The sequence below is a fragment of the Homo sapiens genome, chromosome 4 (assembly GCF_000001405.40).
Source record: "Homo sapiens chromosome 4, GRCh38.p14 Primary Assembly".
NCBI lineage: Eukaryota > Metazoa > Chordata > Mammalia > Primates > Hominidae > Homo > Homo sapiens.
In genome coordinates, this window is record NC_000004.12 from 83,373,145 (window position 1) to 83,514,910 (window position 141,766).

Genomic DNA, 141,766 nt, shown 5'->3' on the forward strand with positions numbered 1-141,766 from the left:
CAGCAGGACTGCTCTAGAGATCTGTGCCACCTCCCATCTCTGAACTATCTTTAAGCTGATTTTCTGGCTCTTTGTCTACCGTGTTTGAGTGATGAGACTGTTTTTCTTGGTAGGTTCTCAGATACTCCTCAGGATGCTTAGGTTCTCAGGGATACCTGTTGCCTCAGCTGCACAGCATGGCCTTGGCTCACTACCTGGCCTTCGAGGTTCCAGCAGCAGGCATGCACCCTTCAGTAACCTGGTGCAGGACCCATCACACTACAATTAAAATGTGTATGTGGGAAGAATGCAACCCAAAGGGTTAGCATGAGTTATTTCCTGATGAGGAAATGTTTTAATGAACCTTTTTTTGGCTTTTCTTTATTTTCTACATTTTCAGCAGTGAATATTAGTTTTATGATACGAAAGCTCTTTCCTCTTAATAAATATTAATTTAAAAACAAAAAAATTAAAAGTTACAAGACAGGCAATATCCTCTAGATCACTCTTTTGCTAGTATTTTTGTCTTTTTTTAACCTTCAGTCCAGATTTGACATTGCTGTTGAAGCACTTACAAGTGTTCAGCATTCCTTGCTCTTTGGATGGCTATGTAGGTAGCAGAAGGGAAGGTCTTTCTTTGGGATTTTGCAGTCTCTGCAGGGGTTCAACATTTGCCTCCCAACCTGAATCAGAGCTTATTTTATTTTAGTTTTTTGCAATTGCACAGCTAATCACTACTTCTTATGTAAGCTCAGCTATGGGAATTATTTTTATTAAGCATAGCTCCTATTCATGAAGGATAGAATAATTTTTTAAAAAAGAAATTAGTACAATGGTGTAGGGAAGAAAGAGTAATATTTTTTCCTTGCTTGTTGCAAGGTTCATGACTTACGCCCCATAACAAAAACAAATTAACAAGGGAAAAGTGTAACAAATTTATTTAACCAAAGTTTTATGTGACATGGCAGCCTTCAGAAATGAAGAACCCAAAAATGGAGGAAACTGTGCACTTTTCTGTTTAGGTTTGATGAAGAGTAGATACTTGTGGAGAAACATGATTGGATAAGGGGGTATGATCTAACAGTAATAAACTGGGGGACTTAACAAGGGCTGTGTGTTCAGATTTATCTTGGTGTCTCTGTGTGTTCATTCCCTTTCTCTGGCTGTCACACGAAGGTCTTATGACTGAGAAACAAAAAAGAAATCCTAAGTCCCCCAACTGACTGAAGGGACCCTCTCTTGGCCAAGAGGACCCCAGAGAAACTTTGAACACTGAGTTCCTGGACATGACAGGACAGAAAGTCAGACACGCCTTGTATTAGTTCGTTTTCATGCTGCTAATAAAGACGTGCCCAAAACTGGGAACAAAAAGAAGTTTAATTGGACTTACAGTTCCACATGGCTGGGGAGGCCTCAGAATCATGGTGGCAGGTGAAAGGAACTTCTTACTTGGCAGTGGCAAGATAAAAATGAGGAAGAAGCTAAAGCAGAAACCCCTGATAAACCCATCGGATCTTGTGAGACTTATTCACTATCACAAGAATAGCATGGGAAAGACTGGCCCCCATGATTCAATTACCTCCCCATGGGTCCCTCCCACAATATGCGGGAATTCTGGGAGATAAAATTCAAGTTGAGATTTGGGTGGGGACACAGCCAAACTATATCAAACCACCACTGGCCCCTCCAAATCTCATGTCCTCACATTTCAAAACCAATCATGCCTTCCCAACAGTCCCCCAAAGTCTTAACTCATTTCAGCATTAACCCAAAAGTCAACAGTCCAAAGTCTCACCTGAGACAAGGCGAGTCCCTTCCACCTATAAGCCTGTAAAGTCAAAAGCAAGCTAGTTATTTCCTAGATACAATGGGGGTACAGGTATCGGGTAAATACAGCTGTTCAAAATGGGAGAAATTTACCAAAACAAAGGGGTTACAGGGCCCATGCAAATCTGAAATCCAGCATGGAAGTCACATTTTAAAGCTCCAAAATGATCTCCTTTGATTCCAGGTCTCACATCCAGGTCATGCTGATGCAAGAGGTGGGTTCCCATGGTCTTGGGAAGCTCCACCCTTGTGGCTTTGCAGGGTACAGCCTCCCTTCTGGCTGCTTTCACAGGCTGGCATTGAGTGTCTGCAGCTTTTCCAGGTGCATTGTGCAAGCTGTTGGTGGATCTACCATTCTGGGGTCTGGAGGATGGTGGCCTTCTTCTAACAGCTCCACTAGGCAGTGCCTCAGGAGGGACTCCGCATGGGGGCTCTGACCCCACATTTCCTTTCTGCACTGCCCTACCAGAGGTTCTCCATGAGGGCCCCATCCTTGCAGCAAACTTTTGACTGCACATCCTGGCATTTCCATACGTCTTCTGAAATCTAGGCGGAGTTTCCCAAACCTCAATTCATGACTTCTGTGCACCTGCAGGCTCAACACCAAGTGGAAGCTGCCAAGAAATGGGGCTTCTGTCCTCTGAAGCCACAGCCTGAGCTCTACGTTGGCTCCTTTCAGCCACAGCTAAAATGGCTGGGACACAGGGCACCAAGTCCATAGGCTGCACACAGCACAGGGACCCTGGGCCTGGCCCACGAAACCATTCTTTTTCCTCCTGGCCTCCAGGCCTGTGATGGGAGGGGCTGCGTGAAGGTCTCTGACATGGCCTGGAGACATTTTCCCCAAGGTCTTGGGGATTAACATTAGGCTCCCTACTACTTATGCAATTTTCTCCCAGTTTGAATTTCTCCCCAGAAAAAGGGTTTTTCTTTTCTATTGCATGTTCAGCCTGCAAATTTTCCCAACTTTTATGCTCTGCTTCCCTTATAAAACTGAATGCCTTTAACAGTATCCAAGTCACCTCTTGAATGCTTTGCTGCTTAGAAATGTCTTCCACCAGATACCCTAAATCATCTTTCTCAAGTTCAAAGTTCCACACATCTCTAGGGCAGGGGCAAAATGCTGCCAGTCTCTTTGCTAAAACATAACAGGAATCACCTTTGCTCCAATTCCCAACAAGTTCCTCATCTCCATCTGAGACCACCTCAGCCTCGACCTTACTGTCCATATTGCTATGAGCATTTTGGGCAAAGCCATTCAATAAGTTTCTAGGAAGTTCCAAACTCCCACATTTTCCTGTCTTCTTCTGAGCCCTCCAAACTGTTCCAACATCCGCCTGTTACCCAGTTCCAAAGTTGCTTCCACATTTTCAGGTATCTTTTCAGCGATGTCCCACTCACTTTACTAGTACCAATTTACTGTATTAGTTTGTTTTCATGCTGCAGATTAAGACATACCCGAAACTGGGAACAAAAAGAGGTTTAATTGGACTTACAGTTCCACATGGCTGGGGAGACCTCAGAATCATGGTAGCAGGTGAAAGTTACTTCTTACATGGCGGTGGCAAGAGAAAAATGAGGAAGAAGCTAAAGTGGGGCTGGGCGCAGTGGCTCACACTTGTAATTCCAGCACTTTGGGAGGCCGAGGTGGGCAGATCATGAGGGCAGGAGTTTGGGAACAGCCTGGCCAACACAGTGAAACCCCGTCCCTACTAAAAATACAAAAATTAGCTGGGCGTGGTGGTGGGCGCCTGTAATCCCAGCTACTCAGAAGGCTGAGGCAGGAGAATCACTTGAACCCAGAAGGCGGAGGTTGCAGTGAGCTAAGATTGTGCCACTGCACTCCAGCCTGGGTGACAGAGCTAGACTCCATCTCAAAAAAAAAAAAAAAAAAAAAAAAAGAAGCTAAAGCGGAACCTCTGATAAACCCATCAGATATTGTGAGACTTATTCACTATCACAAGAATAGCATAGCATGGGAAAGACTGGCCCCCATGATTCGATTACCTCCCCCTGGGTCCCTCCCACAACACCTGGGAATTCTGGGAGATACAATTCAAGTTGAGATTTGGTGAGGAGGCACAGCGAAACCATATCACGCCTCATTATACCCCCTCCCTCACTAACCACCATTAGACTTTTTTCCCTAAGGATTAAACAGAAACCAGCCCTTTGGAAAGACTGATTTCACCCTTCATTTAACCAACACCCTGACACTGCCCCTCCCTTTTGCAGCTTCCACAAAACAACCAACCAGCATTCCTTCATGATAAGAGATCACCAACCATGGGCTGGTTCTTTTTTGTTGTTGTTTTTCACTCAGATCAAGTTTCCATGTATTCAAAAAATAAATAAGTTTAAAAAGTTGTTTCACTAACTTCAGTTTCAGAACTGACTGACATCAGGCATTTCTTATTGTCAAAGTCCACCCTTCAGAGAAGATAAGAAATTTCTGAAGTCTATCTTTGGATTCTTTTGGGATTCATTCTGACTAAGGAACATTTTTTTACAAGAAAAACCTGGAATTATGTAGAAAAACATTTCCCCAAACTGGGAGGGAGCCAAGAGGGAGCCAACATTTCATTGAGGGAAATGTTTCTTTGTTTTGCTCACATTCTTTGGGGAGCAAGAAAATACTGACTCTCCAGATGTAGGTGTTCTGGAAATCAATACTGGGCTTTTGCCTTTGGAACCAGACATCTCATGATTTGGGTTTGCAGTCCTTCTCTTTGGTGTCTTCAGGCTGAGTTTACTTGAGGAGTAGTAGGATTGCTCTTCAATGCTGATAGAAAGCTTCTACTCTTACCATGATGTTTCACTGTTCTGCGGCATGTTTTACAAGTAATCAACAATACACTTTTGTCGTCTTTGAATTTTTTCACAATTTTTGCTTCTTTAAAACTGAGTGTATAATTTCATGCTTCTTGATTAATCAGTTTCTGTATTTTGGGTGTCAATGTGGCTTTGGGTTTGAGACACACTCAAGAGTTATCCAGAATCAGCAACTGCAAACAGTGTGGACACATTTCTTCAAAAGTACTCTTATCATAGGAGATAGCAGGCTTGGCCTTGGCAGCTGTTGTGCAGTCCCTGCTCTGAAGCTTCAAGGTAGTGCTTCTGTATCATGGCTGTCACTGCCACTTCCTTGTCACAGGGACCTGGTGAGAAAACATGGCACCAGAAGTTGGCTTCCACCATGGGATGGTTCTTGCCAGCCTAAGGAGGATGTGCAGTGAGGGTTTTCATGTCCTCGGCTTCATATTTTGTTTTTTGTTTGTTTGTTTGTTTGTTTTTTGTTGTTGTTTCGAGACAGTCTCACTCACTCTGTTTCCTGGGCTAGAGTGTAGTGGCATGATCACAGCAGTCTCCCCAGCTAATTTTTGTATTTTTTGTAGAAATGGGGTTTTGCCATGTTGCCCGGGCTGGTCTTAAATTCCTAGGCTTAAGTGATCTGCCCATCTTGGCCTCCCAAAGTGCTGGGACTACAGGTTTGAGCCAATATGCCTGGCCTGTTTCACCTTTTGACATCAGAGGCCCAAAAACTTAACCCTGGGATCATGCTAAGGCCACCATTTTTGAACATGGGTCTCATGGAGAGGTGTAAGGTAAATGAACGTGCTTTGGTCAAGAATAGGCCGAGGCAGACATGCAGGCCAGCATGACTCAGCAAGTTTGGAGTGCAGGCGCACAACTCCACTTGTTGTATAACGCGTGTGTGTAAGCTCATACTTGGCTTAAAGCCACTATGTTTTTAAAAGCTATAGCTGCCCTGCAGACACTGTACATGGGACACACACTCAGAGGGAGAGAGTGAAGCTCCTGACCTTGTAGGGAGAGCCAACTATCTTGCAGATGGATGAGGGGAGCCAGAAACCAGCAAGTGTGTCAAGGAATGCAGCTGTAAGTGTGGGAGTGACAAAAGCTGCAGAGCTGGCTGCACAGAAGGGGTGCAGCTAGAGCAGACAGCTGAGACAAAGGAACAGTGTACGAGAGCTGCTGAATAAAACCATATTTCACCTGCCTATGGCCCCCTGAGTGTTCTTTCAGCTATTTGCCACCCATCCACCCACTCCCCTTGGACCTCAGCATAGGCTGGAACCTGACACTTGGTGTGACAAGAGGCATGGAGGTCAATTGCACATGTGTTTCTCATTTTATAAATATTCATGACTCCTCCTATAGCTTATTGAATATGTATATTTGGCCACCCACTTCAGTATAAATTCCTGTCTTATTCTTCTCACCCTTGAAGTGCTTGTCTCTGGCTTCCGATGGGAGATTATGCTTCCCAGCCTGTCAAAATGGCCACTTGCAGGCTGCAACCCTTTATGAAAAATAAAGCTCTCCTTTCCATACTTATGAACCTCATCATTCTTCAGTTGCCACTTTTTTTGAAACAAAGGTGATTTTAAGATCACATACAATTTATTTGAAAATAATACTAATATCTATTATAATTTGGTCTATTATATATAATTATATATAATTTGGTCTGTTATAATTTGGTTTTTAACCAAATTCTAATAGATATAGTAGCTTTCTGAGCTACTATATAATAGCTTTCTAAGAACATTTATATATGTTCATTAATACATACATACATTTTATGTCATATATAATAGCTCTCTAAGAACATTTATATAATATAATAGCTTTCTAAAAACATTTAAACAACAGAGGACTTGATCTTAAACCAATCAAGATGAAATAAGAAAATAAGAATAACTTTGTGTTTCATTTCCTCATCTGTTAAATGAAAAGAAAAAGAAAAAGAAAAAAAATAATAATTTGGTCAAATAGCCTATCACGAAACCATGAAGAAATTTGTGTGTCCATATCTCTGACAGATCTTGCACTTTAACCATTGTAAGTAAAATGGCATTTGTTTGGGCAATATAAGTAAAAAAAAAAAAAAAAAAAAAAAACCCGAAACAAAACAAAAAACTCCCATTTCAGAAAACTTCTTTACAAAGAGGAGAAAGAAAACAGTGTTATGATTAAATAAGCATTAAATCAGAATGTGATGTGCAGCTCAGACAATCTGCTAAAGAGATTGCAAAATCAGAAAGAAATCCACTGACATATAGCTAGCTGGACATAACCCATCACATTAGGCAGGTGATTTGTGAATTTGAGTCAGGTGATAGCCAAAGTTAGCCCACCTCCTCCCAGGAGACTGGGAAGATAGGGTATTATCTTCCTTGATGGTTACATTTCAAAGAAATGACTCCCAGGTCCTTGAGAAAACATTTTTGAATCATGAGCCTGGAAAGAGGCTTATTTAGCTATTTAAAAGACTTACATACATTTGAAAAGGGCTAAGAAATTCTTAGAAAAAAGAGGGGGCGAAGTAGAGAGGTGGGTCTCTTTCCTTATTTTCAACAGGAAGAATTAAGTTTCTTATTCACCCTTACACACACTCTGGGGTTAGTTAATAAACTGAATTCATGTTAGATAATGAGGGATAAAAGGTAATTCAGCAAATATCAAGGATACAGTTTTCCTTTTTGGCAAAGCAGCAGAAACATACTTACTTTCCTAATTGCCTAGGCCAGGGTTTTTCAACCTTGGCACTGTAAAGGAGAAAAAATATCTTTCCTTCCCCTCATTTTAGGTTCATTGGCTGGGGGTCCCTGTAACAAAAGACAGATTAACAAGAGAAAAGCATCCAAATTTATTTAATATAAGTTTTACATGACAGAGGAGCCTTCACAAGGAAATGAAGACCCAAAGAAATGGAGTAAACCTGAGCATTGTTTTTGCTAGGTTTGATGAAGAGTGGACAGTCTTGGAGAAATATAATAGGGCAAAGAGTATGATCTAATGGTAGTAAACTAGGGGAAACAGCAAGTCTTCCTTATTAATTCTTCTCTGTGTCTCTGTGTCTTTGAAAATAAGGATGTTTCATTTCCCTTGGTGTATGGAGGACACCTCTCATATGAGGTCTTATGATCTGCTTCAGGGGAAGTTCAGAAAATCCTTTCCAGGTTTTTTCCTTTTCCTTCTCCTTTCCTTCCCATTTTCCTCTCCTCTCCTCTCCTCCCTTCCCTTGCCCTCCACTCCCCTCTCCTCTCTTCTCTTCTCCTTTCTTCCTTCTTCTTACAGGGTCTAGCTATATTGCCCAGGCTGAATTCAAATTCCTGGGCTCAAGTGATTCACCCACCTCAGCCTCCCAAAGTGCAAAGATTACAGTCATGAGCCACCATGCCTGGCCTGTTTTTTGCTATAGGGGTGTCTGCTGTGAACCTTGTGACAAGTGAGGAGAAGATACTACTTTTTCTCCCCTACATCATTCTAATTTCAGTGATTGGCTTTGCTGTGCCAGGCAACCCCGGTTCAGTTCTGTAACACCCCCAGATGATGTCTGATTACCCTGGCCTGCCTTCAGCAAGAATCCTGTTAGGCTGGTTTAGCCAGAACCCGCCTTACCCTGCATGTTTCCTTTTAATAATTTTCCATCCACTGACCCATTTCCTGCTCCTTGGCTCTAAATTCCCACTTGCCCACGGTATATTTGGAGTTGAGCCCAATCTTTCTCCCCTACTGAAAAATCCCATCACAGTGGTCCCTATACGTATCTGAATGGTCCTGAATAAAGTCTGCCTTATGAAGGGGTTAAGAACCTGCCACCCCACAATATGTTCCGGCATATTGAGTATTTTGAGTTAGAGGCACTCAAAAAACGGCAGATGCGAGAAGATAACTCTGACCTTCCTTCTGTTTCCTAAAAGCAGGAGATGAAATTCCTACATGAGGGATATTCTGCCTATTCCAGAAGGAAAGTATCATTCTTATCATCAAGGATGGGAAGTTGAGGCTGAGGGGAATCTGAACAAACCATAGACTAATCCTTATCTTCCTAGCCACTGCACTACCCAATACCCTTTGCTGCATCACATTTTCACAATTTACTACTCTTTAATTCTTTATACAAGTGTTCATCTCTAGCAGCATCTTTGGGTCTTCATTTCCTTATGAAGTCCCCTGTGCCATGTGAAATCGTACTAAATTTTCTGTATGTTTTTTCCTGTTGATCCCTCTTATGTCAATTTAGTTCTCAGCTTGGGGGGTGAAAAAAACAAATCCTGAGGGCATTTTGCCTCTCTTTATGTATGGGAGGAAAAATAATGCCCTCCTCCAACCTTCATGAGCTTTATAACAAAAGACAGATTAACAAGAGAGGAACAAATGGAAGTTTAATAACATGTGTACCCCCTGTAACATGGGAGATAACCCAGAGAAATGAGTAAATCTCTAGAGTAGATCTCAAAGAAAGATTTTAAAACCTCAGGCTTGAATAGCATTATTCTCTGAAACAAAGAAATAAGGATGGAGAGAATGGCCAGCTAAGATAAGATGGCCAGAAAAAGCATCTTAAACAAAGGCACATTTGTTGTACAGATTTAAGTTGGTGCCTTCCTTCTTTATTGATTAAGCATCTCTAAAGATTTAGTCTTCCTTCTCCTCCTGGTGCAGAGAGGGAGACACACTTAAAAATGGAGACTGCCTTTATAGCTGCAAATTTCTCTTACACAAAAGGGTAACTTTCCAGAACTTCTCCTGTGTCTGCAGTTTCTCAAAATAACCAGCTCAAAATAAACCTTATGCCAAAGAGGCCTATTTTGGGGTGGCATATTCTGGACTCTGGCAGTCGTATTTTGGAGTGGTATGTCCTGAGCCCTGTCACTTACTGTGTTTAATAAGGATCATCAAATAATTTTTTCTCTAGCAGAACTTAGTGTGCCACTGGCATGCAGCACTCACAGGTTCCCCATGTTACTGGAAAGGGGTCCCAGTCTAGACCCTAAGAGAGGGTTCTTGGACCTCATGCAAGAAAGAATTCAGGACAAGTCCATATGGTAAAGTGAAAGCAAGTTTTTAAGAAAGTGAAAGAATAAAAGAATGGCTACTCCATAGGCAGAGCAGTGGCATGGGCTGCTCAACTGAGTATACTTACAGGTATTTCTTGATTTTATGCTAAACAGGGGTGGATTATTCATGAGTTTTCTGGGAAAGAGGTGGGCAATTCCTGGAACTGAGGGTTCCTCACCTTTTTAGGCCATATGGGGTAACTTCCTGATGTTGCCATGGCATTTGTAAACTGTCATGGCACTGGTGGGAGTGTCTTTTAGTGTGGTAATACATTGTAATTAGCATAAAATGAGCAGTAAGGATGACTAGAGGTAACTTTCGTCATCATCTTGGTTTTGGTGGATTTTAGCTCGCTTCTTTACCACAACCTGTTTTATCAGCAAGGTCTCTGTGACCTGTATCTTCTGCCAACCTCCTATCTCATACTGTGATTAAGTATGCTTGACCTACTGGAATGCAGCATAGTATGTCTCAGCCTTATTTTATCCAGCACCTATTCAAGATAAAGTCACTCTGGTTCGAATGCCTCTGACACCCATGCCGTCCTTTTTTCCGAATGGGTCAGTGAGGTGGAGGTGGAAGCACACGCCTTTAACATCCTCTCCTAATCTCCCTCAGCACTATGTTCCTACCTCTCCTCTTCAATTCCTCTTCTTAACACTTTTGATACAGTTATTTATGAGGATGCCTTATCTCTGCCGCTAAGCTGCATGTTTCATTAGGACTGTATCCTATTAGATTCACCTTTGTATCCTCTGCAGCACACAGCAAACCCTCAATAGAAAGTATGGGTGTCATGAAACAACTTCAAACAGGAACCAAACTGTAATCTACCTGGTCTTAAATTGATGCCTTTCTGGTTTCCACAGTAAAATGAGAGAAAGGTTTTCTGCAGTGTTCAGATTCTGGAAGCTAGGCCCTTTTCTTCCCCCTTAGATCTCTGGACTTCATCTTTCCCTTCTCTGTATCATTTCTTGCTCATATTTATGGAAACACACCGTGGCCAAACAGCTCTATTTTTCCTCCCTTTGCTGGCCTACAACTGTTTCTCCAGTTCCCATTGTCCTTAAAGGGTACCAGAATATCTCAGCCCAAAATATGCCTTTTTGGCTTATGAATTATTTTGAGCTAAAGGCAATTAAGAGCCAGCAGATACAGGAAAAGCTCTTTATCTCCTGATGACTGCCTGAAAACAAAGTGTATTAGTCTGTTTTCGCACTGCTGTAAAGAACTACCTGAGACTGGGCAATTTATAAAGAACAGAGGTTTAATTGACTCAGTTCCACATGGCTGGGGAGGACTAAGGAGTCTTCCAATCATGGCGGAAGGCAAAGGGGAAGCAAGGCACATCTTAAATGACAGCAGGAGAGTGGGGTGGAAGTGCCCCACACTTTTTAAACCATCAGATCTCATGAGAACTCACTCACTATCACGAGAAGAGCAAGGGGGAACATCTGCCGCCAAGATCCAATCACCTCCCACCAGGCTCCTCCTCCAATTTGACATGATATTTGGGTGGGAACACAAATCCAAACCATATCATTCTGCCCCTGTCCCCTCCCAAATCTCATGTCCTTTTCACATTGCAAAATACAATTATCTGTTCTCAACAGTCCCCCATTCTTTACTCATTTCAGCATTAACTCAAAAGTCCACGGTCCAAAGTCTTACCTGAGACAAGGTAAGTCCCTTCCATCTATGAGCCTGTAAAATTAAACAGTTACTTCCAAGACACATTGGGGTACAGGGATTGGGTAAATGCTCCCATTCCAAATGGGAGAAATTAGCCAAAACAAATGGGCTACAGGCCCCATGCAAGTCCGAAACCCAGCAGGGAAGTCATTAGATCTTACAGCTCCAGAATAATCTCCTTTGATGCCATGTCTCACATCCAGGTCATACTGATGCAAGAGGTGGGCTCCCAATGCCTTGGGCAGCCCCACCCCTGTGGCTCTGCATGGTATAGCCCACATGGCTGCTTTCACGGCTGAAGTTTAGTGCCTGTGGTTTTTCCAGGCACACAGTGCAAACTGTCAGTAGATCTACCATTCTGGAGTCTGAAGGACAGTAGCCCTCTTCTCACAGCTCCAGTAGGCAGTGCCCTAGTGGGGACTCTGTGTGGGGGCTCCAACACCACATTTTCCCTCTGCACTGCCCTAGAAGAGGTTCTCCATGAGGGCACCCCCCACCTGCAGTAGACGTCTGCCCTGGACATCCAGGCATTTCCATACATCCTCTGAAATCTACGTGGAGATTCCCAAACCTCAATTCCCAAACCTGCGCACCCATAGGCCAATACCACATGGAAGCTGCCAAGGCTTGGGGCTTGCACCCTCTGAAGCCATGGCCAGAGCTGTACTTTGGCCCCTTTTAGCCACAGTTGGAGCTGGAGCAGCTGGGATGCAGGATGCCATGTCCTAAGGCTGCACAGAGGAGCAGGGCCCTGGGCCTGGCCCACTAAACCATTTTTTCCTACTAGGCATCCAGGTCTGTGATGGGAGGGGCTGCCATGGAGGTCCCTGAAATGCCCTGGAGACATTTTCTCCACTGTCCTGGCTATTAAAATTTGGCTCCTCTTTACTTATCAAAATTTCTAGAACAGACTGGAATTTCTCCCCAGAAAATGGCTGGCTACCACATGGCTGGGCTGCAGATTTTCCAAACTTTCACGCTCTGCTTCCAGTTTCAGACAATCTCTTTGTTTGTGCATATGAACATACACTTTTACAAACAGTCAGGTCATATCTTGAATGCTTTGCTGCTTAAAAATTTCTCTTGCCAGATACCCTAAATCATCTTTCTTAAGTTCAAAATTCCATAAATCTCTAAGGCAGGGGCAAAATGCTACCAGACTTTTTGCTAAAGCATAGCAAGAGTGACCTTTACTTCAGTTTTCAATAAGTTCCTCTTCTCTATTTGAGACCACCTCAGCCCGGACTACATTGTCCATAGTCATCATCAGCATTTCTGTCAAAAGCCATTCAACAAGTCTCTAGGAAGCTCCAAACTTTCCCATATCTTCCTGTCTTCTTCTGAGCCCTCCAAACTGTGCCAACCTCTGCCCATTACCCAGTTCTGGCATTGTTTCTACATTTTCAGGTATCTTTATAGCAGTGCATTACTCCTGGTACCAATTTTCTGTGTTAGTCTGTTCTCACACTGCTATAAAGAACTACCTGAGGCTGGATAATTTATAAAGAAAAGAGGTTTAATTGACTCACAGTTCCGCAGGCTTAACAGGAAGCATGACTGGGAGGCCTCAAGAAATGTACCATCATGTTGGAAAGGGAAGCAAGCACCCTCTTCACATGGTGGCAGGGGAAGGAGGGGAGGCTCCACATCACTTTTAAACAATCAGGTCTCCTGAGAACTCACTCACTATCACAAGACCAGCAAGGGGGAAATCTGCCCCCATGATCCAATCACCTCCCACCAGGCCCCTCCTCCAATTCAACATGAGATTTGGGAGGGGACAAAAATCCAAACCATACCACAAAGTAATTTTTTTGTAAAAAAGTTTATATTTTTGAAGGACACTTCCATTTGTAAAGATGTCTCCGTACCAAGGACACAGCTACTCCAGGGAGACAAGTCTTATCCCCTCCACCCCACCCCCACCGCCAGAGAGTATTATCTGCATAACAGGACAAGTCTTCTTTACCTTACATTTCTCCCCTCACCTACCCATAACTTGCTTCCTCTGCTCAGAAGCCCAAAGACCCTTTTATTTGTGTAGCTTAGTCTGTGTAAAAGCATCAAGCATCTGGCTACCTCCTTGAGTCACATTTTCTCTCATTTGTACATATATAAATTAAACTGTGTTTTCTTTCTTGTTCACCTGCCTTTATCAGTTTGATTTGCGGGCCTCAGCCATTGAAGCTAGGAGGATAGAAGGAAAAAGATTTTCTTCTCTATATCCCCCAAACACTAACCAATTTCCTGTTCCTATAAAGAATTTAAGGAAGACTGGCATTGGAAAGTCCCTGATAGTGATGAGGAAGACCAAGCCATGCCTACCTCTTTTATCAGAGAGTGTCCTGTTTGGAAAACAGAGCCCATCTCAGATAATTTTGTTGAGGGAATTTGATATAGGGAACCAAATACAAAAGTCTTGAGAGAATTGAAAAGTCAAACAAAGGACAAGGAGGCAAGCCAGATATTAGCAACAGCAAGAGGCTACTACTACCCACAGGACTAGAAAGAACAAAAGAAAAGGTGGTATTGGGAAGCCAGGAGCCAGAACCACCACCATTGGTGGGAGTTAACCACTTTGGAGCCTGCCCAAGGAGCTGAGGCTGCAGAGAGGCTGCCTCAAAAAAGCTGGGACCTTAGAGGAGACGCAGCTGGAGATGCTGCCAGATCTCCCGCCAGTGCCTCCCACTGGCCTATTGAGAAGGAAAAACTTTTCCTTTACTATCTTACATTCGGTAGCTCAGGGCCTGTCAATTTAACAGACAAAAGACAGAGTCACAGGAGAAAAGACAGTTTGTGTGTGCAATGCACACATGAGTGCTCAGTGAGGAGTCACTGGGTGTGGTGTGGTGGTTGGAATTTGGGGCTTACATTCCTAACTTCATAGGTGAAAGGGAGAAAGGAGAAAAGTCTCCTCATGAAAGAACAAATAGATTTCTTTAGGAAAGACAAATAGGTTTTTAGGGGAAAAAAAACAGGAGAAAAGAAAGTTTTTAATAATGTTCGTTTGTAAGTAGTCTTTCTGTCTTCTTTCTGGCCATGAAACCACACTGAAGAGGGGATTTATGGTAGGTTAACTCTTGGTCTCTCTCATGGGAGAAAATCTGCTTCAAAGAGGAAATTTATGGCACCCTCATTTAGAAGTTTCTGCTTTTTGTCAGAGAAACGAAGCTCTGAGAGGGCTCCTTTCTGTATCTGTTGAATCTCAAATGTCTTCAGCTTAAAATAATCTTTATATTTTCCACCTAAATGACAGAGAGAGGCTCTCTAAAAGAAAAGATGTTTATTTGGGAATGGAACATTGCAATAGGAATGCACATACCGTAGTAAACTATGTGCATATTTAGGGAGGTGAAGGAACACAAAGGTTTTCAAAGGAAAAAATGAGGATTATGTAATTGTTTTGAAATAATTATCCTTGGCTATGAAGATCAATAATAATGGTGGCACCAGTCCAAGGTTGGACTGGCAGTTGCTGGGCAGAAGTCCTTGCAGAAGTATTTTATGTACAAAGTTGTGTTTTGTTGTAGAGTCTTTTTCATGATCAGGCATACAAGCATGAAACCCTCTCTTCATGGCCTTCCCTGGCTCTATTGTCAGGGTTTTCTTAACATCAGTGACTCCATTTTGACTCTGACATCTTTCACAATACCAGCTCTGGAGCTCCAAGTGGGTTCCCACAGAATAAACCTAACTGAGCACCAGGTCAACAAGGAAGACTGGGAAATGGAAATGTCCAGGCTCTGGCCCCTACAATTCTGAGAAGAAAAGAGCAGGGGATGGTTCTGAGAACAAATAAACAGCCATCCCATTTCTTTTTCTGTGGTCACCAGTGATGTAGCTCCACAGTTGCCCCTTTTGGAGTACTCCACCATGCAGGAAACACTGCCTACCCCCAGACAGCAAGCCCAGCAGTTCACTTCCGGGTTTCCTTGAATTGCCACTTTGATGGTACTGCCTGAAAAGCAAGAAGAGCTTTTAATCTGAGAGAACTCCACCGCCCTCCATAGTCGCATACATGTAACTACTAACTTACATTGGTTTGTAAGTAACACCAAACTGAGGTGCTTAAATAAAACACCCCAATAACACTCTGAAGCTTCTTAATTCACAGTATAGATGTGGCGAGTGTTCCCAGGGATAAGGAGTGGAACTCATTTCCTTCCAAGCCACTTGAATTACCTGTGGAACAATTTATCTGCAATTCTAGCAGAGACCAGCCAGGACATCTGTTACCAAGGGTGGGATTCAAGCTTCTCATTCAACAGATCATTGACATTCACTAAGGAAAAGCGAAATATTGAGTGGGTTTCTCTGATCTTAGTCTGCTTAGTGGTCTGTATCAGACACAGGAACTCAATTGATCATTATTTATGGATGAAACCACTCGCCATTATGAATCAGTAACATGCCAATTACGCATTTGGAATAAATAATGGGAAAGACTTTTTCTCATTGCTGAATTGATAATAAAGAAGTTTTGACAGTGTCTGCTCATTTTTCAGGAAAAGACAACAAAAAAGGACACATGAAACTTGTAGGGAAGCCAGCCTCCACCTGCCGTTCACTCTGCCCACAGTAACAAAAGTGCGGATGCAGCCACTGTTAGCGTGTTCTGCCCACGGCACTATTTAGTGATGCATCAGACCTTTCTCACATTTTTCTGTGTGGACTCATGTCCTGCTTTTGTGCTTCTCTCAAGGACTTTCGGCTTCTCCTGAAAGAACACGTGTTCATCCAGCCCAACATCTTGGCAAAGGTAAGTCTTTTTGGCAGCAGGGCCATTAATGATAGTAGGTGCTGGCAAAAGTGTAGGCAGCCAGTGCTCAGGGGAAGGCAGTGACCCAATTACTGACAGCTGTTAGAGCCTCGTTTCTCTGCCTTTTAGTTTCCCCAGCAGAGTGGTACTGACACCACCATCATTAACAGTTAATTTTGATTTAGTATGTCTGCACAGGCTGGGACAACTAAAGTGCAGCCTGTTGCCTATAAAAGCTCAACTCCCCCCTTGAGGTCATTTTGAATTGCACCTGCTCAGGCCCAGGCGATGGGTGGAAGAAGCTTTTCAAGGTCATTCCAGTTTCTAAAGGCTTCCTCCTGCAGCTGGAGTCTTGAAAGCTGAACTTAAGAGCTATGCAAAGGGCTGAAATAACTTATGTTAAAACCCTCTTTCTACTCCCCTGTGATCATACTGAGAAAAACCCAAGAACTAAAATTAAGTTAAAGACCAAGACCCAGGTTTTATAACAACCAAATGTCAAGCTTAGTGATGGTATTTTAAAAAACGAGCTAAGTGGAGCATTTTGAACAAATATTGGAGGGCGACAAAAACTCTCTTCTTGACCAAAGTTTATTTATTACTTTATGTTTTAAAAATAGATACAGGGCCTCAGTCTGTTGCCAGGCTGGAGTGCAATGGCATGATCATATCTCACTGCAGCGTGAATCTCCTGAGCTCAAGTGATCCTGCCACCTCACCCTCCCAACGTTCTGGGATTATAGACGTGAGCCACCATGCCCGGCTCAAACTTTAGAAAGACTCCTCTGAGTCCTCTTTTTGATGAGGCCTCAACTTTGGCCTGTAAAAACTACAGACTCTCAGAACAAATGATTTCATCCACACTCTCTCTTCCCCACTAAAAGACTCGAACCACCAGTAATATAGTCTCTAACAGTTAAGGCTGAACCCCTAGGATGACCCCTCACTCCCCTTAAAGTTCCTGCCTGGGAATGCTCAAGGCTGCTGGAGAATTACTGTTTGTTCCAGCCCAAACCTGGTAATAGACAGATAGGCCCCTTCACCTGCCTGCCTTAGAGCAGTACCTTTAGAAAGTTTGCAAGTGTAGATGCTTTCTCTCCCTCTTTGTGATGTTGATTTCCACTATCCAGAACTGTCTCCTCGAGAACCTGAGGGCCATTCCTTTTTTTTTTTTTGAGATGGTTGAAGTGATTCTCCTGCCTCAGACTCCTGGGTAGCTGGGATTACAGGCTCCTGCCGCTATATCTGGCTAATTTTTGTATTTTTAGTAGAGACGGGGTTTTACCATGTTGGCCAGGCTGATCTCAAATTCCGAATGACCTCCAGTGATCCGGCCGCCCAGACCTCCCAAAGTGGTGGGATTACTGGCGTGAGCCACTGCGCCTGCTGGCCATCTCTTTGAAATGCAAAAATTCAGGGAAATAACTCTGCTCTCCTTACCACATCTCCCAGTAGGGTGACCACTGCGCTCTAACTAGCAGCACTATCTCCTGTCATAAAGATGTGAGGGGAAATCTGCTTTTCTTCCACATAAGCACCAATCAACAAACCCAGTCCCTGCTCAAGCTCGGTCTGGTTCTCCCATCCTACTCCCTCATTCTCCCTTTCAAACACCCAGTCAACTCTGCACAATCAAAGTAAGCTCAGTTCACACTGTATCGCTTCCCTATTGCAGTGGTTATGACAGAATAATGTCTATTTTAGTACTTTACTAGTGTCTGACTTTGTCTTTGACAAAGGTCAGATACATTTTCTTTTTGTCATAGGGAGCAGGGATTAGTTTAGACAGACAGACCATGGAGCTAAGAAGACCAAGGTTATTATGAACTTGACCTCCAGATGGCTCTGCCCATATTGCAGTGGCATGTGCACACCTCTGTCAGGCGTTTCACACATGGCGTCCATTGATCACAAGGGAGACCAGATGAGAAAGTAGTGCTGGCTCAGCACAAACGACGTGCTGCTGCTCATTTGGTTTCTCGTTACTGCTTTAAGAGCTCCAGTATACAGATGGTGCAGCTCATAGCCTCTTCTTTGTACGCCTCAGCTGGAAGAGTACCTGTGCTCTTGCTCCCCCAAATGCCTTCTCTCTGACATCCCCAATTCTCCTGTCCTTTTAGCATCTAGTTCATGGTCCTCTTCTACCACAGTTCCTTCCCAGACTCTACCTCCCACTTTGCTCACTCTGGTGCCTAGAACATTTATCTTGCATACTCTACATCTCGTTTTGTTACCCTGGGTAACAAAATTTCACTACTCCTAAAAGAAATAAGGACCAAGTATTCCACCTCCTGCCTTCTACTAGTATCAGGCTAGTATGTTGAAACTATTCGGTAAAATGCACTTAAATATTTTAAATGAGCTTTCAATGGCTTTGACAAATTTCAGTAAAATGATGTTGAATCCCTTCATCATTTCTAGGATGGACATTAAACTTTTATTACAACTCTCAAAATGCTTACAAATTTATGCAAAATCAAACTAGTGTTGCTGCACTTTGTATGGAGTAAGTAGTCTATTGCCTATGGATTTTTTTTCCAATTTTATGTGTGATCATACAGTAATATTATATTTTACCACAAAGGAAAAACGTTTAGCATTTGGCATTATAATAGCTAGTTCTTTACACTCTCATTGCTGTTAGCCTACATTTTCATAACTTTATGCATATCTTTCTTATGATACTATCCTTTCTACCCATTTTAAAAAGAGAAGAAAGGTTTGGGAAAGTGTTAGAGACTAACTAGATGGCTCATAAAAACTCCTCTGCAGTTAGTAATTCAAACTTCTGTGTTAATTGGATCTTTGTTGTTCTGTTTTAATCAACTAAGGATAGGACTTTTACATTTTACTTAAACTGTTATAATACTATAAATAAATAATACTAATACTATAAATAAAATCTTTTCACTGGAGAAAAGTGCAATCAATAAATATGTTAGGTATCCATCACAGTAAACTTCTTCTTTTTTTTTTTTTTTTTTGAGATGGAGTCTCTGTCACCCAGGCTGGAGTGCAGTGGCATGATCTTGGGTCACTGCAACCTCTGCCTCCCAGGTTCAAGCCATTCTCCTGCCTCAGCCTCCCTAGTCGCTGGGATTACAGGCGCCTGCCACCATGCCCAGCTAATTTTTTGTATTTTTTAGTGGAGATGGGATTTCACTATGTTGCCCAGGCTGGTCTCGAACTCCTGACTTTGTGAACTGCCCGCCTCAGGCTCCCAAAGTGTTGGGATTACAGGCGTGAGCCACCACGCCCCGCCACAGTTAACTTCCATATAGTTTTCAGGAATATAAAATAATCCTGTCATGGGTATTTAACTTAGATTACTCATGTGCTAAGATCCAGAAGGAACCTTCCAGAATGGTGGTTTTCCATTTGTGTTCCACAGAACCCCAGGATGCTGAAGAGTTATTTTCAGGTATATTGGTTTTCTGTTACTGCTGTAACAAATTACCACAAATGTAGTGGCTTAAAACAACACGGCTTTATTTACCTTACAGTTCTGGAGGTCAAAAGTCTGAAAAAGGTATTTCTAGGCTAACAACAGGGGTCAGGAGGGCTGTGTTCCTTCTTGGAAACCCTAGAGGAGAAGCCGCTTCCTTGCCTTTTCCAGCTGCTGGAGGCCACCTGCATTCCTTGGCTTGAGGCCCTTTCCATCTGGCTGGTGGCTTCTTCCTCAGATCAGATCACTCTGACTAACTCGCCTGTCTCCTGCTTTCACTTATAAGAACCTTTGTGATTACGTTGGGCCCACCCAGATGATTCAGGTCAATCTCTTCATCTCAAGGTCAGCTGACTAGCAAACTTAATTCCATCCACAATTCTAATTTCCTCTTGCCCTGTAACAAAACATGTTTATACGTTCCCGGAATTGGGAGTTGAACTTCTATCGTTGGCCATTCTACTGCCTACTACATCAGGTATCTCACAGATTTGAGTTCAAATTCTAAAACAGCAAAAACAAGTTATTTAAAATATTTAGAAGAAACAAAACACACACTCAAATGCAAAATGTACAGCTTTCTATTTTATTTTATTTCTGGAGACAGGGTCTCACTTTGTTGTCCAGGCTGGAGTTCAGTGTTGCAATCACAGCCCACTGCAACATCGAGCTCCTGGGCTCAAGCAATCCTCCTGCCTCAGCCTCATGAGTAGCAGGGACTACAGGTGTGCAACAGCACACCCAGCTAATTTTCTTATATTTTGTAGAGAAGGGGGCCTCACTATGTTGCCCAGGCTGATCTTGAACTCCTGGCCTCAAGAGATCCTCCAGCCTTGGCCTTCTAAAGTGTCGGGATTACAGGTGTGAGCCACTGTGCCCAGGCAATGTACTGAATTTTAAACACCAGAGTCTACCAGTGTATTAACTTGTGCTGCTAGGTCACTCGTTTGTTTGAGCACAGACCTTAGACAAAAACTTCTGCTGCCATCGATGTGCAGATACCTTGTTTTGGTGGGGAGTTTAATCACTTAATACATGTGGTTCAGTTAAAGCAAAATCCAGTTATTTCCTCCAGAGTAATACCTATTCTGAATAGCAAAATTTTTATATATTGCCTACCTGTAGTTATCTTGAAAGACATTTATCACATCTTCAAGAAGTACTTCAAGTGGCCACATATCACTTCCATAGCTTCTGAAGACAAGGATCGAAGGACTATTTTAACAGTGAATAATGAAAGAAATGAAGCCCACTAATTCATCATACCCGGTTTTCTCCTCCAAGTTTGCTTTAGAACATTCTAAACAAAATCATAAGGGACAACAGAGAGCTCAAAGCCACCAACTCAGCGGGGAAGGCAGATCATACCTCCCTGCTATGCAGTGCAGAGTCCCTCGTTGGTGCACAGTCAGTGGTAGAAAACAATTGCCCAATATTTTGGTGTGATTATTCCAGCTGTCTGGAGGGTATGGCTCTCAGAAAACTATCCACTCATTTTATTTAGTCTGGTGCAATACAGCTTTAACCCACTGTCCTTTTTCATATGTATTAATGTCTTTCAGGAACATTTGAGTGAATCCATCATATAATATCCTGATAGATCCTACATTTTCACAAGAGGAACATTAAAAAATCATTGTCGCTTGTCAATATTGCATTTCTTGTGATCTTCACGCCTACCTACATGTTTTAAAAGTAGAAGAGAAATAATAATTTATCTCTTGAACTTGCTTCAACCTGGACATTTTCCATTGTATTTAGAGAGTGAAGACTGCTTCAGAGATACAAAGCTAACATCAGAACCTTTCTAAGAGACTGACATATTCCTATTCCAGGTTAGGTATGAAAGGTGAAGTCACAAATTAGATATTTTCCTTTGAATCTGATCTTTCTGAATTGTGCTAAAATAGCTCTCGCTGTGTTGACATCTACAGTCAATGAAGAATACGCCACAGAGTTCTAATAGGTTACATCCTTTGAAAAAAGGATAAACTGTTGTGCCCCCCAGAAATTTAAGTGGCTTAAATATATTAGTTTAATTCTCTCTCACAAAAAGCCTGAAGTCTCAGAGAGAATGTCCAATTCTGTAATTTCCTGCATGTCTCAAGGTGTTTATTTTATCTCTACACTAGGATGGGCATAGATTACTAGGGTCTTTTCTCTATACCTTTGAAGATACGGCTTTATTGTCTTTCAGCACAGCAATATATAGGTATTAATAGAATTCTCATTCCTTTGGACTGTAATCTGTTCTTATTTTTTTCTCTCTAGAGGCTTTATCCTGAGTGTTCTGGTTTTTCATTGCCATGTGTCTAGGTATTGGTCAGGACCTGGTGGGGCCCTTTCAATCTGTTTTTCATCAGCTCCAGGGAAATTTATTTTGTATTTATTTGTTCTCTCCCTCTGGTATGCTTTTTAGACATACAGATGTCTGAATCTCTCCTCCATGCCTTTCATTGTTTTCTTTCATAGTTAGCAATTTTTTTGTTTTATAGTTATGCAGCTCAGAAAGATTCTTCAACTCAAACTTGGAAATCACTAATTGGCTCTCCAGGTCTGACTATTCCTGCTATCTAATACAGCTTTTTTTTTTTTTTTTTTTTTTTTTTTTTTGACACAGAGTCTCACTCTGTTGCCCAGGCTGGAGTACAGTGGTGCAGTCAAGGCTCACTGCAACCTCCACCTCCTGGGTTTAAGCGATTCTCCTGCCTCAGCCACCTGAGTAGCTAGGATTACAGGCACGCACCATCATGCCTGGCTAATTTTCTGTGTGTGTGTGTGTTTTTAGTAGAGATGGGGTTTCACCATGTTGGCCAGGCTGGTCTCGAACTCCTGGACTCAAGCAATCTGCCCGCCTTTGCCTCCCAAAGTGCTGGGATTACAGGCGTGAGCCACTGTGCCCAGCCAGCTATTGAGTTTTTCATTTTGATCAAAATATTAACTTCTGGTATGATAATTTGATCTTTGCCTTCTATGTAGCATCCACCCTAAAATATTAATTACGGTTTTCTAAAATCTTGATCTGTTGCTTATTAATTGCCTCCTTAGATTGCAATTCTTCTGTTCACTGAATTGCTGTCTCTATTTTATGGTGTTGACTTTACTCATAAACATTTGGCATTCTTGGTTCTCTGAGCAACTTAGTACCTGAGAATCCTTGTTTTCTGCTTTTTCTGTTACCAGATTGTGGTAACACGCTGAGGGCTTGAGCCAGTAGCTTTTCTTGTGGGTGTGTGGAGGTTATCTTCTATCTTTCACTCCTTGCTGGATCCTGTAGGATACCATTTTAGCTTTGTAGGAAATGCCACTAGTGTGTACTATTCTGCATCAGTGAAGGAGTAGGAAAAGCCTGCTGGCCTAGGATGCTCCATTTGGCTTTTTAATCATCGTGGCCCTATGTGTTAGTGCCAGTCTTCACTGTTTTTCTGCACTATTATAAACTTGGGTTATTTTCAAATCTCTACTTTATTTATTTATTTTTTATTTTGAGATGGAGTTTTACTCTGTTGCCCAGGCTGGAGTACAATGGCGCGATCTTGGCTCACTGCAACCTCTGCTTCCAGGGTTCAAGCGATTCTCCTGCCTCAGACACCCGAGTGGCTGGGACTACAGGCGTCCACTACCACGCCCAGCTAATTTTTGTATTTTTATTAGAGAAGGGGTTTCACCATGTTGGCCAGGCTGGTCTCAAACTCCTGACCTCAAGTGATCCACCCACTTCAGCCTCCCAAAGTACTGGGATTACAGGCGTGAGCCATCGTGCCTTGCCCAAATCTCTATTTTAAATCATTTCATGGGATTTTAGGCAAGAGGAAGGACAAACACATATGCTCAGTCGGCCATCTTGATCCACTTCTTTCCAAACACATGTAGAGTAGCTTGTGCTGAAAATGAACACAATCAAAAACAGAATTATCAGTGTGATCAGGGATGAGTCTAGGCTCTGTCCCTTGATAATGGGGTGATCCTGGCAAGCCACACTTTCCACATTGGTAATGTGAGGTAAAAAACAGCATCTCGGATGGCTGCAAGGAATCATCTACACAAAGCATGAAAGTGTTCAGCATAGTGCCAGCACTTGGCAAACCTTCAATAAATGGTAGTTTATTGTTACCCTTATTGTCATTGAGTGTAACAAAAGAAAATATACACTTCTGGCTGGGTGCAGGATCACACCTGTAATCCCAGCACTTTGGGAGGCTGAAGTGGGCGGATCACCTGAGGTGAGGAGTTAGAGACCAGCCTAGACAACATGGTGAAACCCTGTCTCTACTAAAAATACAAAAATTAGCCAGGCGTGGTGGCACATGCCTGTAGTCCCAGTGACTGGGGAGGCTGAGGCAAGAGAATTGCTTGAACACGGGAGATGGAGGTTGCAGTGAGCCAAGATTGCACCACTGCACTCCAGCCTGGGCAACAGAGTGAGACTCCATCTCAAAAAAAGGAAAATAAGGCCAGGCGCGGTGGCTCATGCCTGTAATCCCAGCACTTTGGAAGGCCAAGGCAGATGGATCACCTGAGGTTGGGAGCTCAAGACCAGCCTGACCAATATGGAGAAACCCCATCTCTACTAAAAATACAAAATTAGCCGGGCGTGGTGGCACATGCCTGTTATCCCAGCTACTCAGGAGGCTGAGGCAGGAGAATGTCTTGGACCTGGGAGGCGGAGGTTTGTGGTGAGCTGAGATCGTGCCATTGCACTCCAGCCTGGGCAATAAGAGGGAAACTCTGTGCTCCTGTCTCAAAAAAAAAAAAAAAAAAAAAAAAAGCACACTTGTCAACATGATTATAAATTACTAGAAATTGTTATATAAAACCAAGTATAACAATGCTTATATATTTTTGGTGTTACTTCTTGTCATAATGAGATGGAGTTCAAAAGCTGCAGTGATGCTTGTGTGGAAGGGCTCTCACAAATGAAAGCATAAAGTCAGGAGGGCCTTACCTTAGTCCTTCCTGAAAAAATACCAGTATGGAGATTGGAGGAGAGGGTGGCTAGGTTTGAAAAGGCTCATACTTGACCAAAACATGGGTGTGCTCCAACAGAAAAGCCTCTTTTGGGTGGTTGTTTAAATTTATAATGCAAAGCAGAAGAGGCTTGGACATTAGAAAGATCTTGAAGCTAAGCATCTTAGAAATGGGCCAGCTGGCTTGTAGCTTGAAAAGAATCTAAAAAGAAAAAAAAATAGGGGTAGAGCCAAGATGGCCGAATAGGAACAGCTCCAGTCTACAGCTCCCAGCATGAGCAACGCAGAAGACGGGTGATTTCTGCATTTCCAACTGAGGTACCGGGCTCATCTCACTGGGGAGTGTTGGAAAGTGGGTGCAGGACAGTGGATGCAGCTCACCAAGCGTGAGCCAAAGCAGGGCGAGGCATCACCTCACCCAGGAAGTGCAAGGGGGCAGGGAATTCCCTTTCCTAGTCAAAGAAAGAGGTGACAGATGGCACCTGGAAAATCGGGTCACTCCCACCCTAATACTGCGCTTTTCCAATGGTCTTAGCAAACAGCACACCAGGAGATTATATCCCGTGCATGGCTTGGAGGGTCCTACCCCAACGGAGCCTCGCTCATTGCTAGCACAGCAGTCTGAGATCAAACTGCAGGGCGGCAGCGAGGCTGGGGGAGGGGCGCCTGCCATTGCCAAGGCTTCAGTAGGTAAACAAAGCTGCCAGGAAGCTCGAACTGGGTGGAGCCCACCGCAGCTCAAGGAGGTCTGCCTGCCTCTGTAGACTCCACCTCTGGGGGCAGGGCACAGCCAAACAACAGGCAGCAGAATCCTCTGCAGACTTAAATGTCCCTGTCTGACAGCCTTGAAGAGAGTAGTGGTTCTCCCAGCACGCAGCTGGACATCTGAGAACAGACAGACTGCCTCCTCAAATAGGTACCTGACCCCCGAGTAGCCAAACTGGGAGGCACCCCCCAGGAGGGGCAGACTGACACCTCACATGGCCGGGTACTCCTCTGAGACAAAACTTCCAGAGGAATGATCAGGCAGCAACATCTGCTGTTCACCAATATCTGCTGTTCTGCAGCCTCCGCTGCTGATACACAGGCAAACAGGGTCTGGAGTGGACCTCCAGTAAACTCCAAAAGACCTGCAGCTGAGGGTCCTGACTGTTAGAAGGAAAACTAACAAACAGAAAGGACATCCAAACCAAAACCCCATCTGTACGTCACCATCATCAAAGACCAAAGGTAGATAAAACCACAAAGATGGGGAAAAAACAGAGCAGAGAAACTGGAAACTCCAAAAATCAGAGCACCTCTCCTCCTCCAAAGGAACGCAGCTCCTCACCAGCCACGGAACAAAGCTGGATGGAGAATGACTTTGACGAGTTGAGAGAAGAAGGCTTCACGTGATCAAACTACTCCGAGCTAAAGGAGGAAGTTTGAACCCATGGCAAAGAAGTTAAAAACTTTGAAAAAAAATTAGACGAATGGCTAACTAGAATAACCAATGCAGAGAAGTCCTTAAAGGACCCGACAGAGCTGAAAACCAAGGCATGAGAACTATGTGACGAATGCACAAGCCTCAGTATCCGATTCGATCAACTGGAAGAAAGGGTATCAGTGATGGAAGATGAAATGAATGAAATGAAATGAGAAGTTTAGAGAAAAAAGAATAAAAAGAAATGAACAAAGCCTCCAAGAAATATGGGACTATGTGAAAAGACCAAATCTACGTCTGATTGGTGTACCTGAAAGTGATGGGGAGAAAGGAACCAAGTTGGAAAACACTCTGCCGGATATTATCCAGGAGAACTTCCCCAATCTAGCAAGGCAAGCCAACATTCAATTCAGGAAATACAGAGAACACCACAAAGATACTTCTCGAGAAGAGCAACTCCAAGACACATAATTGTCAGATTCACCAAAGTTGAAATGAAGGAAAAAATGTTAAGGGGCAGCCAGAGAGAAAGGTCAGGTTACCCACAAAGGGAAGCCCATCAGACTAACAGCTGATCTCTTGGCAGAAACTCTATAAGCCAGAAGAGAGTGGGGGCCAATATTCAACATTCTTAAAGAAAAGAATTTTCAACCCAGAATTTCATATCCAGCCAAACTAAGCTTCATAAGTGAAGGAGAAATAAAATCCTTTACAGACAAGCAAATGCTGAGAGATTTTGTCACCACCAGGCCTGCCCTACAAGAGCTCCTGAAGGAAGCACTAAACATGGAAAGGAACAACCAGTACCAGCCACTGCAAAAACATGCCAAATTGTAAAGACCATCGAGGCTAGGAAGAAACTGCATCAACTAATGAGCAAAATAACCAGCTAACATCATGATGAGGATCAAATTCACACATAACAATACTAAGCTTAAATGTAAATGGGCTAAATGCTCCAATTAAAAGACACAGACCTGCAAACTGGATAAAGAGTCAAGACCCATCAGTGTGCTGTATTCAGGAAACCCATCTGACGTGCAGAGACACACATAGGCTCAAAATAAAGGGATGGAGGAAGATCTACCAAGCAAATGGAAAACAAAAAAAGGCAGGGGTTGCAATCCTAGTCTCTGATAAAACAGACTTTAAATCAACAAAGATCAAAAGAGACAAAGAAGGCCATTACATAATGGTAAAGGGATCAATTCAACAAGAAGAGCTAACTATCCTAAATATATATGCACCCAGTACAGGAGCACCCAGATTCATAAAGCAAGTCCCTAGTGACCTACAAAGAGACTTAGACTCCCACACAATAATAATGGGAGACGTTAACACCCCACTGTCAATATTAGATCAACGAGACAGAAAGTTAACAAGGATATCCAGGAATTGAACTCAGCTCTGCACCAAGCAGACCTAATAGACATCTACAGAACTCTCCACCCCAAATCAACAGAATATACATTCTTCTCAGCACCACACTGCACTTATTCCAAAATTGACCACTTAGTTGGAAGTAAAGCACTCCTCAGCAAATGTAAAAGAACAGAAATTATAACAAACTGTCTCTCAGACCACAGTGCAATCAAACTAGAACTCAGGATTAAGAAACTCACTCGAAAGCGCTCAACTACAAGGAAACTGAACAACCTGCTCCTGAATGACTACTGGGTACCTAACAAAATGAAGGCAGTAATAAAGATGTTCTTTGAAACCAACGAGAACAAAGACACAACATACCAGAATCTCTGGGACGCATTCAAAGCAGTGTGTAGAGGGAAATTTATAGCACTAAATGCCCACAAGAGAGAGCAGGAAAGAGCTAAAATCAACACCCTAACATCACAATTAAAAGAACTAGAGAAGCAAGAGCAAACACATTCAAAAGCTAGCAGAGGGCAAGAAATAACTAAGATCAGAGCAGAACTGAAGGAAATAGAGACACAAAAAACCCTTCAAAAAATCAATGAATCCAGGAGCTGGTTTTTTGAAAAGATCAACAAAATTCATAGACCGCTAGCAAGACTAATAAAGAAGAAAGGAGAGAAGAATCAAATAGATGCAATAAAAAATGATAAAGGGGATATCACCACCAATCCCACAGAAATACAAACTACCATCAGAGAATACCATAAACACCTCTATGCAAATAAACTAGAAAATCTAGAAGAAATGGATAAATTCCTCGACACATACACCCTACCAAGACTAAACTAGGAAAAAGTTCAATGTCTGAATAGGCCAATAACAGGCTCTGAAATCGAGGCAATAATTAATAGTTTACCAACCAAAAAAAAGGTCCAGATGGATTCACAGCCGAATTCTACCAGAAGTACAAGGAGGAGCTGGTACCATTCCTTCTGAAACTATTCCAATCAGTAGAACAAGAGGGAATCCTCCCTAATTCATTTTATGAGGCCAGCATCATCCTGATACCAAAGCCTGGCAGAGACACAACAAAAAAAGAGAATTTTAGACCAATATCCTCGATGAACATCAATGCAAAAGTCCTCAATAAAATACTGGCAAACCGAATCCAGCAGCATATCAAGAAGCTTATCCACCATGATCAAGTGGGCTTCATCCCTGGGATGCAAGGCTGGTTCAACATACACAAATCAATAAACGTAATCTAGCATATAAACAGAACCAAACACAAAAATCACATGATTATCTCAATAGATGCAGAAAAGGCCTTTGACAAAATTCAACAACCCTTCATGCTAAAAACTCTCAATAAATTAGGTATTGATGGGACGTATCTCAAGATAATAAGAGCTATCTATGACAAACCCACAGCCAATATCATACTGAATGGGCAAAAGCTGGAAGCATTCCCTTTGAAACTGGCACAAGACAGGGATGCCCTCTCTCACCACTCCTATTCAACATAGTGTTGGAAGTTCTGTCCAGGGCAATCTGGCAAGAGAAAGAAATAAAGGGTATTCAATTAGGAAAAGAGGAAGTCAAATTGTCCCTATTTGCAGATGACGTGATTGTATATCTAGAAAACCCATCGTCTCAGCCCAAAATCTCCTTAAGCTGATAGGAAACTTCAGCAAGTCTCAGGATACAAAATCAATGTGCAAAAATCACAAGCATTCCTATACACCAATAACAGACAAACAGAGAGCCAAATCATAAGTGAACTCCCATTCACAATTGCTTCAAAGAGAATAAAATACCTAGGAATCCAACTTACAAGAGACGTGAAGGACCTCTTCAAGGAGAACTACAAACCACTGCTCAATGAAATAAAGGAGGATACAAACAAATGGAAGAACATTCCATGCTCATGGGTAGGAAGAATCAATATTGTGAAAATGGCCATACTGCCCAAGGTAATTTATAGATTCAATGCCATCCCCATCAAGCTACCAATGACTTTCTTCACAGAATTGGAAAAAACTACTTTAAAGTTCATATGGAACCAAAAAAGAGCCCAAATCACCAAGTCAATCCTAAGCCAAAAGAACAAAGCTGGAGGCATCACGCTACCTGACTTCAAACTATACTACAAGGCCACAGTAACCAAAACAGCATGGTACTGGTACCAAAACAGAGATATAGATCAATGGAACAGAACAGAGCCCTCAGAAATAACACTGCATATCTACAACCATCTGATCTTTGACAAACCTGACAAAAACAAGCAATGGGGAAAGGATTCCCTATTTAATAAATGGTGCTGGGAAAACTGGCTAGCCATATGTAGAAAGCTGAAACTGGATCCCTTCCATACACCTTATACAAAAATTAATTCAAGATAGATTAAAGACTTAAATGTTAGACCTAAAACCATAAAAACCCTAGAAGAAAACCCAGGCAATACCATTCAGGACATAGACATGGGCAAGGACTTCATGTCTAAAACACCAAAAGCAATGGCAACAAAAGCCAAAATTGACAAATGGGATCTAATTAAACTAAAGAGCTTCTGCACAGCAAAAGAAACTACCATCAGAATGAACAGGCAACCTGCAGAATGGGAGAACATTTTTGCAATCTACTCATCTGACAAAGGGCTAATATCCAGAATCTCCAATGAACTCAAACAAATCTATAAGAAAAAAACAAACAGCCCCATCAAAAAGTGGGAGAAGGATATGAACAGACACTTCTCAAAAGAAGACATTTATGCAGCCAAAAGACACATGAAAAAATGCTCATCATCACTGGCCCTCAGAGAAATGCAAATCAAAACCACAATGAGATACCATCTCACACCAGTTAGAATGGTAATCATTAAAAAGTCAGGAAACAACAGGTGCTGGAGAGGATGTGGAGAAATAAGAACACTTTTACACTGTTGGTGGGACTGTAAACTAGTTCAACCATTGTGGAAGTCGGTGTGGCGATTCCTCAGGGATCTTGAACTAGAAATACCATTTGACCCAGCAATCCCATTACTGGGTATATACCCAAAGGATTATAAATCATGCTACTATAAAGACACATACACACGTATGTTTATTGTGGCACTATTCACAATAGCAAAGACTTGGAGCCAAGCCAAATGTCCAACAATGATAGCCTGGATTAAGAAAATGTGGCACATATACACCATGCAATACTACGCAGCCATAAAAAATGATGAGTTCATGTCCTTTGTAGGGACATGGATGAAGATGGAAACCATCATTCTCAGCAAACTATCGCAAGGACAAAAAACCAAACACCGCATGTTCTCACTCATAGGTGGGAATTGAACAATGAGAACACATGGACACAGGAAGGGGAACATCACACACCGGGGCCTGTTGTGGGGTTGGGGAAGTGGGGAGGGATAGCATTAGGAGATATACCTAATGTTAAATGATGAGTTGATGGGTGCAGCACACCAGTATGGCACATGTATACATATGTAATTAACCTGCACGTTGTGCACATGTACCCTAAAAGTTAAAGCATAATTAAAAAAAAAAGAAAAAATAATAAAACCTGACACCACACTGGAATTACTGACATTTTACTGTTTTAAAGCCTTATAAGAAGAAACTGCAGATACATTCTTTGATGCTTCAGCATAGTCAGATGACACCTTCAAAAATTCCACATTTGAATCTTTGATTTGCCTAAAGTTTAATTTGGTTTAAAGCAATAGCTAGAAATCAGCTCTCTATTTATATTTATAATATAAAATATATATTATAGATAGAGTGCTCAATATACATATATGTAGAGAGAGAGAGAGAGGGTCTTGCTCTATTGCCCAGGCTGGAGTGCAGTAGCATGTGATCTCAGCTCACTCTAGCCTCATACTCCCAGGCTCAAGTGATCCTCCCACCACAGCCTCCTAAGGAGCTGGGACCACAAGTATGCGCCACCAAGCCTAGCTAATTTTTTAATTTTTTGTAGAGACGGGGTCTTGCCATGCTGTCCACGCTAAGCTTAATATTTTTCTAAATGGCGTGGTAGCCATTTGTCTCAATTCCATTCACTGAGTTATCCATCTTTTCCACTGTGACTTGAAGTGTCATCTGTATTAGCTGTTTTCTCTGCTTACCCCACTTCTCTGTCTTCTGAAGAACCAAAACCCAAACCTAAACCCTATATCCTGCTCATAGGGGTGAGAAATGGACCCACAAGGGACTAATGAGAACCCTTCCTGGGGATTTTTCTAACTAGAGTTGACAGCAGAGAGCTCTTTTTGCTTTCATCTTGAAGCCATAAGGAAGCAAGTCTGGTGCTGCCCCACAAAGAAGAGATGGTGAGTATGGACGGTGTTAGGATTCTCTGGTTCTAACTGCCCTAAGGCCAATTCTATTGCTGCCTACTGTTTGAGAGCATGGCCACTAAATGTCCCTTTTCGCTTAAGCTACATATGCTTGCATTTCTATTACTAAAAACTGAAAAACCATGTTTATTATTATTACTATTTTTTTTTTGAGATGGAGTCTTGTTCTGTCGCCCAGGTTGGAGTGCAGTGGTGCCATCTCGGCTCACTGCCTCCTCTGCCTCCCGGGTTCAAATGATTCTCGTGCCTCAGTCTCCCGAGTAGCTGGGACTACAGGCATGTGCCACCACGCCAGGCTAATTTTTTGTATTTTTAGTAGAGACGGGGTTTTGCCATGTTGCCCAGGCTGGTCTCAAACTACTGAACTCAGGCAATCTTCCCACCTCGGCCTCCCAAATTGCTGGGATTACAGGCATGAGCCACCTTGCCCAGTCTATTACATTAAATTCTTAAACATATTTAGGTCTGTTTCTATTCCCCACTTTGTTCCTTCCCACTTATCTACTTCTCTAGAACTAAACTGTTTCAGTTTCTTTACATTTTAATATCTTTTAGGGCTAATCACCCACCATTACACGTGATACAATCTTTTATTGAGATTGACCTGGAGAAACACTGATAGAAGAGTGTGTGTGTGTGTGTGTGTGTGTGTGTGTGTGTGTGTGTGTAGATTGTCCTGAACTGCAGATACAGGTATTCAAGTTACTGTAAAGGTACCCTTCTCCCTGCCCCCTCACCTCTAATCTTAAATTAATACATTAATCTTGGATTATAAATCAGTTTTTTACAAATTGGTTAGCAAGAATCAGACCTTTGGCCTGGCACAGTGGCTCACGTCTATAATCCCACCACTTTGGGGGCCAAGACGGGCAGATCACTTGAGCCCAGGAGTTTGAGAACAGCATGGGCAACATGGCAAAATTCCTTCTCTACAAAAATTAGCTGGGCGGTGACACGCACCTGTAGTCCCAGCTACTTGGGAGGCTGAGGTGGGAAAATCACTTGAGCCCGGGAGTGAGCCTCGAACTAGGTGACAAAGCAAGACCCTAACATCTCAAAAAAAAAAAAAAAAAAAAAAAAAGAATCAGAGCTTTACTTAACTAGTAAACCTGGGGTTTCTAGACTTTAAAAAAATCCTCAAGACTGGACTATGGCCCATTGTGAATGCAACTCAGAGGCTGGTCCAAACAGCCAGCAGGCTAGCCAGCTGCTGTTTCACAATCTTTTTAGCTGCAACAAATGTAACATGTGCGGCGAAGCCCAGAATTCTACTAGGACATTAGGATGCCATACTTTGACATATGTAAGGAAATGCAGGGATGGGAGTGGGGCAAGCATGATGGAATGTAATGCTAAAGATAAAATCAAGGACAGGTGTAAGGAACACTTAGGAAGGAATAAAATGGACAAATTTACCAAGACACTATTGTATAATGATTAAGTGTGTGGATGTTACACTGGGGCTGCATGGGTCTGAATCCTCGCTCTGTGACTAACTAGTTTATGACCTTGGGAAAGTTACTTTAGTTTCTCTGTGTGTCAGTTTATTCATCTGTAAAATGAGGATAATAATAGTACCTGTCTTACAGGTACAGGTAATATAAGAATTAAATTAGTTAATTCATATAAAGCACTTACAAGAGTTCCTGGCACATAGATATTTTCTGTGTATTTACCTAGTACTCTAGGTAAATGACTAGCAGATTATAATGGCCTAAAATGTTAAGGCACAAATAACTTAGACTATGGATCTATTGCAAAGTTTCCAAAGGATGTTTCTTAGGTGGGTTAATCATTAATCAAACAAGTTCAGTACTCATAAATATTGCTAGTTAACACTTTCTTTCTTGCACTAGTGTCATCTACATTTGAGCTATGATTGTGAAAAGGGAGAGGCAATATTTAAATTGTGTTTAAAGAAAAGCTTCCAATTGTTAATTGTGGGTAGTATTCATTCTTCTCTGAGATTCCTACTTCGTGCAGTGAAGTGTGTGGGTGCTGGTCGCATACACACATGCAGGACTTGGACATCCAGATTATAAAGTAGCGGCAGCAAAAAGACCTGGGTATAAATGCGGGGTCTATGATGCTTATAGGAGGGAAAGAGCACCCAGATATGGGGTAGGGGTGAGGATGAACCTGGAATAATTTCATAGAAGAGACAGTATTTTAGCATTTTTTAGTTAATCCTTGAAGTATTAGTGCATTTTAAAGATAATTTTCATGCATTGGAAATAATATAAAGCAGTTAGGAAATGGAGGGTTTGGAAATCCTAAGAAAAATTCTGGGGATTTCAAATAGTCCAATTTGATGAAAGAAATGGGTAAGAGAATAATGAAAGATCTGGATAAAAAGGTTGAGCACAATGTTGATGAAGTTGAATTTCATTTTGTGGTGGACACTATAGTCTGTTTAGCAGAGAAATAATGTGTAAGTATTCCAAAGAATGAATTGTTAGTGGGAAGAGGTATATTCAAACATTATTCGTAGTTCTTAATGTATAACTGAAATGTATTTTTTCATTTATAAAGTATAAGTTATCTTTAATAACACACATGTACAATAAATAATTCATATATGAAAATTCTCATCAGATAGCTTCATGCTTTGTCAGTGGAAGAAGCCACAGCACCAGGGAAATCAGAAGGCAATCTTAGTAACTCTTCTACCTCTTCTTGCAGGGCTTCTGCTTTTTCATGCAACAGCATCTACATTAAAAAATTAAGACGTGAGGCCAAAATATGCATTGCTAGAGAATTGCCAACAATTTTACCACTGTCCATTGAACACCTGAATCCTTACACATCAGAAATCTAGACATTAAAACTATAATGAGATTGAAAAATGGCCACTTAAGAATAAACGATTATAGTCAATGAAGATGAGGCATTTAGTTAAAACCATTTTAGCTGATCACTGCCTTTTAGTATACCAAAAATAAAGGAGCTTTAATTCTCCCAAAGATTTGTTTTATTGAAGACTCAGCCACTTAAAAATTAACTTTTAATCTATAAAATCTAAGACAATTTTGCAAAAATTTAATTAGCTCCTGAAAAATGTTATCCTTTATATATATGCATTTTATTATTCCTCAAAATTTAGTATGCTTTAAAAAGCTACCAGTATTTCAAATAAAAGTTTTATTCAAGTTCCTAAACTTAAAACTGTTAATTTCAAAAGCAACATAATGAGCAAAAAAAGTATTTCCAAACATGGCATATGAAAGATGTCAATGAATTTTTACCAAATAATAAGCTATATAGATCAATAAGAATAATAAGTAAACTACACAAAACCCTTGTGTTAGTATTACTATAATACAGAGAATATCAAGAACCTCAAATTACTTGTTTAAAAAAGCCCACCAATTTGTGGAAGAATAAATTCCGCTCCCCCCCACCCGCCTTTTTTTCTTTTTTAGACGGAGTCTTGTTCTGTCGCCTGGCTGGAGCACGGTGGCGTGATCTCAGCTCACTGCAACCTCCGCCTCCCAGGTTCAAGTGATTCAGAAGGCCTCAGCCTTCTGAGTAGCTGGGACTACAGGCATGCACCACCACACCCAGCTAATTTTTGTATTTTTAGTAGAGATGGGGTTTCACCATGTTGGCCAGGATGGTCTCCACTGCTTGACCTCATCATCTGCCTGCCTCAGCCTCCCAAAGTGCTGGGATTACAGGTGTGAGCCACCATGCCCAGCCTCTTTTTTTTTTTTTAATTAGAAAAAATTTAAAAAGCTTTTTTTGTAGAGACTGGATCTCCCTATGTTGTCCAGGCTGTTCTCAAACTCTTGGGCTCAAACGATCCTCCTGCCTTGGCCTCCCAAAGTGCTGGGATTATAGTGTGAGCCACTACACTCAGCCAAAACCAGTTTCTTGAGCTCCCACCCAAGTGTTTGCAGAGATCCAGATGGGGTTGAGAAAAAAAAAACACATGAACAAGATAAGAGGGAAATAGAGGGTCTAAAATGAAATAAGATCACCTCCAGAGAGAAAAAGCCTACCCAAATATAAAAATACTGAAAAAAGAATGTTGGTTGATTAAAGCATTGTTTATAGGAAGATATTTAAAATGCATGTGGGACTCTAGGAGGCAGTCTTCGAAAGGCAATGCTTTTAGGGGAGAGAATGGGTGAAAAGGGAGGTGCCTTTTGGAAGCTCAGCCATGAGAGGAAGAGGAAAAAAGGACAAAATTTACAATCTTGTAGGGCAAAAGGAAATTAAACAAACAAACAAACAAACTTGCATTCCTCTCCCACCCCAAGTCATCCATTAAAGAAAAATACTTTGCTACTCTGACAGAAGAGAACACTCTTGAACTGGGATCTCATAAATCATTCCAAATGACTGTGTTGTCCAAGATATGCAGAGGCACAAGCAGTTCTCATCTATACAAAACTACTATATAAAAAGAAAACAAGGCTGGGCATGGTAGCTCATGCCTGTAATCCCAGCACTTTGAGAGGCCAAGGTGGGCAGACCATGAGGTCAGGAGATCGAGACCATCCTGGCTAACACAGTGAAACCCCATCTCTACTAAAAATACAAAAAAAAATTTAGCCAGGCAAGGTGGCCGGCGCCTGTAGTCCGAGCTACTTAGGAGGCTGAGGCAGGAGAATGGCGTGAACCTGGGAGGCGGAGCTTGCAGTGAGCCAAGATTGCACCACTGCACTCCAGCCTGGGCAAGAGAGCGATACTCTGTCTCAAAAAAAAAAAGAGAAAAGAAAACCAATAAGAACCCAAACTCTTCATCTCATAAAAATTTCCCTTCCTGAAAGCAAACCATGAAGCAGAAAAACTGTAACACAACACTCCAAACAAAATTAAATATTCTCAAATAAAAATCTGGAGATATGAGGAGGAGTAGAAATGCTCTCTAAATAAGAAGTTAAAAAACTAAGAACCGACATGGACAAAAACTGGAAGAAATGATACAAAAGTTGACTGAGCTCAGGAATGAAATAAAAGAAAAAGGCAAAATCATATTAGAAATAAAAACTAATAACTATAACTAAATAACTGGGTGTCCATAGAAAAACAGATTTAAATAAAAAACCTAATTAGGGCCACTGAAAAAATTTAAAAAGCAGGAAAACAATAAAGAGAATAAAAACGAGATAGGCCGGGCATGGTGGCTCAGACCTATAATCCCAGCACTTTGGGAGGTTGAGGCAGGAGGATTGCTTGAGGCCAGAAGTTAGAGACCAGCCTGGGCAATGCAGTGAGACCAAGCCTCTACAACAACAACAAAAAATTAGCCAGGAATGGTGGCCCATACCTATAGTCCCAGCCACTCAGGAGGCTAAGGTGGGATCACCTGAGCCTGGGAGTTCAAGGCTGCAGTGAGCTATGATGGTGCTACTGCACTCTAGCCTGGGTGACAGAGACCTAGTTCCTCCCCACTCCCCCTAAAAAAATATCTGTGAGGGAAGGAGAGGAAATAAAATGGAATACCAGTAGAATTTGTGTTTCAAATGTATAACAGCCACACTGAAGCAGATTTTTTTAAACCCCAAACCAAGTAACATTTTAACACATTATTTTAATTATATACTCTCAGACTGAAGACAAAAAGTGCTGTAAATAAATACTGAATGTTTGTTTTTTTTGGAGTGGTATAATTTAACAATTCTGCAGTTACTTTCAGTGCATTCTAAGATTGAGGAAAACAGAAATATATTAATAAACACAGGGATGAGGTTTCTCATTATTGGAGAAAGGAAGTACAAATATGAAAAAGAGGAAGACTATATAGCAAGTCCTGTATGGGATTAGTGTGGCAAATTAAAGATGATTGGAAATTCTTTGACACCTTCATTGAGAGACGGGATCTAATTCTCCTCTTGAATCTGTGCTAGCCTTTGTGATTCACTTATAACTAATAGAATGCAGAAGAAATGATGCCACATGACAGGTCTCAGTTTAAGAAAGGCCTTGGGGTCTTGAAATGAGATCATTCCAAGGTCATGTGAATCCTCCCCCTCAGATCCTAGCATCCACACTGTAAGAAAGCCAAGCTAGGATAGGCAAGGTGGCTCACACTTGTAACCCCAGCACTTTGGGAGGCCAAGGTGGGCAGATTGCTTGAGCCCAGGAGTTCGAGACCAAACCGGGCAACATGGAGAAACCCCATCTCTAAAAAAAAAAAAAAAATTACATAAATTAGCTGGGTGTGGTGGTGCATGCCTGTGGTCCCAGCTACTTGGGAGGCTGAAGTGGGAGGATCACCTGAGCTTGGGAGGCTAAGGTTGCAGTGAGGCATGATTGTGCCACTGCATTCCAGTTGGAGTGAGAGGGAGACCTTGTCTCAAAAAAAAAAAAAAAAAAAAGAAAGTCAAGCAACATAGAGATTATAAATAGACAAATAAGAAACTGCAGTGTTTTAAAAGATATTATACTAGATTGAATAAAAAGAGACAGACAATACAAAACATCAAGTGCCTTTGAACTTTTTTTTTTTTAAATTTAGAGATAGGGTCTCCCCCAGGCATGGTGGCTCACTCGTAATCCCAGCATTTTGGGAGGCTGAGGAGGGTGGATCACTTGAGCTCAGGAGTTGGAGACCAGCCTGGGCAGCATGGTGAAAAATAAATTTAAAAAGGTAATTTAGTTAGGCATAGTGGTGCCCGCCTGTGGTCGCAGTTACTTGGGAGGCTGAAGTAGGAGGATTGCTTGAGCCTGGGAGGTTAAGGCTGCAGCAAGCCAAGATCATGCTACTGCACTCCAGCCTGGGTGACAGAGTCAGACCCTGTCTCAAAATAAATAAATAAATAAATAAAATTAATTAATTTAATTAAATTAAAAATAAAATAGAGATAAGGTCTCGCTTTGTTGCCCAGGTTGGAGTGCAGTGGCATGATCATAGCTGATTGCAGCCTTCATCTCCCAGGCTCAAATGATCCTCCCATTGCAGCCTCATGAGTACCACAGGCACACATCACCATGCCTGGCTAATTAAAAAAAAAAATTTCTTTTGTAGGAACAGGGTCTTGCTATGTTGCCCAGGCTGACCTCAAACTCCTGGCCTTAAGTGATTCTCCCACTCTGGTCTCTCAAAGTGCTGGGATTACAGGTGTGAGCCACTACACCTGAGCCTGAACTCTTGAACTTCAATATTCTTGAACTACATATAGGAAGCACATTGAGAAAGCTACCTAGCAGCAAACATGGGTTTATTGCTTATGGAAAAGGGAGAATGACTCAAATGAGAGAACCCAAAGCCAAGAAAAACCATTCCCAGAGAGAAGAACTGGGACATAATTAAGGAACTGGCCACATATGACTGGCTGGATTTCAGAACTGCTGCTGTGCACTACCCATTTTCCTTCTTTATGAATGAGAGTATACTATGGTTATCCTATTTCTAGTTTCACTGTTTTATGTAGTGTCTCTTTAGTTCACTGGTCTTCAGATTAAGAAGAACTGTAACTTGTGAAACTGTACTGAAGGTGTATCACTCACACTCGGACTTGATTTAGAATACTGGATCTGAGTCTGATGCTGTGATATTATGATAGACATATATTGGTCTTCATCCACGGTTCCTGGCTCATAACTCCCACAGCCCTTCTTACAATGATGGGGCACTTTAGACCTCAGAAAACAGAATTTCTCTCTCTGACCTTCTTCTGCCCTCCTTTTGCCTGCCTAAGGCAGAACTCTAATCTGATCATTGGGTCTTAAAACCCTCATTCCAGGCTGGGTGCAGTGGCTCATGTTGTAATCCCAACACTTTGGGAAGCCAAGATGGAAGGATTGCTTGAGGCCCGGAGTTCAAGACCAGCCTGGGCAACATAGCAAAACCTTGTCTCTATTAAAAATTAAAAACATTAGCCAGGCGTGGCACCTGTCTCTATTCCTAGCTACTCATGAGGCTGAGATGGGAGAACTGCTTGAGCCTGGGAGGGGAAGGCTGCAGTGATCTATGATTGTGCCATTGCACTCCAGCCTGGGCAACAGAGCAAGACCCTGTCTCCAAAAACAAGTAAAAAGACCCTCATCCCAGAGTGTCCTGCCCCATACTCTGAAGAAAGGAATGCTGCACAGAGAGGCCAGAAGAATCTGAACAGACGGGTCTTGCTGGGTTTCCCCACTCAATCTGTTAGTATTATTAATAAATCATACCCTTTCTGTCCAGTCACATTTCTACATGATTGTCAATCATGCCAACCCAATAAAGTTTCCATAAGAGGTCTAAGAGTACAGGATTCACAGAGCTTCCAGACAGCTGAACACATGGAGGGTGCTGTGCCCAGGGAGGGCATGAAAGCTCTGTGCCACTTCCCCCATACCTTGACCTATGAATCTCTTCATCTGTATCTTTGTGATATCCTTTATTATACGCATGTTTTCCTGAGTTTCGTGAGCTGACTGAACCCAGAGAAGAGGTTGAGGGAACCCCAACTTGAATTGGTAAGAAGTTTTAGAAGCCCAGACTCCAGCTAGATAGTGTCAGGACACCCAGCTGATGTCTGCTACAGAAATGATTGCTTGTTTTTTTGGGGAGAAATCCCTCACATTTGGTCACAGAAATCTTCTGTCTGTGTTGTGTTTGTTGAGTGTTGAGTGGGGGAACAACAACAACAAAAAAGACTTTGAGTTTTTCCTAATAGAAACTATAATGGAAAAGCCTTTTGGGGGTTAATATATTTTGCATGTGGGAGGAACAGAAACAATTTGTGACCAGAGGGCAGATTTTAAAGATGACCACAAATTATTTGACACTCTTCTCATGAAGAGGTGGTCTGATCCCCTTTCCTTTCAATCTAGGTCTTAACGGTTTTCTAGTAACCAACAGTATGCAGCGGAAATGACACTGTATAACTTCTGAGGTTGGCTCAGAAGACTTCTTGCATTTTCTGCCTGGATATCTTAAAATGCTCATTTTCTGGACATTCCCTCTCAAAACCTAGTTTCTATGCCATAAAGACTGAAGCCACATGGAAAGGCCATATGTAGTTGCTCCAGTCAAAAGCTGAAAAGCCCCAGTTGCCTCCAATTATCAGCTGTTGGTCATGTGAGTGAGTCACCTGGGTCATCCAGCTCTGCTGGGCCTTATGACTATAGCTCCAGTCAACTTCTGACTACAGTTGCCTGAGACCCAAGTGAGAAGCACCCAGCTGCACCCCTCCAGAATTCCTAATCTACAAAAACATGAGCAAAATAAGATGGCTGTTTTAAGCCACTAAATTTTGGAGTTAGACTCTGTTATGTAGCGTATGTACGTGGAAAAATCAGAATTAGGGTTATCAGTATGAGCTCATGGCCTTCAGTAATTTACACATAAGTATAGAAAAATACATAGACATACATCAGCTAGGGTGGTCCTAGCTAGTGCCCTAGTTCCATGGGCCCTAGAGCTGACTTCTGGGCAAGTTCAACAGTACATTGTAGGCAGCTTCCTTGCAGTTTTGTCAGCACTCCGTGGGCAGTTTCTGCTTATTAGCCTTGGCTGTAGCACCACAACAAACTTCCCAGCATCCAGTGGCAATGAAGTCCGGATCCCATCCACAGGGGTGCTGTGGGGTGGGGGTGGACCGTCTCTCAAATGTATTCCTTCCTGAATTCTTTAAAGTTCTGTTGACCCCTTAGACGCCTGTTCAAATTACTGTGTGGTTTCTGCCTCCTAATGATTAGATGCTGACAGACACAGCCAGAAAGTAAGAAAATACTTCAAGAATGATGATGACAGGTCAAAAAGCCACACAAACCAGTTTTCAGGGGCTTCCACTGGCCAAATCTGAGGCCATTTGAGCACCAAAATAAGTAATGTTATTAATGGGTTATAACCCATTGAATATGTTTGAACCTATGAGCACATACTGATAAATGAATAAATAAAGGAAAAGCTTTTCCTCACAGTAAAACATCAGTAAATAAATCCAGAAGGGATAATGAAGTTAGAAAATCACCTCTTGATAAGCATCATGGAAATAATGGAGTTAGGCAAACATCACTAGTAAATGCTGAAACAAGTGTGTGAAAGTTTAATGAACCTTTTTTTTTTAGGTGCTATAGCAAAGGAAATGACTATAACTTCATCCCTACCAACCCCAAGAACTCCTAATTTAACGGGACAAGGTCAATCTTAGTGGTTTCATCTATAAATTGGGGGTAACACTGACTTTGTCCACCTCATAGGTTTGTTGTAAAGAACAATTAAGGTAATGTAAGCAATGTGAGCACCATTAAAAAATGATGGAAAGCTAATTCTGATTTATATATGAAAATAGTAAAACAATGAAGCTTCAAAGAAGCCAAGCAATTTCAGACTTAGAACCACAGTTGAGATCAAGAAGGAAACAATCTCAAATTGCTGTGGAATGGCTTTACCCACAGGGAGCAGAAGGCAATGGCAAACTGGGTTGCATCTAGCAAAGGGTAACTAGGACAGTGAATGGCCTAAAACTTGATTATTTAATACAGATAAAAGCAACAGAAAAGAGAAACCCTTGGGGGCAATAAGAGCTGTTTTTGAATATGTGAAAAACAGCATACAAACAAAAAAAGAGTCCAGTTCCAGAGGTAGTACTCTGATGCAATGGTAGAAATTTTAAGAAGGCAAAATTTAGCCTCAGTATATCAGGATAATTTTTGTAACACTAAGAGTGTACAAAAATAGACAACCTAATTTTTGATGATGCAGGCTCCTTGTCAGTGCTGGTGCTCAAAGGTGGAGAGACCAGATGCTGGGATGCTGAGGAAAGGATTCCTGTGAAGAGAACTTTGGGAGACAGAGCTCAGTGACTTCCAGGGTTCTTTATACTTCAATGAACCCTTGAAATTGTCTTTTTTTTTTTTTTAAGACAGACTCTCACTCTGTCACCCAGGTTGGAGTGCAGTGGCATAATCTTGGCTCACTACAACCTCCACCTCCTGGGTTCAAGTGATTCTCATGCCTCAGCTTCCTGAGTAGCTGGGATTACAGGTGTGGGCCTACAGGTGTGGGCCACCACGCCTGGCTAATTTTTATACTTTTAGTAGAGACAGGGTTTTACCATGTTGGCCAGGCTGGTCTCAAATTCCTGGCTTCAAGTGATCCACCTGCCTTGGCCTCCCAAAGTGCTGGGATTATAGGTGTGAGCCACCGAACCCAGCCATTTTTTTTTTTTTTTTTGAGACAGAATCTCGCTCTGTCAGCCAGGCTGGAGTGCAGTGGTATGATCTCGGCTCACTGCCATCTCCGTCTCCTGGGCTCAAGCAATTCTCCTGCCTCAGCCTCCCGAGTAGCTGGGATTATAGGCGTGTGCCACCAAGTCTGGCTAAATTTTTGTATTTTTAGTGGAGATGGGGTTTCACCATGTTGGCCAGGCTGGTCTCGAACTCCTGACCTCAGGTAATCCACCTGCCTCGGCCTCCCAAAGTGCTGGGATTACAGGCATGAGGCACCATGCCTGGCATTTTTTTTGGGGCGGGGGGACAGGGTCTCAATCTGTCATCCTAGCTCAGTGCAGCCTTGAACTCCTGGGCTCAAGCGATCCTCTTGCCTCAGTCTCCGGAGTAGCTAGAACTACAGCACAAACCACCACACCCAGTTAGTTTTTAAATTTTTTTGCAGAAACAGAGTCTCATTATGTTGCCCAGGCTGGTCTCAAACTCCTGATTTCAAGCCATCCTCCCCATCTTGACCTTCCAAAGAGCTGGGATTACAGGCATGAGCCACCACTGAAATTTTCTTTATTTTTTAGCAGGTCCTTTTTTTGTTTTGCAAGGCTTGTGTCACAACAGATGCATTATTTTTACTCACAAATAAGAGTATGTACTTTTGTATCTATAGAAATAAACAGTTATGCAATGTGAAATGTTTTTGTTCTGATGTCTATAATACAAGGAAATAACACTACGCAAGATTATTAAGGTTAAAAAATGGTTTGTTTGCTTACCTTTGCTGATGAAACAATTTGCTTGGCTTGGCGTCTTGATAAATGATCAATTGTCCTTACGAGCACTTCAGGATTTGCATTAGCTAAGTGCATTAGACTTTTGTAACCTGCACTGTATAACTGTTTTGCTCGACCCTGAAAAGTGTTACAAAAATCAGTAGGATAATAGTTTGGGATTAGAAAAAAGAAAATTAAGCACTTTACTGAAAAGAACAAAAACTGCATGTAAGAGACTGGGATAAAATAAAGTAAATATGAAGAGACAAGACATGAGAATACTGAGGAATTTTTAAAAATGCATTTGGGTGGTTCCAAACTGACTACAAGGTAACTATAGTTCTATGCAGCTTGAGTCAACTGATGTGTGCTGCAATCAAGAAAAGAAACCCACTTAGGTTGGTGGCATCATCTCATATCCTCAAGTAAAATGTTCTAGTCCAGTATCTTTCTTTCTTTCTTCTTTTTCTTTTCTTTTCTTTTTTTTTTTTTTGAGAAAGAGTCTTGCTCTGTTGCCCAGGCTGGAGTGCAATGGTGCGATCTTGGCTTATGGCAACCTGCACCACTCACGTTCACAAAATTTTCTTGCCTCAGCCTCCCAAGTAGCTGGGATTACAGGCGCACGACACCATACTTGGCTAATTTTTGTATTTTTAGTAAAGATGGGGTTTCACCATGTGGGCCAGGTTGGTTTTGAACTCCTGACCTCAATTGATCCACCCACCTTGGCCTCCCAAAGTGCTGTGATTGCAGCATGAGCCACATCATCAGGCCAAGTCCAATATCTTTCAGTGTTCTCACCATCTACTCAGGGGACCACTGGTGTCTCTCTCTGTGTGTGTGCGTGTGTCCTAAGCAGAACTCCTCTGACTCAAGAACTGAATAACAGAGAATAAACTGAAGTTGAGGGTTGGCTGAAAATAGAAAGCTGGAAAACCAGTTGCGAACCCTTTCTTCTTACTCTCTTAGAAAAAATACAAATGACCCTTTCTGCCACTGAATCACCATTATCTTAAACAAGCACTGAGTCCAAACTGACAGAAGGTAATTCTTCAAAGGAGTGGAGGAAGGAAGAAGTGTTAAGGACAACCGGTAGCACAACATACTTGGAGACAGTCACTCCCACCCTTCCTGTTATGTTTTTTTTTTCACAACTGAGATTTTTCATCAGGTATGCCATCTAGTAACAGCGGATTTCTGGAAGGCCATAACAGCTATTTGTTTTAAATAAAAGATTCCCATGACAAATGAGCAATTAAGGCTCTTGCTATCACTTCCTCTGTATTAAGACTTCAGAAAATAATAAAACCTGGCTTCTGTATTAATTCAACATAATTTCAATTGGGAAACCAACAAGCTACTGACCTCTAAAACTCCAGTAACTTCCATGAGAGGGATTAATTCTGCCTTTACACAGTAAGTCAGCTTCTTGGTAAGTTCTACCAAAAGGGCTCTGTAAACCCAAAACTCCTCAAGCTCCTGTAGAACACAAAGAAATATATAAAATTTAAATTTTGTAAGTTATTTCAAAGTTTGGTTTGTGTGATAGGGGGCTCAGAGAGAATGTTCCTTACATAAGTTCTGGAACTTGAGTTAAGCCAGAGATGAAAGATGATTCTAAGCAAAACAGATGTGAAGAAACATGGGGAGGACCCTGAGGAATTTGAGGAACTGGTTTTAGGATGAGGAAAAGATTGAAAATTGAAAAATAAGTCAATAAAAAGAGTTCTGGTCATTTTAATCAAAATACCTGGAAGAAAATGCATAGTTTTTCTTTCCCAAGTGACTAAAAACAATTCCTACATCTGGAATTTATCTGGAAGATGAATATTAAATATGGAAATATTCAAATGTAACATGATGTTCAATGCAACAATACAATAATAAAAATACTGGAAGCCATGAGTCAATAACTGTTAAAGCTAGAAGGGTAAATGGGAATTCAATATAATATTTTGTCATAGATATTTGCAATATTCTATTATAGTAGTTTATTTTATTTTAAAGTTCCCTTTCTAGCCTTTGGATATCACTGTGAATGTACATGATGAATGGAACAGCATTAGCTAGCCATCTTGTGACTACTAAGAAAGAAATCAACGTAATGAAGATGGCAGAGTAAAAAGAAGAAAACCTTGAACAGAACTATTGAATCAATCAATCCTGAAGCTGCCTTAGTTCTGGCATGCCTGTTATATAAAATAATTATTTTTTCTTATTGTTTAAACCTTGATGGGTTTTTCTGTAACTTGTAGTTAAAAGCATCTTAACTAACACAATTAATGTACCATTTCATACCATTTATAACTTTTTAAAATAAAAAATACCTTAAAACAAGCTTGTCCAACCTGTGGCCCACAGGCCACATGCGGCCCAGGATGGCTTTGAATGTCACCCAAAACAAATTGGTAAACTTTCTTACAACACCATGAGATTTTTTTTTTTTTTTTTTTCTAGCTCATAAGCTATTGTTAGTGTATTTTATGTGTGGCTCAAGACGATTCTTCTTCCAATGTGGCCCAGGGAAGCCAAAAGATTGAACACCCCTGCCTTGAAATATTGAAAGTAGACCAGGTGTGGTGGCTCATGCCTGTAATCCCAGCACTCTGGGAGGCCAAGGTGGGAGGACTGCTTGAGTCCAGGAGTTTGAGGCCAGCCTGGGCAACACAGCAAGATCCCTGCCTCTATTGATAATAATTTGAAAAATTATATACATGTAATATATATCATATAATTATATATTTATATTATATGTAATTATATAATTATGATATATATAAATGAAGTAAATTAATTAGAGTACAAATTGTCAGCTAGATTTTTCTTAGGATTAGTCATCAAATTATTGCTGTTTTTCTTGATGCTTCATAGAGTTTTTTACTTAAACAATTCTATAAGGCTCAAGTCCTCATAGTCGCAATGAAAACAAAGGGAAAAAATATTAGGGAAAGCATCTTTAAATATACAAAACAACAAATATAGAAGACTTAAGAAAATACATTTTAAAGGCTAGCTTCTTCTTATTACCCATAATTTTTGTCTTCTGTTTAACTAGCATGTGCTCAGGGGGTATAAACCAACATTTAAAAATCAGCACAAGTAAAAGATATTTAGAAAGCTAAATTTGTTAAAATAATTATCATTCAATTGAAAGCCAAGTATTTTTGAATTATTTACTCCTTTCATTAGCACATATGATAGAATTAATTGCCATATACATATACAGAATATGAAGGTTTAAGAAAGGGAAAATGAAGTAAATTTTAAATTTAGAAAACAATTCATGGGAAAAAAGTTTTAGAAAATTGACTTGGAAACAAATATGGAAAGGATTATTATGCCACCCAATAAGAAGAAATCTAAATGCAGCAAAAATGGCTTATATTATAAACACATAAAAAAAGTATCTGGATGTAAAAGCCTGGTAAGCTTTATTGTGCTATTTAAAGGAATTCTGAAAGCTTATTTTAATAAAGTCTTAAATCCATCACAAATGCATATGACCAGTATAAGGTTTCCTTCTTAAATTGTTCTATAAAATACACATTTGATGTAAAAGCTTTAAATAGCTGCCTGACACTGGAAGCAAATATACTAAATTACAGTGGCAATCAAGAGAATATGGGCCAGGCGTGGCGGCTCATGCCTGTAATCCCAGCACTTTGGAAGGGCAACCTGGAGGATCGCTTCAGCCTGAAGTTCAAGACCAGGCTGGGCATCATAGTGAGACCCCCCACCCCCGCCCACCCTTTGCACAAAAAAAATTTAAAAAATTGGTTGGGCGCTGTGGCTCATGCCTGTAATCCCAACACTTTGCGAAGCCCAGGCAGGTGGATCACTTGAGGTCCGGAGTTCGAGATCAGCCTGGCCAATATGGTGAAACCCTATCTCTACTAAAAATACATAAGTTAACTGGGAGTGGTGTTGTGTGACTATAATCCCAGCTACTCTAGAGGTTGAGGCAGGAGAATTGCATGAACTCGGGAGGCGGGGGTTGCAGTTAGCTAAGATTGCGCCACTGTACTCCAGCCTGAGACTCCATCTCAAAAAAACAAAAAAAATTAGCCAGGTGTGGTGGCACATGTCTGTGATCCCAGCTACTCAGGAGGCTGAGGCAGAAGGACTGCCTGAGCTCTGGAGGTCAAAGCTGCAGTGAGCCTGGATTACACCACTACACTCCAGCCTGGGCGTCAGAGTGAGACCCAAGTAGCTGGGACCACAGGCGTGTGCCACCACGCCTGGCTAATTTTTCTTATTTTTTGTAGAGATGGAGTTTTCCCACATTGCTCAAGCAGCTGATCTCGAACTCCTGGGCTCAAGTGATCCACCTGCCTCAGCCTCCCAAAGTGCTAGGATTACAGGCGGGAGCCATGGCATCCAGTCAAAATTAAATTTTTTTAAAAAGAGAATATGGTACTAAATAGTCACATGGTAGCTGTTGGATATAGGTAACTTTCTAACCAAACACCTGACATTTTTATTACTCAGGTGAAAGACATTCACATGGAATCTACATCAATAGGTTGTTTTTAACAGTTAATTCTGAATACCTGAAACTATTAATGGTGGCTTTAAGAGTTGGGTCAAAAAGACACTTTTCATTATGTGTTTTAGTTGACTCAGGAATTTTTGTATTGTTACCATAAGTACATAATAGTAGTTTCATAAACAGATAAAAACAAACGTACATTTTAAATAGTTTTTTAGTGCTCTGTAATAACAGAATATGTCAACAAGGAGAAAATGCTGACATACTGACTAACTGGCTTATTAGTTTAGTAACAGTTAAAACCAGAAGATGCACAAAGTACATATCATATATTCAATGAAATTACCTCACAGAAATGTAACACACAAGATGAGAATGAGGCAGTTCCAGTGAGAAGATTTTGTATATATCCTCGAGGCATATTAAATTTTTCAGATACAGTCCAAATGTTGGTCTCTTTGAGCAAGGTATAAAGAACAAAAGACAGATATAGCCTGTTGACAACGTTCTTGTCCACCTTCTAGAAAGACACAATCAAATAAATTCGTTTACTAGACCTGCTAAAAATGTATGTTATTAAAATTGGACAAAAGGAAAACTGAAGTTGTATTACAGAATAGCAAGGATAGAATAATTCCATAGAAACAAAACTAATTTCTAACAGATGTACTTCAGATTAATTAAAATTTATTATCATTTTTCCAACTACAATAAAAAGATAAGGCCAGGCAGAGTGGCTCATGCCTGTAATCCCAGCACTTTGGGAGGCTGTGGCAGATGGATCACAAGAGCCCAGGAGTTTGAGATCAGCCTGGACAACGTGGCAAAACTCCGTCTCCACAAAAAAACAAACAAAAAACGTGGCCGGGTGTGGTGGCGCGCACCTGTAGTCCTGGCTACTTGGGAGGCTGAGGGATCACTTGAGCCCAGGAGACAGAGGTTGCAGGGAGCCGAGATAGCACCACTGCACTCAGCCTGGGAGACAGAGTGAGACCCTGTCTCAAAAAAATAAAAATAAAAATAAATAAAAGTTAAAAGATAAACCAAATTATTTCCAATCTAAATTAAACTTCCTTCTACAGGGAAGGAATTGTACCCCCTCTCCATCACTCCACAAAAAGAAATGTACAAATCCTAACCCCTGGTACCTGTGAATGTGATCTTACTTGGAAACAAGATATTTGCAGATACAATCAGTTAAGGATCTCTAGGTGAAATCACCCTGGATTTACAGTAGGCTCTAAATTCAATGATTAGTGTCCTTATAAGAGGAGAAGACACAGAGAGACACAGAGAAGGCAGCAATGTGAAGATGGAGGCTGAGATTGGAGGGATGCATCTATAAGCCAAGGAACACCAAGGACTGCCAGTAACCATCAGAAGCTAGGAAAGAGGCACGGATGGCTTTTTCCTCAGAGGCTCCTGAAGGAATCAACATTGCTAATACCTTGATTTTGGACTTTTGGTCTCCTGAACTGTGGGAGAATAAATTTCTGTTGTTTTAAGCCACCCATTTGTGGTAATTTGTTATGGCGGTTGTAGAAAATGAATACAGGAAAGGAAGGAATTGGTGAGAGAGACTTTTACAGTTAGTTGGTATTTGTAAATTGTGTACGTATGTGATTATTATTATAAATTAGACAAATGTACTTTAGATAAATATGTTAATAAGCTTGTCTATATTATAAACTAAGAGTAAATATTAGATCCTATGATTTCCACATGGTCCAAGCTAAAACACCTGAAAGAGATTGAAAAATGCTTCCTGTAGTTGATGATTTCGATTCTGTATACCTGCTTTGGCCTGTGGTGCCTGATGACCACATTTGTGCATAAAGGATTTCATAGCTAGCTTAGAAACTAATCAATTCTTAAAATTGAGGGCAAAAAGATGAACTTAAAAAAGAAAAAGTAGGTATAAAAAATAAAATAGAGGTTGGGAGTGGTAGCTCACACCTGTAATCCCAGCACTTTGGAAGGCTGAGGCAGGAGGATCTCTTAAGTTCAGGAGTTCAAGACCAGCTTGGGCAACATGGTGAAAACCTGTCTCTATTTTAAAAAAAACTGTAAAATAATAAAAAATAAAATAAAATATAAAATTATATCCTCCACCATAGTAAAAGAATGAAATGAGAACTTACGGTGACAAATTGAAGGATGTATGAGTTACATATTCTGCATGTTGATACTGGATCACTTTTTTAAAAGCATTAAGCTGAAAAAGTATGACAGCTGAACATCAAGTAGGAAAAGAGAGCTATTTAATTTCCCAATTTTAGTGCATCTTCAGTACTAACTATAAATTGAGTCAATGTAGGTTTTTTCTTAGAATGTATTTCCTAAGCCAAGAAAAATGATATAATTATTATATGGCAAAATACAATGCTTTATGCCAATGTCAAGATCTTTTGTGGCAGGGCACGGTGGCTCACGCTTGTAATCCCAGCACTTTTGGAGGTTGAGGTAGGCGTATCACCTGAGGTCAGGAGTTTAAGATCAGCCTGGCCAACATGGTGAAACTCCATCTCTACTAAAAATACAAAAATTAGCTGTATATGATGGCGGGCACCTGCAATCCCAGCTACTTGGGAGGCTAAGGCAGGAAAATCACTTGAACTTGGGAGGCGGAGGTTGCAGTGAGCTGAGATCGTGCCATTGCACTGCAGCCTGGAGCCTGGGCGACAAGAGCGAGACTCTGTATCAAAAAAAAAAAAAATCTTTTGCAAGAAATCAAGAATGTTCAAAAAAGGTCAGGTGGGGGGCCTCTTTTTCAATGTGGAGAAATCAATTAGATTTTAAGTATTTAAATATGTTCTCCAGAGTTTTAAAAAATTATACCTCCAAAACATTAAACTAGTAATTAATCCATTTGTAATTAAGATAAGTTCATGTCCATACTATTTTAAATATGTATCAATTTGGCAAATATTTGTTGACTATATTACATTAAATGTAACAAAAATAAATTCTGGATTCAAGCTTAAAAAGATATATTATTCTAATAAGATTTTTGCATGTTTATTATTATTTGATAATTAGTTCCAAATTAATGATATTGTTTTTATTTTACATTTCAGAGTTTGATATAAAAGGTTTGTTTTAAGAAATATTTTTATTCAGCATTTTGAAGGTCTAAACAGCATAGCCATTTCCAAAGTAAAAGACCCAATCTAAAAATTGTGATAACATGAATGCTTAAGTACTACAGATACTTTTATTTTTATTTTTGAGACAGGGTCTCACTATGTTGCCCATGCTATCCTGAAACTCCTGAGTACAAGCAAATCCTTTGCCTCAGCTTCCTGAGAAGCTAGGAGTACAGGTGTGTGCCACTGTGCTGGGCTCATGGAATTTTTTTTTGAGACAGAGTCTTGCTCTGTCACCCAAGCTGGAGTGCAGTGGTGTGATCTCAGCTTACTGCAACCTCTGCCTCCCAGATCACGTGAGTCTCCTGCCTCAGCCTCCTGAGTAGCTGGGATTACAGGTGCCCACCACCACACATAGCTAATTTTTGTATTTTTAGTGGAGATAGGGTTTCACCATGTTGGTCAGGCTGGTCTTGAACTCCTGACCTCATGGTCGCCCACCTCGGCCTCCCAAAGTGCTGGGATTACAGGCATGAGCCACTGTGCCGGGCCCAATATTTTTGATTTTATGACACAGTGATGCATGGGACACTGCACCATCAATTTAAGTGTATGTAAACATCATCTTCCATTTTACAAAATGAAATCTGTACTGTCTATGTAAATTTAAAAGGTATAGAGGAGGTTGGGTGTGGTGGCTCCCAACCTGAGAGCCACCTGTAATCCCAATGCTTTGGGAGAACGAGGCGGGTGGATCACCTGAGGTCAGGAGTTTGAGACCAGCCTGGCCAACATGGTGAAACCCTGTCTCTCCTAAAAATACAAAAATTAGCTAGGCGTGGTGGCAGGCGCCTGTAATCCCAGTGACTCAGGAGGCTGAGGCAGGAGAATTGCTTGAACCTGGAAGGTGGAGGTGTCAGTGACCCAAGATCATGCCACTGCATTCCAGCCTGGGCGACAGAGTGAGACTGCACCTCAAAAAAAAAAAAAAAAAAGGTGTGGGGGAAAATGGAAGGTAACTAGGTTTCAATGTAAATTGGATTGCCAAATAAAATTTAAAATGAAAAAAAAAAGTGTATTACAAGGGGGAAAATAACATTCTCTTAAGGAAATCGAAGGTATGGTTATGAAAGAATTACTTCAATTTCTCTTAAAGTTAGTGTATGCATTTGATAACTTGCTTCATGCCTGCAGACTGAATTTTAAAACACCAAAATATATCACACCAACGAGTATTAGCTTATCCCCTTTAACCTTCTAAAATGCTTTATGTAATATAAGTACTAGACTAGGAGTTCTTTGAGGATGACAAAAGCAGTAACAAAAAACCCAGACCTGTCCTATCTTAGAATCCTTGATACCAAATAGAAAGCCTAATATAGTTTCTAGAAAATGTATTTCCTCGTTTGAATTGAACTTATATCAGGATTGTGTAATATTATGAAAACATTTCATGCTACCCAAAAAAAGGTCATCACACTACCCAGAAATAAATGTTGTTTAAAAATATTCATACATTTTGGGTGCTCAGGTATGTTTTAAGTAGTAAAATGAACGTTATACTAATTTAAAGGAAAAAATGTAAACCAAAAAAGATCAATATAATGGTACTAATTTTGTTGAGTGAACTTAGTGAGTGAACTAAGTGTTGAGTGAACTTATTATTTAGGAAGAAAAAAAGAATGTGGTACCTTTCCGATGGCTTGGCCTGATGCTTTCTTCCCAATAAAGCTTTCAGAGACTCCAAGAATGGCAGCTACATTTTGTTCTGCTGGACTGAGTTGGCTAAACTACATGGAAAAAGAGCAAATAGATGGAAACATCAAAAAATCTGTCATGTGAACCAAATCCAGTATTTCTTTTGATATCACATTCTCATGATTCAGGATACAAAAAACAAGATAAATATATTTGTAAATGTTGCAGGTTTTAAAGTTACATCATTAGGATATAACAAGGATATAACACACTTTAGAATTACTTAAAGGCATAGCCACAAGTACTGGTTTCCATGGACTATATGACTATATTTAATACCAGATGGCTGAGGGGAAGGAGAAGGAAAGGTTTGAGAGTAATTGCATTATATAGTGCTACTTAAAAAAAACTTACTTCCTGAGTAATGTAAACTCAGGAAGTTGAGAAGAGATGGAGAAAAGAAAAAAAAACAGTAATGATTTAAAAATATGACATTAAAAAGAAAGCTAATTTCCTGTGATTAAAAGATGTATACTACCTCTGTCTAATATACGTTTTTGTTTCTGTTTTTGTTTTTTTTTTTGAGACAGTCTCATTCTGTCACCCAGGCTGGAGTGCAGTGGCATGATCTCAGCTTACTGCAACCTCCGCCTCCTGGGTTCAAGCGATTCTACTGCCTCAGCCTCCTGAGTAGCTGGGACTACTGGTGTGCGCCACCATGACCAACTAATTTCTGTATTCTTTTAGAAGAGACGGGGTTTCACCGTGTTGCCCAGGCTGGTCTCAAACTCCAGACCTCAAGTGATCCTCCCACCTTGGCCTCCCAAAGTGCTGGGATTACAGGCATGAGCCACCACATGCAGCCCTAATATACATTTATACAGCTAGCCTGTTCACAGTAAAATCATAATATACTGTATGTTACCACTTGGCTTTATAATAAGTATGGACAGTTCTACTTTGTGATGGGTTGTAAAATAAATATTCCTTTTCAGTTATTAACGTCATTGGGTTTAATGTATTATCATACTTGGCTCTGACCGAGCTTTCATGTAATTAAACTCTAAATCATCAGAGATGGTTTTCACTGTTTTCTTTGCATTCTAGGCATTATCAAATGCAGTGATCATAACAGTAACTTTCTGTGGGGAAATAGGACCACGGATAATCTTTTTTTCTTTTTTTTAACCTTTACTTTTTTCAATAACAAATATGTTTATATTTAAGAGAAAAGTAACATTAAAGTTAAACGAACCATAAATGCTGTTGCCAGATTATAATTTTTAAAAACTGAAAGAAAAAAATATCCAATTCCAAATATATTTTAATAGAGAAAAAAAGTGAATAATCACTTCATAAAAAGCATATAATAGGCCGGGTACAGTGGCTTACACTTGTAATCCTAGCACTTTGGGAGGACAATGTGGGAAGACTGCTTGAGCCTAGGAGTTTGAGACCAGCCTGGGCAACATGGCAAAGCCTCATCTCTAAAAAACAAAACAAAACAGCATGTAATAATTCATAAACGAAGTAGCCTAAGTTGAAAAACGTTATATTCTCACCTGCCTGAAGTATATCATCCAATCAGGGTTACACTGTGAAACCAGATCATAGGGGGTTGTTAGGTAGATTAGATGAAGAAGGCTTTCAAGCACAAGTCCTTCAAGACCTTTCTTCAAGTCTCTGTACAGAATGTCACAATAAGCTAAATCTATAGTTCCTAAAAGAAAGATACAAATATTCAATCTTTCACAATTACCAGAGGGGCAAAGAGATGGCTTTAAATATTGTGTAGAAATTGCTTAAATATAGCAAAAAGTCTTCAAAATCTCTTATAACATCTTACTATATAACTATTTTGGAGGTCATTTTGATAGTACTCATCAACACTTTATAAGTACATACCTTCTGAACCAACTATTTTGGGGAATCTAATCCAGAGAAACATTTCCATATGTACCCCAAAATACATAGAGATGTCCATGCGCCTTGTTTATAACAGAGAAAAATAAAAAAGAATGCAAGTGTCCATCAACATCGAATGGTTAAATAAATTATGGTACATCCATACTATAGATGACTGTAGTATTAAAAGAAAAATGAGATAGATTTAAAGAGACTCATCTGTTAAGATGTTCATGATATCTTATGAGAAATGTAATTTGGAAAAAAATATTTAAATGATCATTCCATTTGAAAAATAAATACACACATAAAAATATTTGGAAGAATACATATCAAACTGGTAGTAGTAGCTCCTGAAATGGGACAGGAATATGGCACTTTCCTTAACATAATTCTGAGTTCTTAGGTTTTTTTTTTTTAACAACAGACATGTATTATTTTTCATTAAAAAAAAGCCTCAGCCTGGGCACCATCGTGAAACCCCATCTCCACTAAAAATACAAAAATTAGTCAGGCATGGTGACATGCCCCTGTAGTCCCAGCTACTTGCGGGGCTGAGGTGGGAGAATCATTTGAGCCCAGGAGACGAAGGTTGCAGCGAGCTGAGATTGCGCCACTGCATTTTGGCCTCGGCAGCAGAGCAAGACCCTGTCAAAAACAAGCAAACAAACAAACCAACCAAAACAACCCCCACAACACTTTATTCACTGTCATGAAACAATCTCTAAGACATTATATTCAGGAAAAAAAGCAAGTTGCAGGCCAAATGTGTTGTCTCATGCCTGTAATCTCAGCACTTTGGGAGGCAGGAGGATTACTTTAGGTGAGAAGTTTGAGACCACCCTGGCAAACATAGCGAGATTTTGCCTCCATATTTAAAAAAAGAAAAAAAATTTTTTTAATTTATAAAAAGTTTCAGAATAATATAAATGATTATTTGTTTAAAGACAAAAACTTAAAACTGTACATATGTACATATTATGCACTGAAATGAAATGTACAGTAAAGGTCTGGAAAGATATACACCAAATTGTTATTCTTGGTAGAATATTAAGATTTGTATGGTTGCTAGGAGGGAAGCATGAAGGAGGGATGCCTACCTTATTCTCTATATACTTCTGCAGTACTTATAATTCAAAACATTTTTCAACTTTTGAAAGTTGAAGGAGTTATCAGCTTATAAAATAAGATTAATGTAATTAATATAAAATTATAAATACAACTTAAAGAAAGTATAATTTTTTATTTTTTTATTTTTGAGATGGAGTCTCGGCTCTGTTGCCCAGCCTGGAGTGCAGTGGTGTGATCTCGACTCACTGCAACCTCTGCCTCCCAGGTTCAAACAATTCCTGTGCCTCAGCCTCCCGAGTAGCTGGGACTACAGGCATGTATCACCATGCCTGGCTAATTTTTTTTGTATTTTAGTAGAGACAGGGTTTTACTATATTGGCCAGGCTGGTCTCAAACTCCCAACCTCAAGTGATCCGCTCCCCTTGGCCTCCCAGAGTGTTGGGATTACAGGCGTGAGCCACTGTGCCCAGCTTAAAGAAAGTATAATTTAATTTTCATTTTTTCCAATGTGTTTCCTATGATCAATAAGATTTAGGTAAACTCTTACCCTTAAATGAAGCACGTCCCAACTTTGTAATATGAAAATTATATTGGACCTCTTCTTCAGACTTATAAATAGTGTCTTTTTGTAGGAGTCCTTTTTCTGTCAGGTATCTAAGTGATTCAACAGTTATTTCCCAGAGACTTTTTTCTTTCAATAAAACCTTTTGCTGAACACCAAAAAATGTACCATTCATGAAATGATAGATGTCATCAAGATTCGTTGCAATCTGAAACAATTCAGGATATCATTGGAGCATTTTCCTTAATTCAAGGCATCACCTTGAATGCATATTAATCAAGATAACTCATTTCCATACCTCAAAGCTATTTAAATAAAAAATTAGTATTAAATCTACACAGTTGCATATATAAATTTATAATGGCAATTAAAAATTAACAAAAAATTTAGGGGGATGATAGTTATTATATTCATGCTTTTTATGAAAACATGTACTCATTTTTCATTCCAAAACTCCTTTGGATAGATCTTTAAATAATTTTTCACAATATCTCCAGAACTGTGCTATTTACTCCCCAACCAATTTTCACTAATTCTCACTCAGCCTCCTTTAGGGATCTTCCCTGCACTGCATTCCACCCAACTGTAAAAACATCCTTTAGCTCTAAAAGTTGCATTAAAAAAAAAAAAAGGAAAATACAACAGTTTCTGGGTGCAGCACACCAACATGGCACATGTATACATATGTAACAAACCTGCACATTGTGCACATGTACCCTAGAACTTAAAGTATAATAAAAAAAAAACAAAAAACAAAATAAATTAAAAAAAGAACTGAAAAAAAAAATACAAGTTTCCACTAAAACAGCGTCAGACAATATTTTGCCTAAAATGTTACCTAAAAATAGTTGATCTCTACCTATTTTTGTCTCTCTCATTCCTATCTCCATTTCTTGTTCTTTCACTGTTATTCACTATTTATAACTTACAATGGCAATCATAAGGAATACTTAACCCTCCATTTAGTATTCAGATGTAGAGCTGACTCTGAATTAGAATAATTTTTATTAGCCAATTTCAATGAAATCAGCATGTTATACTAAAATATAGTCAATCAATAAGTATATTTCTCTCTCTTACAATTCTGATGCTATTTCAACTGGAAAATTTAAGTCGTAATTTCATATTAAACCAATATAAGGGGTAAGAAAAATATAATGGAGCACAGACATTTTCTATTGCTTCTTCCCACTTTAATAAAAATCATTATTAATATAGTATTCAATTAAGCTAAAATTATACTTTTAAGATATTTAAGAACTGATACTTGGTTTTTGGATTATTAATGTACTTTGTTTTTGTACTGTTTCCTACCTAAATGATTAGAGTTAACACTGGGGGTGGAAGAGTGCAGGGGGGCAGGGGAACCTTTACTTGATCCCTCTATCTACCATCATGTTATCTTTCTATTCCTCCCTGAAAAAGTTTTTGACATAGTAATTGAAACCCACTGGGCCAGCCTCTGCTTCTGGCTTCTCAAATCCAGATTCTCCACTGATGCCCCAACTTGGAAGTTCACCCACGCTCAGTTCCAAAGTTAATTTCATCACCATGTCCCAGATTAAAGAAAAAACAAACAAACAAACAAACAAAACAGGCCAGGCGCAGTGGCTCATGCCTATAATCCTAGCACTTTGGGAGGCTAAGGTGGGAGGACTGTTGAGGACAAGAGTTCAAGACCAATCTAACCAACATAGCAAGACCCCATCTCTAAGAAAAAAAAAAGCCAATTTCATTAATTCAAGTATTTATTAAGTGCCAACCACTTGCCAAGCATTAGGATTCAGTGATCTTTTTTTTTTTGAGATGGGGTCTTGCTATGTTGCCCAGGCTGGTCTTGAACTCCTGGGCTCAAACGATCCTCCTGTCTCAGCCTCCCTAAGAGGTGGGATCACAGGTGTGAGCTACTGCACCTAACCATTCCATGATCTTTTAAAAATTATTTACATTAATCACTGAAGGGGATGAGAAAACAAAATTAAAAAGAAAAAAATTAAAAGAAAAAATTATTAAATAAAAAATTAGTATAAAATCTACACAGTTGCATATATAAAGTTATTGCATAACTTTTTAACCTCTATTGTCTCAGATAACAGTAATAAGATAAAAAATTTAAGAAAAATACCTTCAAACCAATCAAAGAGAGAAATAATGTTTGGATTCCCTTGGTGAATTCCTGAACAAGATGGCTGTAACAGTTTTCCAATGGTTTAGTTATTAACTCCAATACCTATAAAGGTTAAAGCAAAACCATGCCTTGTGTTATTATTAAAAATAAATGGTATTTAATATAAATATTTTATACTTTACATAAATCTTGTGGAGCCAGAAGGAGACCAAAAAAGTAAAGACAAAAGAATTTAACATTTATCTTCATTAAAAATGGAAGAAAAACAAATAGGAAAAATATTTTTTCATTGTCTGAAATACATACATTTTCAAACCACTCTAATTCTTAATCATATAGGAAAGAAAGCATCATTTAAAGAAAATTAATAATTAATTTTTAAAAGATGATTTCATAAAAGGGCTAGACCAACAACCAAGAAAAAGACAAAAACAACCAACCAACCAAATTGAGTATTACCTGTTGTTTGTCTTTTTCTTGCAATATGAGGATACTCTCCCCAATAGTATCTATTCCAGCACGACCAGCTCTGCCAATCATCTGTTTATATTGATTCCTCTTTAAAAATTCCTTAGCAACATAGGGAGCTCTTAAAATAACTCTGTGGAATTAATGAAAAATGATACTCTACAGCAAACAGCACCAATTTAAAAAATTCTTAATTTCATTATATATTTGTGATATTAAATTTAATGACATACTAACACAAAATAATAGGTAACTAGTGTTTACCAAGAATCTATGATTTCTTAGGTTTTTACACATATTATCTATAATTCTTACAAAACTCTTAGTTATAATATACTTTTTTATTTCATTTTTATAAAGGAATTAATTACAACTCAGTTAACTGACTTATCCTAAACTAAAAAATTAGTAATTACCAGAGCTATCATTTGAACTCAAGTCTGCCCAGCTGCAATGCCTATGATCAATCTGTAGCAGTAGTCTCCAAAGCGTTTGGACTTTATACTCCATAAATAAAAAATATGACCATACACCACTAACATATACATATCTATTTATGAATTTTTATTATTTTGAACTGTATAAAATTGCAGATGTCAACTGTTTTTGACCTACAAAAATGGTGATTTCAGCCAGGCTCAGTGGCTCATGCCTGTAATCCCAGCACTTTGGAGGGCTGATGTGGGAGGTTTGCTTGAGTCCAGGAGTTTGAGACCAGCTTGGGCAATATAGTGAGATGCAGTCTCTACAAAAACAACAACAACAACAACAAAAAACTGGCTGGGCATGGTAGTGTGCCCCTGTAGTCCCAGATACTTGGGAGGCTAAGGTGGGAGGATCACTTGAGCCTAGGAGGTTGAGGCTGCAGTAAATCGTGATTACATCACTGCACTCCAGCCTGGGCAACAGAGTGAAACCCCATCTCTTAAAAAAAAAAAGCAATTTCAATTATGTTCATATATACAGAAGTCTATAGTCAGTTAGTCAGCTTTCTTATCCAAAGGGAAGAAAAAACCTATTGTTTACCTATACTAGTCAACTTCCTCTTTATTTATAAATCTCATATGCAGAAAAGATTACCAAATACTTGAAGAAAACTAATAACATAAAAGAAACATAACATGAATATACAGAATAAGTGACCACAAAACCAGATAATATAGGGATCAGAAGAGAACTTTTAAAAATCCTAATTAGCATTAACAGAAAATTCCAAAGAGTATTATATCCACAATATAAGAGTAGACTATTGGCGGGGCGTGGTGGCTCACGCCTGTAATCCCAGCACTTTGAGAGGCTGAGGGGGGCGGATCACGAGGTCAGGAGATGGAGACCATCCTGGCTAACACAGTGAAACCCCGTCTCTACTAAAAATAAAAAAATTAGCTGGTCGTGGTGGCAGGCGCCTGTAGTCCCAGCTACTCAGGAGGCTGAGGCAGGAGACTGGTGTGAACCCAGGAGGCGGAGCTTGCAGTGAGCGGAGATTGCGCCACTGCACTCCAGCCTGGGTGACAGAGCGAGACTCCGTCTCAAAAAAAAAAAAAAAAAAAAAAGGAGTAGACTATTGGCCGTGTGTGGTAGCTCATGCCTGTAAATCCCAGCACTTTGGAAGGCGAAGGCAGGAGGATCACGAGGTCAATAGATTAAGACCACCCTGGCCAACATGGTGAAACCCCGTCTCTACTAAAAACACAAAAACTAAAAAACATTGTGTTGTGTGCCTGTAATCCCAGCTACTTGGGAGGCTGAGGCAGGAGAATCACTTGAACCCGGGAGGCAGAGGTTGCAGTGAGCAGATATCATGCCACTGCACTCCAACCTGGAGACAAAGCGAGACTCTGTCTCAAAAAAAAAAAAAAAAGGAGTAGACTATTATAAGGAAAGAACAACAAAAGAGAGTTCTTAGAAATAAAAAAAAATTAACTTTATTTAAAAATTCATAAAAAATTTGAAGGGCCAGGTGTGGTGGCTCACACCTGTCAATCTAGCACTTCGGGAGGCCACGGTGGGCAGATCACCTGAGGTCAGGAGTTTGAGACCAGCCTGGCCAACATGGCGAAACCCCGACTCTACTAAAAATATAAAAATTAGCCAGGTGTGGTGGTGGGCGCCTGTAATCCCAGCTACTTGGGAGGCTGAGGCAGGAGAATCGCTTGAACCCAGGAGACAGAGGTTGCAGTGAGCCGAGACCGCACCACTGCACTCCAGCCTGGCCACTGGGCAACAGAGTAAGACTCTGTCTCACAAAAAAGAAAATTCAATTGAAGAACTGAATAATGAATGAAAATAGTTAATGGATACAGTTAATGTAGTTAATGGATATCAGTTAAAAACTCATTTTTTTTTTTGAGACAGGGTCTCACTGTTGCCCAGGCTGGAGTGCAGTGGTACAATCATAGCTAACTGCAGCCTCGATGTCCTGGGCTCAAGCAATCTTCCCACCTCAGCCTCTCGAGCAGCTGGGATCACAAGTGTATGCCACCATGCCCAGCTAAGTTTTTAATTTTTTAGTAGAGATGAGGTCTTGCTATGTTGTCCAGACTGGTCTCAAACTCCTGGGCTCAAGCAATCCTCCTACCTTTGCCTCCCAAAGTGCTGGGATTACAAAAAAACTGATTTTTTGATATGGAAGGTAAAGTTGAAAAAAATTACATGGCACAAACGTGTGCTTACATTCTTCCACATTCTGAAAAATGTGTAAGAAAAGAGATACGAAAGCTGAATCTAAGAGGCCTCAACCCTGCCTAAGTGAAATTATAAAAGCAAGGAACAGAGATAATGGGAAGAAAAAGAAATAACAGAAAAAAAATTACTCAAAGAAGAAAGGCATAAAGCTTAGATTAAAAGCATCCACCCAAGTGCTAAGCCCTATGAATGAAAAGTAGTACTGTTGGGATTGTAAAATCAAACTTCCTGGGTTCAAACACTGGCTTTAAAACTCATTTGTTGGAAAATGAGTTGGGAAAAAGTTATGTAACTTTTTAAAGTTGGGAAAATTATTTAATTATTTAGTGCCTCAGTTTCCCCTTCTATAATAGGTGTGTAATAAAATATGACCTTCCTCACAGAGTTATTGTGAAGCTGTATCAAGTCAATGCATGTAAAGTTGTTACTACATGAAAGGGAGGGGAATGTAGTAATTACAACTATTATTATACACCATGACAAAATTGGGAGGTTAAAGAGAAAAGTCTAAAAGTTTCTGGAAAAGAAAAACAGAAAATCCATGCAGAGACAAAAATGAGCAACATTGGCCTCTAGAAAATATGGAACAATATTTACAAAATCCCTAAAGGAAAAAAATTGAATCTAGAATTCTTTTGCTAGTGAAGTGTAAAAGTGTGAGGCCAAAATACAGATATCTTCAACTATGCAAAGAGTCAAAATGTTTTACCCCCTAAAGCGGTATTCTAAAAAGGATTACTCAAGGAAGGCAAAATTAAAAAAAAAAAAATCAGAGAAGAAAGATGTGGGATATAAGAGGCAGTGGTAAGCAAAAAAGAAGTATGATTTACAGGTAAGTTTAAATACTACATAAGATGAAAGAAAATGTTTAAATCTGGCACTAAAATTCTAAGTAATTGCAACATTCATGGGGCAGAGTAGAATATACTAAGGACATGCTAAGCCTCTTTTTATGTTCAGGAGAGGACAGTTATTGATTAATTCTAAAGTAATAAAAAATGTTTGGTTACAACTTAAAATTTTAAGAGTAACCACTGGAATAATAGAAACAGGATATATAACTTTCATTTTTTTCTTCAATTGTCTGAAAAATGGAAAACTTAATGAGAGACAGAAATTGAAAATAAAAGAATGGAAAAAGGTACATACGTGGCAAAAAAAAAAAATGAGTCCTGGTATTCAAAGCAAAATTATTAAATGAGAAAAACAAGTATTTATTGTATTGATAAAAGGTATAATTCGGCAATAAGATATTTGAAGTAAACCTTTGTATATCTAAATAGTTTTGAAATATAAAAAGTAATAACTTCTAGAGATGCAAAAAGGAGAAACTGATAACTACATAATTAAAGTGGGAGACTAACACACTTCTCTGAAATTGATAGACCAAGGAATCAAATATAGTAAGAAAATAGAGAAGCCGATAACACAATGAACCTCTGTGATCTCGCTGAGATGTACAAAACTGCATATTCAACTGAAAATACATATTTTTTTAAACACTCATGGAAAGTTTATAAAAATTGATCATTTATTAGCAAAATACCCCATGATCATAAATTATAAAGGGGAGAAGTCAATTACACAGGCCTACACCTTTGGTAATAACTGGAAAGGTAATCAAGGGCCTGCTTTAAAATACATATATTAGACACAAATTGCCTATGGATCAGCTCTCCAAGATTTCAAGGAAATCTCTATGTTAAATAAACTCTTTCATATCATAAAAAAGGTAAAACACTTGCCAACTATTTCTACAAAACCAGATTAATAGACCCTAACATCAAAACCAGATATAAAGAGCAGAAAGGATGGAATTCTAATATCAAGAAATCTATTAACGTTATTTTTCATTACATATTTCATTACATATTCATTAAAATATTAAAGAAAATAAACCAACCAATCAACTCAGCATATGCTAAAAGAACATTTGATAAATTCTCATCCACTACTGAGAAAGCATAAAACAACAAAACTCCTCGCAAGCTAGAAATGGAAAAGTTCTGAGCCTGGTCAACACTTACTTATCTCTTACCTTCGAGCTGGTAGGTTGACACCTGCCGCTAGGGTAGATGTGCAGGTAAAAAGACAGAGCACTCCTGTGGAGTAGGCCTCCTCCAAGAGTTTCCTTTCATCACTTGTTAAGCCACTGTGGTGATAGGCAACTCCAAATGGGATAGTGCGCTTTAAAACAGGACACAGGTTGCCATTGCCAATATTCTTCAAGTTCTTAATCACCTCACATTTTTCTTTCTCCTTATGTTTCAGATATTCCCTATGAAAAAGATCTGTTAGAAATATGAGCCCTTGATCTTTTAGTGACAAAATTTCTACCATTTTCATTTTAGTAGATGCTAATGTAAACATTCTTTAATGTACTATTTCCATTGAGTTAAGTACATTAAATGTTCTTAGAATTTTGATTCTGACTTCATTAACTATTAGGCAGTCTCTCAATCTTTTTGTGGATTACAGAACCCTGTGAAAATCTTATCAAAACTAAGGAAAGGCGAAATGCGATGGCTCATGCCTGTAATCTCAGCACTTTGGGAGGTAGAGGCAGAAGGATTGCTTGAGCCCAAGAGTTCAAGATCAGCTTGGGCAGTGAAGCAAGACCACCTCTACAAAAAATAACAAAAATTAGCCGGGCATGGTGGTGCATGCACCTGCAGTTCCAGGCTATGGGGGAGGATGAGGTGGGATGATTGCTTGAACCCGGGAGTTTGAGGTTGCAATGAGCTATGAACCTACCAGCCTGGGTGAAAGAGCAAAGCCTTGTCTAAAAAAAAAAAAAAAAAAAAGGAAAAATATAACTATTTACATAAATACAACACTTTACATATAATTTCAGAGGGTTCGTGGATTTCCTAAAATTCATTCCTGTACTTCCTTTGAATCCATGGACACCAGGTTTAGACCTTTGCTCTGGATGTTATAACTGTTTTTTTCTTTATAACATATATCTTTATAGGGGATAGTTTTTTTAAAGACATAAATTTTCTTTTCTGAAGATGGAAACATACATATTATTAAATCATACTTCCATGGTAAAACACTGCCTAAACACTTGCACTTTAGAAACTTCACATCCTACAATGTTTCCATCACTTAGCCAGTGTCTCCATCTTATTACCTTGAATTACTCTAAGAAAATGAATGATTTACTGAGAATTTTTTTAATGATAATTTAATTTCCTTAAGCTTTTATAATCAAAATCATTGTAAAAGCAGACTGTTACCAAAATGAGCAACTCCTTCATCTTATTCCAAACATTTTTATATTTTGCTATTCAATAAATTTAAGTCTATCTTAGACCAATCCATGATAGTAGGATTGAAAGAGGAGGTAGAGGTTGACTAGATTAGCATTCAGGTTAATAGACTATGAATAGTGATACAGCATTAGCTAAGGGGCTGAAAGAAATCTCAGAAAATGATAAAACCACACATGGGACAAACAGGTGTATAAAAAACTGAACTGTTAGTAGTTAAAGTAACTTCATACTTATCTCTATGAATACGACAGAGCCAATATTAAGATACTACAAAATTATAAGACAACACATTTCTTACTCAGGAAATTATATCCAAATGTCCATACAACTAAGTGTGAAGTTTACTAAGAAAACAAAGGCAGGCCAGGCGCAGTGGCTCACGCCTGTAATTCCAGCACTTTGGGAGGCTATGGGGGGCGGATTGCTTGAGCTCAGGAGTTCGAAACCAGCCTGGGCAACATGGTGAAATACTATCTCCATGAAAATTACAAAAAATTAGTTGGGAGTGGTGGTGTGTGCCTGTAGTCCCAGCTACTTGGGAGGCTGAGGTAGGAGGATCACTTGAGCCCAGGAGACAGAGGCTGCAGTGAGCTAGCTGAATTTGTGCTACTGCATTCCAGCATAGGTGACAGAGTGAGACCCTGTCTCAGGAAAAAAAAAAAAAAAAAAGGAAAAGAGAAAAAAAGGCAATGGAAGATACAATTCATTTCCACAGTGGTAACAGTGATTAGTCCTTTGACTGACTAAGCCAGTTGTTCCTGTCCTTGGCTATATGTTGGACTTGCCTGGGGAGCTTTACAAAATGATATCTGGGTGTCACTCCCAGAGATTCTGATTTGTCTAAGATGTAGCCTGGACTTTGGAATTTTTAAAAGCCTCCAAGATGATTCACTATGCACCCAAGGTTTTGAATCACTGACCTAATATTACTTAACATTCTCATACATATAGTCTTAGGGTTTTGTCTTTTTTTTTTCCTTTTCTTTTTGAGACTGAGTCTCCCTCTGTCACCCAGGCTGGAGTGCAATGGTGTGGTCTCAGCTCACTGCAACCTCTGCCTCCCAGGTTCAAGTGATTCTCCCGCCTTAGCCTCCCGAGTAGCTAGGACTACAGGTGCACGCCACCACACCCAGCTAATTTGGTATTTTCAGTAGAGACAGGATTTCACTATGTTGGCCAGGCTGGTCTTGAACTCCTGACCTCATGATCCGCACACCTTGGCTTCCCAAAGTGCTGGGATTACAGGCATGAGCCACCGTGCCTGGTCTTCTTTTTTTTTTTTGATGGAGTCTCGCTGTGTCACGCAGGCTGGAGTGCAGTAGTGCGATCTCAGCTAACTGCAACCTCCGCCTCCCGGGTCCAACAGATTCTCATGTCTCAGCCTCCCCAGTAGCTGGGATTATAGGTGCAAGGCACCACACCCAGCTAATTTTTTGTATTTTTAGTAGAGATGGGGTTTCACCGTGTTGGCCAGGCTCGTCTCAAACTCCTGACCTCAAGTGATCCACCCACCTCGGCCTCCCAAAGTGCTGGGATTACAGGCATGAGCCATGGTGCCCAGCCACCTTAGAATGTTTCTCTGGCTATTTCACATGTGATTTTTCACAGTTAAAATTTCTTTCTTCAAGGTCAAGGCCTTCAGTATACTAAAACAACTTAATATGATGTTTTGCAAGGCATAATTAGTGTTTGCCCAATAAAATTAATACATAGTCTGTAATTCCTAATAAAAATAAAACAGGCTATTTAAAAAATATTAACATACTTGCTTAAAAATTTGCATATCATTTCTGCTACATTTTCACAGTTCTTCTTACTAGGACAAAAAACTAAGCAGGAATAATTGGGAATAACTTCTGTCACCAATGCTACCAAGTGATCAGGATCCATCTTTTTTAGGGTATCAGAATACTGCAAAACAACAAGATGTAGGAACAAAGTGGTTAGTAAACATGAAACCCTGTCAATTTTTTACCAGTGTGATTTGAAAGGTAAATAAACCATCTATAATTCTAAACTTCTAATTTAATAAATCTGATCATTTAAAAGAAAAGATGAAATCTATATTAAACATCAAAATGTTCAATCTCACTTTTCTTTTAGGTTATTATGATTTTCTTAGGTCTAGTTAGTCTAAAAAAAAACCTAGAATTAAACAAGTGAATTAAAGAAAATTAAAGAAGTGAAAATAGTTAATGTTATTAATAGCCTCACTACATGCCCATCTCCACCACAGCAGAACAAAAAAGTCCACAGAGAGAAACACAGATTGATCCTAATAATAGTTAACGGACTGTGTAAATAAGACATGCCCTTTACAACCATTAAGTTTTCAAAAACACAGATTCAATCATACTACTGAATTATGACAATTTTTGTAGTCACATGAGGAACACAAAGAACATGAAGAAAAAATGTGAAGTTATTTAAAATCTATTTCTTCAACTTTACTAAAGACATAGCTGTAGAATAACACATCTTCACAGAATTCTAAAACTACTGTATAATCCCTTCTTCCCCTTTTTAATATCCTTCATACAAGTCATAAAACACTAAAATTTACATAGTAGACATTAACATTTTATACACCAATATCTGAACTACATGGTCCATAAATTATTCTTTTGTTGTTGTTGTTGTATGAATAAACATTTACAGGAGAGTTTTCCAAATTTTCTTTGTTCACAGCCCCAGGGCCCAAAGAAATACTTTACAGTTTTGTTAATTAAATAGTGAGGTCCAAACAACTTAATAAATACGTACTTCCTCACAATTTAGTAGCTGTTAGAATAAATAATACACATCAGTTGAGTGAAAAAATATTTTTATTTCATTCTTAAATAACCACAACAGCTCACTAATGGGATGTGTGCACAACTTGGTACTGTCTTTCAAAATCTGAAATAAGACTGGACACAGCTATTCTCTTCTGTTCCAGATTGATTTTCACACGGTACTTGCTTACAGCAACTGTAAAAACCCCAACTTCACAAAGATATGATGTCATAGAAAAGAATATGGTGTGATCTAATGTTGAAACTGGAAACGAGCTATCTTGAACTGGCAGTCTGCATGGTGTCCAACAAATGTCAAGCATCAGCTGTTTCTCTGAAAAATCTAGACTATTCTACGGAATCCATTGGAAACTCTTGTTGTGCCCCAGACACAAAGTCTGGTAACCTGGAATTTAAATGTTATCAATGTTACCTTATAATTAAGAAGACGTGAAAAAGTCATGCCATTCTCAGCTTTGCTGTCAACTTCATATATTGTATCATTTATTTTCAGATATTCTTTTAACTCAACCTTGAATTAAAAGGACATTTGCAATTAATACGACATATAAATTCATCTTTCCAGTGTTTTAAATATTGTAAAATAGGTTAAGAAAGGACAGCTATAAAAGAGTTTAGCTTTTCTAAGATACATAAAACATGCTTCAACTTAAAAGTTCTTGCTTTACCATTTCTTCTTCTTCTGTTTTGGTCTCTTTTTCCCTTAAAATCAAAATAGAGATCAATATCCTTGAAGAAATATGTTTGAATTCAGTAAACATCATATCCAAAAAAGAAACCACACACTTCTGTATTTGTCACAAAAAGTGTGAGTCTTGGTGTTCTTAACTTTTACTAAGGTATCATCTGTTTTATGTCTCAAGATCTAAAACTTTGTCTTTTTTTTTTTTTTTTTTTTGAGACAGGGTCTCACTCTATCACCCAGGCTTGGAGTGCAGTAGCATGATCACAGCCCACTGCAGCCTCAACCTCCAGGGCTCATGCTATCCTCCTACCTCAGCCTCCTGAGTAGCTGGGATGACAGGCATGCGCTACCACGCCAGGCTAATTTTTATAGAGATGGGGTTCCTCTATGTTGCTGAGGCTGGTCTTGAACTCCTGGGCTCAAGCGATCCTCTTGCCACAGCCTCTCAAAGTGCTAGGATTACATGCATGAGCCACCGTGTCCAGCCAAAACTTTCTGTCTTATTATTCATCAGTTTTAATTCTAAATACCACCACACTATTTTTCTTTATTTGTCGACAAAAACAGTTTGTAAACACAGCTCATTGCATTTTATAATAACAATAACAATGTCTACTGTGGCAATTAAGTTAAAAAATATCTCTTGAAAATGTTCCTATCTGGTTCAAATGTAAAAACATCAATTTTTTTTTTTTTTTTTTTTTTTTTGAGACAGGGTCTCACTCTGTAGTCCAGGCTGGGGTGTAGCGGCACAAACACAGCTTACTGTATCCTCAACCTTCTGGGCTTAAGTGATCCTCCCATCTCACCCTCTCAAGTAGCTGGGACTATATGTGAGTGCTAATATGCTCTAATTTTTTTTTTCTCTCTCTTGCAAGGCTGGAGTGCAGTGGCGCAATCTCGGCTTGCTGCAACCTTCGCCCCACTGGGTTCAAGCGATTCTCCTGCCTCAGCCTCCAGAGTAGCTGGGACTACAGGCGTGCGTCACCATGCCCTGCTAATTTTTGTATTTTTTAGTAGAGTCGGGGTTTCACCATGTTGGCCAGGATGGTCTCGATCTCTTGACCTCGTGATCTGCCCACCTCGGCCTCCCAAAGTGCTGGGATTACAGGTGTGAGCCACCGCGCCTGGCTGCCCTAATTTTTTAATTTTTTGTAGAGACAGGGGTCTCGCCATGTTGCCCAGGCTGGTCTTGAACTCCTGGACTCAAGCAATTCTCATGCCCCGGCCTCTTAAAGTGTTGGCATTGCAGGTGTGAGCCACTGCACCCAGCTAAAACATCAAATTTCAAATTAAAATTTGGCAATTAAAAAAATATTTTCTGAAAACCTATTTAGACACTGAAAAACTATTGAGGCACAAAACATACACACTAGTAGTGCACACAAAAATATATATACATTACAAGCTATTTTCAAATAACCACAAATTACATTTGTTTACTTTCTTCAAGCATTTTGGGAATGCTGCTGTTGAGGAGTTTATATGTAAATCCATGTGAAGCCTTAACTTATTAAAAAAGTATTATAACTACTAACATATAAATATTTAAAAATATTTTAAATTTTAAGATATATTTTTTAATGTGCCAATAACTCAAAACATGTCTCACTAAAATTTTGCCAAATAAAAAAATTTAGTTTACAGAATAAGAAGTGAAAAAATAAAATGGGGGTTTGGGAAAACTCATTCAATGAACGTTCATTGACAGCCTGTGGGCCAGGCTATAGATACATTAGTGACCCAACCCAAGATCCCTGACCTATACACAAACTCTTAAATTCTCTATACACAACCTCTTATTAGCATATAGTCATGGTGAGTAAAATATGCCCCTTCACTACTCTACAGAATTCTTTAAATCCTATGTTTACTACTTTCATTTCTAAGTTAGATGAATACGAAACAAATCAATACAGTGCAAACCTTAGGTACATACTGGTCTAAATTGACTGGTATAATATTCTGCTTGAAGAAACTTTTGTAGGTCTTCAACATTGTTTAATGTTGCACTCATACCAATAATTTGAGTCGTTTCTAAAACACAAACAAACAAAAGCCAAAGTGTTAAGGAAAATATGTTATTTAATATATCATAAAGTAATTTTAGCAAGTCTTTTGTGCTCTGAATTCTTCCTGAGTGATTTGGGAAAGGGGTGGGAGAGGTAAGTAAGAAAAATACAAATAGCTGGGTGCCTGGCTCACATCTGTAATCTCAACACTTTCGGAGGCTGAGGTGGGAAGATCGCTTGAGGGCAGGACTTCAACACTAGCCTGGGCAACATAGTAAGACCTCATCTCTACAAAAAAATTAAAAATTACCTGGGCATGGTAGTGCACGCCTGTAGTCCCAGCTACTTAGGAGGCTGAGGTGGGAGGATCGCTTGAGCCCAGGAAGTCAAGGCTGCAGTGAGCCATGATTGTGTCACTGCACTGCAGCTTGGGCAACAGTGAGACCTGACCTCTTAAAAAAAGAAAACTACAAATATATTACCAGAGTATTAATCTGGCATTTGAAGAATGAAATTTTTCAGGTATCCTGAAAGTTACTACTTAGAAGTTTACAGAGTTTCAAACTTGGCAAGAACTAGGATATTAAGGCTTCTAAACAATAATAAATGAGTATAAATCTGCTTATAACTGTCTATCTGGATCCCCTTTACGAAGAGCTATGATATGTTCCACAGGTATGGCTATAGACAGATGTAGAGGTAGTAGGATAGAGGGCTAAATGCGTCTCGAACTCTTGGCCCATGAAAAGTCCTCTATGAGATCTTGCTATCAAGCTAACTTTTAATTTTATTTATTTATTTATTTTTTTGAGACAGAGTCTTGCTCTGTTGCCCAGGCTGGAGTGCAGTGGCATGATCTCGGCTCACTGCAACCTCCACCTCCTGGGTTCAAGCAGTTCTCCTTGCCCCAACCTCCCGAGTAGTTGGGACTATAGTTTTTGTTGATGTTGTTTTAAATAAAGGTGGAGTGAAGCTTATGAAGCCATATGACATCCTGGGCAATACAAAATGGCTGCTTTCTATAGACTTAACTATTGAATGAAAACCCAAATAGGCCTTCTTTGCAAATGTTTCTTCATTGCTCCTATGTCTTGAAATGATCATTCAAGAAACTCACTGAAAGAGGAATAAGTGGGAGTATCCTTCTCATTCCATAAGGATAGACTACAAAGCTGAAGAGGTGGGCATGGGGTCAAATCAAGAAAGGCTGTGCTAAGAAATTAGGGATTTATGCAGAAAGCAAAGGGGAGCTATTAAAGAATGGTAAACAGTAAAATAAACTAATTGGATTTGCATTTGGGAAAGATCATTCTTCTTGCGCTAAAGAAAGATGGATTTGGTGGATGAAGGGCAGTGGGTACACAGAAGAACTTGGTGATTTCTGTGGCAATCCAGGTAGAAAGGATGAGGTACTGAACTAAAGACTTAGTGGTAATGAGGGATAGGAGAGACAGAAGTAACAATATATTTATGAGGTAAACCAGATAGGATTTGGTTGCTGATAGAATATGTAGGACCCTGGCTTGGCTGGCTGGAGAGTGGTGGCTGAGAATTCAGGCTGAAGAACGGCTTTGAAGGAAATGAGTTTGGCTCAGACTAAGCCTTAGTTAGGCTTAGCTGTTCAGAGAATATTCAAATAGGGATGCCCTAAAATACAGGCTTGATGAAAGCAGGGACTATTTTATTCACTGCTGTATCCCTAGCACTTAAAATAGTGCCTAGCACACAGTAGGTGATCAATATTTTTTTGAATGAACAATTATAAAATGCTATAACCTGCTTAAATATTATTGCTGTTGAAATTTTTTAAATACTTTTTAAGATTTGACCTTTATAGTTAATTTTTCCATATATAAGGTAAATATTGCAATAGCATATCAATAGTAGGTTATGACATTTAGAATAAATTTTTCATAAACTTTAAAGACTACCTGATGCTGCAAAATAGCTCCTTAAACTGACCTATTTAAATGTATCGCTTTACAATATTATTATTATAATATTTATGTTATATGTATTATTATGGTGATGATGATGATGGCCACAGTAGCAGCAGCAAACCCTTACTGAATGCAGTGTGCTAAGCACTGCTGAATGCAATACATGTGTTAACTCACACTATCCTTACAACAATCCCATCAGGCTGGTACCATTATTATCCTTGTTTTACAGATAAAGAAACATAGAGGTTGAGGGATGTGCCTGGGCACACATAGCTAGTAAGTGGCGGATAATAATAGAGGACTTCTTCAAATACCAATTTCATTTACCTTCAAAATTCTATTCATTAGAAATTTTAAAACAAAGGCAAAAAGCTTAAGTATCTTGCTTTAGGTTACATACTGTAGCTAGTGATAGAATTAAGTATTTTATAAGTCTCTTGATTATAAATCAATTCATGACCTCATTTGAAAAAATACTTACTGCTAGTGTAGAGGATTTTTGCTAGGGTCATTTCCAGTGTAGCTCCACGGCTTCCTTCACCAATCATGTGCAACTTCGAGATTTTTTTTAAAAAGGACAGAGAAGTAAATCTTCATATAGTGCTCATATAAAACATGCATATATTCATATGAAATTTGTTTGTAAAGAGTTGCTTATAACTTTTAAGTATTTTGAATATAACAACTATAATACATGTATATTATTTCACTGGTATTTAGGTTAATGAGCTTTTGGTACAAAATCCTTATAAATCTGGGATTCATAAGTACTACTAAAAAAATTTTTTTTTTAAACGGAGTTTGGCTCTTGACCCCCAGGCTGGAGTGCAATGGCGTGATCCTAGCTCACTGCAACCTCCACCTCCTGGGTTACAGCGATTCTCCTGCCTCAGCCTCCCGAGTGGCTGGGATTACAGGCGCCCACCACCACGCCCGGCTAATTTTTGTATTTTTAGTAGAGACAGGGTTTCACCTGTTGGCCAGGCTGGTCTTGAACTCCTAACATCAAGTGATTCACCTGCCTCGGCCTCCCAAAGTGCTAGGATTACAGGCATGAGCCACCACGCCCAGCCAATAAAATTGTATACTACACACATACGTGTTCACACTTCAAGAAACACTTGACACAAAACCAAATTTAAGATTATCAAGCATAGAATGTCTTCACCTATATTGTCTATATTTTCAAATAAATTTATTTTTATAGAGGTACTAAGGTACTAAGTAGATCCACACAATAACCAGAATAATAAATATTTAGTATAATAAAAATATTGACAAATTACAAAAGTATTAACCAACCTCGTCTACAACAACCAGACCCAGACTGTCAATTCTTCCAGTTTCAATCAAGGAGTTCACCAAGCTATGTCCTTTTTCAATAGTGGCAATATAGAGTGATTTCTTTTCCCTTCTTTTAGTTGGAGGAAATCTTCCTTTGCTTCCAGCATATTCTTCAACAAAGAAACCGAGTTCTATACCAAAACTTGACAAACCTGAAATCTAGAATATTAGTTAAAATAAAGAAAAATTGGCCAGGCATTGTGGCCAATGCCTGTAATCCCAGTACCTTGGGAGGCTGAGGCGGGAAGATCACTTGAGCCCAGGAAGGTGAGACCAGCCTGGGCAACACAGTGAGACCTCATCTCTATAAAAAATAAAAAATTCGCTGGCTGTGGTGGCACAGGCCTGTAGTCTCAGCTACTTGGGAAGCTGAGGTGGGAGGACTGCCTGAGTCCAGAGAATTGAGGCTGCAGTAAGCCTTGGTCATGCCACTGCACTCCAGCCTGGGCGACAGAGCAAGACCCTGACTCAAAAATAAATAAATAAACAAAACCAAAAAACACAAGTAAAAAACCCCCCATTAGGTGCTCATGGGGTTCAAAAAAGCTAAAGTAGTGTTTAATACCCATCAACAGGAACAAGGTCACAGGCAAGACATACGTAAGAAATGCTGTAATGTCTCGATCTTTGCAAAATAAATGCAACTTCTAAAATACATGTGAAAATAAATTTCAACTGGCGCCTTTGATACCAAAAAGCATCAGGGGTGTGTTGGCTCATGCCTGTAATCTCAGCATTTTAGGAGGCTGAGGCAGGTGGATCACTTGAGGACAGGCGTTTGAGATCAGCCTGGCCAACATGGCGAGACATCATCTCTACCAAAAATAAAAAAATTAGCCGGGCGTGGTGGCGTGTGCTTGCGATTCTGGCTGCTGGGTGGGGTCGTGGGGCATGAGAATTACTTGAGTCTGGGAGGTGGGGGTTGCAGTGAGCTGAGATCATGCCACTGCACTCCAGCCTGGGTGATAGAGCAAGACTGTCTCAAAAAAAAAAAAAAAAGCATCAGAATAACTCATTTTAGTAATAGTTTCTGCTTGAAAAAGCAAGGTAAGGCCGGGCACAGTGGCTCACACCTGTAATCCCAGCACTTTGGGGGGCCGAGGTGGGAGGATCACTTTAGGTCAGAAGTTCGAGACCAGCCTGTCCAACATGATGAAAACCCATCTCTACTAAAAATACAAAAATTAGCCAGGCATGGTGGCACACACCTGCAATCCTAGCTACTTGGGAAGCTGAGGCAGGAGAATCACTTGAACCCAAGAGGCGGAGGTTGCAGTGAGCAGAGATTGTGCCACTGCACTCCAGCCTGGGCGACAGAGGGAGACTACATCTCAAAAAAGAAAAAGCAGGGTAAATAGTAATAGAACATTTAAGATGATGTTTAATCCACCAGTTTAGAAAAAGTAAAACTTTCAACAACTGGTAATTAGTATTTGAAGATATTTTAGGTAGTGTATACTGCTTTTATACATTCTAAAAATATTAATTCTCCATCATTAAGAGGTACTTCTCACCAGGCGCAGTGGCTCATGCCTGTAATACCAGCACTTTGGGAGGCTGAGGCGGGTGGATCACTGGAGATCAGGAGTTTGAGACCAGCCTGGCCAATATGGTGAAACCCCGCCTCTACTAAAAACACAAAAATTGGCTGGGTATGGTGGCATGGGCCTGTAATCCCAGCTACTCAGGAGGCTGAGGCAGGAGAATCGCTTGAACCTGGGAGGCGGAGGTTGCAGTGAGCCAAGATGGTGCCACTGCACTCCAACCTGGGTGACAGAGCAAGACTCCATCTCAAAAAAAAAAAAAAAGAGGTACTTCTCAACAATACAAAGTTATCACATTTACAGATCTTAACGTCAAAGTACTAGCAAATAACATTTGTTTTAAAACATACACACACACACACCTTTTCTTGGACAATTGCCACATATGGAAGAATCATTAAAACATCTTTCCGACAGCAAAGCAGTTCTTGCAGCATTAAAATCTCAGCCACGAGGGTTTTTCCACCACTTGTTGGCAAGGAATATATTAAATTTTTTCTTTCTTGCACAGAATTCAATGTTAAACAAGTATGTTGCCATTCTGTGGAATTAAAAAAAAAAAGGCATTATTTTCCCCTTCCAAACTTTGAAACTCAAAAGTTTTCTAAGAAAAAAAATCAAATCCCTTCCTGTGGAGCAATCCTCTCATAAGGATAAATTTAATTATAACCAATGTTACATGTCAAAAATCCCAAATGTGCAAGTAGTACAGCCAGTGAGAGCCTAGTTCAGGCCTAGGCAGCAAGGTGGGCAACCAGCCCATTTATTCACCAGCTGCAGACTTGGGTCCAATATTACAGCAGGGCAGGTAGCAGCCTCGTGGACAAGGAGTGCCATCTGAGATATCAGAGGAACAAAGGGACAGTACAAGGACCTGTGTGAATTCGAATGTCTTCCTCTTATGTTCTGCAAGGAGATTATATAAGCTTCCCTTCCTCATTCAGCCAAAAGCCATCTCAGAGAGAAGCAGGGGAAGGAGGGAAACAAATCTATTAGGTTTTACACAAACTAATAAAAACTTTAACTAGCTCTCATGGAGACCTGAACTTCGAATGGGTCCAAAACCATTTTAAACTGTTAAAACTCTTTAAACCACAAAAGACTAGGATTATTAACTGACACGCCTAGGATTCCCACAATTTGGCAAGGCGGGATTCATGAAAATAGATCAGATCCAAGATACCGTGTGAAAACTAGTATTAATTACTCTGTAGGATAATCTGACAATAAAAATCATCAGAAGTCTTTAAAAATGTGCTTCAGTGTTTTATCACTAGAAAAATGGGCAAAAAATTTAAGACATTTCACAGCAGACGGCAAATGGCCAATAAATACATGGCCAATAAGCAGCAGAAATGCAAATGGCCAATAAATACATGAGAAGATGCTCAGCTGTTCTCTACTGGGTTGGCAAAATAAATTTTTAAAATAAAAAACAAATAACTATCAAAAAAAAAAAAAGCCCCACACATGCAAAATCCAGAGCTGACTAATGTGGGGAAAAACAGCCATTTTCATGTACGGTTGTGAGAACATAAACTGCTAGAATCCTTGTGGAAAGTAACCTAGTATAAAATAGAACTGCACATTGCCTTTGATCTGGTAGTATTACTTTTGGGATTCTACATCTATAGAACGGAAGCCAAAGCATATAAAACACAGCATTGTTTGTAGGTAACAAAGTGCCATGGTGGTGGGGGTAAAGGCCGAATGAATTATTGTACAATCAACCAATGAGATTCTTTGCAGTTTAAAAATGAAGAATAGATGGATCTATGTATGTTCAATATACAGTTAAGTTTAAAAAAAAAAAAAAAAAAAAAAAAAAAAAAAAGCAGATCATTGCCCCGGAGTGGTGGATCATGTCTGTAATCCCAGCACTTTGGGAGCCTAAGGCAAGAGGATCACTTGAGACCAGGATTTCAAGATGAGCCCATCTCTATTAAAAAAAAAAAAGAAAGTTATATCTGAATGACAGTTACAAGTAACTTTAACTTATTGTGCTTTTGGGTGATTCCCAAATACTACAAGTGACTGTGAATATTTTCTTTAAAAATATTTCAAAAATACTTAAATTTAATATTCAATAAATATTGAAAAATACTTCAGATTGGTATCACCCGAGTTATCAAATTAGATGTTTATGCCAAAGTATAACTTAACCATAGCCACATTTTATCCAATTCAGATTTTTAAGCATAACATGACAAAATAACTAATATTTATGAATACAATCTTCACATCAAAAAAAAAAAAAAAAACTAGCCGGGTACAATGGCTCATATCTGTAATTCCAACCCTTTGGGAGGCTGAGACAGCAGGACTGCTTAAGCCCAGGAGTTCAGGACCAGCCTAGGCAACAAAATGAGACCCTATCTCTACAAAATATAAAAAAATTAGCTGGGTATGGTGGCGCATGCCTATAGTCCCCACGACTTGGGAGGCTGAAGTGGGAGGATTGCTTGAGCCTGGGAGGTTGACGCTGTAGTGAGCCACGATCACAGATTGCCAGGTCGTATTCCTAGAGGTTCTGACGCAGTAGGTCTAGGGAAGTGTCTGAGAACATGCACTTCAACAAATTTCCAGGTGATGTTGATGCTGCAGTCCAGGAACCACACTTGAGAACCACCGCTTTAGCTTAATAAAAAGTAGCACATGCATTTATGCTTTAATCTGGTCATGTTATTAAGCCAGATTTAGAGGTAAAAAGATTTAAAAAGTTGTTATTTACTGAAGTTCTTACTTAGAAGCTACCAATGTAATTACTGACAATCATTACCAACATCTAATTTGGCATGTCCTTAACACAGACTCTAACTTGCAAAAAAAAATTATCCCTTTTTATAGATGAGGAACTAGGCCCAAAGTGCTAAGGTTGCATTTTTAAGTGACAATCCCCAGCAGTTGAGAACCTACCAGAGTATACCAGGCACAGTGCTAGTTAAGAAAAAGATGAGTTAGGCCGGGCTCGGTGGCTCACGCCTGTAATCCCAGCACTTTGGGAGGCTGAGGCAGGCGGATCACAAGGTCAGGAGATCGAGACCATCCTGGCTAACACGGTGAAACCTTGTCTCTACTAAAAATACAAAAAAAAAATTAGCCGGGCGTGGTGGCGGGCGCCTGTAGTCCCAGCTACTGGGGAGTCTGATGCAGGAAAATGGCGCGAACCCAGGAGGCGGAGCTTGCAGTGAGCTGAGATGCGCCACTGCACTCCAGCCTGGGCAACACGCGAGACTCCGTCTCAAAAAAAAACAAAAAAACAAAAACAAAAACAAAAAGATGAGTTAGATAGAGCCTTGTCCTCAGGATATTCATTCTGGCAGACTAAACAAAAAGCAAGGTGCTAGCAGAAAAACAGAGGGAAGAACAGAGGGAAGAAAGTTAACGTCTACTTCCAGGGCAACACACACCATTAGCTCTTAAGTCATGAACCTCACAATTTGGATTCTTGTAGAGTCTTTTATTAGACTTTGTTTCCTGTAGTTCTGCTTCTCCAACCTGATTGTCTTCTCTGCAAGAACCCAAGTTTTCATATCATTCATAAGATCCTAACAGGAGTTCCAGAAAACTTACGAAGTGGAAGGTTGATGGGGCTGACCCTCCAGTATGGCAGCAACTGTCCCTTCTTGGTCTAAAATGACACATATCTGAAATATATGCAAGGACCCTGGATTTTTGAAAAACATTACAAGATACCTTCTTAATATTATTGCTTCTTTGCACTTAAAACAAGTTTGTCCAACCCACGGCCCTCATGAGGCCCAGAATGGCTTTGAATGTGGCCCAACACAAATTTGTAAACTTTCTTAAAACATTATGAGATTTTTTTTTTTGCAATTTTTTTTCTTGGCTCATCAGCTATCGTGTTACTGTATTTTATTGTGGCTCAAGACAATACTTTTTCCAAAGTGGCCCAAGGAAGCCAAAAGATTGGACATCCCTGACTTAAAACTTAATTGCAGCTGTCTTTAAAGATGTCTAGCTTTGGGAAAGGCAGCACAAGGCAGAGCATCTGGGTGGTGGCAGGGATGCACCCGTGGGGAGAGGTAGCTGCGGCTGCTGGTGTGGGGGGAAAGATGTTTGGTTTAATCAACAGTATTACTAATAACTGACTTCTTTCACTCAAGACATGTGAGTGTCAAAGACATACCACAACAGCTAGGTTTTGGTAGAGAAGACAGAGCCAGCCAAGGAAATACAACTAAGAAAGCTGAGGATCTCTACTAGACAATCGGGGTCAAAAAACAGGAGTGGTTGTAAGGACATCCAGAAACAAGAATTTCAAGAAGGGTGTAGTCAATAGCATCAGGTAAGTTATTGAGAAGTCAGGTAAGGTAAACATTAAAAGTAACACTGTGTTTAGACGTCTCAGTCATCAGATCTTAAGTGAGAGAATGAGAGCACAGAACCCAGAATTAGAGTGGGGTAATTTACTAAAGTTCTTACTTAGAAGCTACCAATATAATTATTGAAAATCATTACCAACATTGAATTTGGCATGTCTTTGAACCAGAATCTGACTTGCTAACAACTTATTATCCCTTTCTTATAGATGAGGAATTAGAGGAATTATGTCAGGTAAGGAAACAGACAGAAAGGATAACTGGTTTGATAAGTGTGACTGTGAGGGAAGGAAAGAGGTTCAGTGGTAGCAGGACAGGTAGGAATGGAAGGGGCTGAGAGATCACTGATCTTTTGTTTTCAAAATGAGAAACAGTATGGACCATGAAAGCATTTGCTTCTATTTACTTGCACTAATATTATGGTAATGATAGGAAAAAAATTTTTTTATTCCAGCAAAAAGCATTACCATATAATTTTTCAATTCCCTTGAATTGGGCATAAAGGTCTCTCACTTTGCTGGGTAATGAATAAAAAGGACCAAGGTCATTTGATGATGACTCAACTGTTTTCTTAGCAACATTAATTTCCTCAGATAGGAGAGTGTCTTTGAGCTGTTTACTTCTAGAAAATATTGGTGTCTGGGCCTTCGCATTTCCAGTCATGGCATTTTTTAGATGATCTTTAATACTTTTTCTCCTGTTCATATCTGAACTAGTTCTGACTTTGGAAGAGGACTCATCATTTTGCTGGGGTTGCTCTATGCAATTATGGGGCAGTTCCTCATTCACAGTGTTGTGAGAGGATGACTTCCAATCCCTTTCTTTCATAGAATGATCACCCAAATCATTTGAAGAGTTCTGCAAATTTTCAAAGTATATAGCCTGTGAGGAAGGTACATCATACAAAAGATCAGCTCCAGGTTCAATAGTGACACCTTCATATCCACTCTGGTTCTCTGTGTGCTTATCAGTTTGTAATTCAGTAAGGTTGCCTATGGTAGTAATGCTGAGTTTGTTTTTGATACTTTCCGAGCAAAGATTTTCAGTGGCAAAGTCTGTAGCATGTTTCTTATGTTCAGGGAGTTGCATATATTTTTGTTCCAGGTCGTCAACTTGAGCTATAAAGGAGTTTTCAGTAAAGCTATCATAGTCACCAAACATGTCCACTTCACTGTCATTAGGCTGCAAAGAGAACAAAAACGCTTATGGTCAATTCCAGTTTCATTAAGAATAAAAGCTTCACCAGCCTGGCCAACATGGTCAAACCCCGTGTCTACAGAAAATACAAAAATTAGCCGGGCATAGTGGCATGCTCCTGTAATCCCAGCTACTCGGAGGCTCAGGCAGGAGAATTGCTTGAACCTGGGAAGCGCAGGTTGCGGTAAGCCCAGATCGCGCCATTGCACTCCAACCTGGGCAACAGAGTGGGACTCTGTCTCAAAAAAACCAAAACAAACAAACAAACAAAACCCCCAAAAAACACTTCAGCCTAGGGCTGTACCAAGTATATAATTATATGGTCACATATGGATCACAGACCTATATGTAAATAGATATCTTACAGCTGAAGAAATGGAGGCCCAAAGAGGTTAAATTACTTGCCTAAACAGCAGGTTCAGGAGTGTTACGATGATACTGAGATTCTAATTTTTGAGACAGGGTCTGGCTCTGTCACCCAGGCTGGAGCACAGTGGCTCCAGCCACTGCACGATCACAGCTCACTGCAGTCTTGACATCCTGGGCTCAAGCGATCCTCCTGCCTCAGCCTCCCAAGTAGCTAGGACTACAGGTGCAGGCCACCACACCCGGCTAATTAAGAAAAAAAAATTTTTTTTTTTTTTTGTAGAGACTGGGTCTCTGTTGCCTAGGCTGGTTTTGAACGCGAACTTCTGGGCTTAAGTGATCCTCCCATCTCTGCCTCCTAAAGCACTGGGATTATAGGCATGAGCCACTGCACACGGCCAGATTGTAATTCTTAAAGCTGTACTAAAACAGCAGGAAGACTGGTAGACGTCTACTGAAATGTCAGCGCATTCGAAGTTTCTGATAACTGCAGCGCTTCCCTCCCAGACTACAATCTACAGTGACTGGCCTCTAACAGAAACATGGTTGTACCACTAGACACTCCAAGGAGTTCCTAGGAATTTGGAATTGAGACTGAGAAACTGAATACTGACTTGGAGTGGTCTGCTACACAGAAGACACACAAACCTGGAGGCAGCAATATAGTAAAGTGATTAAGACAACAGGATTTGGAGCAAGAACTGTACTATCTCAACTTTTCAGGGCCTGATTACTGTCGTAAAATCTAGATAATATAACTAGCTTAACATAACGGGTCTTCAATAAACAGCAGATTTTATTTGTACAGTAGGAGCTGCAGTTATCTGGAAGCCTAGATTTGTGTCTCAGTCATGCCACTTAACTGCTGCGTGCACAACTTTTATGTCTCGGGGTTTACATTTCATATTTATATAGAAATGTAAATAACAAGGCAATCAATACCTCCTAAGTGCCGATTAACAGTGGTAACGAAGACGAGAGAAGTAAACGAAGGCGATAAAACTGGTCAACTCTTTGCATCTGGGAAGGATGCCAAAAGTTTGCAGTTTCAAGTTCCAAGTCCTCCGTACCTGGTCTCCCACCCCTCTGTCAGTGGGCATGTGACGTAGGAGGTCCGGGTTTGTATCACCACCTCCAAGGACGAGACATTCCGGGGAATCTGAGAGTAGAAGGGGCTGTACCTCAACCGGCAGTACGCCCGCGGTTTTCCGCCTCCTGTTCTCAGCCACCATTTCCTCCTCCTCTTTCCCCTCATCTCCGGGCACGAGCTCGGCCGCGGTGGGAGCGCCAAAAATACACCCCAAGCTTGGACGGTTCCTTTTGGGGAGAGACACCCGCCGGCGGATGCGGGAACCACATTCATCCATGGCAAGGACCCAGGGCCCTATTCAGACGTCGTTCTCAGTGACCCAGACGCTAAGCCCATATGGAAGGGAGAGTGGGACGCCGGAGCCCGCTTCTACATCCACCTTGGGAAAAGACCCCAAGTTAGCTCTCAGGGCTCGCGGACCGGAAGCACGCATAAACTTCTACCCTGTCCAATCATAAGCCTCACGTGACCTGCCGCGTAGGGAGGGCACGAACAGAAAGGTGCTGCGCATGCGTATTGAAAAACCTCACCTACTCTCGCGGGTCCTCAGCGTTCTCCTGCGGAACCTTTGAACGGGGTACTCGAGCCCACAGGGGAAGAGCAGCGGAAGGGGCCTTTCGGAACGATTTGGAACGAAAGGAAGTGGAAGAAACGCGGAACCATGGCCGCTGTGGTTGCTGTTTGCGGTGGTCTAGGGAGGAAGAAGTTGACACACTTGGTAACGGCTGCTGTCAGCCTTACACATCCCGGGACTCACACGGGTAAAGTCTCCATATCCTATGCTCCATTGTAGCGCTGCAGGCATTAACCTTAGTCCTAATGGTTAGAGTCGTCCCTGTTAGCAAAACGACTCTGGTTTCTAGGCGATTAAGTTTCTCCAAGATGGGTGGGAATCTGTAATTGCCTTTGACTGTTTTAGTGTCGTCTAATCCACTCCTTTAAAGTATTTAAACGTATGAGGAAGTTGGAGTGGTTCTTAAAAAGCAGAGACTTTCCTAAGATCTCTGGATAATCTTAGTGAGGAAGGGACATTTCCAGAGTCGCCCAGCAGCAAATTCCAGATGTCTAAGGTCCCCAAACAGAACAAAATTGCATAATTTTTGCAATTTTATCTTCTCTGTGCTTCTCTATAAATTCTTTCTGGGACGGGTCTGTTACTTTCTTTTTGGTATGACAGTGCCTTTCTGTTGCTTCTCCTATAAGAATTTGCATTAAGAATTTTCTCTAACCATGGAATGAAGGGAAAATAAATGTCAGAAAGAGCAGGTATGGGCGGGAAAATATGTTCTTTTCCCCCTAAGCCCTGGAAAGCACACCCATGTTGAGTCTTACTCTGTCCCAAATATAAAAGTTTTTAACCATTCTGAATATAATACAAAACCTTTCTTTAATATCGTGTCCCTTAATTCATCCTGTCTCCATAAAAACAAAAATCTTTAGCTATTCAGCTAAGAAAAAGAAATGGTTAATTGCTGTTTCTGTTTAATCGCAGTGCTTTGGAGAAGAGGTTGTTCACAACAGGTATCCAGCAATGAGGACCTGGTAAGAATTTTTTTTTCTATTAGTAAGGCCTTTGCAAATATGACCAAAATGTTTTTCTTTTTAAAACGAGATCTGGTATTAGACTCTAACATCTTTTATTTTAGCTACTTGAATAGAGTTCTGCCGTAGGACAAAACAATTTGATAATTACTCTGAGTTCAGAAATGATGATGAATTGATTGTAGTCATGTAGTCAGCTGAGTTTTGAAGTAGGGGAATTCCTAGATTAGAAGCAAAGCTGCTATAATACCATATTTTTCTTCCTAGATCTTAAATTTAAGGATATGTGATTTGGGAATTGTTTTTTTTTTTTTTACATAGCCCTTTGTAAGCAAATGATATGGGAATTTTAAAAGGTAGTTTGGGTGAGCAGAATTTTAGATAACTGAAAAGAGACTGTACAAAGCTTAGCTATAGGTTGGCTATAGTATTAACATGGACTTTCTGAAAGCACAGGTTCTTGCTACATGCAAAGGTATTTTGACACTAATTAGACCATACAAAGCACTTGGCACAGAGCTGAAGAGTAGTTACGTGAGCTGAATGTAAATTGGAAAGTTTGAGGAATTGGAAAAAACAAAAGAACTTGTCTAGTTTCTCTGAGCATCTGTCTTGGTAATCTAATCCATGCACCATACTTTAAGAAAGTAAAGGGACATTATTTCTTTTTTAGTTCATAAATCCCACTTTGTCTCTAATCAAAGTTATGGACCCTCTCCACAGAAAAAGGCACACAGTCCCATTCATTTGAAGTTTTGCATACGATTACAGGGAGTCATGGGCTTCAAAGCCATTTCTAGATTAAGAACCTCTATCCTGGAGACAGCCATACTGACTGTAGGAAGGAGGCACTGTGACAAAAGCATTAGAGGCAGTGGTGGTAACAGAAAAGCCAAAAAGACTGATACAAACTTATATAGTAGCCTGGGGTGATAAAGTCAAAGAACCTTTTATTACAGTAAGTCATGGGCCATTATCTGTGTATAAAAATAGTGATAAAATACTTGATAGAGACATGGGGATGGATAAATTAGGGATTGTACTCATTTAAGAATGGCATATGTTATCTATTGTGTTGTAAGTTTCCTTAAATCTAAAAATTTTTTCATTATCTACAATCTGAGCAAAGCATTGGAACACTTTCTTATCAGACATCATTTTTGTTCTGCCATAAAATTTTATTCTATGAAGATTGTACTTTATTCCAGAATCTTCCCATGCGTTAATCCGTAGGCTAAACTAAAACAAAATAAAGTGCTTATACAAAATATGTACACAGTAAGAAAGGTATAACTAATCCTTTGAATGGATTTGAATGTAGAATAGTAACCTTTTAAAATTCAGAATTAACACATCCTATTATCAGACTTTTCGTTTTTTTCCCTAGCCCATTTCAATGGAAAATCCTTATAAAGAACCTCTTAAGAAATGTATCTTGTGTGGAAAGCATGTAGATTATAAGAATGTACAGGTGAGATCTGGTTTTACTTCACTATATTTTAGGGTTTTGCTTCTGATAGATCTGCTTAAAGAGAATCAAGTCAGTTTATAGCAGGCTTTTGTAGAGGTAACTGTTTTAGCAACTTCATAATTTCAAATTTGGTTATAATTCTATGTATAAGCTTATCTCTGCTTTATTCAAGTAAAAGCACCTTGGCTTTCCCCCACTTACTGTTATTTCCACTCTGTTTTTTTCACTACCCCAAACATCTTAATAGCTCCCTGTGGCAGTAATTCTCAATTGGTGAGGGTCAGAACTTTGGAAAAAGCTCATCTGGTGAAGCTGATCTCTTTATCTCACCACCCATATCACTGATTCACATATTACTTATCTCTTGTCTAACTCTCAGCAAGTTAGAAGTTGCAAATTTGGGGCAAGTGAATAGCGCTAGAATTCTGTATGTTGGCTGGGTGTGGTGGCTCACGCCTGTAATCCCAGCACTTTGGGAGGCCAAGGCGGGCGGATCACCTGAGGTCAGGAGTTTGAGACCAGCCTGGCCAATGTGGTGAAACCCCGTCTCTATTAAAAATACAAAAATTAGCTGAGTGTGGTGGTGCATGCCTGTAATCCCAGCTACTTGGGAGGCTGAGGCAGGAGATTTGCTTGAACCCAGGAGGCGGAAGTTGCAGTGAGCTGAGATCGTGCCATTGCACTCCAGCCTGGGTGACAAGAGTAAAACTCTGTCAAAAAAAAAAAAAAAAAAAAAAAAGAATTCCATATATTGACAATAGTATAAAGTGATAGCTGCCTTTGAGGAAGAACCAAGAATTACAAAAACACACATACTAGGAAGATTATGCAAAGTGCCAAGAATAATGACTAGCACCTAGAAAGGTTCTAAAGAAGTATTTAAATAAAACATAAATTATAGCAAATGCCTGGTGTACTTGTACCTCTTGAAAATCTCATTACCCCCTGATAATTTATCTTAATGATTATCAGAGGGTAATGTGATAGCTTGTCAGGATAGATGAAATTTTTTAGTAGCTTGTTTCAAGCAATATTTTAGAAAGGTATCTGTGGAAGTCAAGAAAACAGATTTACCATTGAATGAATATGCTGATTAATCTGCTGTTTAATTATATATAGACTTGACACACTGGATAGAAAATATTTAAAAGGTAACAGGAGGATAACAATATTTTTTTCTTATATTTTATGAAATGTGTCTGAAATTTAGTAAAGCTTTATATAACCTGAAGGTTGTTTTTTGAAATTTACACATTCAGAAATAAATAACAGATACTTTTTTTTCCCCTCCACATAAAACTCCAAAACAGCTTTTGTCCCAGTTTGTTTCTCCATTTACTGGATGCATTTATGGAAGGCACATTACAGGTATGTTCTTTTTTATTATGGGAATATAAATGTAGATACGAATTATATCAATCTATTTCTATCATTTAAGAAAACTCAAATTTTCAAATTGTGCTATAAATTACTACTAGATCAGATACTACAGGGACTAGAGCTAGTTACTATGAAAAAGTCTCTTAGGCCAAGAGGATTATTATTTTGCTGTCTTATGCAGAGTTAACTATATAGAAAAACTGGGCTTTAAAAAACTGTTGTTGATGTTTTGGAATATACTATAATCATTCCTAGATTGATACTTAAACTTGGTGTCAGCAAACTATGGCCCATAGGCCAAATTCGACCTGCTCCCTTTTTATCTTGATTAGGTTCATCATATACAAATGCCACTTTTTTTTTTTTTTGAGATGGAATCTCACTGTCACCCAGGCTGGAGTGCTGTGGCACAATCTCGGCTCACTGCAACCTCTGCCTCCTGGGTTCAAGTGATTCTCATGCTTCAGCCTCCCGAATAGCTGGGATTACAGGCATGCACCACCACGCCTGGCTAATTTTTGTATTTTTAGAGATTGGGTTTCTCCATGTTGGCCAGGCTGGTCTTGAATTCCTGACCTCAGGTGATCCACCTGCCTAGGCCTCCCAAAGTGCTGGGATTACAGGTGTGAGCCACTGCACCCAACCCCACTTGTTTTTGTAGTTTTGTTTACGTAGTGCCATATGGTTGTTTTCGAGCTACAACAGCAGAGTTGAGTGGCAGTGATGGAGACTGTATGGCCCACAAAACCTAGATTATTATTGTGGCCCTTGACAAAAATGATTTACCAATCCTTGACTTAAAAACTTGTTGAGGCTGGGCATGTTGGCTCACACCTGTAATCCCAGCACTTTGGGAGGCTGAGGTGGGCAGATCACCTGAGGCCAGGAGTTCAGGACCAGCCTGGCCAATATGGTGAAACCCCGTTTCTACTACAAATACAAAAAAATTATCCGGGTGTGGCGGTGCATGCCTGTAATTCCAGTTACTAAGGAGGCTGAGGCAAGATAATCGATTGAGCCTGGGTGGCGGAGGTTGCAGTGAGGCGAGAGAGCACCACTGTACTCCAGCCTGGGTGACACAGGGAGACTCCATCTCAAAAAAAAAAATTGCAAACTTTAAATATTGACATTTTTTATGAATAAGAAAGCTTTTTATTTTACAGGTCTTTGTGGGAAGAAACAGAAAGAAATCACAAAAGCAATTAAGAGAGCTCAAATAATGGGTAAGAAAGAATACCTCAACAACTGAATTGAGCTAGCTGAAATTTTGCTCATTATGTTTTGTCAAGAACTTTAATTATCTCTTTACAGGGTTTATGCCAGTTACATACAAGGATCCTGCATATCTCAAGGACCCTAAAGTTTGTAACATCAGATATCGGGAATAAATTCTATCACGTTACCACTAATAAACTTATTTTACAGTAAGTGGTTGTATGATGCCAATACTGACTCAAACCAACCTTTGGATAGAAAAGTGTTTGAGGAGTGAGGTAAAGAATGACACTTCCCCTTCATACCAATGTCCATTAAGCAGATTGCTTATTTAAAATGTTAACACTCATCACATTTTATCTATGTTGAATAAAAGTGGTTCTGTGTGATTGTCATTTATATCTGATCCCCAAATAGCTCATACAATAATCCATTCAATAGAATGGAATTAAAACTGTTCAGAATGATTTTCCAACTAGCAAATATAAGTATGCCTGGTTAAGATATCTTCCCTTTGTAGAAATGTTACATTGGGATGGATAGTGGTGCTGTCACAGAAGGACAAAATATTCCTAGACGAGTCTACCCTCAAACCAGTAGTGTCTTTTACATGAAGAGATGATTTACACCTAATAGACATTGAATATGATAGACATACATGTATATATGTATCAGTTCTGAGTTCCACTGGCCTATCCCAAATACACTGGATTACCAGGCTTGTACTGTATTCAAAATGATAGATTTGCTAAATTTCATGCAAAGGACTCTAAACTAGGGGAGAGATTACTGTTTGTGTTGTGTTATAGTTGTGTAATAATTAAGGCTGCCAGATTTAGCAAGTACAAATGTAGGACAAATTTAAATTTTAGATGATGTTTTGCAAATTTATTGCATGATATCCAGCATTTTATCTGGCAACTCTAGCCATAATGTACTTCTAAAAAAGTATCACTTAAGGAGAATTTTAATGACTCAGATAAATTTTCATATAAATTTCTTTCCATATTTTGAAAATAAGGCTATTCTTGCTTTTCCATTTTATTTTTTAATAGACATGGTCTCAATACGTTGCCCAGGCTGGTCTCTAACTCCTAACTTCAATCAATCCTCCTGACTTGTCTTCCCTAAGTGCTGGGATTACAGGTGTGAGCCACTGTGCCTGGTCTCACTTTTCCAATTCTAAAGAATGTGTCTGTGTAAGCCTTCCCCTCAACAACTTAGTGAAAGGTGAAAAAAAGGTTTGGAAATAAAAGCATCTGATGTTTGAAAAAGTACTTTGTGAAGTAAATGCACTAAGAGTTATCTGTGTATTACTGCAAACAGGTGAACATAGTAAAAACAAATGAACTTACTGCAAGTAGCTCAACATAGTAAAAACAATAGAAATGTTTGGCTTTACCCATCAGCCAAATAAAAAAATCTCCTTGTAAGGTTAAAAGGATCAAAATGTAGGAGACCGTGAATATTCACCAAAACCCTTCATCTTTTCAATTTCTTCATCTGTTTCTGGGCTGCTCATTTTGGATGCTTTATCTTGGTTACTACTACCAGTATCTGCTTTAGATCGTTTGTCTTGTGTATCTAACAACCGAGATCTCTTGAATTGCCATCTGTCATCTAAGTCTAAGGCTTTATGCTTAATGATTTGTGGTGTACTAGCTGGACTAGCTTCAGGAATGTCAGTGTGTTCTACCATTAAGGTCAGATTGTCTACTACATCGAGATGGTGGTTGTAGTTACAGCTACTTTTAGAAACATGTCTATTTTTTAAAGACATAACACATGAATGAAGAAATTCAGAATTTGGAAAAAAGGTCCGTAATGCCTGACAAAGAAAAATGTTCTCCTGAGGGTCTTTTTGGATGTTCTTCTCTCCTAAACAAAATAGAATAACAGTTCAACATATAACATTTCTTCTACAAAGCTTTTATAATTAACTATTTGTAAGTAAAATTAAGTCAAAAAGATTTTAACAGTTGTATTATCTAAAGTGAGGATAACATACATAATTCTGAATTCTAATTTATATGCCACAGTATTCTAAGACAAAATTAAAGTTGTGTTCTTTCATGTCAGCAATATAGCTACCATAGTATTATGTTCTTTAAAAGCACAGAAAGGGCCGAGCGCAGTGGCTCACACCTATAATCCCAGCACTTTGGGAGGCTGAGGCGGGTGGATCACTTGAGGTCAGAAGTTCAAGACCAGCCTGGCCAACATGGTGAAACCCTGTCTCTATTAAAAATACAAAAAAAATTAGCCAGGCATGGTGGCAGGCACCTGGAATCCCAGCGTTTCAGGAGGCTGAGGCAGGAGAATCGCTTGACCCCAGGAGGCAGAGGTTGCAGTAAGCTGAGATCACACCTTTGCACTCCAACCTAGGCGACAGAGCGAGACTCCGTCTCAAAAATAAATAAATAAATAAAAATTTTTAGCACAGAAAGTAGAGATGTGTTGTTTACTTACTTGCTGCCTGAATCTGTGCTCCTCTCCTTTTCTCAATTTCTCGTTTTAATCTGTTTACATCCTTTACTAGTTTATCTACTGCTTGTTCACTGTCTTCCACTTTTTTGCATATACTCTGCAAAATAAAGTAATTTAAGGGCATAGGTAATATTTCAAGCTGTGTACTAATACAGTCTAGATTCACAAATAATATAAAATCATTGGTGGTATATAATACCCAAAACTATTTGCCTTTTATATAAATTTTATTTATTTTCTGGAGGATGTCAGTAACAAGCACTTGTAGGTTATAAATAAGCCTTATAGGTTGTAAAATGCTTTTTCACATGTAACTTCTCATTTATACAGCTTTTATCATGCCAGTTAGTTCGCTGAAAATATACAGAAATAAACTGAAATATTAACTCATGGGCCAGCTGCGGTGGCTCACGCCTGTAATCCCAGCACTTTGGGAGGCTGAGGTGGGTAGACTACCTGAGCTCAGGAGTTCGAGACCAGCCTGGGCAACATGGTGAAACCCTGTCTCTACTAAAAATATAAAAAATTATCCAGGTGTGGTGATGCATGCCTGTAGTCCCAGCTACTCAGGAGACTGAGGCAGGTGAATCGCTTGAACCCAGGAAGCAGAGGTTGCAGTGAGCCAAAATTGCACCACTGCACTCCAGCCTGGGCGACAGAGTGAGACCCTGTCTCAAACAAAAACAAACAAAAAAACTTTGAAACAAAAAAAATACAGATGCAGAGTTACTGCATAAATTTAACACTAAGAAACTCACAGTAAGTGAAACAAAGTGACTATCTTACTATTACGAAAGGATACTATTGAAGATTTTTTCCTGTAAGAGAAACTACTTTTGAAAAGCAGATCACTTCTGTGTGTCTTTAGTTTTAAAAGTATGAATACCAGTAACTTTTGATGCCATAATTCCATTTGGGAATATATCTGAATAACAACAAAAATATAAGATGATGTTTCTTAGTATAACATAAAACAACTGGGGGAGGGGAGAACAACTAATTAGTAAAAAAAGCAACTAATTTCCAACTGTAGGGTAATAGTTGTTTTGCCAGTTTTAGTGGACACTTTTTAGGATGTCTGCCAAGCCTACTTTTTACAAACTTTTTTTGCCCTGACATAAGAGTTTGCCAGTTACCCCTGTACCCACCTTTCACCAGAGCTGACCCAAACAGAACCAATGAGATTCTTGCCTGGCAATCTGGAGGTATTACATAGCCAATTGGCAGATCTTATGCTCTAGAAGAGATCTAAATGCAGGAGCTGTGGGTTGGCTGTTTTCTGGCCTGCCAGTGGATGAAGAAACAAAAAGGTCTGGAAGGATAGCAATGTGCAGACACAGAAAGTTCTATGGCATTCTAGCTCCTGGTTCCAATTCCTTCCTAAAGTTCAGCTGCTTTCTGCCTACAGTTCTTATGATATACCTCTACATTCCCTATTTTAGCCCAAGTTGGTATTTTTCCATAACATTCTCTATGAAATATACTGCCATTAAAAATAAAGAGGCCGGGCAAGGTGGCTCACACCTGTGATCCCAGCACTTTGGGAGGCTGAGGCAGGTAGATAACCTGAGGTCTTGGGTTCGAGACCAACCTGGCCAACATGGCGAAACCCTGTCTCTACTTAAAATACAAAAATTAGCCTGGCGTAGTGGTGGGTGCGTGTAATCTCAGCTACTTGGGAGGCTGAGACAAGAGAATCTCTTGAACCAGGGAGGCGGAGGTTACAGTGAGCCAAGATCATGCCATTCATTGCACTCCAGTCCAGGCGACACACTGAGACTCTGTCTCAAAAAAAAAAAAAAAAAAAAGAAGAAACTAAAAACAACTAAAGAATATGTAGCAACAGAAACAATGTTTTATGTACCAAGTTTTTTAAAAATCATGACAAATTTATGTCACCATGACTATTGACTATATCAAAGTATACATATATTAAGGAAAAACTGGAGCAAATGGCAGAGTGAAAATAGTTATGTTAAAATGGTGAGATTCCAGGCTGGATGTGGTGGCTCACACCTGTAATCCCAGTACTTTGGGAGGCCAAGGAAGGTGGATTGCTTGAGCGCAGGGGATGGAGACCAGCCTGGCAACATGGTGAAATCCTGTCTTTACACAAAATACAAAAAATTAGCTGGGTGTAGTGGTGCACACCTGTGGTTTCAGCTACTCTGGAGGCTGAAAGAGGAGGATCACTTGAGCCCAAGAGGTGGTGGTTGTAGTGAGCTGAGATCATGCCATTGCTCTCCAGCCTGGGTAACAGAGCAAGACACTGTCTCTAAAAAATAAGATGGTGAGATTCTGGATGTTTTTACCATCTAAAATTCCCGTTTCATATGAAAAAGTAGTGTAATATGAATCAAAATATTTATTTTAACTGCTTTTCTGTTAGTGTGCTCTACTGATGAGTGTGGTGGCCATGGAAATATACTCCTTAGTAAGATCTCCAACTGGGGGAAGCATAGTTGACTTAACAGCCCCAGCTTTGGACCTACCACTGTGTTAAGCCACACTTCCCCTGGGCTGTTCCTAGCCAATGACTAAGCACACTGCAGGTATTAGTGCAAGTCCATGCCTATAGAACAATTTTCGGGCAACTTTGCTCAAAGACTCCCTATCAGCCTAGTGGAACGTTCTTAAAATGGCGCTGCAGTCTGAGACTCTTCCTAACCACTTGTCTTCTTATCCCCCTCTCCTTTCTCAGGGGTCAGACTTGCAGTGTTGTCTGAAGGCTCTTCCTGCCTGTTCTTTCTTCCTCTTCTTTATCCTTCTCAGGCCCAATAAATCTCCTGCACTTATAATCCCATCTTGACATCTAGTTCTAAAAGGACCTGAACTGACACATGAAGAAGAACTGACACATGAAGTAGAGGGAAGTATACTGTTCCCAAATATACTTCCCTCTATTCTGTAAGAAGGATTATATATCCCTGCCTATTACCATGTGATGTGTTCAGGCCAGTGAAATGTGAGTAGAAGTGACATGGCCGTTTTAAGCAAAGTTTTAAGAGCTGTTGTGAATTTCCACTAGTTTTTTTTTTTTTTGAGACGGAGTCTCGTTCTGTTGCCCAGGCTGGAGTGCAGTGGCACGATCTTGGCTCACTGCAAGCTCCATCTCCTGGGTTCACGCCATTCTCCTGCCTCAGCCACCCGAGTAGCTGGGACTACAGGCGCCCACCACCATGCCCGGCTAATTTTTTTTGTATTTTTAGTAGAGACGGGGTTTCACTGTGTTAGCCAGGATGGTCTCGATCTCCTGATCTCGTGATCCGCCCACCTCGGCCTCCCAAAGTGCTGGGATTACAGGCGTGAGCCACTGCGCCTGGCTCCACTAGCTTTCTTGCTCTTTGCCTTATGCCATGAGGACATGTCCCAAATAAGGGCTGCTCCTTCAGCCTGGATCCTGGATGAAGATGACATTCAGAAAAGGAGTAGAGCTACAGCCAAGATAAAATGTGAGCAAGACTAAACCATAGTTGTTGTAAGCCACTGAGATTGCAATCTTTGTTAACTACAGCTGAAGAAATACAACTCAGTCAATGAAGCTAAAGGAATAATGACATCTCGTTCAACAAGGGACAGCATCTATGATGGGGTCTCACAAGATTATATTGGAGCACATATAGAAAGCTGATATATAGCACTTGATATTGGCATTACAGATCAAATAGGGGAAATGACTGATATTCAATAATAATTTGGGGACATTTGGTTTTCCCTATGAAAACTAAAAAGTAAAAATACATATAGGTTTGTGTAAGTATATGTTTGCACAATGATAAAACTGCCTAATGACACATTTCTCAGAAGGTACATAGCCTTCATTAAGCAACTCATAACTGTATAAATCTAATCAAGATGTCAGGTTATCCTAAAAAATGTCAGTCATTAACTTGATATGAACTCTATCTAGAAGTGGTTGACGTGTTTGATATGTTAACTTACCTTTAATTCCTCTTGTAATGAAGCATACATTTCATTTATCTTATGTACCTCCTTTAAGGATCCATCTTCTTCAAAAAATTTAGAGCTGTAAAAAATTACCATTTCCTCAGGCAAATACACAAAACCATTTTAATGATAAGGTGAAAAACTTATTCATTGTCAAGGACCAATAGAAGAGTCTTTTTACTGGTTTTGTAGGAACCATAATTTTGTCAATCTATGTGTATAGAGAAAAACCAACCACAAAACCTACTTCATTGATCTTCACATTAGCAAACTTTTTAGCCTCCTAAGTACTATTGCCAGGTCTCCCAAAAAGGCGAGGATGGGCGGGGGATGGGGGAAGATTGCATAAAAATAGATAAAAATTGAAGGAAGGAAAAAAAGTCTCTATTGGCAATGGGAACCGGAGTCAATTTTTAAAATATTTTACTGAATTCAAGTTACCTTTACTTGAAAGAGACATCATTATTTTATGATCCATAAAATAATGAAGAAAGTAATTCTAAGAAGGCATGACTTGTAGGACATCCCAATGTCAGAGATAAATATGAAAAATGTGCATCTTGCCGGGCGCGGTGGCTCACGCCTGTAATCCCAACACTTTGGGAGGCTGAGGCAGGCGGATCACCTGAGGTCGGGAGTTTGAGACCAGCCTGACCAACATGGAGAAACCCCGTCTCTACTAAAAAAAATACAAAATTAGCCGGGCATGGTGGTGCATGCCTGTAATCCCAGCTACTCAGGAGGCTGAAGCAGGAGAATCACTTGAACCTGGGAAGGACAGGTTGCAGTGAGCTGAAATCATGCCATTACACCCCGGCCTGGACAACAAGAGTGAAACTCTGTCTTTAAAAGAAAAAAAAAAAAAAAAAGGAAAATGTGCACCTCAGAATCAATGAAATACGGTATTCAGTTTTTAAACTGCTGGCACTGTGGGGACACAAAAGTAAGTAAAATCTAACCCCTTATTCTCAAAGTTTACACTCTAGTAGGTATCCTATAGTACCAGTGTTGCTGTTTTTGACATTACTTCCTTACTTAATGGCCACAAAGAAAGTTATATATAAGCAGCCTATAGTATGAGTGAGTCTTGGCTAAAGTCTGATTTTTACAAATATCTAATTTCACGCCTTTAATCCGAACCATTGCCTTAGAAAATTATAATTTTTAGGCTATATACTTATTCTAACCTAGAATAGATATGCTAAACTTTACAGGATATGCAACAAGATCCTCCCAGTACTATTTTTTTAAATTTTCTTTTGTAGAGATGGGGTTTTGCTGTGTTGCCCAGGCTAGTCTCCAACTCCTCAGCTCAAGTGATCCTCCTGCCTCAGCCTCCCGAAGTGCTGGGATTTGCAGGTGTGAGCCACCATGCCTGGACTAACCACTACCTTTTTTGTATCTTGTAAGTACACAAGCAGTAACAGGAGTATGAGGAAGGTAAAAACAGCCTAGTTTACTTGAGTAATGGATTAATTTTCCCTTGAATTTTTATTCTGCTGTTGTTTGAGAAATAAGAAAATTAATTTCAAAGATGAATAGAAGTTTTGTGAGAAAGCAGTTGAATCTTACCTGTGTGTTTGTACTGCTCGGCTAAAACCAGTGGACATACAGGAACCTGATACAGTTTTATAACCCAGTTGTTCAGACATGCCCAGATTGGCAACCACTAAAGGTACCCTGTGAAAAAGTCTGACAAAATAAAACTTTAGAGTATAAACTTAGAATGAAAAGAAAGATTAGTATCTACCTGCTGGAATAGATTACTTGTCCCCTACAAGATTTAAAAAAATACACCCCCCAAAACCCATTCTTTACTACTTATCCAAAATAGAATTTACTGACTTGAAACAACTGTTTTTTTTTTTTTTTGAGACAGGGTCTCACTCAGTCTCCCAGGCTGCAGTGCAGTGGTGCGATCATGGCTCAATAATGCAGCTTCAACCTCCCGTGCTCAAGCAATCCTCTTGCCTCAGCCTCCCAAGTAGCTGGGACTACAGGCACCCATCACCACACCCGACTAATTTTTAAGTTTTTTGTAGAGATGAGGTCTCCTAATGTTGCTCAGTGATCCTCCTGCCTTGGCCTCCCAAAGTGCTGGGATTACAGGTATGAGTCACCACACTGGGCCCAGATGACATGTAAAGCTGTGAAATGTGCTTAGTATAATAGTGTGGAAAAACAGTTTAATGGCTCTTTTGATTAGTACATGTATAAATAAGGCAGTATTGAGATTTACCCTATCTTCCATGAACAATAAAATTATTCTTAGTTGGTACTCTTTTAACGTAATTCTCATATTCCACGAAAATGTAGTTTACTATATATAAAACCTGTAAGGAGTCCCTGGTTAGACTCATTTTACTGGACCATCAAGAGCTACTTTGTTTCTTTGTTCAGTTATAGAAAAACTGCTGAAGTATCTAGGCTTAAATTCTAAATTCTAAATTATACCCTTTATCAATCAATTAAAAAAAAAGTTTTTTTCCACCTTAAGTAGTAAATAAGAGCAAATCTTCAGTGCCAGAATACAAGTCATCATTCCACACTGGGCTTCTAATTTCCTTGTCTGACCATTATTTTCCCACCTATAAATTAACAGATGGTAAGATCTACTTCTGAAGGTTATCGTGACAATCTGATGCGACAATATATGAGAACACTTTGTAAGCTGCAAAAAGTACTAAGTATTAGATATATTTTTCTATTAGTTTAATACAGCCAGTGACTGGCCAACATTTACCCTTTTTGAGGTTTATATAAGGAATGTTCCAGTCGATGAGTAGAGCAGCTTTCTGTTATTATACTTGGTGTTAATAGCAGAAAAACAAGGTCTTGGTTTGAAAAATGCTCCTGCAAGTTTTTGTGAAGCAGCCTCTCTCTAAACGTCATGATCTGATCTGAATGACGACGGAATTTGTACCAACCTACCACATTCTGAAATACAGAATAAAAAGGATATACATCTTAATAGTTACAATGATATGTCTTACTATTATAATTAAATAAAATAAACAACCTTAAAATGGCTTTCTTAATATTTAGAAAGATTTGGGGCATATATAAACAAAGAATACATTTAATCATATGCTTTACTTTTGTAAAACATACAAACTGACTTACTTTCCATTCATTTGAAAGGGTACGGTTTTCATCAATATAGATTAAAAGGGAGAAATAAATTCTTGACTTTCTGTAGTTTCTTTTATGGCATTTGCTATCTTGCAATCTCACTCTTTAGTCAAAATTTAAATGAAAAAAATATCAATGCCATTGATTCACTTAAAAGGCAATCCCTCCCTGAAAATAAATTAATCGCCTGTATGGACACTTGGTTTGTTAAATAAGTTAAGCTGAACCCTACAGCTTTTACCTAAAATTTTTATGGGAATGATATCACCTACCCGACAAACTTGGCTTCAAGATTAAGATCACATTAAAGGATTTTGTAAACTACAACATACTAAGCAAATGTGTTAATACTACTAGACCTTTTTTTAACTTGGAAAATAATTCTCCTTTACTTAAGACAAAGAGAAAACCAATCACTTTGCTTAGAGATCTGTGAGTTTCAGCAACTAAATTATATATTTGCACATTTGAATTGAGGAAATTAAAATTAGTTTTTAAAAATAAGGCATTTTTACAGGTGCAATTTTAAATACTCAAATAATAATTGGGGGGAAAAAACACAAGCATTTTCAGCCAAACATATTTGTTGAAAGAAACATCTTTTTTTTTTTTTTTTTTTTTTTTTTTTTTTTGAGACAGTCTGGCTCTGTTGCCCAGGCTGGAGTGCAATGGCACGATCTCAGCTCATTGCAACCTCTGCCTCCCGGGTTCAAGTGATTCTCCTGCCTCTGCCTCCTGAGTAGCTCAGATTACAGGCATGCGCCACTACGCCCGGCTTTTTTTTTTTCTTCTGTTTTTAGTAGAGATGGGGTTTCACCGTGTTGGTCAGGCTGGTCTCGAACTCCTGACCTCGTGATCCGCCCTCCGCAGCCTACCAAAGTACTGGGATTAAAGGCATGAGCCACTGTGCCCAGCCAAGAAACATCTTTCAATTAATCTATTTTTATTTTCAAATCAAAGTTTTAAGAGAAAAAGTAGTGCCTTGAAAAAATTTTGTGTTTGGGGAAAAAATCCATTTTGATCATTCAACAACTTTTAACCAAACACAAAGTATGTTATAGAGGATCCAAATTCAGTGCTATATAGGAAACATCCCTGCAGTATCTATCAAAAATAATAACTGAGGCCAGGCATGGTGTGTGGTGGCGGGTGCCTATAATCCCAGCTATTCAGGAGGCTGAGGCAGGAGAATCGCTTGAACCCAGGAGGTGCACGATGTAGTCAGCCTAGATCACACCACTGCACTCCAGCCTGGGTGACAGAGCAAGACTCCGTCTCAAAAAAAACAAAACAAAAAAAACCAAAACACTACAGCCAAGTAAAATAACAGAACTGATTAGGTCACAGAATAAATGGTAGTGGGAAGAGGTGTGGTGGAAATATAAGAGAAAGAGATAAATGTTAATTAGTCAAAGAAAGGATTAGAACAAAATTAATATTTTTAATTACTAGTTTTATTTTCAGAGCAACCACTTTCAATTTCTGGGAAGAACAAACCTTTTCTTACTTACTTTACAGGATACTATGATGTCAAACACTGCTTAAAAATTCTGTCAAAGTACTGTGTGTTTTTAAGAACCAAAAACAATGCAAATAATACCAAAAAAAGGGAAGATAAATTAGAGAATACCTTTTTGACATTTGATAATATTTTCTTCAGTGCTTGCTCATTTACTTCGCCTGAAGAATTATAAAAGCTGTAAAAGCCAAAATTAAAGGTATTTCAAATACGCTAAAAATATAAGTAATTTTATTAGTATTTTAAATTTTAGTTATTCCTAACCCAACTACCAAAGCCCATATACCTATTTGCCTGTCAGATGAAGTCCTAAAATAAACAGTAGAGAAAGTTCTCAAATTAACTGACTTAAAGTGGTAGAAACATAAAGTCCATAAAGCAATGAAAAGGAAAAAGGAGTAACTTAAGAGACAAGTTTTGGGAATCGTTTTTTTTGAACCTAAAACAGTAAACTATCCATGAAATACAGGTATTAAAATGTAAGTTCACATAACCGGTTCACAATTCATTCAGTTTACTCATTTATATTTTTTATAACATTGATACATACAAAAGAATGTATAACCAGTAATGAAGCACAATAACAAAAAGACTATTATTCACTGCTAGTTACAAAAGCTATGTATTTTAGGAGGTGGCTGGGTTTTTTGGGGTGGGGGAAGGGAATAGGTTTTGTTTGGTTTAGAACAGTTTGTTCAGGAGTTGGAATATCCAAAATGTAGGAAGAATTAAAAGATAATTCCAAGTGATTCTACTTCCAGCTTTCTTTCCCTTCCAATAACAGAGACTGCAAATAATATTTTCTTCTTTTTACCACTCATTAAGATCAACAATATTTTCTATGATGGTTAAATATGTTATACAAAATCCTTTATAAATAATTTTTGCCAGGGCATGGTGGCTCATACTTGTAATCCCAGCATTTTGGGAGGCTGAGGGGGGTGGATGGCTCGAGCCCAGAAGTTTGAGACCAACCTGCGCAATGTGGCAAAACCCTGTCTACATAAAAAATACAAAAATTAGCTGGGGTGTGGTGGTGTGTGCCTGTAGTCCCAGTTTCTAGAGAGAGCGAGGTGGGAGGATCACTTGAGCCTGGGAGGCAGAATTTGCAGTGAGATGAGATGGCACTACTGCACTCCAGGCTGGGCAACAGAGCAGTCTCTGTCATCTATTTATATTTCCAATATTTGTCTACTTACAGTTCCAATATGAAAATACAAGAAATTCTTCTCTAAAGACAAGAATTTATTCCTATATTTCCCTAGAATGGTCCACTTCTGAGCTCAAATCGGAGCATAAAGCAGTATATTAGGGTAAGATTAGTAACAGGATAACTGCACATCATCTCTGGAAGCACTAGGTTTATGTGAAGTTTCTGGGGAGAAGATGAAGGGGGTGGCATTTTATGTAGAAACTGATATAACATGCAGAATTCATGTCAAACTGCATAATTTTTTTTGAGACACGGTCTCGCTCTGTGGTTCACTATAGCCTTGACCTCTGCCCTCAAGCAATCCTTTCACCTCACCCTCCCTAGTAATGGGGACTACAGGCATGCCAACACACCCAGCTGTTTTGTATTTTTTGTAAAGAGGGAGTTTCGCCATGTTACCAGGCTGGTCTCCAACTCCCTGAGCTCAAGTGATCCACCCACCTCACCTCCCAAAGTGCTGGAATTATAGGCGTGAGCCACCATGACCCACCTGCATAATTTTTTAAAAAGTGACTTTAAGTTTCAGAAGCCGGGCACAGTGGCTCACGCCTTAATCCCAGCACTTTGGGAGGCTGAGGTGGGTGGATCACTTGAGGTCAGGAGATTGAAACCAGCCTGGCCAACGTGGCAAAACCCCATCTCTACTAAAAATACACCAACAAAAAAAAATTAGCCAGGCGTGGTGGTGCAGGCCTGTGGTCCCAACTACTCATGAGGCTGAGGTGGGAGAATCGCTTGAACCTGGGAGTTGGGAAGCTGCAGTGAACTGAGATCACACCACTGCACTCCAGCCTGGGCAACAGAGTGAGACCTTGTCTAAAAAATAAATAAATAAATAAATAAATAAATAAATAAATAAAATCTCTATCTATCCATCCACACACTAAGTTTCAGTAGGCTATTTCCCAGGTACTTCCTCCACATTTCTGAGGTAACCAAATCAGTGTATTTCAGTGGAAGTCTGCATCCTAATGTATTTAGTGCAGGGTTAACAAACTTTCTGTAAAGGCTTGTATAGAAAATATTTCAGGCTTTGATGGCCACATCCAGTCTCTATTGCATATTTTTCCTCCTTTTCTTACAACCCTTTAAAAATGTAGTAAACAAGGCCAGGCGTGGGTGTCTCACACCTGTAATCCTAGCACTCTGGGAGGCCACAGTGGGTGGATCACGAGGTCAAGAGATCAAGACCATCCTGGCCAACATGGTGAAACTTCATCTCTACTAAAAATACAAAAAAAATCAGCCGGGCTTGGTGGCACCCATCTGGAGTCCCAGCTACTTGGAGGCTGAGGCAGAAGAATTGCTTGGACCTGGGAGGCAGAGGTTGCAGTGAGCCGAGATTGCGCCACTGCACTCCAGCCTGACAACAGAGCAAGACTCTGTCTCAAAAAAAAAAAAAAAAAGTAGTAAACAGTCTCAGATCGAGGGCCACATAAAAACTACATCGTGGGGCTCTATTTTAGCAACCCCTGTAATTAGAGCAGGAAGAGGAAGAAACTGCATAGTATGATGCTGGATTAGAGCTCAAGAAATCCTTATTCTTCTCATTTTTGCCCTACCATTAACTAGATCTGTGGTCTTGGTTAAATCATGAACTTTTCAGGCCTATTATTGTGTTGTTTAATGAAGTATGTAGTTACCCTCTGAATGAGAGGTATTTCACATGTCTCTCCTAATGCCTTTCCACCCCGCTTTAATCCTGTAAGAGCTAAAAGGCTCAGGCATTGGTTTCTCATCACTGAAATAGATGGTTTCTTCAGGTCTCAGCTTCTATTAAGTTAGTCTAATTATTAATGTGGTTGAAAAAGGTACTGAATCACTTTTTGCTGTTCCTTTAAATCCTTTGTTGGTCCAGAAGATCCTTCAATAAAGTCCTTTTTATGAGTCTCCACTAAGAATTCCTCAGTCATCTAACAAATATTTTTGTATGTCCATTACACATAAGGCAGTATAGGAACTGTGCCTTTTCTTGGTATAGCAGTTTAAAAGACCACACTAAGCTCCTTTTTTCTGTTCTCCTCCTACAGTTAGTTCTCACCTTAACCATATGCTCCACTGTAATTCTTATATAACTTTAAAGATGTGTATAGTACATAGTCTGTAAGATAGTTATGCTGATTTTTCTTTTCCTTTTTTTGGAGACAGGGTCTTGCTCTGTCACCCAGGTCATGCAGTGGCATGACCTCAGCTCACTTCAGCCTCTTTCTCCTGAGCTCAAGTGATCCTCCTGCCTCAGCCTCCCCAGTAGCTGAGACTACAGAAGCATGCCATCACTCCTGGCTAATTTTTGTATTTTTAGTGGAGACAGTGTTTCACCATGTTGCCCAGGCTGTTTGTGCTGATTTTTCTTGCGTGGTTTATATAAATCATAAAACTATTTCATTAAAATTACACCATGCTATGGTTACATGATTACATGTGTTTGCTTTATGAAAATTCATTTATTTGTGTACTTTTCTACGTGTATGTTATACTCAATAAAAGCTAAAAAATACACAATGTATTAGAGTTAACAGTACTATGACTATCTGTAGGACTAAGTGCAAGCATTCATCCTAGAAAAGCAATAAGAAACAGGTTAAAGAACATAACCAGTTGAGTGCAATGGCTCACGCCTGTAATCCCAGTACTTTGGGAAGCAGAGGAAGGAGGACGGCTTGAGCCCAGGAGTTTGAGACCAGCCTGGGCAACATGGCAAAACCCTGTCTCTACCAAAATATAAAAATTAGCTGGGTGTGGTGGCTGGTGCCTGTGGTCCCAGCTACTTGGGGGGCTGAGGTGGAGAGGGTCACCTGAGCCCAGAAGGTGAAGGCTGCAGTGAGCTGTGTTCACGCCACTGCACTCCAGCCTGAGTGACAGAGTGAGACCCTGTCTCAAAAAGAAAAAGAACATAACCAGCTAACAGACAAAAAATAACACTAAAAAATATAAGTGAGGAACCAGTTGCTAAAATATGCTGAAATAAAAGGGTAGAAAAAAGGGCTGCTATTGATGATGTATAAGAACACTTCATTTACTGAGTTTATAATATGCAATGAGGTGACTGGGTGTGAGAAGAAAAAGCAATTCTCAACGTAAACTGGTGCCTGGGAAAGGTAATGAAGATCAGCATTAAGTAATATAAATACAGAGAAAGAACTGCTAGGGTTGACAATACACAAGTGATTTTTTCAGCTATTTAAAAAAAACTTTCCATTCTACTCAGTACCACCATGTATAGGTTATAACTAAGATAATCTGTTAGTTTTAAAAACTATTTCACTTGCAGAGAGTAATTTTCACAATGGATCATTTACTTACTAGCACTACTACTTACCTAAAAAGCTGATAGCATGGAATATATTTCTGAATGTCTGGAAGAAAAGGATTTTTAGTTATGATTACATTAATTCAATTCAGAATCACCTGAATGCTGCATATTGAGCCTTTACCTCACGCCAGGAAGTACTTTACCACTGATTATCTGATTTTTATCCTCACAACAAATCTGCGACATATACTATCATTATTCCCCTTTCAAAGATGATATAACAGGTAAAGAGAGATAAGTGGCTCACCCAATCCAGTGGTAGGGCCAGAGTTCAAAACCCAGAGCCTCGCCTGGAACCACAATGCTATATTTCCTCTAAATAACGGTCTAATAAGTCCAACACAAAAGATAAATTCAAAGTTGTCACATTTTCACCGAGTTCTAAAAAGGCTGTGCTCTAAATGTGCCCAATTAATAAACTCACCTGTTAAAGGAATTTAAAATGATGAAAATCTCCTTAACCAAAGCAATGGAATAATATGTTGATCTTGGATTTTACGTGTTTAAACATCTGTGATAATCCAACATTTAAAATAACTGGAGCAAATACCTTAGAGCTTAGCACTGTACCTAATACCACAATGCAGTTGCTCAGTACACATTTGCTTAATTAAATGCCTAGAACTATGTTAGATACTTTGGGCGGCACGCTAATTTCAATTAGGGAAAAAAAATGCTCTAAGGGCTTGCTTTTATTTTTTAATTTTTAAAAAATAATCTTGTATTGCTATAAAGGGCTTGCTTTTAAAACTCAAGTGTCCGAACCAAAAAAAAAAACTACAGTAAAATTATAAACTACAGGGTTTTAATGCTTCCGGGTTGCCACTGCAGTGGCATTTCTGACTGTGGGAGCCTCAGTTTCCCAGTCATCTGATGAGCCTGAGCAGCAGCAAAGTACCACTGTAAGCCATGAGATGTCTCGTCTGAACTGGAAACCCTTTGTATATGACGCCTTGCCTCTATCACTGCTGAGTTTGGAACTTTCCCCATGGACCTTGCCAAAACACGACTTCAGGTAGGTTCAAGGCCAAAGCATTGATGTCCGTTTCAAAGAAACAAAATATAGACGGATGTTTCATGCTTTGTTTTGGATCTATAAAGCGGAAGGTGTATTGGCTCTGTATTCAGGAATTGCTCCTGTTTTGCAAAGACAAGCATCATATGGCACCATTAAAATTGGGATTTACCAAAGCTTGAAGCAATTATCTGTAGAACGTTTAGAAGATGAAACTCTTTTAATCAACATGATCTGTGGGGTAGTGTCAGGGGTGATATTTTCCACTATAGCCAATCCCACCGATGTTCTAAAGATTCGAATGCAGGCTCAAGGAAGTTTGTTCCAAGGGAGCATGATTGGCAGCTTCATCGATATATACCAACAGGAAGGCACCAGGGGTCTGTGGAGGAGTGTGGTTCCAACTGCTCAGCATGCTGCCATCGTTGTGGGAGTAGAGCTACCAGTCTATGATTTTACTAAGAAGCACTTAATATTGTCAGGAATGATGGAAGACACAACTTTAACTCACTTTGTTTCCAGCTTTACATATGGTTTGGCTGGGGCTCTTGCCTCTAATCCAGGTGATGTGGCAGGCACTCACGTGATGAACCAGAGGGCAATCGTGGGACATGTGGATCTCTATAAGGGCACTTTGGATGGTATTTTAAAAATGTGGAAACATGAGGGCTTTTTTGTATTCTAAAGGATTTTGGCCAAACTGGCTTTGGCGTGGACCCTGGAACATCATTCTTTAAATTACATATGAGTAGCTCAAGAGGCTTTAAATCTAAGGACTGAATTATATGTGAGCCCAGCCCTGCCAGCCTTTCTACTCCTTTTCCCTTTTCCCGTGTTCTAATGTATTTTGGCAAAGTTCTAAGTGTTTACCAAACCGTTGGTCTCCTAAGGGCCTCCTGATGGAAGAACAGTAGGATGTTGGTTCAAAGTTATTTATATGTTTGTGTTACCATGTTAACTTTTCCCTGAGAGAAAGTGTTAACATTGAGACTCTAGCCCCAGATTGGTATCTTCTATGAAGATGGATACTAATGGATGACACTGAAAATGGCCTGCTTTCCAAATGTGGGTTAAATGTAACTGGTTGGGCCCCAGACTTGGGCTAGAGCAGAAGGCATAGGCCAGGGTGGTTACTGCTATATATATTATAGACCTCGGTTCTCATTAAAGTGTTTATTGACAGAAAAAAAATTATAAACTGTATTAGCATATGTATAAAACATGACAAAAGCCCAGTTTCCTTAAGTAATGTGATTACAAATCACTAAAAGCAAAACAGTACAAATGCAGCCAAAGAATAGGCCTATCCTTTTCAGAGAAAATGGCCAAGAAAAAAAGTAAAAAGTATCAAAAAAATACTTAACCTCTTTTGTAATTAAGAAATGCAAATTAAAATGCTATTTTTTTCACTTATCAAATTGGCAAAGATTAAAAGATTTGATAATACCTAGTGTTGGCAAGAGCATGGGGGCCGGGCATGGTGACTCACGCCTGTAATCCTAGCACTTTGGGAGGCCAGGGCGGGCAGATCACCTGAGGTCAGGTGTTTGAGACCAGCTTGGCCAAGATGGCAAAGCCCCATCTCTACTAAAAATACAAATATTGGCTGGGTGTGGTGGCAGTCGCCGGTAATCCCAGCTACTCGGGAGGCTGAGACAGGGATAATCACTTGAACCCGGGAAGCAGAGGTTGCAGTGAGCCGGAATCCCACCACTGCACTCCAGCCTGGGTGACAGAGTGAGACTCTGTTTCAAAAAAAAAAAAAAAAAAAGAGTATGGGGACCTAGGCACTTTTATATACTGTGGAGAAGCCTAAAATGGCATAAGTTTTCCAAAAGGCAATCAGCTAGTCTACCTCCAGGAGTGTGACTTTCAAATATACACTCAACAGCACAAAGAAATGTACAATACTAAATGTTCATGGTAATACTGTTTATGTTAACAAAAAAACCCAGAAAATCATTCTTAGATGGTTAAAAAAATTATGGTACGTCTATACAACAGGATATATGCAGCCAGCAGAAAGAATGATGGGCCGAGTATGGTGGCTCACCCCTGTAATCCAAACACTTTGTAATGACAGGAGGATTGCTTGAGCCTAGGAGTTTGAGACCAGCCTGGGCAACAAAGTGAGAACCTGTCTCTACAAACAATAAAAAATTAGCCAGGCGTGGTGGTGCATACCTATGGTCCCAGCAATACAGGAGGCTGAGGCAGGAGGATTGCTTAAGCCCAGGAGGTCAAGGCTGCAGTGACCAGTGTTTGTGCCACTACACTCCAGCCTGGCTGAAAGAGCAAGACCTCATCTCAAAAAAAAAAAAAACAAAGAGTGATGAATTATACACACAGATACTATTCTGTACTTGTGATATCTTGGGAGATATTAGGCACATATAGTAAGATCCCATTTGTGTAAATAAAAAGTATACACATTTGGCCGGGCATGGTGGCTCACGCCTGCAATCCCAGCACTTTGGGAGGCCGAGGTGAGAGGATCACTTGAGGTCAGGAGTTCGAGACCAGCCTGGCCAACATGGTGAAACCCCATCTCTACTAAAAATACAAAAAAAATTAGCCGGGCATGGTTGCGTGTGCCTGTAATCCCAGCTACTCCGGAGGCCGAGGCAGGAGAATCGCTTGACCTCGAGAGGCAGAGGTTGCAGTGAGCCGAGATCATGCCACTTCACTCCAGTCTGGGCGACAGAATGAGACTCCATCTCAAAACAAAAACAAAATGTATATATACACATATATATACACACACACATTTACATTTGTGTGTTTTATGAATATTGCAAGCTAGTAAGAATCCATGAAATAGTAGTTGCCACTAAGGAAACTAATGAGAGTTTAAATTTTTTATTTCCTACTTTATATATTTCTATTTTTAAACTTGTAAAGTAGCAAACAAAAATAACATACAGTATGAGTACAAACTGATATAATCTTTCCGGAAAGCAATCTGCTAATGCAGATCAAAAACCTTACAAGTGTTCATACCCTGTGACACAGTAATACCATATCTAGGAATCTATAATAGATAACGCCAAATATTGATATACAAGGATATTCACTGTAGTATACTTTATGATAATGAAAAACTAGAAACAGCTGATTATAACATATTTAAAGGAATGTTTAAATCACAGTAAGGCCACAGGGTAGAACACAATGCAGTTATGAAAAATAGTATTGTAGGCCAGGCATGGTGGCTCACGCCTGTCATCCCAGCACTTTGAAAGACCGAGGCGAGTGGATCACTTGAAGTCAGGAGTTCAAGGCAAGCCTCGCCAACATAATGAAACCCCATCTCTAATAAAAATACAAAAAGTTAGCCGGGCGTGGCAGCACACGTCTGTAATCCCAGCTACTTGGGAGGCTGAAGCAGGAGAATCGCTTGAACCTGGGAGGCGGAGGTTGCAGTGAGCCGGGATTGCGCCACTGCACTCCAGCCTGGGCAACAGAGTGAGACTCTGCCTCAAAAAAAAAAAGAAAAGAAATGAAAAATAATATTGTAGAGGATTATGCAACATTGTAAAGTGATCATGACACAATATGATGCCAAACCTTTTATAAAGTACACTACCAATTTTGTTTAAAAATACATACACATATATAGAGAAAAACTATATTAGACAATCAGAAAACTCCCTATACATTTTATTTCTTTTAACCATTTTTTTCCCTATGCATTTTAAAGGTTCTCCCCTGCTTTTCCCTAAAAGAGAAGCTGCCACCAGTTATAACTGCTTTAGCACCCACTCCTCAAACCCTTTACAGCCTGGTCTCTTCCCCATTACGCTCCAGAAATTACTGAGGATTTTCAGTCATCTAATAATCTAATTACTGCATTTTCTCAGTTCTCATCTTCCAACTTTTCTGCAGCATTTAACATTTTATCTTTTTCCTTGGTCTTCCTATTGCCGGGCCATCTTCCTACTAAACAGCAGGTGTTTCATCCTTGTTTCCCTGGCAGTAATCTTATCTGCTTCCTAAGTCTCATACTATTTCTTACTTTAGACCAGTCCATGGTCATAATTTTAACTGCAAAATGAGTACAACATATCCTTTTAAATTATTTTAAAATTAATATATATTTCTTATTTTTCTTTTTTTGAGACAGAGTCTCGCTTTGTTGCCCAGGCTGTAGTGCAGTGGCACAGTCTCGGCTCACTGCAACTTCTGCCTCTCAGGTTCAAGCAATTCTCGTGCCTCAGCCTCCCAAGTAACTGGGATTACAGACATGCACCACTACACCTGGCTAATTTTTGTATTTTTAGTAGAGATGGGTTTCACCATGTTGGCCAGGCTGGTCTCAAACTCCCAACCTCAGGTAATCCGCCTCGGCCTCCCAAAGTGCTGGGATTACAGGTGTGAGCCACCTTGCCCAGCCTCTGTATTTCCTAATTTAAAAATAATAATTTACGCTGACCCCTTTCAGCATAAACTATCAAATATAGGAGACACAGATGATTCAAATATAGGAGAAATAAATAACTCACCAATTGTATAAACAACTTCAACATCATCCATTTGGGAATCAGTAATGCTGTTCTTGGCTTCACCTTTTACTTCCCCAAGAAGAAAACCTTCCTATGAAGATAAAGAGGCAATATATAGAATACACTGATAGAATTACTGTTCACTTAACTAACCGTATTTCCTGAGTATTTTACTATGTATACAATATGTGCTACCAGTCGGGGGCACATATGAAAGATCTGAGATGCTTCTAGTTTACTTGGGAAAGATGAAGAGTTAAATAAAAATGAGAAGAGGCTAGGCAAGATGGCTCACGCCTGTAATCCTAGCACTGGGAGGCCAAGGTGGGCAGATAGTTTGAACCCAGGAGTTAAAGACTAGCCTGGGCAACAGGGTAAAACTCCGTCTGTACAAAAAATACGAGAAACATTAGTTAGGCATGGTGGCACATGCCTGTAGTCCCAGCTACTTGGGATGACGTGAACCCAGGAGGTTGAGGCTGCAGTGAGCTATGATCACGCCACTGCACTCCAGCCCAGGCGATAGAGTGAGACTCTGCCTCAAAAGAAAAAAAGTAGAAATAAAGAGGAGAGGAAGGGAAAGAGATTAGTCTAGCCTGAAATAATCAGAGTAGCCCTGGGGAGGCTACAGATTAGCCCTGTAGCCCTGGGGAGGCTACAGATTAGACTAAAGCTATGGGCAATATTTGTGTAGGCAGAGCATGAAGCACTGGGCACACTTGGAAGCATATAAGACTTAAAGCCAGAAATGAGCACACACTGAAGAATGAGCAGAGCACTTTGCCTTGGAGCAGAAGGAAATCAAAGATAAATAAGAACGAGCCAATAATGGGACACCCCGAATGACTACTCTGGATTTAACCACATGTGCTTCTGGGAGTTACAGAAAGCTTCTAAGGTACGAAATGACAAGATTAGTGTTTTCTGATTAAAACTCATGCACAATATGAAAGATTTAAATTCAATTTCAGAGTCTGCTTTCTAAAAGGAGTGCTGTGAGCCCGATTCTTTTAAAACTACTTGTATTCTGCCACCCCAGTGGTAATTTATCTGAGTTTTGGGGAATTCAATTTCTCTAGGCACACTTAAAGACCCAATGTGCTTGACAATGAAGATTTTATATCTTTTTTTTTTTTTTTTTTGAGAAGAGGTCTAGCTCTGTCATCACCCAGGCTGGAGTGCAGCGGTGCAATCACTACTCACTGCAGCTTTGACCTCCCAGGCTCAAACAATCCTGCTGCCTCAGCCTTCCAAGTAGCTGGGTCTACAGGCACGTGCCACCACGCCGGGCTAATTTTTAAAATTTTTTTGTAGACATGAGGTCTCCTTATGTTGCCCACGCTGGTCTTGAACTCCTGGGCTCAAATGATCCTCCTGCCTCCGCGTCCCAAAGTGCTGTGATTACAGAAATATTTTATATTCTTTATAATTAATAATGCTTTTTTCCCCTAAAAGTAAAAAAGGATTATTTCCATAATGTGAGTCTTTACTGGAATCACGCGGGGGGATATCCAGAATCTAGTGTTCTTGATTTTGATACTCAAAAGACGAACTCAGGGAAGGGAAGCAGGGGGGCAATGCAAGTGCAACTAGCCAGAAAAACCACCCTTTAAAGACTTCAGGAAAAAGATCTGAGAAACAGGGGCCTCCCTAGCACTCAGGTACTTCCCAAGGGCTAATCGTTTAAGCTACCGAGGATTTACGGTCCCACTCTATCTACACTACAGGTATTCCAAAATAATTTCCACAGCTACACATATATTTTAAATGGTCATATATTTGTTCTTTATTAGGTATTACTTTGTAAGGTTATCTGAAATTGTATACATAAAACATACCAATTCCAACCTTTATTAGGATTGTGCCAAAGAGCAATTTTGTAATGTTTAGATTTTGTAGAGACCGGGTCTCACTACGTTGTCCCCGATGGTCTCGAACTCGTGGGCTCAGGTGATTCACCCGCCTCGGCTTCCCAAAGGGCTGGAATTACAGGCGTGAGCCACCGCGCCCGACCTATATTAAGGCAATTTTGAGTAAAATAGACGTTATATCTTAAAATGAACTTAGCAGAAATTACTAGGCATTGTTCAGCAGGGTATTCTCCGAACTGTACCACACAGCAGGGAAGTGTATTTCAGATGCTTAGACTTTCTTTCTGCAAGTTACTGAAAGTGCTACAGGACATTAACTACTTCCGAGCTCAACGTTTTACAGCGTTTCTTTAATTTCATAGAACTTTTAGAAAATAGGCAACGTACTTTTAAAAACTGTTTTAACAAATTTAATAACGCAAATAAAAAGATATCTGATATACCAGATTAAGCTGTTCCATCCACTAAGATTTGCCACTGGACGCAACATCTATTTTTATTCCCTTACCATCCTACCATCGCAACAAACACGCACAGACGCTGCTCTGCATGAAAAAGTCCGCCTGGTTTTGCAAACGCCTGTCGGGCGTCGCGAGAAACGGAAAGTTTACCGCAGGCTCCGCAGAGCAGCGGAAAGACGCTCCGTGAACTTTCCATCTTTTCACGCCCAAGTTTCCACAGCTACAGGGGCGCCGAGGAAAGATGGGAGCGTGTGGGACACTTGGGTCGGAAAAGGGAAATAACGGAGGATAGCAGAGGGAGGGCTAATGCTGGAGAAGACTTCGTGGGCACGAGGCACCTCAGGGACCGCTGAGGGGGAGAGAAGGCAGAGCCGCGACCGCAGGGAGGAGGCGCGGCGGCGTCGGGGGAGCGGGCGGGGACCGGAGCAACAGCGGGGAGGCAGGCCGCGCGCAGGGCTCTTCCCAGGCGACGCCGGACCCCGCCCCGTCCCTCGGCTCACCGTGTCCGAGTCCGTGTTGAGGTGCTGGAAAGCGAGTGCGCCGAGCACAAAGCCCGAGAGCACCGCCGACGTACTCTCCCCCTCCATGCTACCGCCGCCTCAGGCTACACAAGAGGACGAGGGCGGGGCGCGCGGAGGCAAGACCCTGTGGTGGCAGCGAGGCGGGGCCCAGCGAGGAGGCGGGGCCTGCGCCGGCGCACGGGCTGCTGCGCGCTCCGCAGAGGGGCGGGGCGAGGGGGCTGAGGGCGGGCGCGGGCGGGTCCCCAGCCGCGCGCTCGGCTCCTCCTTCGCTTCTGCTGCCGGCCTCTCCCGGAAGGCCGCTGCATGTCGGTACCACTGCAGAGGGCTGCGAATTGCTTTTGGTGGCCTGCGCCTGCTGAGCGACCTGTCACAAACATGCAAAGCTATCAAAATGAACACGGTTGACAGGGTCATTTTAAGACAAGCAATGATTACAAGAATAAAAGAGTTGAGTAGCAACATTACGATGCCACAGTGGATATGCCACGGTTTTGGTTTTCAAGCTGCATTTTAGCACCCTTCACTCACTGAAACTTACAGAATACTAATAACCATTTGGGGATTGTCTTTGCTAGAACTCTCTAGCCATGTTCTGTGTCTGTGTGTTTGTGTGTGTGCATGTGTGTGTTCCCTTGCTTTTAGAAAACTTCAGCCTAATTTAAACAATACATGGATATTTAATGTTCTGACAGTTTAATGATAGGCATAATCATAGTAAGCTGGTTCATTTAATGTAAATGGTAAGGTGAGTGGACCAGGGCTTGGCAAATGTATTTTACACACACACACACACACACACACACGTAAAGGTATGTTTCTTAAATGACTGAAAGTAAGCATAATAGCAGACTACTGAATTAGTGTGGCACATTTGTGGGTTTTGTTGTCAAGCAGTTGTCTGTGGCTGCGTAACACACAATACATATGTATATAATTAATGATTATATATTTATTCCCTAGAATTAAGTTTCTTGCCTTCATTTTGTAGGGGTGAAGGGAAAGCTCTGCCCTCTGAAGGTTCACTGGAGTGAACTAACAAAAGAAAAGATGAACAGAAGGAAAAGGGATACGAATTTATTTTATTTTTTATTTTTTTGAGACTGAGTCTCGCTTGGTCACCCAGGCCAGAGTGCAGTGGCACCATCTCAGCTCACTGCAGCCTCCACTTCCCGGGTTCAAGCGATTCTTCTGCCTCAGCCTCCTGAGTAGCTGGGATTACAGGCACGTGCCACCAAGCCCGGCTTATTTATTTATTTTTTTTGTATTTTTATTAGAGACAAGGTTTCACCATGTTGGCCAGGCTGGTTTCGAACTCCTGACCTCGGGTGATCTGCCCCCTTCGGCCTCCCAAAGTGCTGGGATTACAGGCGCTCCCGACTGGCATACAAATTTATTAATGTGCCCTGGAGAAAATCACAGTAGAGTGATTACCCAATAATCCAATGAGGTTCAGATGCTTATGTACACTTTTTCATAAGGGAGAGGGAGATGGAGGAATGTAAGTAATTTTGAGGATCACAATTGATTCTTTGGATGAGCTTGAGGGATTGCTTGCAAAGAATTCTTTGTGGAAGTTGGATGAGCCCAAACAGCAGTCAATAACTTAGTACAAAGTTCCTCTGGGCTCTAGATTTGATGTTTGACTTTCAGTCTTCTTTCCACAGTCAGTAGATAATGAAATTTCAATGAAGGGGTGGAAGACAATTGTCGTAGGGTTGATAAAGAGTGGACAGTCGTGCAGGAGTATGATTACACAAAGGGAGTATGATGTAATGGTAACAAACTGGGGGAACTTAGAATGGGCTGTTTGTTCAGGTTCTTCTCTGTGTCCTGGTGTCTTCAGAGGTAAGGATATTCCTTTTCTCTATGTAAAGGGAGGGTACCTCTCAAATGATGGTCTTATGACCTACTTCAGGGAAGGACACCGGGTTTTATGGCCTGCCTCAAGGGAGATGGCCAGAGTATTCTTTCTATGGTTTATGGCCTGCTTCAGGGCAAAAGGAGTGAGGGGAAGGTGCAAATGACCTCTTTGCTCTGCTATTTTCTCAAATGCTCAGGTGCTATATTTTGGAGTAGTGTGTCCTGAACCACATCACTAGTTTTACTTCCTGCAACCCAGAGCAGCACAGTAGCTGAACCAAATACTCCTTCGGAAGCCAAAAAAGCTTGGGTATGAGTGGAGATAAGGAGAAATAGTAGATGAGAGTAAAGGAATAAATAAACGGGTTATATAATGAGGGAAATCCAATATTCATTAAGACCTCCAAAGAAACTCAAAGCAAGGGATGATATTGTCTCTTATCTTAATTATATCAGATGCCTGAAATAATGAAGATATATATTGCTAAGAACTCTGCTTTTGAAACCTGAAAAGATCAAATGGAAGCCTGAGTGGCCACACCCTGGGAGGCATTTTCTTTTCTTTTTCTTTTTTTTTTTTTTTTGAGACGGAGTCTCGCTCTGTCTCCCAGGCAGGAGTGCAGTGGCATGATCTTGGCTCACTGGAAGCTCCACCTCCTGGGTTCACGCCATTCTCCTGCCTCAGCCTCCTGAGTAGCTGGGATTACAGGCGTCCGCCACCACGCCCGGCTAATTTTTTGTATTTTTAGTAGAGACAGGGTTTCACCGTGTTAGCCAGGATGGTCTTGATCCCCTGACCTTGTGATCCACCCACCTCGGCCTCCCAAAGTGCTGGGATTACAGGCGTGAGCCACCGCGCCCGGCCTGGCATTTTCATATGATAGGCTGATGGACTGGACAGGTTATTAGTAATTGAATGGGGTTTTAGAAATGTGCAACTATCTTTTAACTCTTATGATTCTTTGCTATAAGGAATCAGTGGTCAAAGATCAAGGATTTGTCTGTAGTATAGTAAAAAAGAAAATAAATATTTAGTCTTTGTCCTGAGTTCCTGGCGTGGGAGCTTCTAAAACCTTAGGAATTTACTGGTTTTTGTATGCTAAAGAATGACTCATGGGAGAGTGTATTCGTCCCTTCTTGCACTGCTATAAAGAAATACCTGGCCGGGAACAGTGGCTCATACCTATAATCCCAGCACTTTGGGAGGCTGAGGTGGGCAGATCACCTGAAATACGAGTTTGAGACCAGCCTGACCAACATGACAAAACCCCATCTCTACTAAAAATACAAAAATTAGCCAGGCCTGGTGGCGTGCGCCTGTAATCCCAGCTACTTGGAAGGCTGAGGCAGGAGAATCACTTGAACCTGGGAGGTGGAGGTTGCAGTGAGCCGAGATCCTTCCACTACACTCCAGCCTGGGCAACAGAGTGAGAATCTGTTTCAAAAACAAACAAACAAACAAAAAGATTGGGCACAGTCACTCATGCTTGTAATTCCAGTGTTTTGGGAGTCTGAGCAGAGAGTATGGCTTGAGGTCAGGAGTTTGAGACCAGCCTGGGCAACATAGCAAGACTCTATGTCTTCAAAAACTTTAAAAAATTAGGCCAGGTGCGGTGGCTCATGCCTGTAATCCCAGCACTTTGGGAGGCCAAGATGGGTGGATCACGAGGTCAGGAGTTGGAGACCAGACTGCCAATATGATGAAACCCCGTCTCTACTAAAAATACAAAAATTAGCTGACCATGGTGGTGGGCACCTGTAATCCCAGCTACTTGGGAGGCTGAGGCAGGAGAATCACTTGAACCCAGGAGGCGGAGGTTGCAGTGAGCTGAGATCACGCCACTGCACTCTAGCCTAAGTGACAGAGCAAGACTCCATCTCAAAACAAAAACAAACAAACAAAAAATTAGTCCAGGTGTGGTGGCTCGTGCCTGTAATCCCAACTCACGCCAGTAATCCCAGCACTTTGAGAGGCCAAGGCAGGTGGATCACCTGAAGTCGGGAGTTCGAGACCAGCCTGGCCAACATGGTGAAACCCTGTCTCTACTAAAAATACAAAATTAGCGAGGTGTGGTGGCGTGTGCCTGTAATCCCAGCTACTCGGGAAGCTGAGGCAGAGGTGCTTGAACCCAGGAGGCCAAAGGTGCAGTGAGGCAAGATTGTGCCACTGCCCTCCAGCCTGGGCAACAGAGTGAGACTCTGTCTCAAAAAAAAAAAAAAAAATTAAAAAAGTTAGTTGGCCAGGCACGGTGGCTCACACCTGTAATCCCAGCAGTTTAGGAGGCTGAGGTGGGAGGATTGCTTGAGCCCAGGAGGCAGAAGTTGCAGTGAGCTGAGATCATGCCACTGTACTCCAGCGTGGGCCAGACCCAGTTTCAAAAAAAAATCAGTCAAGTGTGGTAGTGCACACCTGTAGTCCCAGCTACTGGGGAGGCTGAGGCGGGAGGATTGCTTGAGTCCAGGAGCTTGAAGCTGGAGTGAGCTTTGATTGTGCCACCTCAGCCTGGGAAACAGAATGAGACCTTGTCTCTTAAAAAAAAAATTAGAAAGAAGAATAACTATGAAAATAAGAGAAACATTTTAGCTGCTGTATTAGAATCATGTTAATGATAGGGTTGATTGCTTCAGAAGGATGTGCTTGCTTGCTTAAATTGGGATCCAATAATATTCATCTCTGTTAAATTTTTGGTATTCTATTTTAAATAGGAGGGTTAATGGAACCTCAAATAATTGCAAGAAAAAACTGTATCTTTTACTTTTCTATTTGAATTTTTAGATATTGATTTTTTTCGCATGAAAAGGATAAGAATATGATTTTTAAGTAATGATTTCACTCACAACAGATCAACTTTTAAACAAATATGCTTGCAAATAAATGAGTATCATAAAGGGAAATATATCTTATCTTCATAGCATATTATTAATTATACTATTTATTCAAAATGAATGGAGAATGTGATGGCCATGGACATGCTCCACTCTGGTTGAACCTGCTGGGGGAGCCACGGTTGGCAGAAAGCCTCCCACTTCAGCTCCTGTGAGCATTGCTGCCCTCTAACCTTCCCTGCCACAGCATCAGTGACCATGGTGGGGTATTAACACAGGCCCATTCTTATAAGATGCAGGATTCCTGTAATGGGACTTTGGCTCAAGGACTCTCCATCAGCCTGGCTAAGATTATGTTAGCTTGCACTGAAGTCTGAGACTCCTATCCTTCCCTTCCTCCTTTCCCAGGTGTCAGATAAGCATGGTTTTCTGCAGCCTCTCCTTGCTTACTCCTGCTCTCTTCCCTTTATCTTTCACAGACATTTCCCCAATAGGTCTCTCTCTTGCACATGGACTCCTGTCTTTGTGTCTGCTTTTCAGAGCATCAAAAGTGAAACAAAGTGCTTGCTTTTCCATATCACCTATAAAGGGCTTTCAGAGCCATAAAGATCACATTTTCAAATATCTGCCAATTAAAAAAAACTTCAAATACAAACATACTCAAAATATAATATGATGAATTTCATTTTTTAATTATAGACATGATTTATTTCTAATGGTGAACAAGTATTATTTTAATTTTTTTTTTTTTTTTTTTTTTTTTTTTTTTTTTTTTTTTTTTTTTTAGACAGGATCTCAATCCTGTTGCCCAGGCTGGAGTACAGCTGTGTGATCATGGCTTACTGCAGCCTCCACCTCCCAGGGTCAAGCGATTCTCCCACCTCAGCCTCTTGAGTAGCTGGGATTACAGGTACATGCCACCATCCCTGGCTAATTTTTTGATGGTTTGTTGAGATGGGGAGGTCTCACTATGTGGCCCAGGCTGGTCTCGAACTCTCGAGCTCAAGCAATCCTCCCGCCTCAGTCTCTCAAAAGGCTAGGATTACAGGAGTGAGCCACTGCACCTAGATAAGTATTATTTGTTAAGGCTATGTTATCTGGGAAATACTATTATAAACACATTTTGTTTTCTTTGTAATATTTTTGTGTATTAAAAACGTAATGAGAGTTTTAAAAATCTCTGATAAAACTTGATATAACTCTAAGATTATAGACACAGAAATAAATTTATCTGAGGTTCCAGGGAAATTTGAAGATGTATTAATGTGATAACATTCCAACTTGTTATTATTTCATTCCATCTGTTAAAGAGGCATAAGGAAAATTACACAAACACCGTTAAGAAATATGCCCCCTCAGGATGCACCTCTACCTGGTGACCTGCAGGGGACACTGTGATAGTAGTTCTGAAGGAAAAGGCCTTTGATTGGGGTTCAGAGATTATTATTATGTAAAAATAGTTAATAGGGCTTAATCTGTTATAATGTGTTAAAATAGGCTACTTTGAAAATCCATGGTGATTTAGTAAAAATGACTTAAATGCTGTATCTTGGATAAGAATCATTGTTTTTTTTTTAAAAAAATACCCTTGCACATCCACAAATATAAAAACAATAGAACTCTGGCAAAGGAGATAAAGTAACTGCAGAAATAGTAGTGCTGACTGATGCTTTAAGAATTATTGCAGACAGGGTTAAGAAGCTAATTTGAATTCCAACAGAGTCCTCCTTAGGATAAATTCCAAGACCAAAGTAAAAGTTTCAGCAGTGTCAGTTCAGCTAATCCTGAGAAGGCATTCAGATAGAAAATTCCAAGAGGCATTAGTTTGATCTGAGCTTGTATGGACAACTCTAGGTATAAGGTTGTTTCTGGTAGAAAATTAATTTCTATAGCTTCAGTGAATAATTTACGCTAGTTTAAATAATGAATAAGTGACTGGCTTGGGTTAAACAAAAAAAGCACCTGCCTCTGGGTGAGGTGGCTCACACCTGTAATCCCAACTACTAGAGTGGCTGAGGTGGGAGGATTAATTGAGCCCAGGAATTTAATGTTACAGTGAGTTATGATGGCACAACTGCACTTTAGTCTGGGCAACAGAGCAACGTGCTGTCACAAACAGACAAAAAGTATGTTATATATTTATATAATGAAATAAGAGAAAGTTCCCATAATCCTTCCATCCAAAGATATTACAGTGAATGGTTTGGCTTATATTCTTTCAGGTTTTTATCTATTCATATGTGTATTAATGTATATAGGTATTTGTGTATATTTTGATTATTATATTATATTACATTATATTTATTTATTTTTTTGAGAGATTCTCACTCTGTTGCCCAGGCTGGAGTGCAGTGGCACTATCTCAGCTCACTCCAGCCTCTACCTCCCGGGTTCAAGCGATTCTCCTGCCTCAGCCCCCAAGTAGCAGAGACTACAGGTGAGCACCATTCCCAGCTAATTTTTGTATTTTTAGTAGAGACGGGGTTTCGCCATACTGGCCAGGCTGGTCTTGAACTCCTGAGCTCAGGTAATCCTCCTGCCTTGGCCTCCCAAACTGCAGGGATTACAGGTGTGAGTGAAAATCATTTAAAAATCAAAATCTATTTTCACTTTTAAAAATACATATTATACTTTATTATTAATTTTTGTAATTTAAACTTATTAATGGGGTTCAGGACACACCACCCCAAAATAGGACTGTAGAATCCAGAATGTGCTATCCCAAATATGCCTCTTTGTCATAAGAATTATTTTGAGCTGGTTATTTTGAGAAACGACAGACATAGGAGCAGTTCTGGAAAGTTACCCTTTTGTAAGAGAAATTTAAAGCTATAAAGGAAATATCTATTTGTAAGTGTATCTCCCTCTCTGAATCAGGAAGAGAAGGACGACTAAATCTTTAGAGACTTAATCATTGGAAAAGGCATCACCTTAATCTGTATTAAAAAAACTTACCCTGGATTTATGATATCTTTCCTGGCCATGTCATTTTTTTTTTTTTTTTTTTGAGACTAGGTTTTGCTCTGTTGCCCAGCTTCTCACTACAGCCTCAGTCTCCTGGGTTCAAGTGATCCTCTCGCCTTGGCCTGCCAAAGTGTTGAGATTAGGTATTACAGTTGTGAGCCACTGTACCTGGCATTTTGGTTCTTAATTATTGAACTGCTGGGCATAGTTGGGCACAGCTAAGTGTTTCCTGGATTTTTTTTTCTTTCCCTAGGAAAATTCTCATCTCTTAAAGGGCAAAAATCTTGCTTTCCACTTTCCTTATGGTCATGAATTCACAGCTATTGACTGCCTGCTTTACATCAGGCACTGTGCTAGTTGCTGGAGGTACATTGAATAACAAAATAGAGATAGTGCCTGCCCTAATAGTATTTATAATCCAGTGGGGGAAAGGAAAATTACATACATCATCTCTCATATGATGACATAATTACGATTCTAATAAATACGTAGTAGGAAAAATAGAAAACTAGAAGCAAGGGTAACTGAGATACCCACTCCCCTATTGCTGGGATCAGAGAAAGTCTTCTCAAGGACCTGGATACTTGGGAAAAGGAAAAGAAGTGGGGAGGAGTGTTCTCAGTTAAAGGAACACCATGTGTGAACACCCTGAGGCAATTAGAAGATTCTAAAACCTGGAGTGTGAGAGGGAGGGAGGCAGGAGGTAAAAGCTGGCTAGTGAGAAGGGCCAGACCATGCTGGCTGTTGTAGCATAGGATTTTAGAATTTGTCTTTTTGGTTTTGAAACAAGGTTTCACTTTGTTGTCCAGGCTGTGGTGCAGTGGCACGATCATGGTTCGCTGCAGCCTCAACCTCCCTGGGTTCAGGTGTTTCTGCCCCTTCAGCCTCCTGAGCAGTTGGGACTACAAGCATGCAACACCACACCAGGCTAATTTTTGTAGCAATAGGATTTCGCCATGTTTCCCAGGCTGATCTCCAACTCCTGGGCTCCAGCAATCGTCCCACCTTAGCCTCCCAAAATGTTGGGATTACAGGTGTAAGCCAACACGCCGGGCCCAGAATTTATCTTAAAAGAGTGGAAACAGCCAGGTGCGGTGGCTCACACCTGTAATCTCAGCCCTTTGGGAGGCCAAGGCGAGTGGATCACCTGAGGTCAGGAGTTTGATACTAGCCTGGCCAATGTGGCAAAACCCTGTCTCTACTAAAAATACAAAAAATTAGCCGAGAGTGGTGGCAGGCATCTGTAATCCCAGCTACTTGGGAGGCTGAGGCAGGAGAGTCACTTGAACCCAGGAAGCAGAGGTTGCAGTGAGCCGAGATCGTGCCACTGCCCTCTAGCCTGGGAGACAGAGCAAGACTGTGTCTCAAAAAAAAAAAGAAAAAAAAAAGAAAAGAAAGAAAGAAAGAAAGAAAGAAAGAAAGAAAGAAAGAAAGAAAGAAAAAAAAGGCCATGCGTGGTGGCTCACGCCTGTAATCCCAGCACTTTGGGAGGCCGAGGTGGGCGGATCACAAGGTCAGGAGACTGAGACCATCCTGGCTAACATGGTGAAACCCTGTCTCTACTAAAAATACAAAAAATTACCTGGGTGTGGTGGCATGCACCTGTAGTCCCAGCTACTCAGGAGGCTGAGGCAAGAGAATTGCTTGAACCCAGGAGGTGGAGGTCGCAGCGAGCTGAGATCACGCCACTGCACTCCAGCCTGGGCGACAGAGCAAGACTCAATCTCAAAAAAAAAAAAAAAAAACAACATTGTGGAAATGGCCGGTGGCCCAGGCCTGTAATCCTAGCACTTTGGGAGGCCGAGGCCAGGAGTTGGAGACCAGCCTCACTAACATGGTGAAACCCCATCTCTATTAAAAATACAAAAATTAGCCAGGCATGGTGTCAGGCGCCTGTAATCCCAGCTACTCCAGAGGCTGAGGCACGAGAATCGCTTAAGCCTGGGAGGCAGAGGTTGCAGTGAGCTGAGATTGCACCACTGCATTCCAGCCTGGGCAACGGAGTGAGACTCTGTCTAAAAAAAAAAAAAATATATATATATATATATATATATATATATATATATATATATAAACATGTATATATATATATAAACATGTTTATATATATTTTTTATATATGTTGATATATATGTTTATATATAAATATTTTTAAAAATTATATATAATTTTTATAAATATATTTATATATATATTTTTAAAAATTATATATAATTTTTATAAGTATATTTATATATAAATATGTATAAATTATATATAATTTTTATAAGTATATTTATATATAAATATATATAAATTATATATAAATATTTAAAAAATATATAAACATGTTTATACATTATATGTTTATATATATTTTATATATAGTTTTTATATTTTTATATATAAATATATATTTATGTTTTATATATAAACATATATAAAATATATAAACACATATATAATATGTATAAACATATATATAAAAAACATACTTAAAAAAATTAAATTTAATTATAAAAAGATACTGAATGGGCTGGATGTGGTGGCTCACGCCTGTAATCCCAGCACTTTGGGAGGCCGAGGTGGGAAGATCAGTTGAGGTCAGGAGTTCGAGACCAGCCTGGTCAACACAGTGAAACCCCATCTCTATTAAAAATACGAAAATTAGCCTGGTATGGTGGCACACTCCTGTAATCCCAGCTACTAGGGAGGCTGAGGCGGGAGAATTGCTTGAACCCAGGAGGCAGAGGTTGCTGTGAGCCAAGATCGCTCCACTGCACTCCAGACTGGGTGACAGAGCCAGACTCTGTCTAAAAAAAAGAATACTGAATGGATAGAAGCTAAAAATGCTACAAAACTCATCTAATTAGTTGCTGTCAATATTACATGTTTTTTTCGTTTTTTAAAAAATAATAATTGTATACATTCATGGGCTACGTAATGTTTTTTTTTTTTGGGGGGGACGGAGTCTCGCTCTTTTGCCCAGGCCGGAGTGCAGTGATGCAATCTTGGCTCACTGCAAGCTCCACCTCCCGGGTTCACGCCATTCTCCTGCCTCAGACTTCCGAGTAGCTGGGACTACAGGGGCCCGCCATCGCGCCCGGCTAATTTTTCGTATTTTTAGTAGAGACGGTATTTCACTGTGTTGGCCAGGATGGTCTCAATCTCCTGACCTCGTGATCTGCCCGCCTAACCTCTAAAAGTGCTGGGATTACAGGAGTGAGCCACGGCGCTCGGCCCTACATAATGTTTTAATACAAACAATGCATAGTGATCAGATCAGGGTAATTAGCATATTGGTAATTTCAAAGATTTATCATTTCTTTGTGTTGACAACATTTAATATTGTAAGAATTAAAGAAAGAGGAGAGAAACACAAAGGATGGCTTTTCAGTCAACAGGGGCAGGTTTATTTTAAATAAACCTGAGAAGGGCGGTTGGCTGAGTTAGGTCAGAGCCACACTCTCTAACAGACTAAGAGTTTCTAAAGATTCAGGATAGGAGAGTTTATAAGAGGCTTGGACTGCTTCTGTGTCTCTTTGTTGTGCTTATCTGGGAGGGACAGTTGCGTTTCTATTCCCATACACCTTTTTGCAGCTGCAGGCATATCCCCCAAGTCTGCTTTTAGCTTCTCTATCTTAGTATTCCTGAAGGGAAAGAAAAGTGCTTATTAAGGCCCACTGTCTTACTGGGGCCCATTGTATGAGGGTGAAGTTTGGCAGTTACCCAAGAGACTTTCTCCTCACCTCCCTCTGTTTCCAAGCGGTCTTATCTGTGTTTTACTGTCTGCTCTTTCTGGCTGCTTGTAGTTAGAAGAGAAGTGATTTCCTTGAAATGCATGAGGCTAGAAAGGGAGCTGGAACTTAAAGTGGTGGTGTTTGTCCGAGATGACGGTGCTCCTGCTCTAGCAAATATCCTGCCAGGCGTAGTGGCTCACGCCTGTAATCCCAGTACTTTGGGAGGCGGAGGCTGGGGGATCACCTGAGGTCAGGAGTTTGAGACCAGCCTGGACAACATGGTGAAACCCCATCTCTACTGAAAATACAAAAATTAGCTGGGCATGGTGGTGCACACCTGTAATCCCAGCTACTTGGGAGGCTGAGGCACTAAAATTGCTTGAACCGGGGATGTGGAGGTTGCAGTAAGCCAAGATTGCACCACTGCCCTCCAGCCTAAGTGACAGAGCAAAACTCCATCTTAAAACACACACACACACCCACACAAACACACACACACAGAGCAACATTCAATATCCTCTCTTCTAGCTATTTGAAACTATACAACGCATTATTGTTAATTATAAGCAACCTGCAATGCTGCAGAGCACTAGAACTTATCCTCCTATCTAGCTGTAATTTTGTATTCTTTAGCAAATCTCTACCTATCCTCCCCTTCCCAGTCTCTAATATCCTCTGGTTCCACATTTTACTTCTATTAGATCAACTTTTTTTAGCTTCCACATGTGAGTGAGAATATGCGGTATTTAACTTTCTGTTAAGATCATTTGCCTACTTTATAATCAGACGTTTTCTTGTTTTGTTTTTTGCTATTGAGATGTTTGAACTCTTTGTATCTTCTGGATATTAATCCCCTGTGGGATGAGTAGTCTGAAAATATTTTCTCTGATCCTGTAGGTTGTCTTTTCACTCTCTTGATTGTTTCCTCTGCCGTGCAGAAGATTTTTAGTTTGATATAATCCCATTTGTTTATTTTTGCTTCTGTTGTCTGTGCTTTTGAGGTCTTATTCGTAGAACCAAGCCTGGTGACATATTGATTTTGAACTTAGAGCTTCCAGAACTGTGAGAAAGTACATTTCTGTTTTTTAAGCCACCCAGTCTAATGTAACAATAATATATTTAGATACCTTTTAACTTCTCTCCCTGCCCCCACCAAATATCTAATGGTCAGAATAAATAATAACAGGGAAGACAAACATGTTTTGTTTTGTTTGAGAATGAGATGCACCTGATCACAGTGGATTTTAAGCTCTTTTTGTATATATACTAGGGAATGGCTGGATGTCTTTTTTCATAATTATTATACTAGGATCACATACTAGTTAGTAACTTCAAATAGGGCAGTCAGATAGGCTTCACGTGCCTCCTTCAAGCACCAAAAGCTATACTCTGGAAACTCCAAGATCAGTGTTAAAGTCCTACACAATTTCTCACACCAGATGCTGGATGAGACATTTGAAAAATAAAAGTTTAGTGAACTTCTAACAATGTCTGGTTTCAAGGAATGCCAGAGTGCCAGGCCTGTAGTGATAAGATTTCTTCACTCCCTGCTTGATTTGCAGGCAATCAGCTTAGAAAGAGCTGTGGTATAGAAAACTTGTTCCTTACCAGCCCCCTGCCTTTTGCCTGGAGCTCAGCAAGCTAGAGGTGGCATTGATACCAGAAAGAGATGGCTGAGCAGCTGCAAACACAACTGAGAGAGGATCTGGGCTATGTAAATTTTATTTCAAAATAAATTGCTACCTTCACAAAGTTGTGGAAAAGTTACTGCATTTAGATGTGACAATTAGGCTAGGTGCAGTGGCTTACACCCTAATCCTACCACTTCAGGAGGCCGGAGCAGGAAGATTGCTTGAGCATAGGAGTTAAGAGGCTACAGTGAGCTATGACTGTACCACTGTACTACAGCCTGGGCAATGGAGCAAAAACTTGTCTCTTGGAGAAAAAGAAGGAAAAGAAAAGAGGAGAGGAGAGAGAGAAAGAAAGAAGAGAGGGAAAGAAAGAAAAAGGAAAGAAAGAAAGAAAAAGGGAAGAAAGAAAAAGAGAGAGAGAGAAAGAAGGAAAAAAAGAAGGAAAATGGACTCTCTATGTCCTGTGGGTTCATGCTGAAAAGTTAAAAAACAATAAAATAAGGACAAATTCTTTGATAGCTGTTTAAAGAGACAGAGAGGAAATACATATAATGATCTTATATATTACTGTGTGTGGTAGTTTGTCTGCAAACATGGCCATCAACAATTTCTCCTACCCTATGCACTCATGCTGCTTCTCCCATCAAGTAGTCTATTTTCCCTTCCTTTTAACTGAGGTGGCCTGGTGACTTCCTTTAATCAATACAATGCATCCTGTGTGACTCTGCCACTTCCACACTTAGGCTTTAAGTGTTCTGGAAGCTTCCACCTTCAACATCTTTGAAGTCAGCCACTGTGCTGTACAAAAGCTCAGGCCAGACCACTGAATGATGAGAGCCATGTGGAGAGACACTCTAGAAGATGAGCTTCTCTGGAATGGTTTGGCCCCAGGTGTGCTTCGGGCTGAACATAGCCTCATGAGTGACTTCAAATACAACAAGTGGAGTGGAAGAACCACCCAGCTAAATTCAGTCAACCTACAGAATCAAGAGAAATAATAGATCATTGTTATTTTAAGCTACTAAATTTTAGAGTGATTTTTTTTTTATGAAGCAAGAGAAAACTAAAATATCTTGTGTAAATGTTTATTTTTATTTTTTTGAGACAGTCTTGCTCTGTCACCCAGGCTGAAATGCACTGGCACAATCTCAGCTCACTGCAACCTATACCTCCCAGGTCCAAGCAATTATCGTGCCTCAGCCTCCCGAGTAGCCAGCATTAAAGGCATGCACCCCCATGCCCAGCTCATTTTTGTATTTTTAGGCGAGTCAGGGTTTTGCCATGTTGGCCAGGCTGGTCTTAACTCCTGATGTCAAGTAATCTGCCAGGCTTGGCCTCTCAAAGTGCTGGGATTACAGGCGTGAGCCACTGCACCCAGACTAAATGTTTATGGTTTTTTTTTGTTGGTTTGTTTGTTTTTGAGATGGAGACGCGCTCTGCCACCCAGGCTGGAGTGCAATGGTGCGATCTCGGCTCACTGCAACCCCTGCCTCCCGGGTTCAAGTGATTCTTCTGTCTCCGCCTCCCCAGTAGCCGGGATTACAGGCACATGCTGCCACGCCCGGCTAATTTTTTGTATTTTTCAGCAGAGACGGGGTTTCACTGTGTTGCCCAGGCTGGTCGAGAACTCCTGAGCTCAGACGATCCACCCGCCTCAGCCTCCCAAAGTGCTAGGGTTACAGGCATGAGCCACCGTACCTGGCCATTTATGTATTTTTCAGTCTCCTGAGTGGCTAGACTATAGACATCCACCACTAGTCAGCTAATTAAAAAAATTTTTTTTTGTAGACATGGGGTCTTGGTGTGTTGCCCAGGCTGGTCTGGAACTCCTGGCTTCAAGTGATCCTCCCACCTTGGCCTCCCAAAGTTCTGGGTTTACAGGCATGGGCCACTGTGCCCAGCTATCTGCTGTTCTTAATCCATGAGACTGTGATGATAATTTGGGACATCTGGTCTCCAAAGAGAAAGAAGCTGGATGGCTCATGGCCTGACAATTGATGTAGCTTTACTGAATGCTTTACAGATACGGAAAGCTAAGAGTAATGCAAAACTACAAGGGCTGCATAGTATTCCATGGAGTATATGTACCACATTTTCTTTATCTAGTCTTCCATTGATGAGAGCATGTCCTTTGCAAGAATACGGATGGAGCTGGAGGCCATTATGTTACTGGTGGAAGGTATCTGAGTTACTGGTGGCAAATCTGTATGGGTCTGCAGCAACTTCAATTCTTACCTCCTCAGAAGAAAGAATTCAACTGAGAGGTATAAGGCAGAAAAGGAGACCGAAACAAATTTCAGAGCAGGAGTGGAAGTTTATTTAAAAGGCTTTAGAACAGGAAAGAAAGAAAAGGAGAGTAGGCTTGTAAGAGACCCAAGCAGGCACTGAGATCAAGTGTGGTGTTTAACCTTGACCCTGGAACTTTATAGGCTGGCTTTCCCATGACTCTTCCCTTAGGATGGGCTGCCTACACACACAGCGCCCTCCTTATCTTTGGGTGCACGTGTTTAGGAAGTTGTACACATGCCCATCTGAAGCTTTCTCCCCTTTTTTGGTGGTGTTTTCTTGGAGGGTCATACTCCACCATTTTGTCTCTTAATGCGCATGCCTGGGAAGTTGCTTCGCCCTGGTGTCTGTATTCAATTAACACCTTAGTGCAAAAGGTGTGGACCATCAGGAAATGGCCTCTCCCTGGCACCGGCTGCCAATGTATCACTTTTAGAGAGGTGATGTGATAATTACTGAACCATCATCCACATTCCTAGTGGGTTGGGGAGTCTTCTCCTGACCCCTGCTCATGCCTAACTACCTGTAACAATTATCCTTAGCAAACTAATCCAGGAACAGAAAACTGAATATGCATGTTTTCACTAACAAGTAGTAGCTAAATGACGAGAACACATGAACACAAAGAAAGGAACAACAGACACTGGTGTCTACAGGAGGGTGGAGGGTGGGAGGAGGGAGAGGATGAGGAAAAATAACTAATGGGTACTAGGCTTAATACCTGGGTGATGAAATAATCTGTACACCAAACCCCCATGACACAGACTTACCTATGTAACAAACCTGCACACGTATCCCTGAACTTAAAAATTAAAGTTTTTTATTTTACTTATTTATTTATTTTTTAGACAGAGTCTCGCTGTGTTGCCCAGGCTGGAGTGCAGTGGCGCAATCTTGGCACACTGCGAACCTTTACCTCCCAGGTTCAAGCGATTGTCCTGCCGCAGCCTCCCAAGTAGCTAGGACTACAGGCACCTGCCACCACGCCTGGCTATTTTTTTTTGTATTTTTAGTAGAGATGGGTTTCACTATGTTGGCCAGGCTGGTCTTGAACTCCTGACCTGGTGATCCACCCACCTCGGCCTCCCAAAGTGCTGAGATTACAGGTGTGAGCCACTGGGCCCGGCCTAAAATTAAAGTTAAAAACAAAACAAAACAAAAAACTATAAGGGCCAGACCCTTACTCAGGGTCTTTTATGGAACTTTCTCTGACTGGCCCCAAACCAACACTGCTATAGCCCAAGTCTCAGTCCCACTACTACTGTGTGTAGCGTTAAGATTCTCTACTCTCAGAGTCTAAGCCGAATGGCAGAAGACAAGATAAAGGAAAGGTTTTCCTTCCTCCTTCTAATGAAAGGTGCACTGCCCCACATTATTTTCTGTTCTAGAATCCGTCTCCCCTCAGGAGGACTGCCACACCTCCAAGGGAAGAACTGCACCATCACAGAGGGTGTGGTCTTGCCCTCCACAACTCTCTTAGACCAATTGCCTCAGAACCCATTGAACATTTCTCTTTCTTCTTTCTTTCTCTTTCTTTCTTTCTTTCTTTTCTTTCTTTCCTTCCTTCTTTCTTTCCTTCTTTCTTTCCTTTCCTTCTCTCTTTCTTTTCTTTCCTTTCTTCTTTCTTTTCTTTCTTTCTTCTTTCTCTGTCTCTCTCTCTCCCTTTCTCTCTCTTTTTTTTGACAGAGTCTTGCTCTGTCACCCAGGTTGGAGTGCAGTGGTGCTATCTTGGCTCACTGCAACTTCTGCCTCCCAGGCTCAAACGATTCTCGTGCCTCAACCTCCAGAGTAGCTGGGATTACAGGCACTCGCCACTATGCCCGGCTAATTTTTGTGTTTTTAGTATAGATGGGGTTTCTCCATGTTGGCCAGGCTGGTCTCGAACTCCTGGTCTCAAATGATCCACCCGCCCCAGACTCCCAACATGCTGGGATTACAGGTGTGAGCCACTGTACCCAGCCCCACTGAATATTTTGCTTAAATCTTTGGCACCCTTTAACAAGGTAATGGCATTTGATGCCCTTTTAAGTAAATTAATTAACAACACATTTACATCCCAACTAAAAGAAAGTACTAGAATATATGAATGAGGATTTTGTATAAGTAGCTGAATAGTGGGATTGGGAAGTAGTATAAATAGCACTCGGAAAATCAGGTTTTAGTATACCAGTAATATATATGTCTATAGAACCCCATTATAAACCTGTTACATTTTAGTGGGAAGTCATTAAAGCCTGCAAAAATGAGGAATGTACCCAATAGGCAGAACCGGAGACTATGATTTTAAAAACTATTTAATGTAGGCTGTGAAGAACTTTGCATTGTGAGAACTCCTTCCTTTCTTGCTCCCTGGCTATCTTGGTGGCTGCTCTTGACTGGGGGGCATCGCATCTCTAAGGCAGGAAGATGCTGGCTGCAGTGAAGATGAAAAAGTCACTAGAGTTGATAAACTCTAGGTTCCAACTCATTGTGAAAAGTGGATAGTACATGCTGGGATGCAAGCAGACTCTGAATATGATCAGACAAGGCAAAGCGAAATCAGTTGACCTCACCACAACTGCCCAGCTTTGAGGAAATATAAAATAAAGTACAATGCCACACTGGCCAAAACTGGTGTCCATCACCACAGTGGCAATAATTTGGAATTGGGCACAGGTTGGGGAAAATACTGCACACACTGGCTATCATTGACCCCATTCTGATATCATTAGTAGCATGCCAGAGCAGACTGGTGAAAAGTAAAACAAGCACAATTTTTCTTTTTCTTTTTTTCTTTTTCTTTTTTTTTTTGTCCAGGCTGGAGTGCAGTGGCATGTGATCTTGGATCACTGCAAGCCCTGCCTCCTAGGTTCAAGCAATTCTCTCTCCTGCCTCAGCCTCCCAAGTAGTTAGGATTATAGGCGCCTGCCACCATGCCCAGCTAAGTTTTGTATTTTTAATAGAGAAGAGGTTTCACCATGTTGGCCAGGCTAGTTTTGAACTCCTGACCTCAAGTGATCTGCCCGCCTCGGCCTCCCAAAGTGCTGGGATTACAGGCATCAGCCACCGTGCCCAGCCATCAAGCAAAATTTTTCTTTAATAAAACTTGCCTCAGCTTGTTTCAAACAAATATTTAACATAAAAGTGAAGTCATAATTTTTTAAGAAGAATAAACTATGGTACAAGTGGCCCAATTTCCAAAAATTAGACTCTTCCCCCAAACTTTTTTTCTTTATTAATCGGAGAAAGAAACCAGTGATATACCACTGGGCATATTTTGAAGGTTGCATATATGCTACAATATTGTCTCATGCATTTGGACTTTTCAGGTTTTTTTCTTAAGATGGTCATTTTTTTCTTCACTCATATATTTTTCATCCCTATTTCATTTTATTTATTTCTGAGATGGAGTCTCGCTTTGTCGCATTGGCTGGAGTGCAGTGGCACAATGATGGCTCACTGAAACTTTGAACTCCTAGGCTCAAGCAATCCTCTCACCTTGGCCTCCCAAAGTGCTGTGCTGGGATTACAGGTGTGATCTACTGCACCCGGCCTATTTATGTGTGTGTGTTTTTGTGTGTGCGTTTGAGACAGGGTCTTGCTCTGTTACCCAGGCGGGAGTGCAGTGGCACAATCATGACTCTGCACGGCCTCAACCTACCAGGATCCAGTGATCCTCCCATCTCAGCTTCCCAAGTAGCTGAGACCACAGGCATGTGGCACCACACCTGGCTAATAAAAAGATTTTTTTGTAGAGACAGAGTCTTCCTATGTTGCCTAAGCTCTATTTATGTTTTAAATTAATCTTTGCTCATTACTGTGGTGAGTTACTCTTCACAGAAATGCATCAGGAAATTGAAACAGACTTTTTTGTAATGTAAAAGTTGTGATTGGCTGGCTGGGGCTGGGGGCAGGGGCAGGGGCAGGAAGTGGAGAAGTACTGTGTGTCTGTTGTGTTTGTACACTATTTCATTTCATAACAAACCACTATTCTACTATATCAAAGTCATAGATTAAAAAATTTAGGCTCACAGAAGTTATTTGCTGAAGGCCATGCTCACTTCAGACCAGACACTTTGCATTCATTGTATTACATAATTTTGTCTCACTAAGGTCCTAAGAGATGCTGTACTTTTCCTGTTTAGGAAGAAACTGAGGCTTAATGCTTTCCTTCAACTCAAACTCACTGTTATCTGACTCTAAGGTCTGCACCTTCACCTGAGTTCACTGTGAGTGAACCTGTAGCCTGGGGACAGAGATCTTGTTACTGAAACATGAGTGGTTTGGTCTAGGTCCTGCTGCTTGCTGCATAGAAAGCCAATCACTGAAACGACGAGTATCACCAAGGAAGAAAGCTTTAGTCAGATGCTGCAGCCAAGGAGATGTGAGCTCAGTCTCAAGTCCATCTCCCTGACTACTAAAATGCCAGGTTTATATATCAGGGACGAAGTGTAACAATGTGTAAGAAAACAAGAACTGGGGAGGGGCAAGGAAGCAGTCACCTGGTGCCGTGATCTGGTGACTTTCAGTTCTTTGATACTTATATTTTGAGAGGCCTGAAGGACCTTTCCTGAGGAAGGAACTCTGATAAAATAAATATAACCTTCAAGCTGAGACCAGAAGGGTCAATTTCTGTGTTAATCAAAAAGAATAGTCTATGAGACTATTGGGCCAGTTTCAATCTTTTTTTTTTTTTTGGAGCAACATGCTGTTTTAATGAGCACTTGGGTGCAGGCGGGCTGAGGCCTAAAATGGTGTCAGCCCCAAGTGAAGATGAGGCAAAGATTTTATAAACAGGAAGTGTCCTAGTCTGACGTAACTGCTACGTCGTACCTGGATGGCCTCTTTCTTGAGCTTCAGGCGTACGTGACTTCCGGCTGGCTCTCTTCCTGCTTCTGCTGTCTTGCTGACACACGCTGCTGATGCAGGTGGCCTTGCGCCTTGGGACTGGGCCTGAGCAGGCAGGAGTCACTCATCCCCTTAGGCTTTCAGGCCCTGGGGAGAATCTTACATTCTTGTCTATTTGGTTATAGCAAAGGGAAAAGGAATGACTTTCTCAATAACTACTTCAGGCATGACATAGGGGGTGGCGTGGACACCTTGGAAAAAGAAAACCTTAATTTTTTGGGTATTCTTGAGAGATGGGTTGGTAGCCACCACGTCGTTCTAGCAGGAGCATTGTTTGGATTGTCTGGAAACACATCTGTGCCTGCAAGACAGTTATGTTGAGAGGACAAGGCGGTGTTGACAGGGAGAGGCATGGCCTCATTTGCTGCTTCACAAATGAAAGACCATGTCTGGATTAAGGAAGGGAGGTAATTCTTGAGTGGCTCAGAGTCTGGTAAGGGTGGAGGCCCCAAAACAAAAGTTTGGCCATACATGATTTCAAAGGGACTATAAAAAGAGGATGTCTTTGGTGTTGTGCAGAGTCTCATGAGGGCAAAAGGGAGATTTTTTTGTTCACGACTGGTGGGTGTCTAGAGCCAGCTTGGTGAGTTGGGCTTTAAGGACAGAGATAACTTTTTAAACTTTGCCTGAAGATTGAGGCCTGTAGGGTGTGTGGAGGACCCATTTTATACCTAAGGATGTAGAGACGCCTTGGGTAATTTGGCTGGTGAAGGCAGGTCCGTTATCGGACTGGATGGCTATTGGGAGTCCGAAACCGGGAATTATATGCATGATGAGAGTTTGTGTGACAATATTTGCACTTTCTGAAGTTTGTGAAGTTGTTGGGAATGCTTCTACCCACCCGGAGAAAGTACAGACAAAGACTAGAAGATAGCAGAGCTGTTTATCGGGTGGCATGTGAGTGAAGTCTACTTGCCAATCTTGCCCAGGTACCTGGCCCTGGGCTTGGTGGGTAGGAAAAGTCCGAGGCAGGAGGGAGCCCTGGGGTGACACTGAGTGGCAGATAGAGCAGGACTGGGTAATTTCTCAAACACGGCTGGAAAGGTGAGGACAAGTGAGAATAGGGCGGAGAAGTTGCAGGAGAGGTTTGTAACCAACATGGAAAGAGTTGTGGAGGCTTTGGAGGTGAGGAAGGCTTTGAGAGTGAGGAAGAATAAAGCTCCGTTTCTTGACATACCATGGTCCTTGCTTTTGAAGGTTTTGGGCCCGGAAGTCCTCCTTTTCTTCTGAGGAGTAAAGAGGAGAGAACAAGGATAGGGACAGAGCATGGCTGGGTTTAGATGGGAGCTGGTTAGCATGGTGATGTGGGGAGTTTCAATGAATAGAGCATACAGTTGGAGGAGCTGTGGGGCAGAGAAGAGACTTAGTACACTGCGGTGAGCCAGCATGTCTTTGATGTTATCGGTTGAATAAACTGTTAGGTTGGCATGGACAGAAAGTTTTAGGCTTTCAAGGCCTAAAAGGAGAGCAGCTGCCACCAATGCTCAGAGACAGGCAGGCCATCCGGGAACTGTGGCTTTAAGCTGTTTAGAGAGGTAGGCAACAACCTGGAGAGTGGGTCCCTTAGACTGGGTTAGAACGCCTAATGCAACTCCACGCCGTTCATCGCTATAGAGGGAGAAAGGTTTGGTGAGGTCTGGGAGAGTGAGGAGAGGGGCTGAGATGAGAGCCTTTTGGAGTAGATGGAAAGGTTGGGTAATAGGCTGTGCAGGGTTTGAAGGCCCATGGAGAGGGCCTTTAGTGGCTTGGCATAACGGTTTGGCAAGTAGAGCAAAGGAGGGAACCCAGAGTCTAAAATATCCTGCTAGTCCTAGAAAAGAGAGAATGTCTTGCTTAGTTTGTGGAGGCGGGAGGGACTGGAGGAGGGATACGTGGTCGGTTGTGAGCCCTCAGGTTAGCGGGGTAAGGGCTAGGCCTAGATAGTGAATGAGGGGGTGCATATTTGTGCTTTCTTAGGGGAGACCTGATACCCCTGTTCTGCCAAGAAGTTTAAAAGAGAGAGATACTATGGGCGTTGCAGTCTCTTTGGGAGGGGCTACACAGGAGCAGATCATTAACACATTGAAGGAGAGTGGACAGTTTTAGGGATAAGGTACAGAGGTCACAAGCAAGGGCCTGTCTGAAAAGGTGGGCGCTGTCTCTGAAACCTTGAGGTAGTACGCACCAGGTGAGTGGACGTGAAATGTGGGTGTCAGGGTTTTCCCACGTAAAGGCAAAGAGGTTTTGGGAATCAGGGTGTAAAGGAATTGTGAAAAAGCATCCTTTAAGTTTAGGACAGAAAAATGGGTGGTATTGGAGGGAACTGCGGAAAGTGAAGTACATGGGTTAGGAACTACTGGACATACTGGGAGTACAGCTTGGTTAATGAGCCTGAGGTCCTGGACTAAGTGATTAAGTTCCATCTGGCTCTTTAACAGGTAGAATTGGTGTGTTACAAGGGGAGTTTGTTGGGCAGAATAGATGACTGGTGAGGAGGTGAGAAATGATAGGCTTTAGGCATATGAGAGCTGCTTGGGGGATGGGATACTGCTTCTGTGATAGGAAATGGGTGGGCTGTTTAAGGGTAATGTGGACGGGGCTATGGTGTTCTGCGACTGAGGGTGTGGAAGTATCCCAAAAAGCGGGGTTAACTACGGATGGGGGATAAGAAAAGGTTGCATGTTTTAAGGTGGGAGGTTGGAGGAGTAGAAGAAAGTTAGAAGCCCCAGAGGGGTCTGGGTTGATGTGTTGGATACGATGGGGAACGTGGAAGTGGAGAGTATTGTGAAGTTTTGAAAGGATATCTCTGCCTAGGAGCGGAGATGGGCTCGAGGGCAGGACTAAGAAAGAGTGAGTGAAGGAAAAGGTGTTCAGGGAGCAGAAAAATGAAGTGGGGGGCTCGGGGTTTGGAGACTTCTCTATCAATTCCCACAACAGAGACTTGGGAGGACTGGATGGGTCTTGAAAAATTAGGTAAAGCAGAGTAGTAGGTTGCTCGGTATTAATTAAAAAAACATACTGGCCTACCCGCCACCATCAGGGTTACCCTTGGCTTGGATGAAGCGATGGTAGTTGCCGGGGTGTCCGTTCCAGGGCACCATCAGTCTTCAGCGGCTAGGCCAATGAGATCCGGGTAGGAGGTTCTGGCCAGCTCAGGAAGGGATGGGGCAGTCCTTGCGGGGGCTGCTCACAGTCCCACTGCCAGTGGGGTCCTCTGCAGAGGGGGCACGGCTTGGTGGTCTTACTTGGGTTTGGGCATTGTTTGGACAAGTGGCCTTCATTGCCGCACTTGAAACAGGTGCCAAGTGGAGGTGGATTGCTAGGAGGCTTCTGTGTGGAGCTGTGGCCTCGTGGGCCTGCAGGGCCTCTAATGGCAGAGGCAAGCATTTGAAACTCTGCGTGTTTTTGCCTTTTACTTTCCTCATCATGATTGTTAAAGACTTTGAAGGCTAAATTAAGAAGGTCTCGTTGTGGGGTTTGAGGGCTGTCGTCAAGTTTCTGAAGCTTGCACCAAATATCGGGGGTGGATTGGGAGATGAACCAAAGGTTTAAAATGGTGGTTCCTTCTGGGCTGACTGGGTCTAGGTTGGTATATTTTCTCATGGTTTCAGTTAAATGAGAGAGAAAAAGGGCTGGGTTTTTGTCAGGACCTTGGGTGATTTCTGAAAGTTTTTCATAGTTTACTGCTTTATGGGAACCCTTTTTGAGTCCTGCAAGAAGACACACAATCATGTGGTCTTGATGGCGGCATCCAGAGGCCCCCGTTTTGATAATCCCAGTGGGGGTCCTGGTTGGGGACCCCCTTTGCACCAGTAGGCTGGGCAGGAGCTTGGTGATGAATTGTATCAGCGTATACCTGAGCTAGGGTCCAGATATGGTCCCAGTCTTCTGGGGTGAGGGTGGAAGAGAGGATAATGTAGAGGTCATGCCAGGTTAGTTCATAAGACTGCATAAGGTACTGAAACTCCCAAATATAAGAGGTCGGGTCTTCTGAAAATGAACTGAGTCTTTTGTTAATTTGAGAGAGATCAGTGAGGGAGAAGGGAACATGAACTCTAACAATACCTTCAGTTCCTGCTACTTCCTGAAGGGGGCACTCTAGCACAGGAGCTGAAGTAAGAATGGGGCATGGGCCAAAGATGGCGCCTGAGCCAGTATGGGCAGGAGAGAAGGAAGAACTTGGAAGTGGTTCCTGCTGAGGGTTTGAAGGGGGAAGGGGAGTTAACAGGCAGTGGAGGATAGATAGGGGCGTAAGGTGGTGGAATGGGTTTACAAACCTCAGGAGAGGGCAGTAGAGGAGGAGAATGGGTACAGGCAATACTAGAATTGCCCTGAGGAGGGGATGGTGTAGGAAAAGAAGTGGATACAGCTGACTGGGAAGATGGTGGCTGGGAAGATGATCACTGGGAAGACGTTGGCTGGGAAAATGGCAGCTGGGAAGATGGCGGCTGAGAAGATAACAAGGAGGCTTGGGGGGTTAAAGAAGATGATTGAGAGGAAGGGGTAGGGGCTGGGAGGGGTGAACAGCAGTCAGCTAGATTGAACGAGGGAAAAAGAGGTAGGGTCGGGAGGAGAAAGGCTATCAGGGCGGTGAGAATGGAGGAGAAGGATTTGAACAGATAAGCAAGAATTGCAGAGGTCAGGTTGTGAGCTGAATGCAAAAAGGCCTGGACATAAGGAATTTCTCCCCATTTCTCCAGACGTTGGCAATAATTGCTTAAGTCAGTTAAAACTGTAAACTCGAATGTTCCATTGTGGGCCATTTGGAGAGGCAGCCTAGAGGGTTGTTTTTTGGAATGTAGGACCAGGAGTTTCCCATAACTGAGGGTAGGCTCGGGAGAACAGGGAAAAGTAGACCATCCTGGACAGCCGGAGGGAGACAATGAAAGGAGCAATCATCACCGCTGCCTTTTTCGTTTGGGAACAGGATCAAATGGCTTAGAGGTGTCCCCCTAAGACCAGATGATCAGCAAGTGCCTGGCACACATGGGAGCCTTCTTGGACCAATGTTGGATTTTCGTACCGGAGAAACCAAGAGAAGCCGTGCAGATTTTCCCCTGTAAACCAAACCAGGCTCCCGGGGAAACTTACCAGTAGGCGAGTCCAGTGATGGATGTGCATGCACAGAGAGGTGACTGGAGGCTGAGGAGCTTCCTTTGTCTGGCTACTGTGGCCTGCTTTCTGGGGTGGAGGGGTAGGTCCATAGGGGATGCAGACCTGAACCCCTCCCGGGTTTCGGCACCAGATGTAAGAGTCTTGTATCGGTCTGAACCCTGAGAGCGAGCTGACAGACAATATGGGGCGGTGTGGAGCAACATGCTGTTTTAATGAGCGCCTGGGTACAGGCAGGCTCAGGCCTAAAATGGCGTTAGCGGGCCAGTTTCAATCTTAAGCACATTGTTGACAAATAGACCACTTTCCAATTTAGGGCAGCACTATTTGCAGCTCTCTACCTTATGACCTCTTACTACAAATAAGACTTATGCAGTGATGATCAAAACTTGGGGAAAGGGTTGCCTGAGCTGAAAGAGAAAACTAAAATATATTTTGGAATCTCATTTTGAGTCAATTGTGAACTGTTTCTTTGTTGTGGGAAATCATGTGAATGGACCCTTTAATTGCACAAATGTAAAGCAAGCACTTATCCTTCATTTTTAGGAGGAAACTGAAAGAAAAGATTGTAGATGTTTTAGACATAAGTGGTGGGCAGTGCCAATTTTAAGTAATTGTGTATGGTTAAATGATTACTGTGCCCTGGGACTCATTTACTTCTGTGTTGAAAGATGTTTCTTGACTTTATTTACACCTGATGAGTGTGGTACAGCAAAGTAGACCTTCCCTTGGGAAGATAGGTGTGAGCTTACTCAAGAATTGCTTTAGTCTGGACAACATAGTAAGACCCTGTCTCTGCAAATTATTTATTTATTCATTGATTTATTTTATTTTATTTCTTTTTTTGAGACAGTCTCACTCTGTTGCCCAGGCTGCCGTGCAGTGGCGCCATCTCTGCTCATTACACCCTCCTCCTCCCAGGTTCAAGCAATTCTCCTGCCTCAGCCTCCCAAGTAGCTGGGATTACAGGTGCCTGGCACTGTACCTAGCTAATTTTTGTTTCGTTTTGTTTTTTTTGAGGCGGAGCTTCCCTCTGTTGCCCAGGCTGGAGTGCAGTGTTGCAATCTCGGCTCACTGCAAACTCCACCTCCCGGGTTCAAGTGATTCTCCTGCCTCAGCCTCCCACATAGCTGAGATTACAGGTGCCTACCACCACACCTGGCTAATTTTTGTAGTTTTTAGTAGAGATGAGGTTTCACCATGTTGGCCAGGCTGGTCACAAACTCCTGACCTCAAGTGATCTGCCCGCCTTGGCCTCCCAAAGTGCTGGGATTACAAGCATGAGCCACCATACCCAGCCTATTTTTGTATGTTTAGTAGAGATGGAGTTTCATCACGTTGGCCATCACTGGCCAGGGTGGTCTCGAACTCCTGACCTCAGGTGATCTGCCCACCTCAGCCTCCCAAAGTGTTGGGATTACAGGCATGAGCCACCATGCCCGGCCTACAAATTATTTTAAAAATAGCTGGGCATAGTGGCACACACCTGTAGTCCCAGCTATTCAGGAGGCTGAGGCAGGAGGATTGCTTGAGCCCAGGAGGTTGAGGCTGCAGTGAGCCATGATCTTGCTACTGCACTCCAGCCTGTGTGACACAGTGAGACCCAGTTGGAAAAAGAAAAAGAAAAAAAAGAATTGCTTGCCGAAGATCAGAGATTTTGTCCTAGAGTCTTTACCTTCGACCAGGAGAGCAGTAAGGAGGGATGAGACTGGGCTTGGCATAACCCAACCTATGCTGGATTGTTGATAACTTACACATGACTATAAGACTGAGTAAATCACAATACAGTGATGCTTGCTTTAGAAATGACGGCTCTAACAGCAGAGTGGAAAATAGTTTGAAAGATGCAAAAGTGGATTCCTTCTAGGTTACTCTGTATTTATAGTCCTTTCTTCACCAGGCATGGGATCATTTTATTCATTAACCTCCTAAGATTCATCATCATATCTGGGATATATATAATATATTATGCCTTCCACATTTGCCTATGGAATAAATGGACTTTTTCATTAGGAGATTACTAATAAAGTAATTATATGTATGGAGTAAGACATCCCCAGATTGTCAGAATTTGAAAATAAGAATATTCTTTGAGAATGAGAATAATATATATATTTATTTATTGCCTATCATTTCCCCCCTCAATTGCTTATTCTGAACCAAGGGGATGATTGAAACTATGCATAATGTCATTTGTAGCAATAAATCCCATCACAAAAAAACTGGTAAATGTGGTCCTGAAGAGATGTGGGGAACACCCATGAAGCTGACCTGAGTAGATTTCCCAGATAAATGACTAAAAATATGACTAATATGAAAGTAAGTTGTGATATCACTGGTTATTGTAATCTGTTTAACGAAGGAAGACAGGGAGTCCAGGTGAATCGGGAACACAGGGAGACACCAGAGAGCCCCACCTGGACTGTGTGCAGGTCACCTGGCCAACAGAGGCACTGCATGTTGGTCACTCATCCTTCAGCCACACAACAGTGGCCTCATTTCAGGCTTTTCCTGGCCTGGATAAAAAAGCCCTCAACAGTATACTGCTCTCTCACTCTCATTTCTTCTGACGATGAGTTTGGACTTCCATCCCTCTGACATAGTGAAGGAGGAGGCATTATACTTCAAAGATGTTCTAGTTACTAGAAAAATACATACAGCACAGTACAAGGCATTCTGACTTATAACTCAGTCTCCTGTGAATTTGATTATTATGAACTGGCCACAAGATTTTTGATGAAATCATGGTTTTGATCTTAAAATTTAAGAGCCACGGTCGGGTGTGGTGGCTCATGCTGGTAATCCCAGCACTTTGGGAGGCTGAGGTGGGCAGATCACCTGAGGTGGGCAGATCACCTGAGGTCAGAAGTTTGAGACCAGCCTGACCAACACGGTGAAAACTGGTCTCCACTAAAAATACAAAAATTAGCCAGGCATGGTGGCAGCTACCTGTAATCCCAGCTACTCAGGAGGCTGAGGCAGGAGAATTGCTTGAATCCGGGAGGCGGAGGTTGCAGTGAGCCATTGCACTCGAGCCTGGGCAACAAGAGCAAAACTCCGTCTGAAAAAAGAAAGCCACTTCATGTATATCAAAGGGAGATAATCACACTTAGGTAGTGCTGGGCCCCTGTTTTTGACATTCTGTCTTACTGTAACAACACAGGACTCCTACAAAAGGAACCTGTCTCATCAGGATAGCTCATTCCTAGGCAATCTTGCAGGATCTCTGCAAGAGATTTATATATTTGCATGGCCTTGGCTATAGGAATACTGGGGAGACTGGGTCACAGTATTATCCAGGTCTCTTGGTATTATCTAGATAGGAGAGGAGCTAGTAAGAAACTGCCCCAGCTGGGCGTGGTGTCTCATGCCTGTAATCCCAGCACTTTGGGAGGCTGAGGCGGGTGGATCACGAGGGCAAAAGATTGAGACCATCCTGGCCAACGTGGTGAAACCCTGTCTCTTCTAAAAATACAAAAATTAGCTGGGTGTGGTGGTGCGTGCCTGTAATCCCAGCTACTTGGGAGGCTCAGGCAGGAGAATCACTTGAACCCAGGAGGCGGAGGTTGCAGTGAGCCGAGGTCGTACCACTGCACTCCAGGCTGGCGACAGAGCAAGACTCTGTCTCAAAAAAAAAAAAAAAAAAAAAGAAAAAGAAAAGAAAAGAAACTGCCCCAGGCTGGTGGCTCATGTCTATAATCCCAGCACTTTGGGAGACTGAGGCAGGAGGATCACCTGAGGCCAGGAGTTTGAGAACAGCCTGGGCAACATGATGAAACCCTGTCTCTACTGAAAATACAAAATTAGCTGGGCATGGTGGTGCGCATCTGTGGTCCCAGCTACTCAGGAGGCTGAGGCCTGAGAATAACTTGAACCCAGGAGGCGGAAGTTGCAATGAGCCAAGACTGCATCACTGCACTCCAGCCTGGGCAACAGAGTAAGACTCTGCCTTAAAAAAAAAAAAAAAAAAAAGAAAAAGGAACTGCCCCTCAGGAGCACTTTTATAAAGTGTGTTAGTGTTCTCCAGAGAGCAGAACCAATAGAATATAGACAGATAGAGGGAATTTATTAGAGGACTTGGTTCATGTGATTATGGAAGCTGAGAAGTCCCACAACAGGCAGTTGTAAGCTGGAGATCCTGGGATGCTGGTAGTGTGGCTCAGTCCAAGTCTGACAGCCTCAGAACCAGGAAAGCTGATGTGTAATTCTCAGTTTGAGGCCAAAGACCTGAGCACATGCAGGGTTGCTGGTGTAAGTCTGAAGTTGCAAGGCCAAGTCTGGAGTTCTTATTTCCAAGGGCAGGAGGAGGAAAGTGTCCTCGCTTCAGGAGGGGAAAAAGAAAATCCTGCTTCTCTTCTTTTTTGTGCTATGTGGGCCCCCAGCCAACTGCTCATACTGAGGATGGATCTTTCCCACTCAGTCCACCAACTCACACGCCCATTCCCTCACAGACATGCCTGGAAGTAATGCTTTACCAGTTATCTGGCTATTTCTTAATCCAGTCAAGTTGACATCTAAAATTAACCATCAAAAGTCAATCCCCAGCCAGCCATGTTGGCTCACGCCTGTAATCCCAGCACTTTGGGAGATCCACTTTGGGTGGATCACTTGAGGTCAGGAGTTCAAGACCAGCCTGGCCA

General features: G+C 40.8%; 3 protein-coding genes and 3 pseudogenes across 14 annotated transcripts, besides 8 other annotated features; 3 read left to right on the top strand and 3 right to left on the bottom strand.

Moving 5' to 3' along the window:
• RMP24P1 (RMP24 pseudogene 1) lies at positions 4,119-4,976 on the bottom strand (annotated as a pseudogene).
• Positions 15,258-16,457: an enhancer, noted in NCBI's record as "CDK7 strongly-dependent group 2 enhancer chr4:84309555-84310754 (GRCh37/hg19 assembly coordinates)". NCBI's record gives its function as "activates an origin of replication core promoter dependent on BRD2, BRD4, P300/CBP, MED14 and CDK7 cofactors, with strong dependence on CDK7, by STARR-seq in HCT116 cells {active_cell/tissue: HCT116}" and the evidence as "EXISTENCE:reporter gene assay evidence [ECO:0000049][PMID:35650434]".
• Positions 16,943-17,760: an enhancer, noted in NCBI's record as "OCT4-NANOG hESC enhancer chr4:84311240-84312057 (GRCh37/hg19 assembly coordinates)". NCBI's record gives its function as "activates a minimal SCP1, AML or CMV promoter by ChIP-STARR-seq in naive H9 embryonic stem cells {active_cell/tissue: H9 hESC(naive)}" and the evidence as "EXISTENCE:reporter gene assay evidence [ECO:0000049][PMID:30033119]".
• Positions 34,202-82,739, bottom strand: HELQ (helicase, POLQ like). Of its 7 annotated transcripts, none has more exons than NM_133636.5 (18): positions 82,253-82,679; positions 80,087-80,801; positions 75,639-75,817; positions 73,691-73,891; positions 72,870-72,942; positions 70,373-70,470; positions 68,161-68,259; positions 66,719-66,864; positions 63,714-63,953; positions 58,982-59,123; positions 58,520-58,624; positions 56,380-56,602; positions 54,419-54,576; positions 52,850-52,948; positions 48,419-48,592; positions 44,949-45,062; positions 43,587-43,721; positions 34,202-34,416 (listed from the first exon to the last, which is right to left on the bottom strand). In NM_133636.5, the coding sequence occupies exons 1-18, from the start codon at positions 82,547-82,549 to the stop codon at positions 34,309-34,311; spliced, it is 3,306 nt and encodes a 1,101-aa protein (NP_598375.3). In that variant the 5' UTR covers positions 82,550-82,679; the 3' UTR covers positions 34,202-34,308.
• Positions 81,927-82,757: an enhancer, noted in NCBI's record as "NANOG-H3K27ac-H3K4me1 hESC enhancer chr4:84376224-84377054 (GRCh37/hg19 assembly coordinates)". NCBI's record gives its function as "activates a minimal SCP1, AML or CMV promoter by ChIP-STARR-seq in naive H9 embryonic stem cells {active_cell/tissue: H9 hESC(naive)}" and the evidence as "EXISTENCE:reporter gene assay evidence [ECO:0000049][PMID:30033119]".
• Positions 81,927-82,966: a biological region, named in NCBI's record as "Sharpr-MPRA regulatory region 5990".
• Positions 82,186-82,235: an enhancer, noted in NCBI's record as "active region_21687". NCBI's record gives its function as "activates an Ori minimal core promoter by ATAC-STARR-seq in GM12878 lymphoblastoid cells {active_cell/tissue: GM12878}" and the evidence as "EXISTENCE:reporter gene assay evidence [ECO:0000049][PMID:35858748]".
• Positions 82,576-82,685: an enhancer, noted in NCBI's record as "active region_21688". NCBI's record gives its function as "activates an Ori minimal core promoter by ATAC-STARR-seq in GM12878 lymphoblastoid cells {active_cell/tissue: GM12878}" and the evidence as "EXISTENCE:reporter gene assay evidence [ECO:0000049][PMID:35858748]".
• Positions 82,672-82,966: an enhancer, noted in NCBI's record as "tiled region #5990; HepG2 Activating DNase unmatched - State 1:Tss, and K562 Activating DNase unmatched - State 1:Tss". NCBI's record gives its function as "activates a minimal TATA promoter and a strong SV40 promoter by Sharpr-MPRA in HepG2 and K562 cells {active_cell/tissue: HepG2 | K562}" and the evidence as "EXISTENCE:reporter gene assay evidence [ECO:0000049][PMID:27701403]".
• Positions 82,914-89,154, top strand: MRPS18C (mitochondrial ribosomal protein S18C). 4 transcript variants are annotated; one of them, NM_016067.4, is made up of 6 exons: positions 82,914-83,033; positions 83,765-83,814; positions 85,202-85,285; positions 86,596-86,653; positions 87,829-87,888; positions 87,977-89,154. In NM_016067.4, exons 1-6 carry the CDS (start codon positions 82,934-82,936, stop codon positions 88,051-88,053), a joined length of 429 nt encoding a protein of 142 aa, NP_057151.1. In that variant the 5' UTR covers positions 82,914-82,933; the 3' UTR covers positions 88,054-89,154. The 4 variants fall into 4 exon arrangements, with proteins under 4 accessions (NP_057151.1, NP_001284698.1, NP_001284696.1 ...); NM_001297769.2 differs by lacking the exon at positions 86,596-86,653; NM_001297767.2 differs by lacking the exon at positions 85,202-85,285.
• ABRAXAS1 (abraxas 1, BRCA1 A complex subunit) lies at positions 86,373-111,956 on the bottom strand. Of its 3 annotated transcripts, none has more exons than NM_139076.3 (9): positions 111,842-111,956; positions 109,010-109,100; positions 103,499-103,535; positions 99,078-99,144; positions 97,059-97,252; positions 95,888-96,007; positions 94,310-94,394; positions 90,350-90,464; positions 86,373-89,758 (listed from the first exon to the last, which is right to left on the bottom strand). In NM_139076.3, exons 1-9 carry the CDS (start codon positions 111,926-111,928, stop codon positions 89,325-89,327), a joined length of 1,230 nt encoding a protein of 409 aa, NP_620775.2. In that variant the 5' UTR covers positions 111,929-111,956; the 3' UTR covers positions 86,373-89,324. The 3 variants fall into 3 exon arrangements, 2 of the variants coding, with proteins under 2 accessions (NP_620775.2, NP_001332891.1); XR_001741334.3 differs by lacking the exon at positions 86,373-89,758 and adding an exon at positions 91,516-91,651 and having other exon boundaries at positions 90,377-90,464; NM_001345962.2 differs by lacking the exon at positions 99,078-99,144.
• On the top strand, positions 104,294-105,477 carry SLC25A14P1 (solute carrier family 25 member 14 pseudogene 1; annotated as a pseudogene).
• Positions 111,682-112,171: a silencer, noted in NCBI's record as "silent region_15542". NCBI's record gives its function as "represses an Ori minimal core promoter by ATAC-STARR-seq in GM12878 lymphoblastoid cells {active_cell/tissue: GM12878}" and the evidence as "EXISTENCE:reporter gene assay evidence [ECO:0000049][PMID:35858748]".
• RPL30P5 (ribosomal protein L30 pseudogene 5) lies at positions 129,555-129,890 on the top strand (annotated as a pseudogene).

Excerpts from the sequence above, each read along its gene's own strand:
- HELQ (NM_133636.5), bottom strand. The coding sequence starts at position 82,549 with ATGGATGAATGTGGTTCCCGCATCCGCCGGCGGGTGTCTCTCCCCAAA. Across the intron at positions 68,260-70,372 it reads ATACCAGTCAATTTAGACCA|GTTGAGTTAAAAGAATATCT; the intron begins GTATGTACCTAA and ends TTTTAATTCAAG. Across the intron at positions 52,949-54,418 it reads GGATGATATACTTCAGGCAG|TTTAGCCAACTCAGTCCAGC; the intron begins GTGAGAATATAA and ends TTTTCCATGTAG.
- ABRAXAS1 (NM_139076.3), bottom strand. The coding sequence starts at position 111,928 with ATGGAGGGGGAGAGTACGTCGGCGGTGCTCTCGGGCTTTGTGCTCGGC. Across the intron at positions 99,145-103,498 it reads CCATGCTATCAGCTTTTTAG|CTTTTATAATTCTTCAGGCG; the intron begins GTAAGTAGTAGT and ends TGGCTTTTACAG. Across the intron at positions 94,395-95,887 it reads CGAGCAGTACAAACACACAG|CTCTAAATTTTTTGAAGAAG; the intron begins GTAAGATTCAAC and ends AATTTTTTACAG.
- MRPS18C (NM_016067.4), top strand. The coding sequence starts at position 82,934 with ATGGCCGCTGTGGTTGCTGTTTGCGGTGGTCTAGGGAGGAAGAAGTTG. Across the intron at positions 83,034-83,764 it reads ACATCCCGGGACTCACACGG|TGCTTTGGAGAAGAGGTTGT; the intron begins GTAAAGTCTCCA and ends GTTTAATCGCAG. Across the intron at positions 87,889-87,976 it reads TAAGAGAGCTCAAATAATGG|GGTTTATGCCAGTTACATAC; the intron begins GTAAGAAAGAAT and ends ATCTCTTTACAG.